This window comes from Heterodontus francisci, chromosome 28 (assembly GCF_036365525.1).
Source record: "Heterodontus francisci isolate sHetFra1 chromosome 28, sHetFra1.hap1, whole genome shotgun sequence".
In the NCBI taxonomy this organism is placed as follows: Eukaryota; Metazoa; Chordata; class Chondrichthyes; order Heterodontiformes; family Heterodontidae; genus Heterodontus; species Heterodontus francisci.
This window is the reverse complement of record NC_090398.1, coordinates 11,735,138-11,879,316: the sequence shown is the minus strand read 5'-3', so window position 1 is coordinate 11,879,316 and position 144,179 is coordinate 11,735,138. Positions and strand designations below refer to the sequence as shown.

The window sequence follows — 144,179 nt, the reverse complement described above, 5'->3', positions numbered from 1 at the left end:
TCTCTCCGTGAATTGTATTTCACCTTTGATTTGTCTGCCTGTTAATTATATTTCCTGTCTTCTTTATCTCACAGTTAATTGAATTCTCCTCAGTTGTTAAAATGTATTCCCTGTTTAATATATTTCCCTACTCATTATAGTTCTTGTATTTCGCAACTCTGTGTTAAGTAGTTTTCCTGTTTTATATTTCACCCGGTTAATCACCTTCCCTGTTTACTGTACCTCCCCGTTATTAAAATTCCCAGTTCATTCGATCTCCCTGTTAATTATATTCCGTGTTTAAGGTATCTCACTGTTAATATTTTTTGCTTTCTATTTTAGCTCAATTTTAATGATATTTCCTGTTTAATGTGTCTCGTTTTAATTATACCCTATACTTATTTTATCTCCCTGTTATGTGTTTATTTTTAATCTATCTCCCTGCTAATTATACTCCGTGTTTAATGTTTCTCCCTGCTCTTTATACTCCATGTTTATTGTGCCTCCCAGTTAATTATATACCCTGTTTAACTTATATCCCTGTTAATTATATTCCCTGTTCAATATTCTTCCCTGTTCATTAAATTCCATATTTAATTTCTCTCCCAGTTAATTATATTTCCTGTTTAATTAATCTCCCTGATAATTATACCCATGTTTATTGTCTCTCCCAGTTAGTTATATACTCTCTCTATTATATCTCCCTGTTAATTATATTCCCTGTTTAATGTATCTCCTTGTTAATTATATTCCATGTTTATTGTATCTCCCTGTTAATTATATTTCGATGATAATTGTATTCCCACTTTAATGTATCTCTGTGTTAATTCTATCTCCCTGTTAATTATTTTCCTTGCTTAATCTGTCTCCCTGTTAATTATATTCCATGTTTAATGTACCTCCCTATTAATTGTATTCCCTGTTAACTGTGTTCCCTGTTTATTGTATCTCCCTGTTTATTCTTTTCCCTGTTTATTGTTTCTCCCTGTTAATTGTATTCCATGTTTATTGTATCTCCCTGTTTATTCTATTCCCTGTTTATTGTATCCCCCTGTTAATTGTATTCCCTGTTTATTGTTTTCCCTGTTTAATGTATCTCCCTGTTAATTGTATCTCCCTGTTAATTATATTCCCTGTTTAATGTATCTCCCTGTTAATTATATCCATGTTTAATGTATCTCCCTGTTAATTGTATCTCCCTGTTAATTATATCCATGTTTAATGTATCTCCCTGTTAATTGTACCTCCCTGTTAATTGTATCTCTCTGTTAATTGTATCTCCCTGGTAATTATATTCCCTGTTTAAGGTATCTCCCTGTTAATTATATCCATGTTTAATGTATCTCCCTGTTAATTGTATCTCCTTGTTAATTATATCCATGTTTAATGTATCTCCCTGTTAACTGTATCTCCCTGTTAATTGTATCTCTCTGTTAATTGTATCTCCCTGTTAATTGTATTCCCTGTTTATTGTTTCTCCCTGTTAATTGTATTCCATGTTTATTGTATCTCCCTGTTTATTCTATTCCCTGTTTATTGTATCCCCCCTTAATTGTATTCCCTGTTTATTGTTTTCCCTGTTTAATGTATTTCACTGTTAATTGTATTCCCTGTTCAATTTATCTCCCTGTTAATTATATTCCCTGTTTAATGAATCTCCCTGTTAATTATACTCATGTTTAATGTATCTCCCTGTTTATTTTATCTCCTTGTTAATTGTATCTCTCTGTTAATTTTAATACCTGTTTAATGTATCTCCCTGTTAATTATATCCATGTTTAATGTATCTCCCTGTTAATTGTATCTCCCTGTTAATTGTATCACCCTGTTAATTATATTCCCTGTTTAATGTATCTCCCTGTTTATTGTATCTCCCTGTTAATTGTATCTCCCTGTTAAATATATCCATGTTAAATGTATCTCCCTGTTAATTGTATTCCCTGTTTAATGTATCTCCTTGTTAATTGTATCTCTCTGCTAATTGTATCTCCCTGTTAATTATATTCCCTGTTTAATGGATCTCCCTGTTAATTGTATCTCCCTGTTAATTACATTCCCTGTTTAATGTATCTCCCTGTTAATTATATCCATGTTTAATGTATCTCCCTGTTTATTGTATCTCCCTGTTAATTGTATCTCCCTGTTAATTGTATTCCCTGTTTAATGTATCTCCCTGTTAATTATATCCATATTTAATGTATCTCACTGTTAATTTTATCTCCTTGTTTATTATATTCCCTGTTTAATGTATCTCCCTGTTAATTATATCCACATTTAATGAATCTCACTGTTAATTTTATCTCCTTGTTTATTATATTCCCTGATTAATGTATCTCCCTGTTAATTATATCCATATTCAATGTATCTCCCTGTTAATTATATCCATATTTAATGTATCTCACTGTTAATTTTATCTCCTTGTTTATTATATTCCCTGTTTATTGTATCTCCCTCTTAATTGTATCTCCCTGTTAATTATATTCCCTGTTTAATGTATCTCCCTGTTAATTATATCCATATTTAATGTATCTCACTGTTAATTTTATCTCCTTGTTTATTAAATTCCCTGTTTATTGTATCTCCCTGTTAATTGTATCTCTCTGTTAATTGTATCTCCCTGTTTATTATATTCTCTGTTTAATGTATCTCCCTGTTAATTATATCCATGTTTAATGTATCTCCCTGTTTATTGTATCTCCCTGTTAATTGTATCTCCCTGTTAATTATATTCCCTGTTTAATGTATCTCCCTGTTAATTATATCCATGTTTAATGTCTCACCCTGTTTATTGTATCTCCCTGTTAATTGTATCTCCCTGTTAATTATATCCATGTTTAATGTATCTCCCTGTTTATTGTATCTCCCTGTTAATTGTATCTCCCTGTTAATTATATCCATGTTTAATGTATCTCCCTGTTTATTGTATCTCCCTGTTAATTGTATCTCTCTGTTAATTGTATCTCCCTGTTAATTGTATTCCCTGTTTAATGTATCTCCCTGTTAATTATATCCATATTTAATGTATCTCACTGTTAATTTTATCTCCTTGTTTATTATATTCCCTGTTTAATGTATCTCCCTGTTAATTATATCCATGTTTAATGTATCTCCCTGTTTATTGTATCTCCCTGTTAATTGTATCTCCCTGTTAATTATATTCCCTGTTTAATGTATATCCCAGTTAATTATATCCATGTTTAATGTATCTCCCTGTTTATTGTATCTCCCTGTTAATTGTATCTCTCTGTTAATTGTATCTCCCTGTTAATTGTATTCCCTGTTTAATGTATCTCCCTGTTAATTATATCCATGTTTAATGTATCTCCCTTTTTATTGTATCTCCCTGTTAATTGTATCTCCCTGTTAAATATATTCCCTGTTTAATGTATCTGCCTGTTAATTATATCCATATTTAATGTATCACACTATTAATTTTATCTCTTTGTTTATTATATTCCCTGTTTATTGTATCTCCCTGTTAATTATATCCATGTTTAATGTATCTCCCTGTTTATTGTATCTCCCTGCTAATTGTATCTCCCTGTTAATTATATCCATGTTTAATGGATCTCCCCGTTTATTGTATCTCCCTGTTAATTGTATCTCCCTGTTAATTAAAGCCATGTTTAATGTATCTCCCTGTTAATTATATCCATGTTTAATGTATCTCCCTGTTAATTGTATCTCCCTGTTAATTGTATCTCTCTGTTAATTGTATCTCCCTGGTAATTATATTCCCTGTTTAAGGTATCTCCCTGTTATTTATATCCATGTTTAATGTATGTCCCTGTTAATTGTATCTCCTTGTTAATTATATCCAAGTTTAATGTATCTCCCTGTTAACTGTATCTCCCTGTTAATTGTATCTCTCAGTTAATTGTATCTCCCTGTTAATTGTATTCCCTGTTTATTGTTTCTCCCTGTTAATTGTAATCCATGTTTATTGTATCTCCCTGTTTATTCTATTCCCTGTTTATTGTATCCCCTGTTAATTGTATCTCCCTGTTAATTGTATCTCCCTGTTAATTATATTCCCTGTTTAATGTATCTCCCTGTTAATTATATCCATGTTTAATGTATCTCCCTGTTTATTGTATCTCCCTGCTAATTGTATCTCCCTGTTAATTATATCCATGTTTAATGGATCTCCCGGTTTATTGTATCTCCCTGTTAATTGTATCTCCCTGTTAATTATATTCCCTGTTTATTGTATCTCCCTGTTAATTGTATCTCCCTGTTCATTATATTCCCTGTTTAATGTATCTCCCTGTTAATTATATCCATGTTTAATGTATCTCCCTGTTTATTGTATCTCCCTGTTAATTATATTCACTGTTTATTGTATCTCCCTGTTAATTATATCCATGTTTAATGTATCTCCCTGTTTATTGTATGTCCCTGTTAATTGTATCTCCCTGTTAATTATATTCCCTGTTTAATGTATCTCCCTGTTAATTATATCCATGTTTAATGTGTCTCCCTGTTTATTGTATCTCCGTGTTAATTGTAACTCCCTGTTAAATATATTGCCTGTTTAATGTATCTCCCTGTTAATTGTATCTCCCTGTTAATTGTATCTCTCTGTTAATTGTATCTCCCTGGTAATTATATTCCCTGTTTAAGGTATCTCCCTGTTAATTATATCCATGTTTAATGTATCTCCCTGTTTATTGTATCTCCCTGTTAATTGTATCTCCCTGTTAATTAAAGCCATGTTTAATGTATCTCCCTGTTAATTGTATCTCCCTGTTAATTGTATCTCTCTGTTAATTGTATCTCCCTGGTAATTATATTCCCTGTTTAAGGTATCTCCCTGTTAATTATATCCATGTTTAATGTATCTCCCTGTTAATTGTATCTCCTTGTTAATTATATCCATGTTTAATGTATCTCCCTGTTAACTGTATCTCCCTGTTAATTGGATCTCTCTGTTAATTGTATCTCCCTGTTAATTGTATTCCCTGTTTATTGTTTCTCCCTGTTAATTGTATTCCAGGTTTATTGTATCTCCCTGTTTATTCTATTCCCTGTTTATTGTATCCCCCTGTTAATTGTATTCCCTGTTTATTGTTTTCGCTGTTTAATGTATTTCCCTGTTAATTGTATTCCCTGTTCAATTTATTTCCCTGTTAATTATATTCCCTGTTTAACGAATCTCCCTGATAATTATATCCATGTTTAATGTATCTCCCTGTTTATTTTATCTCCTTGTTAATTGTATCTCTCTGTTAATTATAATACCTGTTTAATGTATCTCCCTGTTAATTATATCCATGTTTAATGTATCTCCCTGTTTATTGTATCTCCCTGTTAATTACATTCCCTGTTTAATGTATCTCCCTGTTAATTATATCCATGTTTAATGTATCTCCCTCTTTATTGTAACTCCCTGTTAATTGTATCTCCCTGTTAATTGTATTCCCTGTTTAATGTATCTCCCTGTTAATTATATCCATATTTAATGTATCTCACTGTTAATTTTATCTCCTTGTTTATTATATTCCCTGTTTAATGTATCTCCCTGTTAATTATATCCACATTTAATGTATCTCACTGTTAATTTTATCTCCTTGTTTATTATATTCCCAGTTTAATGTATCTCCCTGTTAATTATATCCATATTCAATGTATCTCCCTGTTAATTATATCCATATTTAATGTATCTCACTGTTAATTTTATCTCCTTGTTTATTATATTCCCTGTTTATTGTATCTCCCTCTTAATTGTATCTCCCTGTTAATTATATTCCCTGTTTAATGTATCTCCCTGTTAATTATATCCATATTTAATGTATCTCACTGTTAATTTTATCTCCTTGTTTATTAAATTCCCTGTTTATTGTATCTCCCTGTTAATTGTATCTCTCTGTTAATTGTATCTCCCTGTTTATTATATTCCCTGTTTAATGTATCTCCCTGTTAATTATATCCATGTTTAATGTATCTCCCTGTTTATTGTATCTCCCTGTTAATTGTATCTCAATGTTAATTATATTCCCTGTTTATTGTATCTCCCTGTTAATTATATCCATGTTTAATGTATCACCCTGTTTATTGTATCTCCCTGTTAATTGTATCTCCCTGTTAATTATATCCATGTTTAATGTATCTCCATGTTTATTGTATCTCCCTGTTAATTGTATCTCCCTGTTAATTATATCCATGTTTAATGTATGCCCTGTTTATTGTATCTCCCTGTTAATTGTATCTCCCTGTTAATTGTATCTCCCTGTTAATTGTATTCCCTGTTTAATGTATCTCCCTGTTAATTATATCCATATTTAATGTATCTCACAGTTAATTTTATCTCCTTGTTTATTATATTCCCTGTTTAATGTATCTCCCTGTTAATTATATAAATGTTTAATGTATCTCCCTGTTTATTGTATCTCCCTGTTAATTGTATCTCCCTGGTAATTATATCCATGTTTAATGTATCTCCCTGTTAATTATATCCATGTTTAATGTATCTCCCTGTTTATTGTATCTCCCTGTTAATTGTATCTCCCTGTTAATTATATCCATGTTTAATGTATCTCCCTGTTTATTGTATCTCCCTTTTAATTGTATCTCCCTGTTAATTATATCCATGTTTAATGTATCTCCCTGTTAATTGTATTCCCTGTTTAATGTATCTCCCTGTTAATTGTATCTCCCTGTTAATTGTATCTCCCTGTTAATTATATTCCCTGTTTAATGGATCTCCCTGTTAATTATAACCATGTTTAATGCATCTCCCTGTTAATTGTATTCCCTGTTTAATGTATCTCCCTGTTTATTGTATCTCCCTGTTAATTGTATCTCCCTGTTAATTACAGTCCCTATTTAATGTATCTCCCTGTTAATTATATCCATGTTTAATGTATCTCCCTGTTTATTGTATCTCCCTTTTAATTGTATCTCCCTGTTAATTATATCCATGTTTAATGTATCTCCCTGTTAATTGTATTCCCTGTTTAATGTATCTCCCTGTTTATTGTATCTCCCTGTTAATTGTATCTCCCTGTTAATTACAGTCCCTATTTAATGTATCTCCCTGTTAATTATATCCATGTTTAATGTATCTCCCTGTTTATTGTATCTCCCTGTTAATTGTATCTCTCTGTTAATTGTATCTCCCTGTTAATTGTATTCCCTGTTTAATGTATCTCCCTGTTAATTATATCCATATTTAATGTATCTCACTGTTAATTTTATCTCCTTGTTTATTATATTCCCTGTTTAATGTATCTCCCTGTTAATTATATCCATATTTAATGTATCTCACTGTTAATTTTATCTCCCTGTTTATTATATTCCCTGTTTAATGTATCTCCCTGTTAATAATATCCATGTTTAATGTATCTCCCTGTTTATTGTATCTCTCTGTTAATTGTATCTCCCTGTTAATTGTATTCCCTGTTTAATGTATCTCCCTGTTAATTATATCCATGTTTAATGTATCTCCCTTTTTATTGTATCTCCCTGTTAATTGTATCTCCCTGTTAAATATATTCCCTGTTTAATGTATCTCCCTGTTAATTATATCCATATTTAATGTATCTCACTATTAATTTTATCTCCTTGTTTATTATATTCCCTGTTTAATGTAACTCACTGTTAATTATATTCCCTGTTCATTGTATCTCCCTGTTAATTATATCCATGTTTAATGGATCACCCCGTTTATTGTATCTCCCTGTTAATTGTATCTCCCTGTTAATTATATCCATGTTTAATGGATCACCCCGTTTATTGTATCTCCCTGTTAATTGTATCTCCCTGTTAATTATATTCCCTGTTTATTGTATCGCCCTGTTAATTGTATCTCCCTGTTCATTATATTCCCTGTTTAATGTATCTCCCTGTTAATTATATCCATGTTTAATGTATCTCCCTGTTTATTGTATCTCCCTGTTAATTATATTCACTGTTTAATGTATCTCCCTGTTAATTATATCCATGTTTAATGTGTCTCCCTGTTTATTGTATCTCCCTGTTAATTGTAACTCCCTGTTAAATATATTCCCTGTTTAATGTATCTCCCTGTTAATTATATCCATGTTTAATGTATCTCCCTGTTTATTGTATCTCCCTGTTAATTGTATCTCCCTGTTAATTATATCCATGTTTAATGTATCTCCCTGTTAATTATATCCATGTTTAATGTATCTCCCTGTTTATTGTATCTCCCTGTTAATTGTATCTCCCTGTTAATTATATCCATGTTTAATGTATCTCCCTGTTTATTGTATCTCCCTGTTAATTGTATCTCCCTGTTAATTATATCCATGTTTAATGTATCTCCCTGTTAATTGTATTCCCTGTTTAATGTATCTCCCTGTTAATTGTATCTCCCTGTTAATTGTATCTCCCTGTTAATTATATTCCCTGTTTAATGGATCTCCCTGTTAATTATAACCATGTTTAATGTATCTCCCTGTTAATTGTATCTCCCTGTTAATTACAGTCCCTATTTAATGTATCTCCCTGTTAATTATATCCATGTTTAATGTATCTCCCTGTTTATTGTATCTCCCTGTTAATTGTATCTCCCTGTTAATTGTATTCCCTGTTTAATGTATCTCCCTGTTAATTATATCCATATTTAATGTATCTCACTTAATTTTATCTCCTTGTTTATTGTATTCCCTGTTCAATTTATCTCCCTGTTAATTATATCCATATTTAATGTATCTCACTGTTAATTTTATCTCCTTGTTTATTATAATCCCTGTTTAATGTATCTCCTTGTTAATTATATCCATATTTAATGTATCTCACTGTTAATTTTATCTCCTTGTTTATTATATTCCCTGTTTATTGTATCTCCCTCTTAATTGTATCTCCCTGTTAATTATATTCCCTGTTTAATTATTCTCCCTGTTAATTAAATCCATATTTAATGTATCTCACTGTTAATTTTATCTCCTTGTTTGTTATATTCCCTGTTTATTGTATCTCCCTGTTAATTGTATCTCTCTGTTAATTGTATCTCCCTGTTTATTATGTTCCCTGTTTAATGTATCTCCCTGTTTATTGTATCTCCCTGTTAATTGTATCTCCCTGTTAAATATATTCCCTGTTTAATGTATCTCCCTGTTAATTATATCCATATTTAATGTATCTCACTATTAATTTTATCTCCTTGTTTATTATATTCCCTGTTTAATGTAACTCACTGTTAATTATATTCCCTGTTCATTGTATCTCCCTGTTAATTATATCCATGTTTAATGGATCACCCCGTTTATTGTATCTCCCTGTTAATTGTATCTCCCTGTTAATTATATCCATGTTTAATGGATCACCCCGTTTATTGTATCTCCCTGTTAATTGTATCTCCCTGTTAATTATATTCCCTGTTTATTGTATCGCCCTGTTAATTGTATCTCCCTGTTCATTATATTCCCTGTTTAATGTATCTCCCTGTTAATTATATCCATGTTTAATGTATCTCCCTGTTTATTGTATCTCCCTGTTAATTATATTCACTGTTTAATGTATCTCCCTGTTAATTATATCCATGTTTAATGTGTCTCCCTGTTTATTGTATCTCCCTGTTAATTGTAACTCCCTGTTAAATATATTCCCTGTTTAATGTATCTCCCTGTTAATTATATCCATGTTTAATGTATCTCCCTGTTTATTGTATCTCCCTGTTAATTGTATCTCCCTGTTGATTATATCCATGTTTAATGTATCTCCCTGTTAATTATATCCATGTTTAATGTATCTCCCTGTTTATTGTATCTCCCTGTTAATTGTATCTCCCTGTTAATTATATCCATGTTTAATGTATCTCCCTGTTTATTGTATCTCCCTGTTAATTGTATCTCCCTGTTAATTATATCCATGTTTAATGTATCTCCCTGTTAATTGTATTCCCTGTTTAATGTATCTCCCTGTTAATTGTATCTCCCTGTTAATTGTATCTCCCTGTTAATTATATTCCCTGTTTAATGGATCTCCCTGTTAATTAAATCCATATTTAATGTATCTCACTGTTAATTTTATCTCCTTGTTTATTATATTCCCTGTTTATTGTATCTCCCTCTTAATTGTATCTCCCTGTTAATTATATTCCCTGTTTAATTATTCTCCCTGTTAATTAAATCCATATTTAATGTATCTCACTGTTAATTCTATCTCCTTGTTTGTTATATTCCCTGTTTATTGTATCTCCCTGTTAATTGTATCTCTCTGTTAATTGTATCTCCCTGTTTATTATATTCCCTGTTTAATGTATCTCCCTGTTAATTATATCCATGTTTAATGTATCTCCCTGTTTATTGTATCTCCCTGTTAATTGTATCTCAATGTTAATTATATTCCCTGTTTAATGTATCTCCCTGTTAATTATATCCATGTTTAATGTATCACCCTGTTTATTGTATCTCCCTGTTAATTGTATCTCCCTGTTAATTATATCCATGTTTAATGTATCTCCCTGTTTATTGTATCTCCCTGTTAATTGTATCTCCCTGTTAATTATATCCATGTTTAATGTATGCCCTGTTTATTGTATCTCCCTGTTAATTGTATCTCTCTGTTAATTGTATCTCCCTGTTAATTGTATTCCCTGTTTAATGTATCTCCCTGTTAATTATATCCATATTTAATGTATCTCACAGTTAATTTTATCTCCTTGTTTATTATATTCCCTGTTTAATGTATCTCCCTGTTAATTATATAAATGTTTAATGTATCTCCCTGTTTATTGTATCTCCCTGTTAATTGTATCTCCCTGGTAATTATATCCATGTTTAATGTATCTCCCTGTTAATTATATCCATGTTTAATGTATCTCCCTGTTTATTGTATCTCCCTGTTAATTGTATCTCCCTGTTAATTATATCCATGTTTAATGTATCTCCCTGTTTATTGTATCTCCCTTTTAATTGTATCTCCCTGTTAATTATATCCATGTTTAATGTATCTCCCTGTTAATTGTATTCCCTGTTTAATGTATCTCCCTGTTAATTGTATCTCCCTGTTAATTGTATCTCCCTGTTAATTATATTCCCTGTTTAATGGATCTCCCTGTTAATTATAACCATGTTTAATGTATCTCCCTGTTAATTGTATTCCCTGTTTAATGTATCTCCCTGTTTATTGTATCTCCCTGTTAATTGTATCTCCCTGTTAATTACAGTCCCTATTTAATGTATCTCCCTGTTAATTATATCCATGTTTAATGTATCTCCCTGTTTATTGTATCTCCCTTTTAATTGTATCTCCCTGTTAATTATATCCATGTTTAATGTATCTCCCTGTTAATTGTATTCCCTGTTTAATGTATCTCCCTGTTTATTGTATCTCCCTGTTAATTGTATCTCCCTGTTAATTACAGTCCCTATTTAATGTATCTCCCTGTTAATTATATCCATGTTTAATGTATCTCCCTGTTTATTGTATCTCCCTGTTAATTGTATCTCTCTGTTAATTGTATCTCCCTGTTAATTGTATTCCCTGTTTAATGTATATCCCTGTTAATTATATCCATATTTAATGTATCTCACTGTTAATTTTATCTCCTTGTTTATTATATTCCCTGTTTAATGTATCTCCCTGTTAATTATATCCATATTTAATGTATCTCACTGTTAATTTTATCTCCCTGTTTATTATATTCCCTGTTTAATGTATCTCCCTGTTAATAATATCCATGTTTAATGTATCTCCCTGTTTATTGTATCTCTCTGTTAATTGTATCTCCCTGTTAATTGTATTCCCTGTTTAATGTATCTCCCTGTTAATTATATCCATATTTAATGTATCTCACTGTTAATTTTATCTCCTTGTTTATTATATTCCCTGTTTAATGTATCTCCCTGTTAATTATATCCATATTTAATGTATCTCACTGTTAATTTTATCTCCCTGTTTATTATATTCCCTGTTTAATGTATCTCCCTGTTAATAATATCCATGTTTAATGTATCTCCCTGTTTATTGTATCTCTCTGTTAATTGTATCTCCCTGTTAATTGTATTCCCTGTTTAATGTATCTCCCTGTTAATTATATCCATGTTTAATGTGTCTCCCTGTTTATTGTATCTCCCTGTTAATTGTAACTCCCTGTTAAATATATTCCCTGTTTAATGTATCTCCCTGTTAATTATATCCATGTTTAATGTATCTCCCTGTTTATTGTATCTCCCTGTTAATTGTATCTCCCTGTTAATTATATCCATGTTTAATGTATCTCCCTGTTAATTATATCCATGTTTAATGTATCTCCCTGTTTATTGTATCTCCCTGTTAATTGTATCTCCCTGTTAATTATATCCATGTTTAATGTATCTCCCTGTTTATTGTATCTCCCTGTTAATTGTATCTCCCTGTTAATTATATCCATGTTTAATGTATCTCCCTGTTAATTGTATTCCCTGTTTAATGTATCTCCCTGTTAATTGTATCTCCCTGTTAATTGTATCTCCCTGTTAATTATATTCCCTGTTTAATGGATCTCCCTGTTAATTAAATCCATATTTAATGTATCTCACTGTTAATTTTATCTCCTTGTTTATTATATTCCCTGTTTATTGTATCTCCCTCTTAATTGTATCTCCCTGTTAATTATATTCCCTGTTTAATTATTCTCCCTGTTAATTAAATCCATATTTAATGTATCTCACTGTTAATTTTATCTCCTTGTTTGTTATATTCCCTGTTTATTGTATCTCCCTGTTAATTGTATCTCTCTGTTAATTGTATCTCCCTGTTTATTATATTCCCTGTTTAATGTATCTCCCTGTTAATTATATCCATGTTTAATGTATCTCCCTGTTTATTGTATCTCCCTGTTAATTGTATCTCAATGTTAATTATATTCCCTGTTTAATGTATCTCCCTGTTAATTATATCCATGTTTAATGTATCACCCTGTTTATTGTATCTCCCTGTTAATTGTATCTCCCTGTTAATTATATCCATGTTTAATGTATCTCCCTGTTTATTGTATCTCCCTGTTAATTGTATCTCCCTGTTAATTATATCCATGTTTAATGTATGCCCTGTTTATTGTATCTCCCTGTTAATTGTATCTCTCTGTTAATTGTATCTCCCTGTTAATTGTATTCCCTGTTTAATGTATCTCCCTGTTAATTATATCCATATTTAATGTATCTCACAGTTAATTTTATCTCCTTGTTTATTATATTCCCTGTTTAATGTATCTCCCTGTTAATTATATAAATGTTTAATGTATCTCCCTGTTTATTGTATCTCCCTGTTAATTGTATCTCCCTGGTAATTATATCCATGTTTAATGTATCTCCCTGTTAATTATATCCATGTTTAATGTATCTCCCTGTTTATTGTATCTCCCTGTTAATTGTATCTCCCTGTTAATTATATCCATGTTTAATGTATCTCCCTGTTTATTGTATCTCCCTTTTAATTGTATCTCCCTGTTAATTATATCCATGTTTAATGTATCTCCCTGTTAATTGTATTCCCTGTTTAATGTATCTCCCTGTTAATTGTATCTCCCTGTTAATTGTATCTCCCTGTTAATTATATTCCCTGTTTAATGGATCTCCCTGTTAATTATAACCATGTTTAATGTATCTCCCTGTTAATTGTATTCCCTGTTTAATGTATCTCCCTGTTTATTGTATCTCCCTGTTAATTGTATCTCCCTGTTAATTACAGTCCCTATTTAATGTATCTCCCTGTTAATTATATCCATGTTTAATGTATCTCCCTGTTTATTGTATCTCCCTTTTAATTGTATCTCCCTGTTAATTATATCCATGTTTAATGTATCTCCCTGTTAATTGTATTCCCTGTTTAATGTATCTCCCTGTTTATTGTATCTCCCTGTTAATTGTATCTCCCTGTTAATTACAGTCCCTATTTAATGTATCTCCCTGTTAATTATATCCATGTTTAATGTATCTCCCTGTTTATTGTATCTCCCTGTTAATTGTATCTCTCTGTTAATTGTATCTCCCTGTTAATTGTATTCCCTGTTTAATGTATCTCCCTGTTAATTATATCCATATTTAATGTATCTCACTGTTAATTTTATCTCCTTGTTTATTATATTCCCTGTTTAATGTATCTCCCTGTTAATTATATCCATATTTAATGTATCTCACTGTTAATTTTATCTCCCTGTTTATTATATTCCCTGTTTAATGTATCTCCCTGTTAATAATATCCATGTTTAATGTATCTCCCTGTTTATTGTATCTCTCTGTTAATTGTATCTCCCTGTTAATTGTATTCCCTGTTTAATGTATCTCCCTGTTAATTATATCCATGTTTAATGTATCTCCCTTTTTATTGTATCTACCTGTTAATTGTATCTCCCTGTTAAATATATTCCCTGTTTAATGTATCTCCCTGTTAATTATATCCATATTTAATGTATCTCACTATTAATTTTATCTCCTTGTTTATTATATTCCCTGTTTAATGTAACTCACTGTTAATTATATTCCCTGTTCATTGTATCTCCCTGTTAATTATATCCAGGTTTAATGGATCACCCCGTTTATTGTATCTCCCTGTTAATTGTATCTCCCTGTTAATTATATCCATGTTTAATGGATCACCCCGTTTATTGTATCTCCCTGTTAATTGTATCTCCCTGTTAATTATATTCCCTGTTTATTGTATCGCCCTGTTAATTGTATCTCCCTGTTCATTATATTCCCTGTTTAATGTATCTCCCTGTTAATTATATCCATGTTTAATGTATCTCCCTGTTTATTGTATCTCCCTGTTAATTATATTCACTGTTTAATGTATCTCCCTGTTAATTATATCCATGTTTAATGTGTCTCCCTGTTTATTGTATCTCCCTGTTAATTGTAACTCCCTGTTAAATATATTCCCTGTTTAATGTATCTCCCTGTTAATTATATCCATGTTTAATGTATCTCCCTGTTTATTGTATCTCCCTGTTAATTGTATCTCCCTGTTAATTATATCCATGTTTAATGTATCTCCCTGTTAATTATATCCATGTTTAATGTATCTCCCTGTTTATTGTATCTCCCTGTTAATTGTATCTCCCTGTTAATTATATCCATGTTTAATGTATCTCCCTGTTTATTGTATCTCCCTGTTAATTGTATCTCCCTGTTAATTATATCCATGTTTAATGTATCTCCCTGTTAATTGTATTCCCTGTTTAATGTATCTCCCTGTTAATTGTATCTCCCTGTTAATTGTATCTCCCTGTTAATTATATTCCCTGTTTAATGGATCTCCCTGTTAATTATAACCATGTTTAATGTATCTCCCTGTTAATTGTATCTCCCTGTTAATTACAGTCCCTATTTAATGTATCTCCCTGTTAATTATATCCATGTTTAATGTATCTCCCTGTTTATTGTATCTCCCTGTTAATTGTATCTCCCTGTTAATTGTATTCCCTGTTTAATGTATCTCCCTGTTAATTATATCCATATTTAATGTATCTCACTTAATTTTATCTCCTTGTTTATTGTATTCCCTGTTCAATTTATCTCCCTGTTAATTATATCCATATTTAATGTATCTCACTGTTAATTTTATCTCCTTGTTTATTATAATCCCTGTTTAATGTATCTCCTTGTTAATTATATCCATATTTAATGTATCTCACTGTTAATTTTATCTCCTTGTTTATTATATTCCCTGTTTATTGTATCTCCCTCTTAATTGTATCTCCCTGTTAATTATATTCCCTGTTTAATTATTCTCCCTGTTAATTAAATCCATATTTAATGTATCTCACTGTTAATTTTATCTCCTTGTTTGTTATATTCCCTGTTTATTGTATCTCCCTGTTAATTGTATCTCTCTGTTAATTGTATCTCCCTGTTTATTATATTCCCTGTTTAATGTATCTCCCTGTTTATTGTATCTCCCTGTTAATTGTATCTCCCTGTTAAATATATTCCCTGTTTAATGTATCTCCCTGTTAATTATATCCATATTTAATGTATCTCACTATTAATTTTATCTCCTTGTTTATTATATTCCCTGTTTAATGTAACTCACTGTTAATTATATTCCCTGTTCATTGTATCTCCCTGTTAATTATATCCATGTTTAATGGATCACCCCGTTTATTGTATCTCCCTGTTAATTGTATCTCCCTGTTAATTATATCCATGTTTAATGGATCACCCCGTTTATTGTATCTCCCTGTTAATTGTATCTCCCTGTTAATTATATTCCCTGTTTATTGTATCGCCCTGTTAATTGTATCTCCCTGTTCATTATATTCCCTGTTTAATGTATCTCCCTGTTAATTATATCCATGTTTAATGTATCTCCCTGTTTATTGTATCTCCCTGTTAATTATATTCACTGTTTAATGTATCTCCCTGTTAATTATATCCATGTTTAATGTGTCTCCCTGTTTATTGTATCTCCCTGTTAATTGTAACTCCCTGTTAAATATATTCCCTGTTTAATGTATCTCCCTGTTAATTATATCCATGTTTAATGTATCTCCCTGTTTATTGTATCTCCCTGTTAATTGTATCTCCCTGTTAATTATATCCATGTTTAATGTATCTCCCTCTTAATTATATCCATGTTTAATGTATCTCCCTGTTTATTGTATCTCCCTGTTAATTGTATCTCCCTGTTAATTATATCCATGTTTAATGTATCTCCCTGTTTATTGTATCTCCCTGTTAATTGTATCTCCCTGTTAATTATATCCATGTTTAATGTATCTCCCTGTTAATTGTATTCCCTGTTTAATGTATCTCCCTGTTAATTGTATCTCCCTGTTAATTGTATCTCCCTGTTAATTATATTCCCTGTTTAATGGATCTCCCTGTTAATTATAACCATGTTTAATGTATCTCCCTGTTAATTGTATCTCCCTGTTAATTACAGTCCCTATTTAATGTATCTCCCTGTTAATTATATCCATGTTTAATGTATCTCCCTGTTTATTGTATCTCCCTGTTAATTGTATCTCCCTGTTAATTGTATTCCCTGTTTAATGTATCTCCCTGTTAATTATATCCTTATTTAATGTATCTCACTTAATTTTATCTCCTTGTTTATTGTATTCCCTGTTCAATTTATCTCCCTGTTAATTATATCCATATTTAATGTATCTCACTGTTAATTTTATCTCCTTGTTTATTATAATCCCTGTTTAATGTATCTCCTTGTTAATTATATCCATATTTAATGTATCTCACTGTTAATTTTATCTCCTTGTTTATTATATTCCCTGTTTATTGTATCTCCCTCTTAATTGTATCTCCCTGTTAATTATATTCCCTGTTTAATTATTCTCCCTGTTAATTAAATCCATATTTAATGTATCTCACTGTTAATTTTATCTCCTTGTTTGTTATATTCCCTGTTTATTGTATCTCCCTGTTAATTGTATCTCTCTGTTAATTGTATCTCCCTGTTTATTATATTCCCTGTTTAATGTATCTCCCTGTTTATTGTATCTCCCTGTTAATTGTATCTCCCTGTTAATTATATTCCCTGTTTAATGTATCTCCCAGTTAATTATATCCATGTTTAATGTATCTCCCTGTTTATTGTATCTCCCTGTTAATTGTATCTCCCTGTTAATTATATCCATGTTTAATGGATCTCCCTGTTTAATGTATCTCCCTGTTAATTGTATCTCCCTGTTTATTTTATCTCCCTGTTAATTGTATCTCTCTGTTAATTGTATCTCCCTGTTAATTGTATTCCCTGTTTAATGTATTTCCCTGTTAATTATATCCATATTTAATGTATCTCACTGTTAATTTTATCTCCTTGGTTATTATATTCCCTGTTTAATGTATCTCCCTGTTAATTATATCCATATTTAATGTATCTCACTGTTAATTTTATCTCCTTGTTTATTATATTCCCTGTTTAATGTATCTCCCTGTTAATTATATCCATGTTTAATGTATCTCCCTGTTAATTATATCCCTGTTTAATGTATCTCCCTGCTTCTTGTATCTCCCTGTTAATTGTATCTCCCTGTTAATTATATTCCCTGTTTAATGTATCTCCCTGTTAATTATATCCATGTTTAATGTATCTCCCTGTTTAATGTATCTCCCTGTTAATTATATCCATATTTAATGTATCTCACTGTTAATTTTATCTCCTTCTTTATTATAATCCCTGTTTATTGTATCTCCCTTTTAATTGTATCTCTCTGTTAATTGTATCTCCCTGTTTATTATATTCCCTGTTTAATGTATCTCCCTGTTAATTATATCCATGTTTAATGTATCTACATGTTTATTGTATCTCCCTGTTAATTGTATCTCCCTGTTAATTATATTCCCTGTTTAATGTATCTCCCTGTTAATTATATCCATGTTTAATGTATCTCCCTGTTTATTGTATCTCTCTGTTAATTGTATCACCCTGTTAATTATATCCATGTTTAATGTATCTCCCTGTTTAATGTATCTCCCTGTTAATTGTATCTCCCTGTTTATTGTATCTCCCTGTTAATTGTATCTCCCTGTTAATTATATTCATGTTTAATGTATCTCCCTGTTTATTGTATCTCCCTGTTAATTGTATCTCTCTGTTAATTGTATCTCCCTGTTAATTATATCCATATTTAATGTATCTCCCTGTTAATTCTATCTCCTTGTTTATTATATTCCCTGTTTAATGTATCTCCCTGTTAATTATATCCATATTTAATGTATCTCACTGTTAATTTTATCTCCTTGTTTATTATATTCCCTGTTTAATGTATCTCCCTGTTAATTATATCCATGTTTAATGTTTCTCCCTGTTTCTTGCATCTCCCTGTTAATTGTATCTCCCTGTTAATTATATTCCCTGTTTAATGTATCTCCCTGTTAATTATATCCATGTTTAATGTATCTCCCTGTTAATTATATCCATGTTTAATGTATCTCCCTGTTTATTGTATCTCCCTGTTAATTCTATTCCCTGTTTAATGTATCTCCCTGTTAATTATATCCATATTTCATGTATCTCACTGTTAATGTTATCTCCTTGTTTATTATATTCCCTGTTTAATGTATCTCCCTGTTAATTATATCCATGTTTAATGTATCTCCCTTTTTATTGTTTCTCCCTGTTAAATGTATCTCCCTGTTAAATATATTCCCTGTTTAATGTATCTCCCTGTTAATTATATCCATATTTAATATATCTCACTGTTAATTTTATCTCCTTGTTTATTATATTCCCTGTGTAATGTATCTCCCTGTTAATTATATCTATGTTTAATGTATCTCCCTGTTAATTGTATCTCCCTGTTAATTATATTCCCTGTTTATTGTATCTCCCTGTTAATTATATCCATGTTTAATGTATCCCCCTGTTTATTGTATCTCCCTGTTAATTGTATCTCCCTGTTAATTATATCCATGTTTAATGTATCTCCCTGTTTATTGTATCTCCCTGTTAATTGTATCTCCCTGTTAATTATATTCCCTGTTTATTGTATCTCCCTGTTAATTGTATCTCCCTGTTCATTATATTCCCTGTTTAATGTATCTCCCTGTTAATTATATCCATGTTTAATGTATCTCCCTGTTTATTGTATCTCCCTGTTAATTATATTCCCTGTTTATTGTATCTCCCTGTTTATTATATCCATGTTTAATGTGTCTCCCTGTTTATTGTATCTCCGTGTTAATTGTATCCCCCTGTTAAATATATTCCCTGTTTAATGTATCTCCCTGTTAATTATATCCATGTTTAATGTATCTCCCTGTTTATTGTATCTCCCTGTTAATTATATCCATGTTTAATGTATCTCCCTGTTTATTGTATCTCCCTGTTAAATATATCCATGTTTAATGTATCTCCCTGTTAATTATATTCCCTGTTTAATGTATCTCCCTGTTAATTATATCCATGTTTAATGTATCTCCCTGTTAATTGTATTCCCTGTTTAATGTATCTCCCTGTTTATTGTATTTCCCTGTTAATTTTATTCCCTGTTTATTGTATCTCCCTGTTAATTATATCCATGTTTAATGTATCTCCCTGTTTATTGTCTGTCCCTGTTAATTGTATCTCCCTGTTAATTATATTCCCTGTTTAATGTATCTCCCTGTTAATTATATCCATGTTTAATGTGTCTCCCTGTTTATTGTATCTCCCTGTTAATTGTATCTCCCTGTTAAATATATTCCCTGTTTAATGTATCTCCCTGTTAATTATATCCATGTTTAATGTATCTCCCTGTTTATTGCATCTCCCTTTTAATTATATCCATGTTTAATGTATCTCCCTGTTTATTGTATCTCCCTGTTAAATATATCCATGTTTAATGTATCTCCCTGTTAATTATATTCCCTGTTTAATGTATCTCCCTGTTAATTATATCCATGTTTAATGTATCTCCCTGTTAATTGTATTCCCTGTTTAATGTATCTCCCTGTTTATTGTATCTCCCTGTTAATTATATCCATGTTTAATGTATCTCCCTGTTTATTGTATCTCCCTGTTAATTGTATCTCTCTGTTAATTGTATCTCCCTGTTAATTATATTCCCTGTTAATTGTGTCTCCCTGTTAATGATATTCCCTGTTTAATGTATCTCCCTGTTAATTATATCCATGTTTAATGTATCTCACTGTTAATTGTATCTCCCTGTTAATTATATCCATGTTTAATGTATCTCCCTGTTAATTATATTCCCTGTTTAATGTATCTCCCTGTTAATTATATCCATGTTTAATGTATCTCCCTGTTAATTATATCCATGTTTAATGTATCTCACTGTTAATTGTATCTCCCTGTTAATTATATCCATGTTTAATGTAACTCCCTGTTAATTGTATCTCCCTGTTAATTATATCCATGTTTAATGTATCTCACTGTTAATTGTATCTCCCTGTTAATTATATCCATGTTTAATGTATCTCCCTGTTAATTATATTCCCTGTTTAATGTATCTCCCTGTTAATTATATCCATGTTTAATGTATCTCACTGTTAATTGTATCTCCCTGTTAATTATATCCATGTTTAATGTAACTCCCTGTTTATTGTATCTCCCTGTTAATTATATCCATGTTTAATGTATCTCCCTGTTTATTGTATTTCCCTGTTAATTGTATCTCCCTGTTAATTGTATCTCCCTGTTAATTATATTCCCTGTTAATTGTATCTACCTGTTAATGATATTCCCTGTTTAATGTATCTCCCTGTTAATTATATCCAAGTTTAATGTATCTCCCTGTTAATTATATCCATGTTTAATGTATCTCCCTGTTTATTGTATCTCCCTGTTAATTGTATCTCCCTGTTAATTATATCCTTGTTTAATGTATCTCCCTGTTAATTGTATCTCTCTGTTAATTGTATCTCCCTGTTAATTGTATTCCCTGTTTAATGTATCTCCCTGTTAATTATATCCATATTTAATGTATCTCACTGTTAATTTTATCTCCTTGTTTATTATACTCCCTGTTTAATGTATCTCCCTATTAATTATATCCATGTTTAATGTATCTCGCTTTTTATTGTATCTCCTGTTAATTGTATCTCCCTGTTAAATATATTCCCTGTTTAATGTATCTCCCTGTTAATTATATCCATATTTAATGTATCTCACTGTTAATTTTATCTCCTTGTTTATTACATTCCCTGTTTAATGTATCTCCCTGTTAATTATATCCATGTTTAATGTATCTCCCTTTTTATTGAATCTCCCTTTTAATTGTATCTCCCTGTTAATTATATTCCCTGTTTAATGTATCTCCCTGTTAATTATATCCATGTTTAATGTATCTCCCTGTTTATTGTATCTCCCTGTTAATTGTATCTCCCTGTTAATTATATCCATGTTTAATGTATCTCCCTGTTTATTGTATCTCCCTGTTAATTATATTCCCTGTTTATTGTATCTCCCTGTTAATTGTATCCATATTTAATGTATCTCACTGTTAATTTTATCTCCTTGTTTATTATATTCCCTGTGTAATGTATCTCCCTGTTAATTATATCCATGTTTAATGTATCTCCCTGTTAATTGTATCTCCCTGTTAATTATATTCCCTGTTTATTGTATCTCCTTGTTAATTATATCCATGTTTAATGTATCTCCCTGTTTATTGTATCTCCCTGTTAATTGTATCTCCCTGTTAATTATATCCATGTTTAATGTATCTCCCTGTTTATTGTATCTCCCTGTTAATTGTATCTCCCTGTTAATTATATTCCCTGTTTATTGTATCTCCCTGTTTATTGTATGTCCCTGTTAATTGTATCTCCCTGTTAATTATATTCCCTGTTTAATGTATCTCCCTGTTAATTATATCCATGTTTAATGTGTCTCCCTGTTTATTGTATCTCCGTGTTAATTGTATCTCCCTGTTAAATATATTCCCTGTTTAATGTATCTCCCTGTTAATTATATCCATGTTTAATGTATCTCCCTGTTTATTGTATCTCCCTATTAATTATATCCATGTTTGATGTATCTCCCTATTTATTGTATCTCCCTGTTAAATATATCCATGTTTAATGTATCTCCCTGTTAATTATATTCCCTGTTTAATGTATCTCCCTGTTAATTATATCCCTGTTTCATGTATCTCCCTGTTAATTGTATTCCCTATTAAATATATTCCCTGTTTAATGGACCTCCCTGTTAATTATATCCATGTTTAATGTATCTCCCTGTTTATTGTATCTCCCTATTAATTATATCCATGTTTGATGTATCTCCCTGTTTATTGTATCTCCCTGTTAAATATATCCATGTTTAATGTATCTCCCTGTTAATTATATTCCCTGTTTAATGTATCTCCCTGTTAATTATATCCCTGTTTCATGTATCTCCCTGTTAATTGTATTCCCTGTTTAATGTATCTCCCTGTTTATTGTATCTCCCTGTTAATTATATTCCCTGTTTATTGTATCTCCCTGTTAATTATATTCCCTGTTTAATGTATCTCCCTGTTAATTATATCCAAGTTTAATGTGTCTCCCGGTTCATTGTATCTCCCTGTTAATTGTATGTCCCTGTTAAATATATCCATGTTTAATGTATCTCCCTGTTAATTATATTCCCTGTTTAATGTATCTCCCTGTTAATTAAATCCATGTTTAATGTATCTCCATGTTAATTGTATTCCCTGTTTAATGTTTCTCCCTGTTTATTGTATCTCCCTGTTAATTATATCCATGTTTAATGTATCTCCCTGTTTATTCTATCTCCCTGTTAATTGTATCTCTCTGTTAATTGTATCTCCCTGTTAATTATATTCCCTGTTAATTGTATCTCCCTGTTAATGATATTCCCTGTTTAATGTATCTCCCTGTTAATTATATCCATGTTTAATGTATCTCCCTGTTAATTGTATCTCCCTGTTAATTATATCCATGTTTAATGTATCTCCCTGTTTATTGTATCTCCCTGTTAATTATATCCATGTTTAATGTATCTCCCTGTTTATTGTATCTCCCTGTTAATTGTATCTCTCTGTTAATTGTATCTCCCTGTTAATTATATTCCCTGTTAATTGTATCTCCTGTTAATGATATTCCCTGTTTAATGTATCTCCCTGTTAATTATATCCATTTTTAATGTATCTCCCTGTTTATTGTATTTCCCTGTTAATTGTATCTCTGTTAATTGTATCTCCCTGTTAATGATATTCCCTCTTTAATGTATCTCCCTGTTAATTATATCCATATTTAATGTATCTCCCTGTTAATTATATCCATATTTAATGTATCTCCCTGTTAATTATATCCATGTTTAATGTATCTCCCTGTTTATTATATCTCCCTGTTAATTGTATCTCCCTATTAATGATATTCCCTGTTTAATGTATCTCCCTGTTAATTATATCCATATTTAATGTATCGCCTTGTTAATTATATCCATGTTTAATGTATCTCCCTGTTTATTGTATCTCCCTGTTAATTGTATCTCTCTGATAATTGTATCTCCCTGTTAATGATATTCCCTGTTTAATGTATCTCCCTGTTAATTATATCCATATTTAATGTATCTCCCTGTTAATTGTATCTCCCTGTTAATTGTACCTCCCTGTTAATTATATTCCATGTTTAATAAATCGGTGTTTTATTTGCAGTCCTGGTTTAGTGTATTTTTCTGTGAATTTTGTTCTCCTGTTTAATCTATCTCCTTTCTTGTTCTTTAGGTTATCGACCTGCTGAAGATATCCTCCTGCTAATTATATTCCCTGTGAACGATTTCTCTCCGTTAATTGTATTTACCCTTTGATGTGTCTGCCTGTTAATTATATTTCCAGTCTTCTTTATCTCTCAGTTAATTATATTCTCATGTTTAACGTAACTCCCAGTTAAATGTATTCTGTGTTTAATATACCTCGCTATTCATTATAGCTCTTGTACTCCGAATCTCGGTGTTATATATTTTTCCTGTTTAATATGTCACCCAGTTAATTATCTTCCCTGTTTATTGTATCTCCCTGTTATTAAAGTTCCCAGTTCAATCTATCTCCCTGTTAATTATATTCCGTATTTAAGGTATCTCACTGTTAATATTTTTCGGTTTTAATTTAGCTCCCTTTTGATGATATTCCCTGTCAATGTTTCTCCCTTTTAATTATACTCCATGTTTATTTTATCTCCCTGTTATGGGTTTATTTTTAATCAATCTCCCTGCTAATTATCCTCCGTGTTTAATATTTCTCCCTGCTCTTTATACTCCATGTTTATTGTGCCTCCCAGTTAATTATATACCCTGTTTAATTTATTGCCCTGTTAATTATATTCCCTGTTCAATATTCTTCCCTGTTCATTAAATTCCATATTTATTTTCTCTCCCAGTTAATTATATTCCCTGTTTAATTAAACTCCCTGATAATTTACCCCATGTTTATTGTTTCTCCCAGTTAATTATATTCTCTCTTTAATGTATCTCCCTGTTAATTACATTTCATGTTTATTCTATCTCCCTATTAATTGGATCTCTCTGTTAATGGTATCCCCGTTTTAATGCATCTCCCCAATAATTGTATTCCCTATTTATTGTAACTCCCTGATAATTGTATTCCCTGCTTAATGTATCTGCCTGTAAATTATATTCCCTGTTTATTGTATCTCCCTGTTTATTGTTTTCTCTTTTTAATGTATCTCCCTGTGAATTGTATGCCCTGTTTTATGTATCTCTCCGTTAATTATATCCCATGTTTAATGTATCACACTGTTAATTGTATCTCCCAGTTTATTCTATTCCCTGTTCATTGTATCTCCCTGTTAATTGTATTAGCTGTTTATTGTATCTCCCTGTTAATTATATTTACCTGTTAATTATATTCCATGTTTAATGTATCTCACTGTTAATTGTATCTCCCTGTTTATTCTATCCCCTGTTTAATGTATGTCCCTGTTAATTATAATCCCTGTTAATTGTATCTCCCTGTTAATTATATCCATGTTTAATGTATCTCCCTGTTAATTGTATCTCCCTGTTAATTATATTCCCTGTTTAATGTATCTCCCTGTTTATTGTATCTCCCTGTTAATTGTATCTCCCTGTTAATTATATCCATGTTTAATGTATCTCCCTGTTTATTGTATCTCCCTGTTAATTGTATCTCCCTGTTAATTATATCCATGTTTAATGTATCTCCCTGTTTATTGTATCTCTCTGTTAATTGTATCTCTCTGTTAATTATATCCATGTTTAATGTATCTCCCTGTTAATTATATCCATGTTTAATATATCTCCCTGTTTATTGTATCTCCCTGTTAATTGTATCTCTCTGTTAATTGTATCTCCCTGTTAATTGTATTCCCTGTTTAATGTATCTCCCTGTTAATTATATCCATATTTAATGTTTCTCCCTGTTAATTTTATCTCCTTGTTTATTATATTCCCTGTTTAATGTATCTCCCTGTTAATTATATCCATGTTTAATGTATCTCCCTGTTTATTGTATCTCCCTGTTAATTGTATCTCTCTGTTAATTGTATCGCCCTGTTAATTGTATTCCCTGTTTAATGTATCTCCCTGTTAATTATATCCATATTTAATGTATCTCACTGTTAATTTTATCTCCTTGTTTATTATATTCCCTGTTTAATGTATCTCCCTGTTAATTATATCCATGTTTAATGTATCTCCCTGTTTATTGTATCTCCCTGTTAAATGTATCTCCCTGTTAATTATATTCCCTGTTTATTGTATCTCCCTGTTAATTATATCCATGTTTAATGTATCTCCCTGTTTATTGTATCTCCCTGTTAATTGTATCTCCCTGTTAATTATATCCATGTTTAATGTATCTCCCTGTTTATTGTATCTCCCTGTTAATTGTATCTCCCTGTTAATTATATTCCCTGTTTATTGTATCTCCCTGTTAATTGTATCTCCCTGTTCATTATATTCCCTGTTTAATGTATCTCCCTGTTAATTATATCCATGTTTAATGTATCTCTCTGTTTATTGTATCTCCCTGTTAATTGTATGTCCCTGTTAATTGTATCTCCCTGTTAATTATATTCCCTGTTTAATGTATCTCCCTGTTAATTATATCCATGTTTAATGTGTCTCCCTGTTTATTGTATCTCCCTGTTAATTGTATCTCCCTGTTAAATATATTCCCTGTTTACTGTATCTCCCTGTTAATTATATCCATGTTTAATGTATCTCCCAGTTTATTGTATCTCCCTGTTAATTATATCCATGTTTAATGTATCTCCCTGTTTATTGTATCTCCCTGTTAATTATATCCATGTTTAATGTATCTCCCTGTTTATTGTATCTCCCTGTTAAATATATCCATGTTTAATGTATCTCCCTGTTAATTATATTCCCTGTTTAATGTATCTCCCTGTTAATTATATCCATGTTTAATGTATCTCCCTGTTAATTGTATTCCCTGTTTAATGTATCTCCCTGTTAATTATATCCATGTTTAATGTATCTCCCTGTTTATTGTATCTCCCTGTTAATTATATCCATGTTTAATGTATCTCCCTGTTTATTGTATCTCCCTGTTAATTGTATCTCTCTGTTAATTGTATCTCCCTGTTAATTATATTCCCTGTTAATTGTATCTCCCTGTTAATGATATTCCCTGTTTAATGTATCTCCCTGTTAATTATATCCATGTTTAATGTATCTCCCTGTTAATTGTATCTCCCTGTTAATTATATCCATGTTTAATGTATCTCCCTGTTTATTGTATCTCCCTGTTAATTATATCCATGTTTAATGTATCTCCCTGTTTATTGTATCTCCCTGTTAATTGTATCTCTCTGTTAATTGTATCTCCCTGTTAATGATATTCCCTGTTTAATGTATCTCCCTGTTAATTATATCCATATTTAATGTATCTCCCTGTTAATTGTATCTCCCTGTTAATTGTATCTCTCTGTTAATTATATTCCATGTTTAATAAATCGGTCTTTTATTTGCAGTCCTGGTTTAGTGTATTTTTCTGTGAATTTTGTTCTCCTGTTTAATCTATCTCCTTTCTTGTTCTTTAGGTTATCGACCTGCTGAAGGTATCCTCCTGCTAATTATATTCCCTGTGAACGATTTCTCTCCGTTAATTGTATTTACCCTTTGATGTGTCTGCCTGTTAATTATATTTCCAGTCTTCTTTATCTCTCAGTTAATTATATTCTCATGTTTAACGTAACTCCCAGTTAAATGTATTCTGTGTTTAATATGCCTCGCTATTCATTATAGCTCTTGTACTCCGAATCTCGGTGTTATATATTTTTCCTGTTTAATATGTCACCCAGTTAATTATCTTCCCTGTTTATTGTATCTCCCTGTTATTAAAGTTCCCAGTTCAATCTATCTCCCTGTTAATTATATTCCGTATTTAAGGTATCTCACTGTTAATATTTTTCGGTTTTAATTTAGCTCCCTTTTGATGATATTCCCTGTCAATGTTTCTCCCTTTTAATTATACTCCATGTTTATTTTATCTCCCTGTTATGGGTTTATTTTTAATCAATCTCCCTGCTAATTATCCTCCGTGTTTAATATTTCTCCCTGCTCTTTATACTCCATGTTTATTGTGCCTCCCAGTTAATTATATACCCTGTTTAATTTATTGCCCTGTTAATTATATTCCCTGTTCAATATTCTTCCCTGTTCATTAAATTCCATATTTATTTTCTCTCCCAGTTAATTATATTCCCTGTTTAATTAAACTCCCTGATAATTTACCCCATGTTTATTGTTTCTCCCAGTTAATTATATTCTCTCTTTAATGTATCTCCCTGTTAATTACATTTCATGTTTATTCTATCTCCCTATTAATTGGATCTCTCTGTTAATGGTATCCCCGTTTTAATGCATCTCCCCAATAATTGTATTCCCTATTTATTGTAACTCCCTGATAATTGTATTCCCTGCTTAATGTATCTGCCTGTAAATTATATTCCCTGTTTATTGTATCTCCCTGTTTATTGTTTTCTCTTTTTAATGTATCTCCCTGTGAATTGTATGCCCTGTTTTATGTATCTCTCCGTTAATTATATCCCATGTTTAATGTATCACACTGTTAATTGTATCTCCCAGTTTATTCTATTCCCTGTTCATTGTATCTCCCTGTTAATTGTATTAGCTGTTTATTGTATCTCCCTGTTAATTATATTTACCTGTTAATTATATTTACCTGTTAATTATATTCCATGTTTAATGTATCTCACTGTTAATTGTATCTCCCTGTTTATTCTATCCCCTGTTTAATGTATGTCCCTGTTAATTATATTCCCTCTTTATTGTATCTCCCTGTTAATTATATTTACCTGTTAATTATATTCCATGTTTAATGTATCTCACTGTTAATTGTATCTCCCTGTTTATTCTATCCCCTGTTTAATGTATGTCCCTGTTAATTATATTCCCTGTTTATTGTATCTCCCTGTTAATTATATTTACCTGTTAATTATATCCCATGTTTAATGTATCACACTGTTAATTGTATCTCCCAGTTTATTCTATTCCCTGTTCATTGTATCTCCCTGTTAATTGTATTAGCTGTTTATTGTATCTCCCTGTTAATTATATTTACCTGTTAATTATATTTACCTGTTAATTATATTCCATGTTTAATGTATCTCACTGTTAATTGTATCTCCCTGTTTATTCTATCCCCTGTTTAATTTATGTCCCTGTTAATTATATTCCCTGTTTATTGTATCTCCCTGTTAATTATATTTACCTGTTAATTATATTCCATGTTTAATGTATCTCACTGTTAATTGTATCTCCCTGTTTATTCTATCCCCTGTTTAATGTATCTCCCTGTTAATTGTATTCCCTGTTTATTGTATCTCCCTGTTAATTATATTTACCTGTTAATTATATTCCATGTTTAATGTATCTCCCAATTTATTCTATCCCCTGTTTATTGTATCTCCCTGTTAATTGTAACTCCCTGTTAATTGTATTCCCTGTTTATTGTATTTCACAGTTAATTATACTCAATTTTTATTATATCTCCCTGTTAATTATATTTCCTGTTTAAGTATATTTCCATAATTTATGTTGCCTTTTTAATTTATCTCCCAGTTAATGATATTCCAGCTTTACTGCATCTCACTGTAATTTATATTCCCTGTTTATTGCATCATCAAGTTAATTATAATACATTCTTTTTGTCTGTCCCAGTTACTAATATATCCTGTTTACTATATCTCACTGTTAATTATCTTCCCCGTTTATTATATCTCCTCTTAATTATATTTCCCGTTTATTGTATCTCCCATTTAATTATATTTCCCGTTTAATGTATCTCCTTGCTACTTATACCCCATGTTTATTAAATCTCCTTGTTAATTATATTCCCTCTTTAATGTATCTCCTTGCTACTTATACCCCATGTTTATTAAATCTCCTTGTTAATTATATTCCCTGTTTATTGCATCTCCCTGTTAATTATAGTCCCTGTTTCATATATCCACCTGTTAATTATAATCCATCTTTAATATGTCTGTCTTGTTAATTATATTTCATGTTAATATATGACCCTGTTAATAATATTCCGTGATTTTTGTAGCTCCCTGTTAATTGATTTATCTTGTTTAAGTATATTCCCACAAATTATGTTGCCTTTTTATTGTATCTCCCAATTAATAATATTCCACGTTTATTGAATCTCCCTATTAATTATATTCCCTGTTTATTGCATCATCCAGTTAATTATAATCCATTCTTTTTATATCTCCCGTTTAATGATATATCCTGTTTACTATATCACACTGTTAATTATATTCTGTGTTTAATGGCTCTCTCTGTTAATTATAGACCCTGCTTAATGTATCTCACTGTTAATTATATTCCCTGCTGAATTGTATCACCCTGTTTATTGTATCACCCCGATAATTATATTCCCTGTTTCATGTATCATCCTGTTAATTATATTTCCTGTTTATTGTTGCACTCAGTTAATTATTTCCCCTGTTTAATATATCTACCAGTTAATAGTATTCCATTTTCAATGTCTCTCCCAGTTAGTTAGATTGCCTGTTTAATGCATCTCCTTGTTAATTACATTCCATGTTTATTGTATCTCCCTGTTAATTATCTTACCTGTTTAAGTAACTCCCTGTTAATTGAATAGCCTGTTTATTGTCTCTCCCTGTTAATTGCCTGTTTACTGCATCTCCCAGTTAATTGTATCTCCCAGTTAGTTGTATTCCATGTTAGTTGTATGTCCCTGTTAATTAAATCGCCTATTTAATATATCTACCAGTTAATAATATTCCATTTTATAATATCTCCCTGTTAATTATTTTCCCTGGTTAATATATCTCTCCCTGCTAATTATATTCCATGTTTATTGTTTCTCTCTGTTAATTATATCCATATTTCAAATATTTACCAGTCAATAATGTTCCATTTTAATGTATCTCGCTGTTAATTATATTCCCTGTTTAATGCATCTCAATGTTAATTGTATTCCCTGTTTAATGCATCTCGATGTTAATTGTATTCCCTGTTTATTGTATCTTCCTGTTAATTGTACCTCCCTGCTAATTGTATTCCCTGTTTAATGTATCTCTCTGTTAATTGTATCTCTCTGTTAATTATATCCCTGTTTAATGTATCTCGCTGTTAATTGTATTTCCTGTTTAACGTATCTTCCTGTTAATTGTTTATCCCTTTTAATTATATTTCCTGTTTATTTAATCCCCTATTAATTGTATTCCCTGTTTAATGTATCTCCCTGTTAATTATATTCCCTGTTTAATGTATCGCCCTGTTAATTGTATCTCCCTGTCAATTATATTCCCTGTTTATTTTATCTCCCTGGTAATATTTATTGCTTTTGACTTTAGCACACTTTTAATGATATTCCCTCTTTAATGTGTCTCCCAGTTAATTATACTCCATGTTTAGTGTATTGCCCTGTTAGTTATATTCGCTGTTCAATATTCTTCCCTGTTAATTAAATTCCATACTTATTTACTCTTTCAGTTAATTATAATTCCTATTTAATGTATCTCCTCGTTAATTGTATCTCCCTGTTTAATGTATCTCCCTGATAATTATGTTCCCTGTTTAAAATATCTCACTGCTAATTGTTTGTTTAATGTATCTCCTTGTTAATTATGATCCCTGTTTAACCTTTCTCCAACAAAAATTCCCATCAAAGGAAATTTCCTGTTATTTAAATTCTCAGCCTAATGCCTCATCCTGTTGATTGTATTCTTGATTAATCTATCTCCCAGTTATATTCCCCTTTTTCATTAAAGTCCCTGTTAATTATTTCCTGTTTCAATGTACCTTCCCATTAATAATATACCCTGTTTAATGTATCTCCCTGTTGATTATATTCGGGTTTAATCTATCTCGCAGTTAATGATATTCCCCTTTTTACTTATAGCTTCTTTTTAATTTTGATCCATGTTTCATGTATCGCCCTGTTAATTAGATTCCCTATTTAATCTGTCCCTGGGTTAATTATATTCCCTTTTAATTAAAAATCCTTATTAAGTAGTTTCCCTTTTCAATGTATCTCCTCGTTAATTATATTCCCTGGTTAAATTATCTCCCTGTTAATTACATTCACAGTTTAATATATCTCCCTATTCATTATTTTTCCTGTTTGATCTGTCTTCCAGTTCATTATATTGCCTGTTCGATGTATTTCACTGTTAAACATATTCCCTGACTACGTATCTCCCTTCAGTCATACTTCTTGCTCATTCTGCCTGTGAAGTGTATTCCGTTTAATGTAACCCCTGTTCATTACATTCCCGTTTATTGTTTCTCCCTGTTCGTTATATTCCTTTCTGAATGTAACATTGTTAATTGCAGTGGCAAGTGGTCCAGAGGAAAACCACAAAGAAAAAACATCCCAAAGCCACCACCCAAACCAGTGGCAAGAGGAGGCTTTCATCTGAATCAGACTGCAACAACTCCTCTTCACTGGACGGGGAAATGCTGGAACGACAGCCCCTTCAAAAGAGGCGGCAGAACTCCGAGATGGATGATAAAGCATCCCAGCCCCCGGGCACTGGAAGCTGTGATGGGCCCGGCGTGCCCCAACCCCAATTCCCCACACGTAACGACGTGGCCAACGCATCTCAGCTCCGGGACACCGGGAGCAAAGACACGTCTGGCGCACCTGAGCTCCGGGAGACCGGGAGCTGTGATGTTTTCGAGGAGGAACAGATGGAAGCAGCTGAGGACAACCCAATCCTCTCTGCCTACAAGACCCCCCCGATGTCACCCGAGCGGCACAAACCCTGCAGGAAAAATCAGGAGGGGTTTCTGAGCCCAACCAACGTGAAACTGCTTGCGCATACGATGGGTATGCAGGAACATCCCGAAGGGGAAGGACTGGGACTAGCGAGGACAAATGGTATGGGAAGCAACAACTAATTTTTAGTAAAAAATGGGTGTAAGAATTGCTTCCATTAATGTGCGTAGCATTAAATCGACTACGCGATGTGTTTCAACCTTGGATTACCTTGCCAAGGTCAAAGCTGACCTACTGTTTCTGCAGGAGTGTGGAATACCACACCTCAGCACCTACAGGCAGTGGTCGCGATGGTGGTCCCACGGGCCATCGATCTGGTCGGGGGGTAATGACTGCCGTTCCTCCGGCCTGGGTATTCTGCTGCGGGGAGGTAACTTCACCATCTCCGAAGTTAAGGAGGTGGTGGGCGGCCGCCTCCTCGTAGCAGACGTGATGTACAACAACGCTCCGCTCCGGTTGATCAACGTGTACGCCCCGGTACAACGCAGCGAGCGGCTGACCGTCTTCCAGCAGCTCCCACTGCTGCTGGCGACGTCCAGGCCGGTCATCCTAGGCGGTGACTTCAACTGCATCATCGATGCGGCTGGACGATCCGGCAGTGACGACAGAAAACTGGACGCTACGTCCAGATTCCTCATAGAAACAGTTAAGGATGCCAAACTGCACGACGTCTTCAGCAAACCTGCAGACGGAGCGCAGCGCAGATACACATGGTCAAGATCGGACGGGTCTGCCCGTTCCAGGATTGACTTCCTGTTTGTTTCCCGTGCTGTCACGGTCGGATCCACCGACGTCAAGCCGGTGTTCTTCTCCGACCACTGCCTCTTACTGGCCGACTGTCACTTACAGGACGACCAGCGGGTTGGCAGAGGGACGTGGAAGCTCAATGCGACACTGCTGACCCCAGAGAACGTTGAGGAACTCAAAAGGGATTACAAAGGTTGGAGGACCGTGAAACCCCTCTTTGAGTCTCCAGTTCACTGGTGGGAAGCGATAAAGGAGAACATCAAGAGGTTCTTCATCCACAAAGGTGTTCAGAAGGCGAGAGAGAGACAGAGGGAACTGTCCCGACTCCAGAAAATTATGCAAAATCTACTCCGGTTGCAGTCAATGGGGGTCGAGGTCAAGGAGGACCTCCAAGAGGTGAAGAGCCAGCAGGCCTCGCTCTTTGCCAAGGAGGCCTCCAAGATCATCTTCCGGTCCAGAGTCCGCTCCATCGAGCAGGATGAGACGTGCTCGCGTTACTTCTTCCAAAAGGTACACAGAGAGAGCTCTGTTATCAGCAGCCTGAAGGAAGAAGATGGCTCGGTAACGTCTTCGCAGTCCGACATACTAAGGATCAGCAAATCCTTTTATGCTGGGCTGTATGACGCGAAGCCCACAGACAGCAGAGCCTCCCAGTCCTTCCTGTCATCTATCACAGAGGTCTTAGATGACAGCAGGAGGGAGGGACTGGACAAGCCGCTAACTCTGGACGAGCTGACAAAGGCCGTCGAGTCTTTCGAGGCGAGTAAAACTCCCGGGAGCGACGGCTTACCGGTCGAGTTGTACTCGTCCCTGTGGGACTGGGTCGGCCCGGACCTGCTGGAAGTATACGAGAGTATGCTCCTGGCCGGTAGCATGTCAGAATCCATGAGAAAAGGCATCATCACCCTCATTTACAAGCAGAAGGGGGAGAGGGTAGAAATCAGAAATTGGCGGCCCATCTCACTGCTTAATGTTGATTACAAGATTCTGTCCAAAGTCATAGCCAGTCGAGTCAAGTCTGCTCTGGAGCTGGTGATTCACCCCGATCAGACCTGTACTGTACCCGGCAGGAAGATCTCTGATAGCCTCGCGCTACTCAGGGATACGATCGCCTACGTACGGGACAGGAGGGTGGACACCTGCCTCATCAGCCTGGACCAGGAGAAGGCTTTTGACAGGATATCGCACACCTACATGATGGACGTGCTTTCCAAAATGGGGTTTGGGGAGGGAATCTGCAATTGGATCCAACTGCTCTACACAAACATCAGTAGCGCAGTGTCAATCAACGGGTGGGAATCTGAAAGTTTCCCGATCAAATCTGGAGTCAGACAGGGCTGTCCTCTGTCCCCGGTCTTGTTTGTTTGCTGTATTGAACCCTTTGCTGAGTCTATTAGGAAGGATGCGAGCATAAGAGGGGTGACAATCCCAGGCAGCGGAGGCACTCAGGTCAAAACCTCCCTGTACATGGATGACGTCGCCGTCTTCTGCTCGGATCCGCTGTCCGTGCGCAGACTGATGAGCATCTGCGACCAGTTCGAACTGGCCTCGGGAGCCAAAGTTAACCACGGCAAGAGCGAGGCCATGTTCTTTGGGAACTGGGCTGACCGATCCTTTGTCCCCTTCACCGTCAGGTCAGATTACCTGAAGGTGCTGGGGATATGGTTCGGAAGGGCCGGGGCGTGCACCAAAACATGGGAGGAGCGAGTAGCCAAGGTACGACAAAAGTTGGGCATGTGGGGGCAGCGATCTCTCTCCATTGTGGGTAAGAACCTGGTCATCAGGTGCGAGGCGCTCACGTTGTTGCTCTACGTGGCGCAGGTCTGGCCCATACCCCACTCCTGCGCCGTGGCAGTCACCCGAGCCATTTTCCGCTTCGTCTGGGGATCTAAAATGGACCGGGTCCGGAGGGACACGATGTTCAAATCTCTGGACATGGGCGGGAAAAATGTACCCAACGTGGCCCTCATCCTGATGACCACCTTCGTGTGCGGCTGCATCAAGCTATGTGTAGATCCCCAGTACGCAAACTCCAAGTGTCACTACGTGCTGAGGTTCTATCTGTCCCCGGTGTTGCGAAGGATGGGCCTGGTCACATGGCCGCGGAACGCTCCGTGCAGTTGGGACGTGCCGTACCACCTATCCTTCGTGGAGCAGTTTCTGCGGAAAAACACCTTTGACCACCGGTCCATCAGGCAGTGGTCTGCACGGAATGTCCTCAAGGCCCTACGGGAAAAGGAAACGGTGGATCCTGTCGGATGGTTCCCCGAGCAGACCGTCAAAGTCATTTGGCGGAATGCCTCATCACCAGAACTTTCAAACAAGCACCAAGACGTAGCTTGGCTGGTGGTGAGAAGGGCCCTCCCCGTCAGATCCTTCATGCACACCCGAAGTCTCGCCCCCTCCGCACAGTGCCCCCGCGTTGGCTGTGGTGGGGAAGAGACGGTCGCCCACCTCCTCCTGGAATGTGCCTTTGCAAAGCAGGTGTGGAAAGAGATGCAGTGGTTTTTGTCAAGGTTCATCCCAAGCAGCTCTGTAACACAGGAGTCTGTGCTCTACGGGCTGTTCCCAGGGACGCACACCGAGACAAACATCAACTGCTGCTGGAGGGCTATCAATTCGGTGAAAGACGCCCTTTGGTCTGCCCGAAACTTGCTGGTCTTCCAGCGCAAAGAGTTGTCCACCGCCGAATGTTGCAGACTGGCACATTCCAAGGTCCAGGACTACGTGCTGAGGGACGCACTAAAGCTAGGGGCAGCCGCAGCAAAGGCTCAATGGGGAAAGACCACAGTGTAAGGTTCCCCCACCAAGCTGGACTGAGGGGCTGGATCCATGGGAAACACCTCGAACTGTATCGTTAATATTTTCATTTGCTGTAAATGTAAAACTGTAATTGGCATGACAATAGTGAAATGGAAGGGTTGTGAAGAAACTCATGATAGTATTGAAAGAAACTGATCTCTTTTGCAATGTTTGTATTTTTTCGTGCTGTTTGGAAACTGTTTGCAATGTAATTTTTACAGATTTTTATGAATAAAGTATATTTTGGGAAAAAAAAAAAAAAAAAACATTGTTAATTGCATTCGGGTTTACTCTATCTCTCTGTTTATTAAATCGCATGTTTAATGTATCTGCCTGTTTATTATATTCCCTGTTTAATATGCCCCCTCTTAATTATATACCCTGTTTACTATTTCTCACAGTTAATTACATTCTCCTGTTTAAGCTATATTTCTGTTAAATATATTTCCTGTTTAATTATATGCCCTGTTTAAGTTATCTCTCTGTCAATTATATTTACAGCTTAATATATCTCCCTATTAATTTTATTCCCTGTTTTATCTGTATCCTTGTTAATTATATTCTACTTTTAATTATATTTCCCTGTGGATGATAGTCCCTGTATATTGCATTTCGCTATTAATTATATTCCCTGTTTAATGGAACTCTGTCAGTAATGTTCTTCGTTTAATATATGGCATTGTTAATTAAACTCCCAGTTCAATGTAAACCTTGATGATTAGATTCCTAATGTATCTGTTACTTATACTCCGTTTAAATGTCTGGCCCTTTTAATTGCGTTCTCTCAAATACATCTACCTGTTAATTATATTATATTCCCTGTTTAGTGTATCTCCGTGTTACTTATATTCTCTTGCTTAAAGTCTCTTCCTCTATTATAGTTCCCGTTTAATGTATCTCCCTATTGATTATAAACCCCGTTTCGGGTATCTCCCTGTTAATTATATTCCTTACTTATCACACTTGTTAACTATATTATCTTTAATTTGTCTCCCTGGCAATTATATTCCCTGTTTCAGGTATCACCCTGTTACTTTTATTCCCCCGTTTAATTTCGGTGATAATTATATTCTCTGTTTAATGGATCAGCGTGTTATCTCTATTCATCCGATTAATGTATCTCCCTGTCAGTTATGTTTTCTTGTTTAATTTTTTTCCCCCGGGTTAAATACATTTTGCCATTTATTATGTATCTCCTGTCATATTTTCTTTAATTTCATGGATGGGTTTATCATTAAATGCGGATGGAAGCTCCCTCGGCACACTGCCCAGGTCTCGGGGGATTGAAGGGCGATCAGAGCAGATCCCTTTCTGCCTGGTCCTCCGTGGCTGGGTATTAAACAGCGGCTCCGTGTCCTTTCAGACATGCTCTCGCCCCCTGGCTGATCGCCCGGCACATGTCAGCACTTTAAGTTTCAAACTCTCAGGTCTGTGATACACCCTTTCTGAATTTCCCCTGCACACATCCCCTGTTCCCTTTTCTTTTGCTGCAAGCGTGCTTTTTTTTTTTTTGATTTTGATTTTTTAAAAAAGAACTTCTCTGGCCCTTTCTGCGCTCACACCGAATAATCTGCCGTGTCATGTAGGTGGGAAGTTAGGTCACGGGCGGGCCCCGCCGTCCCAGACATACCTAGAACCATCTCTTTTCGGTTCCTGTGTCGAGTCAAAGCGAGAGATGGTTCTGATTCATTCTCTAGAGTGTAATGAGAACCAGCATTCCGCCTTCTTTTACCTTCAGATCACTCCTTAGCTTAGCTCAGCACTTTTCGCTTCCTTCAGGGTGCATTTCCGTCATTCCGCTGCCCAGCGCCTCCCACCCCGACCCCCTTCCCACATTTGCTCGCAGTTGCCAAGCCCAGCTTCCCTTCATTCTGCATCTGTCATTGAAGTCTTATTCCGCCATTCAATCTTACCCAGCAAACATCTATCAATCTTCAACAGCTTTTCTGGGCGGGGGGGGGGGGGGGGGGGTGGGGGGAGAGTTCCAGATTTCCACTCCCCTCTGTGGGAAGAAGTGCTTCCTGATATCAGCCCCGAACCGCCTGGCTCTAATTTTCTGGTTCTTCCCCCATATTCTGGACTCCCTACCACCAACACCGCCCCCCTCCCCACCACCCCCCCCCCCCCATCCCCCCACCACCATAGCAAATAGTTTTGATACTATCAACTTCTTTACCATCCCAACCATCTTAAACACCTCAATTAGATCACATTTTCGATGGAAATCAAAGGTTATCGGGGGTAGATGGGAGTGTGGAATTCGAGACACAATCAGATCAGCCATGATCTTATTGAATGGAGGATCAGGCTCAAGGGGCCGAATAGCCTACTTCTGCTCCTAATTTATTTGTTCTCATGCACAAATACACAAACACACTCGTACATGTACACATGCATACACTCAAATGCAGACATGTACACACGCTCACAAACACACCCACTAAAATGTACACAGCTTCTAAAATACACACACTTAACATACACCCACTGAAATATACACACACAAGCACACATATGCTCGCATACACACACTCACAAGCATACACATTGAAATATATGCACACATGCGCACATGTACATGATCACACACGGAAATATACACGCAATCACACTCACAAACACAAATTGATATAAGTACACAAACACACCGAGACACTGAACTACACACAAACACACTGAAGTATCCATGCTGAAATATGTACACATCCAATGAATATAAACACACACTGAAATATACACACACAAACACACACTGGAGCATGCACACAAATATAACCACATACAATGAAATATACACACACAATCAAACACTGGAACATACACACAAATATAACCACATACACTGAAATATACACACACAATCAAACACTGGAACATACACACAAATATAACCACATACACTGAAATAGACACACACTGAAATATACACACACAATCACACACTGGAGCATGCACACAAATATAACCGCATACACTGAAATATACACACACAATCAAACACTGGAACATACACACAAATATAACCACATACATTGAAATATACACACACTGAAATGTACACACACAATCACACACTGGAGCATGCACACAAATATAACCACATACACTGAAATATACACACACAAACACTGGAACATCCACAGAAATATAACCACATACACTGAAATATACACACACAATCACACACTGCAAGACATACACACAAATATAACCACATACATTGAAATATACACACACTGAAATATACACACACAATCACACACTGGCATATACACACTGAAATATATCCACATACACTGACATATGCAAATACTGAAGTATACACATCCTCACAAACACACAGATTGAAATACACACACATACAGAAATATACACACACACTGATATCTACATACATACACACACACACACATATCTAAGCACACACACACAAAGATATGTGAACACACACTGATATATACACAAACATACACACTGAAAAAAATACACACATTGACACTCACAAACATATTCACACATAATGAAATACATACACAAACATGCACACTCAGATATGCAGACAAACATACACATATGTGCATAGGTATATGTACGTATATATATATATATATATATATACATTCACACTAACACTCATAGTGACATTTGCATATACACACAAACACACATACATATATACACATATATACATTTATATAAACACACAACCAGATGCATTGTATAGTATAAAGACAAAGCTTCAAGCCAATTTCAGACCCTGCCAAAGAGTGGCCCATTCACAAATGTGAAACAGCAGATCATGCAAATGGAGCTTCTGTTTGGGAACATTTCAGCAGCTAGCAAACCAAATGGCATTACCGCAGATCCTTAAGATTGAACATTTGAGGAGGGTGGTGGGGGACACATTTAGCAGGGGCTGGAGGGTGGAGCAACAAGACAGCAACATGAAAAGGGGCCAGAGCTTGGGATAATGTGCAAGGAACGGTGGAGTTCAGGGCAAGAGCCAATTGTGCCATTGCAATAGACGGTGTAAGCTTTAGGATTTCTACAATCCAAAGCAACTGAACACCCAGGAGGCTTGTGTCTCATGCACGTGACTTCATAGAATCATCGAATGAGAAAACACAGGAGGCCATTCGGCCTATTTTGCTGGTACCAGTTCTTTGAAAGAGCTATCCAATCAATCCCATTTCCCCCACCTCCTCACTCTGCCCCCAGCTCTTTCCCCATCGCCCCAGAATGTTTTTCCCCTTTCAAGTATTATCCCATTTCTCCAATTCCCCTTTTGAAAGTTCCTATTGAATCTGCTTCCACCGTCCTTTCAGGGCAGCACATTCCAGGTCACAACAACTCACTGTGTAAAAACATTTCTCCTCATCTCCCCCTCTGGTCCCTCTGCCGATTATCTTAAACCTGTGTCCCTCTGGTTACCGACCCTCCTGTCACTGGAAACAGTTTCTCCTTATTTACTCCATCAAAACCCTTCATGGTTTTGAACGCCTCGATTAAATCTCCCCTTAACCATCTCTGCTCTAAGGAGAACAATCCCAGCTTCTCCAGTCTCTCCACATTAACTGAACTCCCTCATCCCTGGGAGCATTCTGATACATGTCCCCTTAACCTTTTCTTCTCTAAGGGGGGAAACACCAACTTCTCAAGTCCTTCAGGAAGGGTGGGTTGGGGAGAGGGTGGGGGGAGCGGAAGATTGAGATTCCGTTCAGATTAACAGCCCAGACTAGAAAGCAGGATCCACTCACCTGAGTTCGTTCTGAATCCTTTCAGATGAACACATGGAAATCTCATCGATTTTGTTAAGCCAGCTGACAACATGGAAGTTAAACTTAAAGCCAAGAAATTTCAAACAGGTTAACCTGAGTGCAGTTTCTTTACATATATAGCTGTATCTACAGTCAAAAACGCTGCAGCATTTACAGTGCACCTGTTACAGCGAGTGTAGCTTCAAGCTAAATGATTCTGTGCATTAGGGCGAATGATAAGTTAAATGGAAATATTTTGCTCTCTATTGTAATCGGATGCCCTCGCATGAGTCACGGAATCATGGTTAACTAGATAGACAGAAGTAGTCGTTCCACTAGCGAAAGTTACACTGTTTTGGAAAGAAAAATGCGTTGCCGGTACAAGATTTTTGTGTGTTTTTTTTTTCAATTAAAAAGTAAGGGGGTTTGTACGGGGAGATTTGAACAAGAGACAAAAAGAAAGTATTGCAGGTCGTTTTTTTTTTTCCGGCAGTGATCTCGATGGCGAAGAGGGTTGGCATTACATCCCGCAGAGAGCAAAATCATAAAACAATCAGCCAATGTAGTCCCAGTGCCAAGTGTCGAGCAGGCAAACATACTGTGTCCTGGGCAAAAGGGTACAGGTCTCTTCACAAACAGCCGTCTTACCTTTCTTTTCATCGAATTTAATCCATTCAGATTTATACCCAATGTAAAACGTAAAAATACACATAATTTTTCATAAAGCTAATGGTGACCATGAAACCATTGTCGATAGTTGTGAAAAAAAAACTGGTTGACTAATGTCCCTTGGGGAAGGAAATCTGCCGCCCTTACCTGGTCTGGCCTACATTTGACTCCAGACCCACTGCAATGTGGTTGACTCTTAAATGCCCTCTGAAATAGCCACTCAGTTCGGGGGAAATTGGGGATGGGCAATAAATGCTGGCCGAGCCAGCGATGCCCACATCTCACAGGGGAATATAAAAAATTATGAGATGTATAAACGGCATGATGCATATTGGCACAACATTGTATAGAGTATAGACAGTGCACTGAGTTGTATACGCAGTGATATGTATTAAATTGAATTACAAGGAATATACAGCACAGTAACAGACCATTCGGCCCATCAGCTCCATGCTGGTCTTTATGCCCCACTCGGACCTCCTCCCACCCCCTCTTCATCTCACCCTATCAGCATCTCCTTCCATTCCTTTCTCCCCCGTGTGTTTATCAAACTTCCCCTTAAATCCATCGACACTACCCTGTGGTAGCGAGTTCCACATTCTCACCACTCTCCGGGAAAAGAAGTTTCTCCTGAATTCCCGATTGGATTTATTAGTGACTATCGTATATTGATGGTCCTCTAGTTTTCTCTTCAGACTCTGGAAACATGCTCTCTATCTTTGTGTATACGCTATCAAAACCTTTCAGAATTTTAAAAACCTCTGTTAGGTCATCCCTCAGCCTTCTTTTTCAATAGAAGGGATTCAGTCCATTCATCCTTTGCTGATAGGTATAACCTGGCAGTTTCTGATATCATTCTAGCAAATCTTTTTCACACCCTCCCCAATGTCTCGATATCTCTTTTTTATAAAATGCTGACCAGAACTGCATACAATACAGTAACATGGTCGAACCAAGGTTCTGTACAGGTTTTTTACATCGCTTCACTACTTTTTAATTCTAGAAATAAATTCCAGTGTTTGTTATCACTTTCACCGATTTGAACATTTATACTGCGCGATCACCCTAGATTCCTATTTTCCAAGTAATAATTGACCTCCTTATTTCTCTTGGTGAAGTGTAATATTTTGCACTTATCTGTGTTGAGATTCATTTGCCAATTGGATGCTCATTCTACTAATGTATTTACATCTCCTTGTATCTAGTTACTGTCCTCCTCTGTGTTTTCCTCCCAATTTAGTGTCATCTGCAAATTTAGAAATTGTGTTTTTGATTAGTTAGTAGAGGTCGTGGGTTTGGAAGGTGCTGTCTAAGGAGTCTTGGTGCATTGCTGCAGTGTATCTTGTAGATGGTACACACTGCTGCCACTGTGCGTCGGTGGTGGACGGAGTGAATGTTTGTAGATGGGGTGCCAATCAAGTGGGCTGCTTTGTCCTAGATGGTGTCGAGCTTCTTGAGTGTTGTTGGAGCTGCACCCATCCAGGCAAGTGGAGAGTATTCCATCACACTCCTGACTTGTGCCTTGTAGATGGTGGACAGGCTTTGGGGAGTCAGGAGGTGAGTTACTTGCTGCAGGATTCCTAGCCTCTGACCTGCTCTTGTAGCCACAGTATTTATATAGCTACTCCAGTTCAGTTTCTGGTCAATTATAACTGCCAGGATGTTTATAGTGAGGAATTCAGTGATCGTAATGCCATTGAATGTCAAGGGGAGATGGTTAGATTCTTTCTTGTTGGAGATGGTCATTGTCTGGCACTTGTGTGGCGCGAATGTTACTTGCCACTTATCAGCCCAAGCCTGGATATTGTCCAGGTCTTGCCGCATTTCTACACAGACTGCTTCAGTATCTGAGGAGTCACGAATGGTGCTGAACATTGTGCAATCATCAGCGAACATCCCCACTTCTGACCTTATGATTGAAGGAAGGTCATTGATGAAGCAGCTGAAGATGGTTGAGCCTAGGACACTACCCTGAGGAACATCCTACAGTGATGTCCTGGGCTAAGATGATTGACCTCCAACAACCACAACCATCTTCCTTTGTGCTAGTCATGACTCCAACCAGCAGAGAGTTTTCCCCTGATTCCCATTGACTCCAGTTTTGCTCGGGCTCCTTGATGCCATACTCGGTCAAATGCTGCCTTGATGTCAAGGGCAGTCACCTCACCTCTTGAGTTCAGCTCTTTTCTCCATGTTTGAACCAAGGCTGTAATGAGTTCTTGTACATCTATTCAATCTCCCCTCAATCTCCTTTGTTCTAAGGAGAACCAACCCAGTTTTTCCAACTAACCTTGTAACTAAAATGCTCCATCCCTGGAACCATTCTGGTAAATCTCCTCTGCACCCTCTGCAGGACCCTCACATCCTTCCTACGCACGTTATACATTATAGAGGCAATTTATCACATAGTATAGTTTATCATGAAGAATATGCAGTGTGTCTTGCACCTCGTATAAAGTATTTAATATATATTCAATCCAATACAGTTTATCTGCTTCACGAATCAGGGCCTTTTAAACAAAATGATTGGTTGGTTGGCACCTACAAAAGATAATGGACATTCAACAAACAAACCATTTAGGTGGGGTGTCGTTTGGTGCACTTTTGTTGAAGACTGTGAAGACCAGACAGAATGGAATTTATTTATAAAAAGCGCAGTGTGTCTTATAGAATATATTTCGTAATGAAGCTAATGGAGTATATATTGCACAACCTACTTCTAGACAATCCAATGATGCACGTCTTAAAATTAACCTAATATATTGCCGAGAATATAATTTGCGTCCCATGCGCCAAATCACGTTTCTACCAATATTTGATCCAATGAAATGCACTGAATAACTGTTTGAAATCATAGAATCCGGTAGCAGACAACATTTTTTTTTTTGAAATAGCGGTTCAGATCTTTTGTTTTGCGCTTCAGAGTTGCTGGTTTGGTGAAGTTGGAGATTGAAATGTGGGGAGTGTGTGACGCCTGTCGCGCATCCGGCCCGTTAATTCCGGACCCTTTCTCTCAAGAACTCTTCGTGTCAAATGCTGATAAGAATCGAGTGCACCTTTTGCAATCATAAAAAAAAATCCCGCACTTTTTCTTTTGCAAAGACGGCAGGACCACGAAGGCTTGTGAGAGTTTGATGTGATTCGAAGTACCAACATTTGCAGGGCTCCGGGGGATATGTGGGGAAATGTAACTTCTCCCTCGCTGCTTTGTGTGCCCTTCCCACACGACTTAATACCCATGTTTATTCAATGTGTACCAGTTTCTCACAGGGGGCTTCATCAAACGCCTCGTTCAGTACAGCTCAGTGCTTTCTGATTCTCTCTCTGCGCACAAAATCCAGGTTCACAACATTTACTGTGTAGACACAGCGCAGAACTTGTTGAAGGTTGCAAGGCAGGTTGAGAAAGCGGTTCATATGGATGCTTTGTTGACAGAGAGGACAAGGAAGTTATGATAAACCTTTATAAAACACTGGTTCGGCCTCAACTAGAGAATCGTGTCCAATTCTGGGCAGCGCGCTTTAGGAAGGGTGTGGAGGCATCAGAGAGGGTGCAGGAAAGGTCCCGCGAGAATGGTTCTGGGGTTGAGAGACCACAGTTGTGTGGATAGGTCGGAGAAGCTGGGGCCGTTCCCCCTGCAGAAGAGAAGATCGAGAGGAGATTTGATGGAGACATTCAGGGGTCTGGGCAGAGTAGATCGAGAGAAACTGTTCCCACTGGTGAAAGGGTCGAGAACGAGAGGGCACAGATTTAAGCTGACTGGTAAAAGAAGCAACAGCGGCCTGATCAATGATCTTTTTTGTGCTGCGAGTGGTGAGGATCTGGAATGCGTGGCCTGAGAGTGCGGTGGAGGCAGATTCAACTGTGACTTTGAAAAAAGAATTGGATAATTATCAAAAGAGCAAATATTTGCAGGGCTGTAGGGGATGGGTAAGGGAGTGCCTCGAGGTGAGTTGCTCCGGCAAAAAAAAAAGGAGCCAGCATAGACACGACAGGCCGAATGGCCTCCATCTGTGCTGTAACCATTCTGTGATTCTATGGGAACTGAAACGGCGTCAGGCTGAATTCTGGAGAATTCAGTGGTCAGCAAAGAACAGCCAGTTCCGGACCTCAGCTTCAATCACGGCCTGGGCTGAGGGACAGCACTGAGATAAACCGACACTTAGCAACTGTCAGAGCATGGCATTAAAAGTGCATTAGTTACAGCTCTCTCTCTTAAATCCATTCTCATTATAAAGATCACAGAATCAACAAATATTCCCTCTAGTGAGTGGGTCAATAACCAGAGGTCGTGGCTTTAAAATCATTGGTAAAAGACCCAGAGGGGAGATGAGGAGAATTTCTTTTCCACTCGGGAGAGAAGGTGGGGGGTTCTCGGGATCTGGAACACTTGACCTGAAAAAGTTGGTGGAAAGTGGTTGCACAACGAATCCTGAAAGGGAGTTCCTCAAGGATGAAGAACCGATAGGGTCACGGGCAAAATGTGAGGATGGAGGACTAAACACGGCTGCTCTCTCAAAGGGACAGCACAGGCACGATAGGCCAAATGGCCTTCTTCTGTGCTCTGCCATTCTGCTATTCTGTGATTTGTCTTTCTACAATTTCATCCAAAGGACGATTTTCCTGACCTCCCATCTTCCACACTGCGTAACCTGAACTCATCCAAGACTCTGCGGCCTCCATGTCCTAACTCACACTGTTCGCCCACCAGAACATCTCTGCTCATGGCCTACATTGGCTCCTGGCCCAGCCAGGCCTCAATTTTAAAATTCCAGTATCTCTGCATTCCTCCAGTTCTGCCCTCTTGTGCATACCAGCACCACCACCCCCGCCACCACCTCCCCCACCCCCCCCCCCCCCCCACCCCCTCCCTCTCCCCTAGCCTTCAGCTGCCTGGGCCCTAAGCTCTGGAACTCCCTCACTAAACCTCTCTGCCTCTCTCTCCCTCTCCTCCTTAAAAAGGCTGCTTAAAACTTAGATCTTTGACCAAGATTTTGCTCCTGTCCTAATATCTCCTTATATGGCTCGGCATCAAATTTTGTTTAATAATCACTCCTGTCAATCACCCCGGACGTTTAGCCAGAAGCATCGATGGGAGGGGCTGCAGAAGGGAAGGAGGAAGATGAAGAAAGGCAAGGGGAAAGAGAGATAGAGGGAGAGGGAGGACAGGTAGGCACTCAGCAACAGAGAGAAGGGTGCAAAGAATAAAGGAGGGAAGAAAAGGGAGAGAATTAGCAAAGCACTCAGATCAAAAGAGATCAAAAGAGAGGAGAGAAAAAACACAGAGAGAGAGCTACAAGTGAACGTTCAGAGAGAGTGACGGAGGGAAGATAGAAAGAGGAATGAGTCAATAAAACACTAATATAGAGACAGGAAGGGAAGAGGGAGAAAATTCAGAGATGTGCAGATAGAGAGACAGACAGAGAATACACAGAGAGAAACAGCAAGAGAGAGAGAGAGAGAGACAGAGAGAGACAGATCGACAGAAAGAGCAAGAAACAGAAAAAGAGAATGAGAGAAAGAGAGAGAGATGAGAGAGAGAGACTGAGACAGACAGACATATATAGAGCAAAAAAGAGACAGCACGAAAGAGATAGAAAGAGAGACAGTGAGAGAACTAGTGAGTGAAAGACAAAAAGAGAGACAGAGAGAGAAAGACATCCTGACACTAGCAGAGAAATATCAACAAGGAGATACAAGGAAATATTTGAGGAGAGAGACAGAGAGAAGGGCAAGAAGGTGGGAACAGAGAGAGAAAGAGAGGGTCAGACAAGTGCCGAGATAAAGATACAGAAAAAAGGGGAGGTTACAGAAAAGGCAGCCAGGCAGTGAGGAGGACACATTGTTAAATACAGACACAAACACTGAAACGGAAAGACACATTACACACACACACACATACGCACAGACACAATGAAGCAGAGAGACCAGTGAAAGAACAACTGAGGATGGAGGAGGGCGATAATGGATGGATTGTGCACCAGGAACTGTAATATAAATGCACACAGGTTTCTATATAGGACAGGATGTGGATATAAGACAGATCTTTGACATGAACATCAAGCTAAAGATTATTATACAATTTGCTTATGATAATCTATTGTCATAGTGGAGTGTCTGTGACCCATTCGGAGTTTTCACCAGTCTGTGTGAGATTTAAAAAGAGCAAAATGCTCTGCACCGACCAATGACTGTCGCCCATTCACTGTCCTCAGCAGAGGGAAGCAACGTATATATTCGATAAGTCATTTTCCTTTTACAAGTTGATACTAGACTCCATGTGGTCAGAATTACAGAGGGAGAGAGACAGACAGACAGAGAAAGAGAAAGGGAAAGAGACAGACAGAAAGAGAGACACAGTGGCGCAGCGGTTAGCACCGCAGCCTCACAGCTCCAGCGACCCGGGTTCAATTCTGGGTACTGCCTGTGTGGAGTTTGCAAGTTCTCCCTGTGTCTGCGTGGGTTTCCTCCGGGTGCTCCGGTTTCCTCCCACATGCCAAAGACTTGCAGGTTGATAGGTAAATTGGCCATTAGCAATTGCCCCTAGTATAGGTCGGTGGTAAGGAAATATAGGGACAGGTGGGGATGTGGTAGGAATATGGAATTAGTGTAGGATTAGTATAAATGGGTGGTTGATGGTCGGCACAGACTTGGTGGGCCGAAGGGCCTGTTTCAGTGCTGTATCTCTAAACTAAACTAAACATACACATAGACAGTGAGAGAGACAGATTCAGAGAGAGAGATATGGACAGTGAGAGAGACAGATAGAAAGAGAGATAGAGAGAGAGATACACATAGACAGTCAGAGAGACAGACAGAAATACTCAAAGACAAAAGAAAGAGAAAGACAGACAGAAAGAGAAAGAGACACACACACAAAGACATAGATACACAGAGACAGTGAACAAAAGAGAGAGAGATAGGCAGATAGAGAAACAGAGATACAGAGAGACAGCAAACAAGACAGAGCAGAACAGAGAAACACAGGCAGAATTACACAGAGAGACAGTTAGAGAAACAGGGAAATAGAGAAAGGGAGAGAGAGAGAGAGAAAGAGTGATAGATCGCGCATGAGAGCAATAGATAAAGAAATAGACAGAGAGAGAGAGCAACAGAGACCGAGACAGAGAGACAGGGAGATGACCACACTGCCTTATTTGAAAATTGACAAAAATATCATGTTTTCAAGGATATGATGCTAGGCTTCCAAATTTTAAGGAAAGGCAACGTGGAAATTCTCCCAGCATTTCTATTCATGCAAAGCAGTGTTAAAATGACTAACGGTATCACCACAACACCCCATGCATTCATATTTTTTATTCATTCATGGGATGTGGGCGTCGCTGGCCAGGCCAGCATTTATTGTCCATCCCTCATTGCCCTTGAGAAGGTGGTGGTGAGCTGCCTTCTTGAACCGCTGCAGTCCATGTGGGGTAGGTAGACCCACAGTGCTGTTAGGAAGGGAGTTCCAGGATTTTGACCCAGCGACAGTGAAGGAACGGCGATATAGGTCCAAGTCAGGGTGGTGTGTGACTTGGAGGTGAACTTGCAGGTGGTGGTGTTCCCATACATCGGCTGCCCTTGGCCTTCTAGAGGTCGTGGGTTTGGAAGGTGCTGTCTAAGGAGCCTTGCTGTGTTGCTGCAGTGTATCTTGTAGATGGTACACACTGCTGCCACTGTGCATCAGTGGTGGAGAGAGTGAATGTTTGTGGATGGGGTGCCAATCAAGTGGGCTGCTTTGTCCTGGATGGTGTCGAGCTTCATGAGTGTTGTTGGAGCTGCACCCATCCAGGCAAGTGGAGAGTATTCCATCACACTCCTGACTTGTGCCTTGTAGATGGTGGACAGGCTTTGGGGAGTCAGGAGGTGAGTTATTTGCCGCAGGATTCCTAGCCTCTGACCTGCTCTTGTAGCCAATGCATTTATATGGCTACTCCAGTTCAGTTTCTGGTCAATGGTAACCCCCAGGATGTTGATAGCGAGGGATTCAGCAATGGTAATTCCATTGAATGTCAAGGAGAGATGGTTAGATTCTCTCTTGATGGAGATGGTCATTGCCTGGCACTTGTGTGACGCGAATGTTACTTGCCACTTATCAGCCTAAGCCTGGATATTGTCCAGGTCTTGCTGCATTTCTACATGGACTGCTTCAGTATCTGAGGAGTCACGAATGTTGCTGAACATTGTGCAATCATCAGCGAACATCCCCACTTCTGACCTTATGATTGAAGGAAGGTCATTGATGAAGCAGCTGAAGATGCCTTAGGCCTAGGACACGACCCTGAGGAACTCCTGACATTGAACAGATTTTCATTCGCCAATGCTATTAAGGGTTACAGAACCAATATGGGTAATTGGAGTTGAGATACAGATCAGCCATGAGCTCGCTGAATGGCAGAACAGGCTCGAGAGGGCAGAATGGCCTCCTCCTGTTGCTGTGTAACAGGCTCAATGAGCTAAATGGCCTCCTCCTGTTCATATGTAACAGACTCGAGAGGCTGAATGGCCTTCTCCTGTTCCTGTGTCCAGACGTCTCCCAACTGCAGTTAGATACCTGACAGTCTGACCTCACCACTCCAGCACCCAACTCTTTCAATTGTCAGCTTCACCCACCTCCATCTATTTGTATCTCCCTCAGTCTCTCATTCTGTCTGCTTTTCTATTTATCTATCCCCTTCTCTCTGCATCTCTGTCTATTTGTCTCACTGCCTTGGTATTCCTGTCTCTCTATCGCTTCTCCTTTTTGTCTCTCTCTATCTCCCTCTACCTCTCAATGACGTTGTATCCTTGTCTCTCTATCTCTCTCTACCTCTCTCTCTATCTCCTTCTATCTCTCAATGAATTTGCACCCCTGTCTCTCTATCTATCTCTGTCTCTTCTCCCTTTAGCTTTTTTTTCTGTTACTCCTGCTTTTGATTTCCTTCCATGGCCTCCCTCCCTTTCCTTTGATATCTCTTTCTTACTCACCTCTCCTCTCTCCATCTATCTCTGTTTCTTCCTCCTTTCCCCTGCTCTGACTGTCCATCGTCTCTCTTTTCTTTCCTCTGCCTCTTGCTCCCTCCCTCTCTCTGGGTCACCTTTCCCTCCCTCTCCCCTTCCTCTCTGTCTCTCTCTCTCTCTCGCCCCCTCCCTCTCCCTCACCTCCCTCTCCCTCCTTGTTAGACTGCAGCAGCAGTTACACACGGCTCCGCTTCGGAGGTGACAAAAGGGCCGCCAGAAGTTTGATTGGTTGAAAGTTGCTGAGTGAGCCGTGAGTTTGAAGTAGTTGCGAAAGTCTGGAACCGCAGAGGAAGCGGCGCCGAGAGCAGAGCAGAGAGCGAGAGAGAGAGAGAGTGACTGAGTGAGTGACTGAGTCCACACTGAAAACACAAAGCCGGTTCAAGGAGCGAGAGTGGTGTCTGGAGCTCCCTGAACCCTGCCCGGCTCCAGGACTGATCCCAACACCAGGACCTTCTGCAGCCAGCCCAGCTCCAGGACTGTCCTCACACCAGGACGCCCTGACCCAGCCCAGTTGCCACCAGTTCCAGGACCCCGCGTTGGCACCAGGATTTGGAAGGATGGTGTCCTCAGTGTGTTTTCTGCTTTCAATCCAAATCTTCACCGGTAAGAATTCAGATCTTCATTTACCTCCACCTCCCCCCAACCCTGCTTTCCCTGAATCCTGCCTCTAGACCATTCCTGTGCCCGCTGACCCGTCCCTCCTGTTCTACCCTGCCCCTTACTCCCTGTCCCTCCCCATATCTTACACACAGTGCCCCCCCCCCACCCCCTCCCGAGGTCCTGTGGGCATCGGGCGGTACCCGCAGTCCTCCCTTCAAGACCTTTCTATTCATTGTCAGGATGTGGGCATCGCTGGAAAGGCCCAAGCATCGAGGGTGGTAGGAGGCTCGAGCAGGGCCAGCATGGGCTGGCTGGGCTGAATGGCCTGTTTCTGTGCTGCACATTCTTATGTGACTCTCGGCAATATATGGGGGGCCTACGTTGCCCCCCATTGGCTGCATGGTCAACGAGGAGTATTTAAGAATCAACCACGTTGGGGTGGCACTGGAGTCACATGGACGTAGGAGCACGGGTCGGGGAGAAGGTTATTCAGCCCTTGGAGTCTGAACATAGGGACAGGAGGAGGCCATTCAGCCCCTCGGGACTGTTCCCCCATTCAGTGAGATCCTGGCTGATCTGTGACCTAACTCCATATACCCAACCTTTGGCCCATATCACTTCTTACCTTTGGATAACACAAATCTATCAATCCCAGATTTAAAATTAACAATTGATCCAACATCAATTAGCGTTTGCAAAAGTGAATCCTTCCCAATTTCTCCCACCCTTTGTGTGTAGAATTGTTTGCGAATTTCACTTCTGAAGATTCTGGCTCTAATTTTTAGACTCTGTCTCCTGGTCCTACACTCCCCAAGCAGAGGAAATAGTTTATCTCTATCCACCCTGTCAATTCCCCTAAATGTCTTGAAAACTTTGATCAAAACACCCCTTAAACCAAAATTTCAGTGTATACGCCCCCAGTTTGTGCAATCTCTCCTTGTAATTGAACCCTTGGGGTTCAGCTATCATTCTGGTAAATCTACACTGAGCTCTCTCCAAGGTCAGTGTATCCTTCTTATGGTGTGATTCCCAGAACTGCTCACAGTAACTCCAGGTGTGGTCTAACCAGGGCTCTGTATAGTTGAAGCGTGACCTCTACCCCCATGTATTCTAGTCCTTGGGATATACATTAGTGAAGCAGCTGGGTTTTTGGCCGCTTCATGGTCACTTTTACTGACATCTGTGTTTCGACGGTCCCGATTTAATTTTTTTCCCGAACTGAATTTACGGTGAGATTTGAGCTCTTGTTCTCTGGATCATTATTCCGGGCCTCAGGATTAACTGGACCAGTAATATAACCATTACACTACCCGGTGACATGGGGAAAGCAGGTGGACACAATTAGGGATTCCTGTCCTGGACACGGAGATACCAGTCTTATGAACATATGAATTAGGAGCTGGAGTAGGCCACTCGGCCCCTCGAGCCTATTCCACCATTCAATAAGATCATGGCAGGTCTGATTGTAACCTCGACTCCACATTCCCACCTACCCCCGATAACCTTCTACCCCTTTGCTTATCAAGAATCTATCTACCTCTGCCTTAACAATATTCAAAGACTCTGCTTCCACTGCCTTTTGAGGAAGAGAATTCCAAAGACTCACGAGCCTCTGAGAGAAAAAGTTTCTCCTCATCTCTGTCTTAAATGGGAGAACCCCTTACTTTTAAACAGTGACCCCTAGTTCTCGATTGTCCCAAGAGGGGAAACATCCTTTCCACATCCACCCTGTCAAGACCCCTCAGGGTCTTATATGTTTCAATCAAGTCACCTCTTACTGTTCTAAACTCCAGCAGATACAAGCCTAGCCTGTCTAATCTTTCCTTGTAAGACAGCCCACCCATTCCAGGTATTAGTCTAGTAAACCTTCTCTTATTATATTCTAAAGTGCATCAGGAAGACAGGGACATTAGGAACAAGAGGAGACCATTCAGCCCATCGAGCCTGTTACACAGGAACAGGAGGAGGCCATTCAGCCCTTCGAGCCTGTTACACCATTCAATTAAATCGTGACTGATCTGAACCTCAACTCCTTTGCTTCATATCCCTCGATACCCTGATCCAACAAAAATCTGTTAATATCGGATTGCAAGCTCCAGCAGACCCACAGCATCCACAGTGTATAGTCGGGGTGCGGGGGGAGAGTTCCAGATTTCCACTCCTCGCTGTGTGAAAAAGTGCTTCCTGACATCACCTCTGAATGGCCTGGCTCGAATGTTAAGGTTACACCACGTTCTTCTGTAATCCCCAACCCGAGGAAATAGTTTCTCTTTATCTACCCTACCGAATCCTTTCAACCTTGGTCAAATCACCGCTTAATCTTCTATACTCATGGGAATACAAGCCTACTCTATGGAACCTGTTCCCCTCATTTAACCCACTAAGTCCTGGAATCTTTCCAGTGCATCTGCGTTACACTCCCTCCAAGGCCAATATATCCTTCCTGACTTGCGGGACCCAGACAGAATGCAGTGCTCCAGGTGAACTCGAGCCAGTGCTCTGTACAGCTGTAACATAATTGAATGGACTTATTCTGCTGAAGTTTACAGTCCTGCACACTGTCCTGCTCTCCTGAGCACACTGGGAGGTACTGCACACTGTCCCGGTCTCATATCACACTGGGAGTTACTGTACACAGTTCTGCTCTCCAAATCACACTGGGAGTTACTGTGTATAATTCTGGTCTCCCTATCACACTGGGAGTTACTGTGCACAGTTCTGGTCTCCATAGCACACTGGGAGTTACTGTGCACAGTTCTGGTCTCCATATCACACTGGGAGTTACTGTGTATAATTCTGGTCTCCATATCACACTGGGAGTTACTGTGCACAGTTCTGGTCTCCATAGCACACTGGGAGTTACTGTGCACAGTTCTGGTCTCCATATCACACTGGGAGTTACTGTGCACAGGTCTGGTCTCCATATCACACTGGGAGCTACTGTGTACAGTTCTGATCTCCATATCACACTGGGAGTTACTGTGAACAGTTCTGGTCTCCATATCACACTGGGAGTTACTGTGCACAGTTCTGGTCTCCATATCACACTGGGAGTTACTGTGCACAGTTCTGGTCTCCATATTACACTGGGAGTTACTGTGCACAGTTCTGGTCTCCATATCACACTGGGAGATACTGCGTACAGTTCTGGTCTCAATATCACACTGGGAGTTACTGTGCACAGTTCTGCTCTCCGTATCACACTGGGAGTTACTGTGCACAGTTCTGCTCTCCGTATCACACTGGGAGTTACTGTGCACAGTTCTGCTCTCCGTATCACACTGGGAGTTACTGTGTATAATTCTGGTCTCCATATTACAGAAAGGACATCTGAGAAACTGGAAAGGTGAAAAAAAGATTTACTGGAATGATACCAGAATTGAGAATTTATATCAATCAGGAAAGATTGAAAGGATTGAGGCTCCTTTCTCTGGAAATGAGGAAGTTGAGGGGCTGACCTGATGGAGGTATTTAAGTTAATGGAAGGGTTCGATAGGGTAATTGTCGAGAAGGTGTTTCCACTTGTGGAATAGAATGCAACTGGGGGTCATAACGATAAATTAGTCACTAATAAATCCAGTGGGGAATTCAAGAGAAGCCTCTTTCCCCAGGGAGTGGTGAGAATGTGGAACTCGCTACCACAGGGAGTGGTGGAGGTGAATCGTGTCGATGGATTTAAGGGGAAGCTGGGTAAACACATGAAGGAGAGAGGAATAGAAGGAGATGGTGATGGGGTGAGAGGAAGAGAGGGTGGGAGGAGGACCGAGTGGAGCAGCACCACCTGTGTGGAGCTGATGGGCCGAATGGCCTGTTTCTGTGCTGTAGACACAAGGTGATTCAGTGTAAAGTTGGGAGATTGTGTGTGCTGGAGTGGAACCTGGGGATTACTGGGTTTGGATACTGAACCCTACTATATTTCATCAAAATAGGGAATCTTACAGCACAGAAAGGGGCCATTCGGTCCCTCATACCAAGACAAAGCAGTAGATTCAGGCAACATCCATTTTCCAGATAGCTGTCAACAAGATTACCTACAATTCGGAAGTCTGGAAAGGATACGGGTTTAAGGATTTGGGAACGCTTTTCCCAGTCTCTGTCAATCTTTAAACTAGGGACAGAGCCCAGGGCTAGTTCTGAGTCTGTTTGTCTCCCCCTGCTCCAGTTAAACTAAGCCAAACCTTTATAAGTCACTGATTTACGCCACATTTTGTGTATTGTGTCCAATTCTGGGCATCGCACTTTCGGAAGGATGTCGAGGCCTTGGAGAGGGAGCAGAGGAGATTGACCTGAACGGTCCCAGGGATGAGGGAGTTCAGTTAATGTGGAGAGACTGGAGAAGCTGGGATTGTTCTCCTTAGAGCAGAGAAGGTTAAGGGGAGATTTAATCGAGACATTCAAAATCAGGAAGAGTTTTGATAGAGTAAATAAGGAGAAACTGTTTGCAGTGACAGGAGGGTCGGTAACCAGAGGGACACAGATTTAAGATAATCGACAGAGGAACCAGAGGGGGAGATGAGGAGAAATGTTTTTACACAGTGAGTTGTTGTGATCTGGAATGTGCTGCCTGAAAGGACGGTGGAAGCAGATTCAATAGGAACTTTCAAAAGGGGAATTGGATAAATACTTGAAGCTATAAAATTTGCAGGGCCACAGGGTAATAGCAGGGGGAGTGGGATTAATTCGAATCTTTCAAACAGCCGGCGCAGGCACGATTGGCCGAATGCCCTCCTCCTGTGCTGTATAATTCTAGGATTGTTTGTCTAAATCGTCTTTCAGCTCTGAACCACACAGGCAGGTGCTCCTTTTGAACTGCATACGCACAAAGAAACCAACGGATGCTGAGTCTTATTCACAGTAATACAAAGGCAGGGCAAAGAGACAAAGACAGAGTGAAAACAATAGACAGCTCCTTCAGAGAACAGCTGGTAAATCCCCCTGTGAAATGTGGCACGAAGCTAAACTATATGGGAAAGGCCCAGGCTCCGATCTCGGCCTAGTGCTGAGTTACCCTGATCACACCCGGTGTGGTACTGAGCCCCACACGCATAGGGCAGGAAAGGCCAAGGCTCCAATTTCAGCCTACTGCTGAGGTACCTTGATCACACCTGGTGTGGTAATGAGCCCTGCACACCAAGAGCAGGAAAGGTCCAGGCTTCAATCCCGGCCTAGTGCTGAGTTAGCCTGATCACAGCCGGTGTGGTACTGAGCCCCACATACACAGAGCAGGAAAGGCCAAGGCTCCAATTTCAGCCTAGTGCTGAGGTACCCTGATCACACCTGGTGTGGTACTGAGCCCCACATACACAGAGCAGGAAACACCCAGGCTCCCATCCCGGCCTAGTGCTGAGTTAGCCTAATCTCAGATATTCTACCAGTTGGTATGTAATCATGCAGCACAGAAAGAGTCCATTCAGCCCCTTATGCCTGCGTCAGATCTTTTGGGAAAAAAAGACTTGCATTTACATAATGTCTTTCATGACCACCGTAAGTACGAACATACGAATTAGGAGCAGAAGAAGGCCATTCAGCCTCTCGAGCCTGCCCCGCCATTCAATAAGAGTATGGCTGATCTGTTTCTGTTTCGAATTCCACACTCCTACCTACTCCCCCATAACCTTAGATTCTTGTCAGGCAAGGGAATCAATCTACCTGCGCCATAAAAATATTCAATGCCCCCGCCTCCACCACCTTCTGAGGCAGAGAGTTCCAAAGTCGCACAACCGTCTGAGAGAAAAAAATTCTCTTATGAACAAAACATCCATTGAGAAATGGCAGCTATTTTAACAAATAGGACTTTCATAAGTTTAATACCTACCATAAAGACATCAGGGCCCATTGCTTGTTTTTCCCGTGCTATTGTGTGAAAGACAGTTGAGAATTTTCGTTCAAACTGAACGCCTAAACAGGGACTTGAACCCGGGACCCTCAGATTAAAAGTCTTTTTTACAGCCGATGACCTACTTTGTGAAGCAGCCAATTTTTTGCGCAGCGAGCGCCCACACAGAGCAACGTGCTAGTGCCCAGATAGTCTGTCTTTTCTGTGCTGTTGATTGAGGGATCACTTCTGGCCAGGACACCAGGGAGAACTCCCTTACACTTCTTCGAAATAGGATGGGTACTTTTACATCCTCCCGAGAGGACAGAGGGGGTGTCGGTTTAATGTCTCAATTCAAAGAGCTGTCTAGTTAGTTCCACATCGCTGCTCTTTCCTCATAGACCTGTGAATTTCTCCAATTCCCCTTTTGGGCAGCACAGTGGCACAGCGGTTAGCACCGCAGCCTCACAGCTCCAGCAGCCTGGGTTCAATTCTGGGTACTGCCTGTGCGGACTTTGCAAGTTCTCCCTATGACCGCGTGGGTTTTCGCCAGGTGCTCTGCTTTCCTCCCACAGCCACAGACCTGCAGGTTGATAGGTAAATTGGCCATTATAAATTGCTCCTAGTATAGGTAGGGGAATTGTGGGGATGTGGTAGGAATATGGGATTAATGTAGGATTAGTAATAAATGGATGGTTGATGGTTGGCACAGACTCAGTGGGCCGAAGGGCCTGTTCCAGTGCTGTATCTCTAAACAAAATAAATAAACATTCCCACTGAATCTGCTTCCACCACCCTTTCAGGCAGCACATTCCAGATCAGAGCAACTCTCTACATAAAAGAAAAGGTTTCCTCATGCCAACTCTGCTTCTTTTGCCAATTATCTTAAATCTGTGCCCCTCTGGTTACCGACCCTCATGCCACTGGAAACAGTTTCTCCCTATTTACTCTACGATGTTGTCATTGCTGTTGAGGTGGTGTACATGGACTTTCAAAAGGCATTTGATACAGTGCCACCCACCAGACTTGTGTTCAAGGTTATAGCTCATGGAATAAAAGGGATGGTAGCAACATGGATACGAAACTGGCTGAGTGACAGGAAACAAAGAGTAGTGGTTAATGGGTGTTTTTCAGGCTGGATGAAGGTTTGTAGTGGAGTTCCCCAGGGAGCTGTTTTGGGACCCTTGCTTTTCTTTATCTATATTAATGACCTAGACCTTGGTGTACGGGGCACAATTTCAAAGTTTGCAGATGATACAAAACTTGGAAGCATTGTGAATTGTGAGGAGGATAGTGTAGAACTGCAAAAGGACATAGACAAGTTGGTGGAATGGGCAGACAGGTGGCAGATAAAGTTCAATACAAAGAAAGGTGAAGTGATTCATTTTATTAGGAAGAACATGGAGAGACAATATAATATCAAGGGAACAATTCTAAAGAGGGTGCAGGAGCAGAGTGACCTGGGTGTATATGTTCATAAATCATTGAAGGTGGCAGAATAGGTTGAGAGAGTGGTTAATAAAGCATACAGTATCCTGGGCTTTACTAATAAGGGCATAGAGTACAAGAACAAAGAAGTTATGTTGAACTTGTATAAGACACTAATTCGTCCTCAGCTGGAATATTGCGTTCAATTCTAGGTGCCGCACTTTAGGAAAGATGTGAGGGCATTGGAGATAGTACAGAAAAGATTCAAGAGAATGGTTTCGGGGATGAGGAATTTCAGTTCTGAAGATAGATTGGAGAAGTTAGGACTGTTTTCCTTGGAGAAGAGAAGGCCGAGAGGTGATTTGATAGAGGTATTCAGAATCATGAGGGGTCTGGACAGAGCAGATAGAGAGAAACTGTTCTCACTCGTGAAAGGATCGAAAACGAGAGGACACAGATTTAAAGTATTTGGTAAGAGAAGCAAAAGTGAGATGAGGAAAAGCTTTTTCACTCAGAGAGTGTTTAAGGTCTGGAATGCGCTGCCTGAGAACGTGGTGGAGGCAGGTTCAACTGAAGCATTCAAAAGGGAATTAGACAGTTGTATTAAAAGGAAGAATGTACAGGGTTAGGGGGAGAAGCAGGGGAATGGAACTGAGGGAGTTGCTCTTTCAGAGAGCTGGTGTGGACACGATGGGCCGAATGGCCTCCTTCTGTGCTGTAACAATTCCGTGATGAACACCCCTCGTAATTTTGAGCACCACAATCAAATCTCCCATTCACCTTCTCTGCTCGAAGGAGAGCAACCCCAGCTTCTGAAATCCCTCATCCCCGGTATCACTCTCGTAAATCTCCTCTGCACTCTCTCCAAATCTATCACATCCTTCCTGAAGTGACGTGCCCAGAATCGGGCACAATATTATAGCTGGGGCCAAACCTCTCCAATTTTGATGGAACAGTCTGGCTAAGTTTTAAGCACTACCCAGTAACACTGACCACGTTGACAGTGAGCGAGGGTTGACCCATGTCAACCAGGCCTGCCAACATCTACTGCCCAGGCCCACATGGTTTTTTCTAATTCTTTTTCATGGGATGTGGGCATCAATGGTAAGGCCAGCATTTGTTGCCCATCTTTAATTGCCCTTGACAATTGAGTAACTTGCTAGGCCATTTCAAAGGGCATATGAGAATCAACCACATTGTTGCAGGTCTGGAGTAGGCTGAGTAATCACAGTCGATTTCTTTCTCTGAAGGGCATTCATGAACCTAATGGATTTTTTCGATAACCGATAACGCCGCTGTTATTGAGAGTAGCTTTCAATTCGAGATTTTTGCTTGTTAAATGAATTTAATTCCCAGTAGCTGCTGTAGTGGGATTTGAATACATTCTTCTGGCCTACTAGCTCAGTGACATTACCACTACACCACCGTCCCCGTCGCCCCACTCCCCCGGGTCAAGGTGTGAGGGCATTAGAGGGTAACTGAATCCATGGAGGCTACCCATTGAGGTTGGGCACCTTCCATAGGGAGGAGAACGCAGAAACTGTGACTTAAAACAGACTCAGCTGCCGTCTCTCATTGCGCTGCGAAGCCAGCAAGAATGTCGAGGAGAGGAAAGCGAAACCACTTTCAGCGAGAATATTAGTCAAAGGAGTTTGATCGAGAAAACAGAGAGAAACCGCTTCCCCTCGCAGGACGGTCAGTAACCAGTGGGCACACATTTAAGATCATTGGCAAAAGGACCCAGCAGAGGGGGCGTGAGATTACACAAACTAGGGGTGTATTCCCTAGAATTTAGATTCGGGCGTGATTAGATCAAAGTTTTCAAGATATTAAGGGGAACAGACAGGGTAGATAGCGAGAAACTATTTCCCGCTGGTCGGGGAGTCTAGGACTAGACGCAGTGTCTAAACATTAGAGCCAGAAGTGAGATTACTAAACACTTCGACAAACAAAGGGTTGGAGAAGTTTGGAATTAAACTCTACAAACGGTAATTGATGTCAGATCAATTATTAATTTTAAATCTTAGATTGAGAGATCTCTCTTCACTGCTAATATTAAGAGACATGGTACTAAGGCGGGTGTATGTGAGCTCATGAATGGCAGAAGAGGCTCGAGGGATTTTGGAGAATTATTTTTACGCAGTGAGTTGTTGTGAGCTGGAACGCGCTGCCTGAAAGCAGATTGTGAAGGAAAACGCTTTTGGGACGATGGGGAAAGAGCAGGGAGCGTTGGGACTAATTGGATAGCTCTTTCAAAGAGCCGGCACAGACACGATGAGCCGAATGGCCTCCGTGTGCGAGACAACATCGTGCAGCTCGCAGTCACCATCAAACCTGAAATAAAAACAGAGTGTGGTGGAAATTCTCCCAGATTAAGCAGCATTTCCAGTAGACACACAGTGTGCAGTCACTCATAGGGAAGAGCAAAGTTATGGGTCCATCAGTATAAGACAGTCACTAATAAATCCAATGGGGAATTCAGGAGAAACCTCTTTCCCCAGGGAGTGGTGAGAATGTGGAACTCGCTACCACAGGGAGTGGTTGAGGTGAATAGTGTCGATGGATTTAAGGGGAAGCTGGAGAAACACATGAGGGAGGAAGGGATAGAAGGAGATGGTGATGGGGTAAGATGAGGGGAGGGGAGGCTCGTGTCGGACCAGCATGAGCCAGCTGGGCTGAATGGCCTCTTTTTGTGCTGTACATTCGAATAGAAACATGCAAACATGGACCGTTTACGGCACAGAAGGAGGCCATTCAGCCCATCGTGTCTGTTCTGGGCGATAAATAGCGATACAGCCTAACCCACTTTCCAGCTCTTGGTCTCTAGCCTAGTAGGTGACAGCACTTTGAGTGTGTATCCAAGTACTTTTTAAATGTGATGTGGGTTTCTGCCTCTACCGCCCTTTCAGGCAGTGGGTTACAGATCCCCCACCATCCTCTCGGTGAAAACAACTTCCCCCTCAAATCCACTCTTAAACCTTCTGCCAGTTGCTTAAATCTCTATCCCCTGTTTGACCTCTCTGCTAAGGGGAATATCTGCTTCTGATACATTCTATCGAGGCTCCTCATAATTTTATATACCTCAATTAAATCTCCCCTAAGCCTCCTCTGTTCCAATGAAAACAGCCCCAACCTATCCAATCTTCCCTCAGCTAAAATTTTCCAGTCTTGACAACATCCTCGGAAATCTCCTCTGTACCCTCTCTAGTGTGATCACATCCTTCCTGTAATGCCGTGATCCGAACGGTTGCTCAGTACTGTAACTGCAGTCTACCTCGTGCTTTATATAGTTCCAGCATAACCGTTTATACTCTAGGCCGCGGCTAATAAAGGCAAGTATTCCATATGCCTCCGTGACCACCTTGTCTACCTGTCCAGCCACCTTCAGGGACCTGTGGGTCATTCACTCCAAGGTCCCTCACTTCCTCTACACTTCTCAGTATTCTGCCATTTATTGTGTATTCCCTGGCCTTATTTGACCTCCACAAATGCATTTCCTCAAACTTCTCTGGATTAAATTCCATTTGCCAGTTTTCTGCCCACCTGACCAGTCCATTGCTTTCTTCCTGCAGTCTACACCTTTCCTTCTCATTATCAACCACACGGCCAAATTGTTGTATCATTCTATTAACTTCTTAATCATACCCGCTACATTTTAAGTAATTCTGTTTAATTCTAGCATCTGAGGAATGAGAAATAGACCTTGCATCAGAACTGGAAGATGTTCAGAGATTTAATAGTGGAGAAGCAAGTATAGAATGAGGGGAAAGGGGAGGACAAGGATGGAACAAAAGGGAGTGAGGGAGGCTGGTGAGAGGGTGCGAGGATGGAGTGTTAAAATGATAGATGTGTTGCTCGCTGACATACACAGGCTCCTGGTCTGATATTAAAACTCTTGTATTCATGTTGAAATCCCTCCACGGCTGTGCCCCAATCTCTGTAACCTCCTCCAACCCCTACAACCCTCCCAATCTCTGTAACCTCCTCCAACCCCTACGACCCTCCCTATCTCTGTAACCTCCTCCAACCCCTACAACCCTCCCAATCTCTGTAACCTCCTCCAACCCCTACGACCCTCCCAATCTCTGTAACCTCCTCCAACACCTACAACCCTCCCTATCTCTCGAACCTCCTCCAACCCCTACAACCCTCCCTATCTCTGTAACCTCCTCCAACCCCTACGACCCTCCCTATCTCTGTAACCTCCTCCAACCCCTACGACCCTCCCTATCTCTGTAACCTCCTCCAACCCCGACAACCCTCCCTATCTCTGTAACCTCCTCCAACCCCTACAACCCTCCCTATCTCTGTAACCTCCTCCAACCCCTACAACCCTCCCTATCTCTGTAACCTCCTCCAGTCCCTACGACCCTCCCTATCTCTGTAACCTCCTCCAACCCCTACGACCCTCCCTATCTCTGTAACCTCCTCCAACACCTACAACCCTCCCTATCTCTCGAACCTCCTCCAACACCTACAACCCTCCCTATCTCTGTAACCTCCTCCAACACCTACAACCCTCCCTATCTCTGTAACCTCCTCCAACCCCTACGACCCTCCCTATCTCTGTAACCTCCTCCAACCCCTACGACCCTCCCTATCTCTGTAACCTCCTCCAACACCTCCAACCCTCCCTATCTCTCGAACCTCCTCCAACTGCTACAACCCTCCCTATCTCTCTAACCTCCTCCAGTCCCTACAACTCTCCCTATCTCTGTAACCTCCTCCAGCCCCTACAACCCTCCCTATCTCTGTCATCTCTTCCAGCCCCTACAACCCTCCCTATTTCTGTAACCTCCTCCAGCCCCTACAACCCTCCCTATCTCTGTAACCTCCTCCAGCCCCTACAACCCTCCCTATCTCTGTAACCTCCTCCAGCCCCACAACCCTCCCTATCTCTGTAACCCCCTCCAGCCCCTATAACCCTCCCTATCTCTGTAACCTCCTCCAGCCCCTACAACCCTCCCTATCTCTGTAACCTCCTCCAGCCCCTACAACCCTCCCTATCTCTGTAACCTCCTCCAGCCCCACAACCCTCCCTATCTCTGTAACCCCCTCCAGCCCCTATAACCCTCCCTATCTCTGTAACCTCCTCCAGCCCCTACAACCCTCCCTATCTCTGTAACCTCATCCAGCACCTACAACCCTCCCTATCTCTGTAACCTCCTCCAGCCTCTACAACCCTCCCTATCTCTGTAACCCACTCCAGCCCTTATAACCCTCTGAGATTGCTGTGCTCCACTAATTCTGGTCTCTGGTGCATCCGCCAGTTTTAATCGCTCTACTATTGATGGCTGTGTCTTCAACTGCCTGGGCCCGAAGCTCTGGAATTCCCTCTCTGAACCTCTCCACCTCTCTCTCCTCCTTTAAGGCTCTTTTTCAAGCCTGCCTCTGTGACCAACCCCTCCGAATATCTCCTTGTGTGTCTTGGTGTCAAATGGTGTTTGACAATCGCTCCTGGGATGTTTTTACTGCATTAAGCATGCTCTGTAATGCAAGTTGTTGTTGTTAATTGGCACTGGGAGTTGAGGGGTGGTAATGGGACACGTAAAGAAGTAAAGGGAAGGGTCAAAAGGAGGTGTAAAGGGCACAACAGCAGGAAAGGTCCAGCACCTGCTGTCTGAGAAAATGGGAGCAGAGGTTACGAGCTGAAATTGTTGAACTCAGCCTGGAGGTTTCAAAGGCTGTGAAGTGCCTAACTGAAAGATGAGCTCTCTCCCTCGAGATTGCAGTCCAGCATCAAATATTACCACCATTAAAAGTGAAGACATATTTATATCATGTTATTTATATCGAATTATTTCTGTCATGGGCAACCCAAAGAACTTTATGTCCAATGCAGTACTTTCCTGACATGTAGTCGCTGTTGTAATGTGTGAGGCACGGCAGCCGATTTTTGCACAGCACGATCCCATGCTCAGCAATGCAATAATCACCAAATAAACTGCTTTTTAATGATGTTGGCTGAAGGATAAATATAGGCCCCGGGAAACACTGCACTTCTTCAAGATACATCCAAATGTGTGTGCCAGTTTAATGTCTCATCGGAAGGATGGCACTTCCAATAATGTGGTGCTCCCTCAGTACTGAGCCTCCGACAGTGCAGCACTCCCTCAGCACTGACCCTCCGACAGTGCAGCACTCCCTCAGTACTGACCCTCCGACAGTGCAGCACTCCCTCAGTACTGACCCTCCGACAGTGCAGCACTCCCTCAGTACTGACCCTCCGACAGTGCAGCACTCCCTCAGTACTGACCCTCTGACAGTGCAACACTCCCTCAGCACTGACCCTCTGACAGTGCAGCACTCACTCAGTACTGAACCTGCGACAGTGCAGCGTTCCCTCTGTACTGACCCTCCGTCAGTGCAGCACTCCCTCAGTACTGACCTTCCGACAGTGCAGCACTCCCTCAGTACTGACCCTCTGACAGTGCAGCACTCCCTCAGTACTGACCCTCCGACAGTGCAGCACTCCCTCAGTACTGACCCTCTGACAGTGCAGCACTCCCTCAGTACTGACCCTCCGACAGTGCAGCACTCCCTCAGTACTGACCCTCCGACAGTGCAGCACTCTCTCGGTACTGACCCTCCGACAGTGCAGCACTCCCTCAGCACTGACCCTCCGACAGTGCAGCACTCCCTCAGTACTGACCCTCTGACAGTGCAGCACTCCCTCAGTACTGACCCTCTGACAGTGCAGCGCTCCCTCAGTACTGATCCTCTGACAGTGCAGCGCTCCCTCAGTACTGACCCTCTGACAGTGCAACACTCCCTCAGTACTGACCCTCCGACAGTGCAGCACTCCCTCAGCACTGACCCTCCGACAGTGCAGCACTCCCTCAGTACTGACCCTCTGACAGTGCAGCACTCCCTCAGTACTGACCCTCTGACAGTGCAGCGCTCCCTCAGTACTGACCCTCTGACAGTGCAGCGCTCCCTCAGTACTGACCCTCTGACAGTGCAACACTCCCTCAGTACTGACCCTCCGACAGTGCAGCACTCCCTCAGCACTGACCCTCTGACAGTGCAGCACTCACTCAGTACTGAACCTGCGACAGTGCAGCGTTCCCTCTGTACTGACCCTCCGTTAGTGCAGCACTCCCTCAGTACTGACCCTCCGACAGTGCAGCGCTCCCTCAATACTGACCCTCCGACAGTGCAGCACTCCCTCAGTTCTGGCTCTCCGACAGTGCAACGCTCCCTCAGTAGTGACCTTCCGACAATGCCACACTCCCTCAGTTCTGCCCTCCGACAGCGCAGGGCTCCCTTTGTCCTGACCCTTGGGACAGTGCAGCACTCCCTCAGTACTGACCCTCCCACAATGGAGCGCTCCATCAGTACTGACTCTCCAACAGTACAGGGCTCATTCTGTCCTGGTACTGGGGAATGTTGGCCTGGATTACAGGCTCAGATCTCTGCAGTGGGATTCCAAACCACCATCTTTCCACTCAGGGCCTGAGTGTGTTGCCAATTGAGCCATGGGTGATGCATAATTGTTCATAAAGTCACATCAATTGTCCATATTACTGGCTCTTACTAAAATTATCATTGATGGGAAATAACCAGGGTTCCTGCTCCTGATCACTGTCCGGTGACCCCTGGGTTAGAGAGAGAGGGGAAATCAGCCAGGGTTCCTGCTCCCGATCACTGTCCAGTGACCCCTGGGTCTGCTTTGTGTGCACTGTGTTATTTCTCGTTTCTCCCTATGCTCACTCAATCTGCTGTTCATGCCTGACCTTGCTCTTCTCTTTCATTTCAGGACTGACCAGCGGAATGTCCTCTTCAATTCAGGGTAAGTGAGAACTCAGTCTGGCACCACCCATTGAATGGGAACGGGATGTCAGTGAGAACCATACCTGAGTTATTTCAGATAGTCTGATGGGGAGCAAATGTGGGGGAGACGAACTCTGACCTGTGACCTTGGTGACCTGGGATCGACTCCAAATTCAGACAGAGGGCAACGGTGGAGGGGGGGGGGTGGTGGGGGGAGGCTCCTCAAACCCTCTAGCTCTCCTCTCTCTCTCTTTCTCATGACATCTGTTTATGATTTGAAGTTATGTTCAGCCTGAAACTGAGCTAAATGGGTTAGTTCAGTTGGAAAGACCAGAAGATGTGGAGAGAAGGATAAAGAGGAGTGTCACCCCGGGTGTGAGGACTCGAACAGACAGTGTTGTTCTTGTTATCTGAGCATGTGCAGTGTTTGATCAAGTCGAGCAATGCCTCGGTTTTAAAACTTTCCTCTTTGTTTTCAAATCCCTCCATGGCTGCCCTCACCCACCTCCCAATCTCTGTAACCTCCTCCAGCCCCGACAACCCTCCCTATCTCTGTAAACTCCTCCAGTCCTCACCCACCTCCCGAGATCTGTAACCTCCTCCAGCCCTCACCCACCTCCCTATCTCTGTAACATCCTCCAGCCCCTACAACCCTCCCCATCTCTGTAACCTCCTCCAGCCCCACCCTCCCTATCTCTGTAACCTCCTCCAGCCCCTACAACCCTCATTATCTCTGCAACCTCCTCCAGCCCCTACAACCCTCCCCATCTCTGTAACCTCCTCCAGCCCCACCCTCCCTATCTCTGTAACCTCCTCCAGCCCCTACAACCCTCATTATCTCTGCAACCTCCTCCAGCCCCTACAACCCTCCCTATCTCTATAACCTCCTCCAGCCACTATAACCCTCCCTATCTCTGTAACTTCCTCCAGCCCCTACAACCCTCCCTATCTCTGTAACCTCCTCCAGTCCCTACAACCCTCCCTGTCTCTGTAACCTCCTACAGCCCCTACAACCCTCCCTATCTCTGCAACCTCCTCCAGCCCCTACCACCCTCCCTATCTCTGTAACCTTCTCCAGTCCCTACAACCCTCACTATCTCTGTAACCTCCTCCAGCCCCACCCTCCCTATCTCTGCAAACTCCTCCAACCCCACCCTCCCTATCTCTGCAACCTCCTCCAGCCCCCTACAACCCTCCCTATCTCTGCAACCTCCTCCAGCCCCTTCAACCCTCCCTAACTCTGCAACCTCCTCCAGTCCGTACAACCCTTCCTATCTCTGTAACCTCCTCCAGCCCCTACTACCCTCCCTAACTCTGCAACCTCCTCCAGTCCGTACAACCCTCCCTATCTCTGTAACCTCCTCCAGCCCCTACAACCCTCCCTAACTCTGCAACCTCCTCCAGTCCGTACAACCCTCCCTATCTCTGCAACCTCCTCCAGCCCCTACAACCCTCCCTATCTCTTCAACCTCCTCCAGTCCCTACAACCCTCCCTTTCTCTGTCACCTCCTCCATCCCCTACTGCCCTTCCTATCTCTGCAACCTCCTCCAGCCCCTACAACCCTCCCTATCTCTGCAACCTCCTCCAGTCCCTACAACCCTCCCTATCTCTGTAACCTCCTCCAGCCCCACCCTCCCTATCTCTGCAACCTCCTCCAGTCCCTACAACCCTCCCTATCTCTGCAACCTCCTCCAGTCTGTACAACCCTCCCTATCTCTGCAACCTCCTCCAGCCCCTACAACCCTCCCTATCTCTGCAACCTCCTCCAGCCCCTACAACCCTCCCTATCTCTGCAACCTCCTCCAGCCCCTACAACCCTCCCTATCTCTGTAACCTCCTCCAGCCCCTACTACCCTTCCTATCTCTGCAACCTCCTCCAGCCCCTTCAACCCTCCCTATCTCTGCAACCTCCTCCAGCCCCTACTACCCTTCCTATCTCTGCAACCTCCTCCAGCCCCTTCAACCCTCCCTATCTCTGCAACCTCCTCCAGTCCCTACAACCCTCCCTATCTCTGTAACCTCCTCCAGCCCCTACAACCCTCCCTATGTCTGTAACCTCCTCCAGCCCCTACAACCCTCCCTATGTCTGTAATCTCCTCCAACTCCTGCAGCCCTCTCTATCTCTGTAATCTCCTCCAGTCCGATTACTCTCAGGCATATCTGTACCCTCTCCATTGCCCTTGCCCCTCCCCTGATTTTAATCGCTCCACCATTGGTGGCCGTGCCTTCCGCTGCCTGGGCCCTCAGCTCTGGAATTCCCTCCCTAAACCTCTCCACCTCTCTGGCTCTCTTCCCTCCTCTAAACCGCTTCTTAAAATCTACCTCCCTGGGATCCTATCATCTCCTTGTCTGTGTTGCGGCTGAGTTTTATTTAAAGGTCGTTTCTGTGAAGTGCTTGGGGATGGTTTGCAGCTATAAAAGTGCTTTCTAAATGAAAGTTGTTGTTGTAAATCGAGAGGAACGCTTTCCTCTGGTGTGGATTGGTGTGGAGACCTTCACACGCATGCACTTAGACACTCATTCACACACTGACTCACAGTCGCGCTCAGACACACACACACACACCACACACACACCACACACACACACACACACACACACACACACACACACACACACACACACACACACACACACACACACACACACACACACACACCCCCCCCCCCCAGTGGGAAAGATTCTCATGTTAAACAAAACCATTCTCCCTTCTCCAGTTGCGAGGCATCTGCCGTTTCACCTCCTCCTGCTTCCCACCCAGAGTGGCCATTTCCCCTATTGTCAGCAGAGCCAGGCTCTTTGACTGCAGTGGCAGTGCCAACTCTTGTGCTAACCCAGTCCCCTCCCACCCCTACGTCCTCACGCTTGCAGCAGGGGTCACTGGGAGGTAATCAGTAGTCTAGAACTAACTCTGGTGAGACCACACCCGGAGTTACTGTGTTCAGTTCTGGGCACCACACCATCGTCTCACTGAATGGCGGAACAGGCTCGAGGGGCCGATTGGCCTCCTACTGTTCCGACGTTCCTGCAAAGGCAGTCTGGTTTAGTAACCTCCCACACGCAGAGGGCACGAGGCCCGTTTGTGCCACCGGATACCCAATGCCCTTTCCCCCACCCAAGTACTGCTCCCGCCCCCAGACTGTGACGGTTTGAGTCAGACAGGAGCTGGGAATGGAGTCCAGACCCACCGTTTGCTCTCCTTATATAGGCGTGCAGCGAGAGCTAGTCTTCATCTCTAACCACTGCCTTCCCGTCACCCACACAGCACAACAAAACAACACGAGAAACAACCAGGCCCTCACAGCCAGCCTCAAACACCAAAGCTCAGCACATTCCAGGCTGCAGATTCACTCCATATTGAACATGTGCTGTACCTGTCCTGGGAGTGTTTGATGGGGACAGTGTAGAGGGAGCTTTACTCTGTATCTAAACCCCGTGCTGTACCTGTCCTGGGAGTGTTTGATAAGGCCAGTGTAGAGGGAGCTTTACTCTGTATCTAAACCCCGTTTTTCATTTCTTTTTGGGAGTGTTTGATGGGGACAGTGTAGAGGGAGCTTTACTCTGTATCTAACCCCGTGCTGTACCTGTCCTGGGAGTGTTTGATGGGGACAGTGTAGAGGGAGCTTTACTCTGTATCTAAACCCCGTGCTGTACCTGTCCTGGGAGTGTTTGATAGGCCCAGTGTAGAGGGAGCTTTACTCTGTATCTAAACCCCGTGCTGTACCTGTCCTGGGAGTGTTTGATGGGGACAGTGTAGAGGGAGCTTTACTCTGTATCTAAACCCCGTTTTTCTTTTCTTTTTGGGAGTGTTTGATGGGGACAGTGCAGAGGGAGCTTTACTCTGTCTCTAACCCCGTTTTTTTTTTTCCTTTTGGGAGTGTTTGATGGGGACAGTGTAGAGGGAGCTTTACTCTGTATCTAACCTCGTTTTTTTTTTTTATTTAATTTTTTTTTGCTTTACTCTGTATCTAACCCCGTTTTTTTTTCTTTTTGGGAGTGTTTGATGCGGACAGTGTAGAGGGAGCTTTACTCTGTATCTAACCCCGTTTTTTTTTTCTTTTTGGGAGTGTTTGATGGGGCCAGTGTAGAAGGAGCTTTACTCTGTATCTAACCCCGTTTTTTATTTTATTTTATTTTTTTTTGCTTTACTCTGTATCTAACCCCGTTTTTTTTTTCTTTTTGGGAGTGTTTGATGGGGCCAGTGTAGAGGGAGCTTTACTCTGCATCTAACACCGTTTAAAAAAATAATTTTTTTTTTTTGCTTTACTCTGTATCTAACCCTGGATTTTTTTTTATATAATTTTTTTTTGCTTTACTCTGTATACTACCCCGTTTTTTTTTTTCTTTTTGGGAGTGTTTGATGCGGACAGTGTAGAGGGAGCTTTACTCTGTATCTAACCCAGTTTTTTTTTTTCTTTTTGGGAGTGTTTGATGGGGACAGTGTCGAGGGAGCTTTACTCTGTATCTAACCCCGTTTTTTTTTTTATTTAATTTTTTTTTGCTTTACTCTGTATCTAACCCCGTTTTTTTTTCTTTTTGGGAGTGTTTGATGGGGACAGTGTAGAGGGAGCTTTACTCGGTATCTAACCCCGTTTTGTTTTCTTTTTGGGAGTGTTTGATGGGGCCAGTGTCGAGGGAGCTTTACTCTGTATCCTACCCCGTTTTTTTTTTTTTTTTGGGAGTGTTTGATGGGGACAGTGCAGAGGGAGCTTTACTCTGTATCTAACCCCGTTTTTTTTTCTTTTTGGGAGTGTTTGATGGGGCCAGTGTCGAGGGAGCTTTACTCTGTATCCTACCCCGTTTTTTTTTCTTTTTGGGAGTGTTTGATGGGGACAGTGCAGAGGGAGCTTTACTCTGTATCTAACCCCGTTTTTTTTTTAATTTAATTTTTTTTTGCTTTACTCTGTATCTAACCCCGTTTTTTTTTTCTTTTTGGGAGTGTTTGATGGGGCCAGTGTAGAGGGAGCTTTACTCTGCATCTAACACGGTTTAAAAAAAAATTTTTTTTTTTTTGCTTTACTCTGTATCTAACCCTGGATTTTTTTTTATTTAATTTTTTTTTGCTTTACACTGTATCCTACCCCGTTTTTTTTTTTCTTTTTGGGAGTGTTTGATGCGGACAGTGTAGAGGGAGCTTTACTCTGTATCTAAACCCCGTTTTTCTTTTCTTTTTGGGAGTGTTTGATGGGGACAGTGCAGAGGGAGCTTTACTCTGTCTCTAACCCCGTTTTTTTTTTCTTTTTGGGAGTGTTTGATGGGGTCAGTGTAGAGGGAGCTTTACTCTGTATCTAACCCCGTTTTTTTTTTAATTTAATTTTTTTTTGCTTTACTCTGTATCTAACCCCGTTTTTTTTTCTTTTTGGGAGTGTTTGATGGGGACAGTGTAGAGGGAGCTTTACTCTGTATCTAACCCAGTTTTTTTTTTCTTTTTGTGAGTGTTTGATGGGGCCACTGTCGAGGGAGCTTTACTCTGTATCTAACCCCGTTTTTTTTTTCTTTTTGGGAGTGTTTGATGGGGTCAGTGTAGAGGGAGCTTTACTCTGTATCTAACCCCTTTTTTTTTTTAATTTACTTTTTTTTTGCTTTACTCTGTATCTAACCCCGTTTTTTTTTTCTTTTTGGGAGTGTTTGATGGGGCCAGTGTAGAAGGAGCTTTACTCTGTATCTAACCCCGTTTTTTTTTTCTTTTTGGGAGTGTTTGATGGGGACAGTGTAGAGGGAGCTTTACTCTGTATCTAACCCTGTTTTTTTTTTTATTTAATTTTTTTTTGCTTTACTCTGTATCTAACCCCGTTTTTTTTTCTTTTTGGGAGTGTTTGATGGGGACAGTGTAGAGGGAGCTTTACTCGGTATCTAACCCCGTTTTGTTTTCTTTTTGGGAGTGTTTGATGGGGCCAGTGTCGAGGGAGCTTTACTCTGTATCCTACCCCGTTTTTTTTTTTTTTTTGGGAGTGTTTGATGGGGACAGTGCAGAGGGAGCTTTACTCTGTATCTAACCCCGTTTTTTTTTCTTTTTGGGAGTGTTTGATGGGGCCAGTGTCGAGGGAGCTTTACTCTGTATCCTACCCCGTTTTTTTTTCTTTTTGGGAGTGTTTGATGGGGACAGTGCAGAGGGAGCTTTACTCTGTATCTAACCCCGTTTTTTTTTTAATTTAATTTTTTTTTGCTTTACTCTGTATCTAACCCCGTTTTTTTTTCTTTTTGGGAGTGTTTGATGGGGCCAGTGTAGAGGGAGCTTTACTCTGCATCTAACACCGTTTAAAAAAAAAATTTTTTTTTTTTTGCTTCACTCTGTATCTAACCCTGGATTTTTTTTTATTTAATTTTTTTTTGCTTTACACTGTATCCTACCCCGTTTTTTTTTTTCTTTTTGGGAGTGTTTGATGCGGACAGTGTAGAGGGAGCTTTACTCTGTATCTAAACCCCGTTTTTCTTTTCTTTTTGGGAGTGTTTGATGGGGACAGTGCAGAGGGAGCTTTACTCTGTCTCTAACCCCGTTTTTTTTTTCTTTTTGGGAGTGTTTGATGGGGTCAGTGTAGAGGGAGCTTTACTCTGTATCTAACCCTGTTTTTTTTTTTATTTAATTTTTTTTTGCTTTACTCTGTATCTAACCCCGTTTTTTTTTCTTTTTGGGAGTGTTTGATGGGGACAGTGTAGAGGGAGCTTTACTCTGTATCTAACCCTGTTTTTTTTTTTATTTAATTTTTTTTTGCTTTACTCTGTATCTAACCCCGTTTTTTTTTCTTTTTGGGAGTGTTTGATGGGGACAGTGTAGAGGGAGCTTTACTCGGTATCTAACCCCGTTTTGTTTTCTTTTTGGGAGTGTTTGATGGGGCCAGTGTCGAGGGAGCTTTACTCTGTATCCTACCCCGTTTTTTTTTTTTGGGAGTGTTTGATGGGGACAGTGCAGAGGGAGCTTTACTCTGTATCTAACCCCGTTTTTTTTTCTATTTGGGAGTGTTTGATGAGGACAGTGTAGAGGGAGCTTTACTCTGTATCTAACCCCGTTTTTTTTTTCTTTTTGGGAGTGTTTGATGGGGACAGTGTAGAGGGAGCTTTACTCTGTATCTAACCCTGTTTTTTTTTCTTTTTGGGAGTGTTTGATGGGGACAGTGTAGAGGGAGCTTTACTCGGTATCTAACCCCGTTTTGTTTTCTTTTTGGGAGTGTTTGATGGGGCCAGTGTCGAGGGAGCTTTACTCTGTATCCTACCCCGTTTTTTTTTTCTTTTTGGGAGTGTTTGATGGGGACAGTGCAGAGGGAGATTTACTCTGTATCTAACCCCGTTTTTTTTTCTTTTTGGGAGTGTTTGATGGGGCCAGTGTCGAGGGAGCTTTACTCTGTATCCTACCCCGTTTTTTTTTTCTTTTTGGGAGTGTTTGATGGGGACAGTGCAGAGGGAGCTTTACTCTGTATCTAACCCCGTTTTTTTTTCTTTTTGGGAATGTTTGATGGGGCCAGTGTCGAGGGAGCTTTACTCTGTATCCTACCCCGTTTTTTTTTTCTTTTTGGGAGTGTTTGATGGGGCCAGTGTAGAGGGAGCTTTACTCTGTATCTCACCCCGTTTTTTTTTCTTTTTGGGAGTGTTTGATGGGGCCAGTGTCGAGGGAGCTTTACTCTGTATCCTACCCCGTTTTTTTTTCTTTTTGGGAGTGTTTGATGGGGACAGTGTAGAGGGAGCTTTACTCTGTATCTAACCCTGTTTCTTTTTTTATTTAATTTTTTTTTGCTTTACTCTGTATCTAACCCCGTTTTTTTTTCTTTTTGGGAGTGTTTGATGGGGACAGTGTAGAGGGAGCTTTAATCTGTTCTAACCCCGTTTTTTTTTCTTTTTGGGAGTGTTTAATGGGGCCAGTGTCGAGGGAGCTTTACTCTGTATCCTACCCCGTTTTTTTTTTCTTTTTGGGAGTGTTTGATGGGGACAGTGTGGAGGGAGCTTTACTCTGTATCTAACCCCGTTTTTTTTTCTTTTTGGGAGTGTTTGATGGGGCCAGTGTCGAGGGAGCTTTACTCTGTATCCTACCCCGTTTTTTTTTTCTTTTTGGGAGTGTTTGATGGGGCCAGTGTAGAGGGAGCTTTACTCTGTATCTAACCCCGTTTTTTTTTCTTTTTGGGAGTGTTTGATGGGGCCAGTGTCGAGGGAGCTTTACTCTGTATCCTCCCCCGTTTTTTTTTCTTTTTGGGAGTGTTTGATGGGGACAGTGCAGAGGGAGCTTTACTCTGTATCTAACCCTGTTTTTTTTTTCTTTTTGGGAGTGTTTGATGGGGACAGTGTAGAGGGAGCTTTACTCTGTATCTAACCCTGTTTCTTTTTTTATTTAATTTTTTTTTGCTTTACTCTGTATCTAACCCCGTTTTTTTTTCTTTTTGGGAGTGTTTGATGGGGACAGTGTAGAGGGAGCTTTAATCTGTTCTAACCCCGTTTTTTTTTCTTTTTGGGAGTGTTTGATGGGGACAGTGTAGAGGGAGCTTTACTCTGTATCTTACTCAGTTTTTTTTTAAAGGTGACCTTTATACCCCAGGGCCCTTCTGCATATTTCATGTCGAAGGGGCCTTTATTCCTTTATATACATATTTTTAAAATAACTTTATTAAAACCAGATAAATGAACAAAAAACTCAAATTAAAATGCCATTCTCGGCGTCGACAATGCATTCCAGTCCCTGCGGTGCCCACCGGTCGCGGAAGGCCTCAAGCATACCGACGGACACCGCATGCTCCTTCTCCAGGGACACCCGGGCGCGAACGTAACTGCGGAAGAGGGGCAGGCAATCGGGGAGGACGAACTCCCCGAGTATCTAACCCCGTTTTTTTTTCTTGTCCCTGTTTTTCTTTTGGAGCTTTACTCTGTATCTAACCATGTTTTTGTTTTTATAAGGTGGCCTTTATACCCCAGGCCGCTTTTATATATTTCATGTCGAGGGGGTCTTTATTCTTCAGGCCCCCTTTATGTACATATTTACATTTTTAAAATAATGTTATTTAAAACAGATAAATAAACAAAAACTCAAATTAAAATGCCATTCTCGGCGTCGACAATGCACTCCAGTCCCTGTAGTGCCCACCGGTCGCGGAAGGCCTCAAGCGTACCGGCGGCCACCGCATGCTCCTTCTCCAGGGACACCCGGGCACGAACGTAACCGCAGAAGAGGGGCAGGCAATTGGGGAGGACGGACCCCCCGATGGCCCGCAGCCTGGACCGGTGAATTGCCACCTTGGCCAGACCCAGGAGCAGACCGACGCGGAAATCCTCCTCCCGGCCCAAGACCCTCCGCACCGGGTGCCCAAAGATTAGGAGCGTGGGACTGAAGTGCAGCCAGAATTTGAGGAGCAGCCCCTTCAGATACTCAAAGAGGGGCTGCAACCTCGCACACCCCGTATATATGTGGAACACGGACTCGTCCAGGCCGTAGAAAGTACAGGCGGCCTGGGAGTCCGTCAACCTACTTAAAAGCCTATTGCACGGGACTGCCCTGTGCAACACCCTCCACCCCAGGTCCCCGATGTACAGGGGGAAGACTCCCGCGTACAGAGACCTCCATCGGGGTTTCCCCTCGCCGCCAGATGGCAACGTGGACCGCCAGGGCGTGTCCGGCCGGCTGACGAGGGCGAGGAAGTGGAGAGTGTGCAGGAGCAGCCCGTACAGGAAACCCCTCCGCGCCGATTGGAATGGCACAGAGGGCATTTCCGAGAGGCAGCTCGGGTTGTGCGGGACCGGCTCCCGAGGAGGGTTTCGGGGCCTGGGTCCGCTGAGCAGTTCCAGCCGAGCGGGAGTCAGCTCGGCCGGGATCGCTCCGCGCTCCCGAGCCCCCTCGCCACCCGCAGTGAGGGGCGCCCCGGGGGTTTCGGCTACTCCTCCGCCCGCCGGACCGTCCCCGGAGTCGGCCGCCCGGACAGCCAAGGCGCTCTCCTCCGCCGGCGGGGGAGCACCCTGACTGGAGGCGACCATGCTCTAGACTCGGAATAGATCCCGGTAAAAGACAGGCAACTCCCTCAGAGAAGCGCGGCTAACGGACTCCACCGGGAGCTGCGTGTAGTCTTGAAGGCAGTGACACTGGCGGAAAAAATACTTCGCCAGCGCCCACCATCTGGGAGGACGCTTGACGTACAGGTATCTCAAAAGGGTCCGAAGGCGGAGAGTCGCAGCCTGGGTGCGGACGCACACCAGCGACTGGCCGCCCTCCTCAATCGTGAGACTCAGAATGCGGCAGAGACCCAGTGTTTCCTCTTGCCCCAGAAGAAATCGACGAGTTTCTTCTGGATCTTGGTGGCAAATACAGGGGGTGGGGCCAAATCTTCCAGGATCTGGATCCGCGACCTCACGTACGTGCCTCGGGACCCTATGAGCTTCAGGTCCCTCAGCGCGCCCTTCTTCTCTTTGTACGCCTGCCACAGGGCCGGGTCCACGACGGCATGACCGAGGCGGGACTCCAAGTCGAGCACCTCCCTCTCAAGGCGCCCGATCACGGCTTCCCGCCTCTTGGTCGACCCCTTCGCGTACTCCTGACAGAAGACGCGGATGTGAGTCTTGCCCACATCCCACCATAGCCTCAAGGAGGGGAAGCCCCCCTGCTTCCTTCTGCAGTCGGCCCAGAATCGACAGAACGAGTCCTGAAATCGCTCGTCCTCCAGCAGCCGGTTGTTAAAGTGCCAGTATGCAGACACCGCCCGCGTGCGGAGCGGAGTGAACTCCACCCACACCAGGCGGTGGTCCGAGCACGGCACCAGCTGCATGGAGGCCGTCGAGACGCGGGAGACGTATGCCTACGAAAAGTAGAGGCGGTCGATTCGGGACCCTCCTCCTCCAGACCTCCACATGAAGGCGCTGGAGTCGGGATGGAGATTCTGCCAGACGTCCACCAAGTTAAGGGAGCTGATCAGTCCCTTCAACTTCTCCACCGACGCTTGGCTGCGCTGGGGACCGGAACGATCCCCCACCTTGAGGGTGCAGTTAAAATCCACCCGAGGATGATGCACTCGCCGCTATAGATGGGGCTCAAGAGAGCGGCCACTTTTTCAAAGAAGCGCGCTTGCAACGCGCCGGGCCTGGCCGCGTACACGTTCACAAAGTGGAGCGGCACGCTACCCAGGCGAATGGCGAGGTGGAGCAAGCGGCCCGGCACTAGCTCCTTGACTCCCAAGATCTCCGACTGAAAAGTCGGGGCCAACAAGATAGCCACCCCACTAGAAGTAGGGGTGAGGTGAATCATGTAGACCCCACCCTGCCACTCCAGGAGCCAGGTAGCTTCATCTCCCGGAACGGTGTGGGTTTCCTGCAGAAAGCTCACCACATATCTCCCTTCCCTGAGGACTGAGAGATTGTGAAATCTGCGGTGAGACCCCCTGCTGCCGTTGATGTTGAGGCTGGCTATGGTTATCTTCATGTCAAAGGTACTTAAAACCCGTCACCAATACCTCACTGTGAGGAGGGAGTGGAAGTGCACCTGGCCTTCCACTCCCCCAGCAACCCATTGAGGAACACATTAAAACGGCGCCTCTCAACCAGTTTCACGCCCGCGCGCTTGCCCGCTTTCTTCAGGGCGGCACGGACGGACTGTATGATCAGCGCCAGATTCGACCAACGGCCGAGGGCCAGCTGAACTTTATCGCGGCAACCCCTGCAAGCCGCGAGGAAATCCCAGAGTTCCGCCGTGGGGATGAGAGGAGATTCGGTGGGAGGCACGAGGGACTCCACCACCTCACTGGCGATGGAATCAAGATCATCCTCCGTGCCCCACACCGAATCCCCATCCTCCTCCGCCAGCGGCTGACACACCCAGCACACACTGTGGGGCGGACGTCCCGGCCGCGCCAGCTGATCCCGCCTCCGTCACGATCCCACCCCCAGGATCGATGGCAGAGGAGTCCTCTATGGGTTCTATTGTGAAACTGGAGCCTGTGGGTACCAGCAGTTCAGGACCCCCCTCCACCTCCGTCCCCAGGCCAATGAGTGGTCCAGGGGAGACAGAAGTTCCCGACTCCGGAAATTCAGCCGGAGCCGAGACCGGAGGCGGAGAGAGGAGGCCATCTCCCGCTCCGCCAGCACCCACAGGCCCAGCAGATGGGGCAACATTCTCGGTTATAACCGGGTTGGGTGTCTCCTGGTTGGTGGTGGACTCCGGCTGGGAGGGCCAACCCTTTGGGGCCCCGCCCTCCCCTCTACTCAGGGCACTCGACCCAGTAGCAGTGGCAGAATGGGCAGCGTCCCCAGGCTCCCCCACAACAAGCAGGGCTCCACTGGCTTCCCCTGGAGGGGCCACATGTACAGGTGTCTCCCCCTCCCCTCCATCCTGAGGAATAGGGAGCTCCTGCCCAGACTTTGTAGCCGTGGTGGTGTTGGTAGGGGAAACCTGGGAACCCGAAACAGGAGACAGCTCCCCTCCAACAGATGGACCCTGCGTCTCAGGGCCCCTTCTTACCTCTGTGGAGGGGTGCCTTCTCCTCTTTTTCCCAGTTGGGTGCGGAGGCTCAGAGACCTCCATGTCATCAGAGGCCTCTGCCTCCCCACTGTCTTTTTTTTTATTCACCCTGGGCCTGAGCCCAGCCCTGGGGCAAGTTGACTCCCCGAGATCAGGCTTTGTGCTGAGCTCAGACCCGGGTAGTGTCACGGTGTCCAGGGGACGCGCCTCTCGATGTTTAATTCTCCTCCGTGCCTTCCTTCCACTTGGACGGTCACCCCCTCCCTGCCGGAGACTGAATGGTATCTGGTGGAGATGTAGGGGGTGGTGGGAGGAGGTGCAGTGGCACCACCCTGGGCCGCCGAGTTGGAGTTGACAGCCGGGAGGTTGGGGCAGTTCTTACGAACATGCCCCATCCACTTACAGACATGGCACCGCACCCCATCCAAGGTCCAGAAGACGCGGTAGGCTGTCCCCTGGAACTCTACATTAAAGTGGCCCTCTGTAACCTCCTCCCGCGCCAGCTGCATGAATAACTGGCGGCGGAAGGAGTCCACGTGTCGGAGGCTGTTCTCCCGAAGACCGAGCGGGACTGGGGTGAGCCCCGTCTTTACCTCCCCCAGATGGTGCAGGTGGGGAAGGAGGAGCTCACCAGAAATGAAGGGCGGGACATTGGATGGAATGAGCCTTTGCGCAGTGGCCTCCAGGGGGTCCACTGGCAGAAAGGTCCCGCCCACGGTGAGCCCCTTGCTCAGAGCCAGGGACACCGCCCGCTCGGTCCTCAGGCATAACACTGCCTTCCCGTACATTTTAGAGGCTGCAACAATGGCCGAAGGGCTGACAACCTCGGCCATTGCTTTCACACATGCCTCTATAGTCATGTTCGGGTGGATGTAGCTCTTGACCCCATGCTTCGATGTTAATAAAGCAAACGGTGACGGGGCAACAGGTGCAGCTGCAGCAGCCGCAGCAGCATATGTACGGGAAGGCCCCGCCACCGGCGAAGGAGGGCTTGCAATGGAGTCTAAGAGCCACCCCCAAGAAACAAAGCAAATTTACACAATTGAAACAAAAAACAAACAAACTTTAAACAAAGTGGAGTGGAAGTAGAGGAGGATAGGGGTAGGAAGGTAAAGGAAAAGGGGAGGATAGGTGACTGAGGCGACTGAGTGGAGGAAGGGAGAGAAAGGCTGAAAGGGATGTTTGATCCATCTGCCAGTTGGAGCACCTTTGTAGCAATTAGTCCAAAACTGTTTGTTGTCTTCCAGTTGGGGGAGGCTTCTTCGCCCGGGATGGCTGGAGCCGCCTGATACTCTCCTCTTCTGCTTTTGACAAAAAAAAGTCTTCACCCGGGCAACTCCAGCTGTCCCGAGCAGGCAGTTGGGGTGGGGAGGGAGCTCCCTGTGTGCAAGCACCAATACAAATACAGGGGCCCCCGACTGGATTTGGCAGCCCCACCCAAGTCTTCCGGCCTCTTCTCCCTCCCCCAAACAGTCCAAACTTAAGAGTTCTTCAGGTGCCCTGACACCCACTTCTCCAAAACAATTTCAGCCTTCCTTGATGGTTTCTCTCCACTCTGCATTCATCTCTCTCCACTTCCTCCAATTACTCCAGTCTCCTCTCTCCAGTCGCTGCAGCACAGGTGCAGCTGCTCCCCCTGATTGCTGGCAGGAAGTGCTCCAAATTGCCCAGCCAATTCCAGTGCTGTACCTGTCCTGGGAGTGTTTGATGGGGACAGTGTAGCGAGAGCTTTACTCTGTATCTAACCCCGATTTTTTCTTTTTTTTTTCTTTTTTTTTTCTGGGAGTGTTTGATGGGGACAGTGTAGAGAAAGCTTTGCTCTCTATTTAATCCTGTGCTGTACCTGTCCTGGGAGTGTTTGATGGAGCTTTACTCTGTATCTAACTCAATTTTTTGTAGTTTTTCTTTCTTTTTTTGTGCTCCAAATTGCCGAGCCAATCCTGTGCTGTACCTGTCCTGGGAGTGTTTGATGGGGACACTGCAGAGGGAGGTTTAATCTGTCCCTCACCTGGGCCTTCACGATGGAGAGCTTGGCCATTCTGTGCCCAGTCGTGACCCACCCCTTGGGCTCCTGCCCAATGTGTGCCCACTGTCAAGCTTGCATGATCCAGGATGTTAAAGGATTCACCAACCCATGACGTTAACACTGCAGTGTGTGAAGTGAACAGAAATCTGTCTCGTTCCAAAGCAGGTTCAAGTATCGTGATTGTGTCCCTTTGTGGAGGTCTGTTCCTATCGTGTTTCCTTCCTACCTGAATTGATGATTAATCTCTCACTCTGTGTTTGTAGGCTTGTGTAACACGACAAAACCCGTTCCGACAGTGCCAAGCTTTCCAGCCACTGGTGAGTACAGCATCCTTAACTCTGAATTGTCAGCTTATAAAACAGCAACAAGAATAACTTATAGTGTTACGACCCAGTGAGAAAGGGGTCTAGGGTTCCCTCTCAGCCTTCACCTGGTCTTACTGTAACAGGGTTTAATTTTAATTTCATGTTTTTAGCTCCCCCTTGGTGAATCCTTGTTCACCGCTTTCCAATTATAAAGCAAAGAAACCAGCACAAACAGGCTTTCTCGGGTTTAAAAAAGAAAAGTTGAAATTTATTGAACTTAAACTCTAATTCGGTTAACGCCTACGGATGCACGATGTGCCCACGCTAGCATGCATACGAGATGCAAACATGCAGATAGAGACAGAAAAGAGCAGAAGAGAAATAAAGTGGAAAAGTTTGCGGCAATATCTGAAGAGTTTTTGTTACAGTTCTTCGAGCTCACTGTAGAGTCCTTAATTGGAGGTAGATCTTGCTTTTCATTGGGGCCCAGTGTTCTTCTTTAACCTTGTTCACTGCAGGAGACTTTTCTCATTTGGGGTTCAAGTGTCTTAGGTGTGCACAGGACACGGATGGCAGAGTTTTGGATGAGCTCAAGTCATAGGTGGGAGGCTGGCCAGGAGAGCATTGGAAGAATCCAGACTGGAGATAGCAAATGCATGGCTCATGCTTTGATTAGCAGATGGGCTGAAGCAGGAGTGGAAAAAGGCACTGTGACAGCGGTGGAACTAAGTGGTCTTGGTGATGGAGAGGATATGTGGTCAGAAGCACAGCTCAGGGTTGAAGTTGCAAACTGTCTGATTCAACCTCAGTGTCTCCATTCCCTCTATGTTTATTAGATTAAACTCACACTCACAGCTCCATCTATACTTAGAACCAATATGAGGGGAGGTTACAGAGAAAGGGAGGGTTCTAGGGACTGGAGGAGGTTACAGAGATAGGGAGGGTTCTAGAAACTGGAGGAGGTTACAGAGATAGGGAGGGTTCTAGGGACTGGAGGAGGTTACAGAGATAGGTGGGGTTCAAGGGGCTTTTTAAAAATTCATTCATGGGATGTGGGCGTCGCTGGCCAGGCCAGCATTTATTGCCCATCCTTAATTGCCCTTGAGAAGGTGGTGGTGAGCTGCCTTCTTGAACCGCTGCAGTCCATGTGGGGTAGGTACACCCACAGTGCTGTTAGGAAGGGAGTTCCAGGATTTTGACCCAGTGACAGTGAAGGAACGGCGATATAGGTCCAAGTCAGGGTGGTGTGTGAGTTGGAGGGGAACTTGCAGGTGGTGGTGTTCCCATGCATTTGCTGCCCTTGTGCTTCAAGGTGGTAGAGGTTGCGGGTTTGGAAGGTGCTGTCTAAGGAGCCTTGGTGCATTGCTGCACTGCATCTTGTAGATGGTACACACTGCTGCCACTGTGCATCGGTGGTGGAGGGAGTGAAATTTGTAGATGGGGTGCCAATCAAGCGGGCTGCTTTGTCCTGGATGGTGTCGAGCTTCTTGAGAGTTGTTGGAGCTGCACCCATCCAGGCAAGTGGAGAGTATTCCATCACACTCCTGACTTGTGCCTTGTAGATGGTGGACAGGCTTTGGGGAGTCATGAGGTGAGTTACTCACCTCAGGATTCCTAGCCTCTGACCTGCTCTTGTAGCCATTGTATTTATCTGGCTACTCCAGTTCAGTTTCTGGTCAATGGAAGACCCTCGGATGTTGATAGTGGGGGATTCAGTGATGGTAATGCCATTGAATGTCAAGGGGCGATGGTTCGATTCTCTCTTGCTGGAGATGGTCATTGCCTGGCACTTGTGTGGCACGAATGTTACTTGCCACTTATCAGCCCAAGCCTGGATATTGTCCAGGTCTTGCTGCATTTCTACATGGACTGCTTCATTGTTTCATTGTCTGAGGAGTCACGAATGGTGCTGAACATTGTGCAATCATCAGCGAACATCCCCATTTCTGACCTTATGATTGAAGGAAGGTCATTGATGAAGCAGCTGAAGATGGTTGGGCCTCGGACACGACCCTGAGGAACTCCTGCAGTGATGTCCTGGAGCTCAGATGATTTACCTCCAACAACCACAATCATCTTCCTTTGCACTAGGTATGACCCCAGCCAGAGGAGGGTTTTCCCCCTGATTCCCATTGACCTGAATTTTGCTAGGGCTCCTTGACGCCGTACTCAGTCAAATGCTGCCTTGCTGTCAAGGGCAGTCACTCTCACCTCACCTCTTAAGTTCAGCTCTTTTGTCCATGTTTGAACCAAGGCTGTAATGAGGTCAGGAGCTGAGTGGCCCTGGCAGAACCCAAACTGAGCGTCACTGAGCAGGTTATTGCTAAGCAAGTGCCGCTTGATGGCACTGTTAATGACATCTTCCATCACTTCACTGATGATTGAGAGTAGGCTGATGGAGTGGTAATTGGCCGGGTTGGACTTAGAGTCATAGAGTCGTACAGCATAGAAACAGGCCCTTCGGCCCACCGCGTCCATGCCAACCATAATGCCTATCTATACTAATCCCACCTGCCTGCATTAATTCCATATCCCTCTATGCCTTGCTCATTCAAGTACCTGTCCAGATGCCTCTTAAATGTTGCTACTGTTCCTGTCTCCACCACCTCCTCTGGCAGCTCATTCCAGATACCCACTATTCTTTGTGTGAAACATTTACCCCTTGGATCCCCTTTAAACCTCCTCCCTCTCACCTTAAATCTATGCCCTCTAGTTTTAGCCTACCATGGGAAACAGACTTTGGCTATCTACCCTATCTATGCCTCTCATAATTATATACACCTCTATCATGTCCCCTCTCAGCCTCCTTCACTCCAGGTAAAACAGAACCATCCTATCCAATCTCTCTTTATAACTCAAGCCCTCCAAACCAGGCAACATCCTTGTGAATCTTTTCTGCACCCTCTCTAACTTAATCACATCTTTCCTGTAGTGCGGTGACCAGAACTGCACACAGTACTCCAAATGTGGCCGAACCAACGTTATGTGCAACTGTAACATGACGTCCCAACTCTTGTACTCAATGCCTCAGCCGATGAAGGCAAGCATGCCGTACGCCTTCTTCACCACCCTGTCTACCTGTGTTGCCACTTTCAGGGAACTATGTACTTGCACCCCAAGGTCTCTCTGCTCAACAACTCCCCAGGACCCTGCCATTCACTGCATATGTCCTGTCCTGGTTTAACTTCCCAAAATGCATCACTTTACACTCGTTAAATTCCATTTGCCAATCCCTTGCCCACTTTCCCAGTTGATCGATATCCTGTTGTAACCTTAGATAACCTTCTTCACTGTCCACTATACCACCAATTTTGGTGTCATCTGCAAACTTACTAATCATGCCCCCTACATTCACGTCCAAGTCATTAATATATTTGACAAACAACAGAGGGCCCAGCACCAGTCGCTGCGGCACACCACTGGTCACCAACTCCAATCTGAAAAACAACCCTCCACTACACTGAAGCAGCGATAGTGTGAGCGAGGTGTCAGCTGGGAAGGTGAGTTTCAGTTTAAAATAACTTACCTTTTGTTGCAGCAGCTTTTTCTGAAGCAGCGATAGTGTGAACGAGGTGTCAGCTGGGAAGGTGAGTTTCAGTTTAAAATAACTTACCTTTTGTTTCGGCGGACAAGGGACTGCTGGGTAAGTAAACCTATATATTCGTGCAGTGGCTAAACCCGAAACACTACACGTGTAGTGTCTCCCACCCATCCTCCTCCTCTAACCCAAATAAAAAGGACTCTTGTGTGGAGGGTTTGGTAAGGTAAGGTTTTCCTTTTTTTTAAAATCTCTGTTGTCAATTTAGAGCAGAGGGGATGGAAGCTAGGGCAGTTGCATGCTCCTCTTGCAGGATGTGGGAGGTGAGGGTCACCACTTGTGTCCCTGCTGACTTCACCTGTGAGAAGTGCACCCAACTCCAGCTCCTCACAGACCGCGTTAGGGAACTGGAGCTGGAGCTGGATGAACTTCGGATCATTCAGGAGGCTGAGGGGGTGATAGAGAGCAGCTATAGGGAAGTAGTGACACCTAAGTTACAGGATAAAGGTAGCTGGGTGACCGTCAGGGGAGGGAAAGGGAATAGGCGCACAGTGCAGGGATCCCCTGTGGCCGTTCCCCTCAATAATACGTATACCGTTTTGGATACGGTTGTGGGGGGGGACGACCTACCAGGGGAAAGCCACAGTGGCCAGGTCTCTGGCACTGAGCCTGGCTCAGTGGCTCAGAAGGGAAGGGGGGAGAATAGGAGAGCGATAGTGATAGGAGATTCAATGGTTAGAGGAACAGACAGGAGAGTCTGTGGTCGCGAACAAGACTCCCGGCTGGTATGTTGCCTCCCGGGTGCCAGGGTCAAGGATGTCTTGGATCGAGTCCACAGGATTCTTAAGGGGGAGGGGGAGCAGCCAGAGGTCGTGGTACATATCGGTACCAATGACATAGCTAGGAAAAGGGATGAGGACCTGAAAAGCGAATATCGGGAGTTTGGTTGGAAGCTGAAAGGCAGGATGAGCAGAGTAGTATTCTCAGGATTGTTACCGGTGCCACGTGCTAATGAGGCTAGAAACAGGGAGCGAGTGCAGCTGAACACGTGGCTACAGAACTGGTGTAGGAGGGAGGGATTCAGATATGTGTATCATTGGGATACCTTCTGGGGAAGGTGGGACCTGTACAAGAAGGACGGGTTGCATCTGAACTGGAGGGGCACCAATATCCTGGGCGGGAGGTTTGCTGGAGCTCTTCGGGAGGGTTTAAACTAGTTTGGCAGGGGGATGGGAACCGGAGCCACGGATCAGTGGATGGGGTAGCTGTTGAACAGGCAGATACAGAGTGCAGAGAGTCTGTGAGGAAGGTTAGACAGTTGACAGGGCAAAGTTGCAGCCAGTATGATGGGTTGAAGTGTGTCTATTTTAACGCAAGAAGTGTCAGGAATAAGGGTGATGAACTGAGAGCATGGATCAGTACTTGGAGCTACGATGTTGTGGCCATTGCGGAGACGTGGATATCACAGGGGCAGGAATGGATGTTGGATGTTCCAGGGTTTAGAGGTTTCAAAAGGAATAGGGAGGGAGGTAAAAGAGGTGGGGGAGTGGCATTGCTAATCAGGGATAGTATCACAGCTGCAGAAAGGGAGGTCGTCGAGGAGGGTTTGTCTACTGAGTCATTATGGGTGGAAGTCAGAAACAGGAAAGGAGCAGTCACTTTGTTGGGACTTTTCTATAGACCCCCCCAATAGCAACAGACACACGGAGGAACAGATTGGGAGGCAGATTTTGGAAAGGTGCAGAAGTAACAGGGTTGTTGTCATGGGTGACTTCAACTTCCCTAATATTGATTGGAACCTCCTTAGTGCAAATAGTTTGGATGGAGCAGGTTTTGTCAGGTATGTCCAGGAAGGTTTCCTGACTCAATATGTAGATAGGCCGACTAGAGGGGAGTCTATGTTGGACTTGGTGCTTGGCAACGAACCAGGCCAGGTGGCAGATCACTCGGTGGGAGAGCATTTCGGTGATAGTGATCACAACTCCCTTACCTTTACTATAGTCATGGAGAGGGATAAGAGCAGACGGGATGGGAAAATATTTAATTGGAGGAGGGGGAATTACAATGCTATTAGGCAGGAACTGGGGAGCTTAAACTGGGAACAGATGTTCTCAGGGAAATGCACGACAGAAATGTGGAGGTTGTTTAGGGAGCACTTGCTGCGACTGCTGGATAGGTTTGTCCCGATGAGGCAGGGAAGGGATGGTAGGGTGAAGGAACCTTGGATGACAAGAGATGTGGAACAGCTAGTCAAGAGGAAGAAGGAAGCTGACTTAAGGTTGAGGAATCAAGGATCAGACAGGGCTCTAGAGGGTTACAAGGTAGCCAGGAAGGAACTGAAGAATGGACTTAGGAGAGCTAGAAGGAGACATGAAAAAGTCTTGGCGGGTAGGATTAAGGAAAATCCCAAGGCGTTCTACACTTATGTGAGGAACAAGAGGATGGCCAGAGTGAGGGGAGGGCCGATCAGGGATAGTGGAGGGAACTTGTGCCTGGAGTCGGAGGAGGTAGGGGAGGTCCTAAATGAATACTTTGCTTCAGTATTCACTAGTGAGAGGGACCTGGTCATTTGTGAGGACAGCGTGAAACAGGCTGATATGCTCGAACAGGTTGAGGTTAAGAGGGAGGATGTGCTGGAAATTTTGAATGATATGAGGACAGATAAGTCCCTGGGGCCAGACGGGATATACCCAAGGATATTACGGGAAGCGAGGGAAGAGATTGCTGCGCCTTTGGCGATGACCTTTGCATCTTCACTGTCCACTGGAGTAGTACCGGATGATTGGAGGGTGGCAAATGTTGTTCCCTTGTTCAAGAAAGGGAATAGGGATAACCCTGGGAATTATACACCAGTCAGTCTTACGTCGATAGTGGGCAAATTATTGGAGAGGATTCTGAGAGACAGGATTTATGATTATTTGCAAAAGCATGGTTTGATGAGAGACAGTCAGCATGGCTTTGTGAGGGGCAGGTCATGCCTCACAAGCCTTATTGAATTCTTTGAGGATGTGACAAAACACATTGATGAAGGAAGAGCAGTGGATGTGGTGTATATGGATTTTAGCAAGGCGTTTGATAAGGTTCCCCGTGGTAGGCTCATTCAGAAAGTAAGGAGGCATGGGATCCAGGGAAAGTTGGCTGTCTGGATACAAAATTGGCTGGCCCATAGAAGTCAGAGGGTGGTAGTAGATGGAAAGTATTCAGCATGGAGCTCGGTGACCAGTGGTGTTCCACAAGGATCTGTACTGGGACCTCTGCTCTTTGTGATTTTTATAAATGACTTGGATGAGGAAGTGGAAGGCTGGGTTAGCAAGTTTGCCGATGACACGAAGGTTGCTGGAGTTGTGGATAGTGTGGAAGGCTGTTGTAGGTTGCAACGGGACATTGACAGGATGCAGAGCTGGGCTGAGAAGTGGCAGATGGAGTTCAACCTGGAAAAGTGTAAAGTGATTCATTTTGGAAGGTCGAATTTGAATGCGGAATACAGGCTTAAAGACAGGATTCTTGGTAGTGTGGAGGAACAGAGGGATCTTTGGGTCCATGTCCATAGATCGCTCAAAGTTGCCACCCAAGTTGATAGGGTTTTTAAGAAGGCGTATGGTGTGTTGGCTTTCATTAACAGGGGGATTGAGTTTAAGAGCCGCGAGGTTATGCTGCAGCTCTACAAGGCCCTGGTTCGACCACACTTGGAATATTGTGTTCAGTTCTGGTCGCCTCATTATAGGAAGGATGTGGAAGCTTTAGAGAGGGTGCAGAGGAGATTTACCAGGATGCTGCCTGGACTGGAGGGCATGTCTTACGAAGAAAGATTGAGGGAGCTAGGGCTTTTCTCATTGGAGCGAAGAAGGATGAGAGGTGACTTGATAGAGGGGTACAAGATGATGAGAGGCATAGATAGAGTGGATAGTCAGAGACTTTTTCCCAGGGTGGAAAGGGCTATCACCAGGGGGCATAATTTTAAGGTGATTGGAGGAAGGTTTAGGGGAGATGTCAGAGGTAGGTTCTTTACACAGAGAGTGGTGGGTGCGTGGAATGTGCTGCCAGCGGTGGTAGTAGAAGCAGATACATTAGGGACATTTAAGCGACTCTTGGATAGGTACATGGATGATAGTAGAATGAAGGGGATGTAGTTAGTTTGATCTTAGAGTAGGTTAATAGGTTCGGCACAACATCGTGGGCCGAAGGGCCTGTACTGTGCTGTACTGTTCTATGTTCTATCTTCTACGACCCTCTGCCTCCTATCACCAAGCCAATTTTGTATCCAATTTGCCAGCTCACCTTGGATCCCATGTGTTCTAACCTTCTGGACCAGCCAACTATGCGGGACCTTGTTAAAGGCCTTGCTAAAGTCCATGTAGACAATGTCCATTGCCCTGCCCTCGTCAATCCTCTTGGTCACCTCCTTGAAAAACTCAATCAAATTCGTGAGACGTGATTTCCCACGCACAAAGCCATGCTGACTATCCCTAATCAGACCATGCCTTTCCAGATGCATATAAATCCTGTCTCTCAGAATCCCTTCCAATAACTTTCCCACCACTGATGGATGGCCCTACTAGAGAAGGGGCTACACTCGATCTCCTCTTCGGAAATGAGGAAGGTGGTTGATGTGTCAGTGGGGGAGCACTTTGGGACCAGTGACCATAACTCTGTTAGATTTTAGATTTAGATTTAGAGATACAGCACTGAAACAGGCCCTTCGGCCCACCGAGTCTGTGCCGACCATCAACCACCCATTTATACTAATCCTACACTAATCCCATATTCCTACCACATCCTCACCTATCCCTATATTCCCCGACCACCTACCAATACTAGGGGCAATTTATAATGGCCAATTTACCTATCAACCTGCAAGTCTTTTGGCTGTGGAAGGAAACCGGAGCACCCGGAGGAAGCCCACGCAGACACAGGGAGAACTTGCAAACTCCACACAGGCAGTACCCAGAATTAAACCTGGGTCGCTGGAGCTGTGAGGATGCAGATAGTTATGGAAAAGGATAGGACTGGTCCTCAGGTTGAAGTTCTAAATTGGGGGCAGGCTAATTTCGATGGCATCAGACAGGAACTCTCAAAATTCTGCTGCTGCTGATGGCCCACAGCGCCTCATGGATGCCCAGTTTTGCATTGCATGATCTGTTCGAAATCTATCCCATTTAGCACGGTGGTAGTGCCACACAACACGATGGACGGTATCCTCAATGTGAAGGTGAGACTTCGTCTCCACAAGGACTGTGCGGTGGTCACTCCTACCAATACTGTCATGGACAGATGCATCTGCGGCAGGCAGATTGGTGAAGACGAGGTCAAGTATGTTTTCCCCTCTTGTTGGTTCCCCCACCACCTGCTGCACACCCAGTCTAGCAGTTATATCCTTTAGGACTCGGCCAGCTCGGTCAGTAGTGGTGCCACCGAGCCACCACCCATAGTACATTCTGTGCCCTCACCACCCTCAGTGCTTCCTCCAAGTGCTGTTCAACATGGAGGAGTACTGAGTCATCAGCTGAGGGATGGCGGTAGGTGGTAATCAGTAGGAGGTTTCCTTGCCCATGTTTGATCTGATGCCATGAGACTTCATGGGGTCCGGAGTCGATGTTGAGGACTCCCAGGGCAACTCCCTCCCTACTCTATACCACTGTCCCACCACCTCTGGTGGGTCTGTCCTGCCGGTGGGACAGGACATACCCGGGGATGGTGATGGCAGTGTCTGGGACATTGTCTGTAAGGTATGATTCCGTGAGTATGACTATGTCAGGCTGTTGCTTGACTAGTCTGTGGGACAGCTCTCCCAACTTTGGCACAAGCTCCCAGATGTTAGTAAGGAGGACTTTTCAGGGTCAACAGGGCTGGGTTTGCCGTTGTCGTTTCCGGTGCCTAGGTCGATGCCGGGTGGTCCGTCCGGTTTCATTCCTTTTTATTGACTTTGTAGCGGTTAGATACAACTGAGTGGCTTGCTAGGCCATTTCAGAGGGCATCTAAGAGTCAACCACATTGCTGTGGGTCTGGAGTCACATGTAGGCCAGACCAGGTAAGGACAGCAGATTTCCTTCCCTAAAGGTCATTAGTGAACCAGATGGATTTTTACAACAATCGGCAATGGTTAGACCAGCTTTTAATTCCAGATTAATTAATTGAATTCACCTTCTGCTGTGGTGGGATTCGAATCCATGGCCCACAGCAAGACCGTGGGTCTCTGGGTTACTAGTCCAGTGACAATACCATTCTGCCACTGCCTCCCTGCTGGAGGAGGTTACAGAGATAGGGAGGGGTCTAGGGGCTGGAGGATATTTGAGAGATGAGGAGGGGTGTAGGGACTGGAGGAGGTTACAGACAGAGGGAGGGGTGTAGGGGCTGGAGGAGGTTACAGAGATAGGGAGGGTTGTAGGGGCTGGGGGAGGTTACAGAGCTAGGGAGGGTTGTAGGGACTGGAGGAGGTTGCAGAGCTAGGGAGGGTTGTAGGGACTCGTGGAGGTTACAGAGATCGGGAGGGTTGTAGGGGCTGGAGGAGATTACAGAGATAGGGAGGGTTGTAGGGGCTGGAGGAGGTTGCAGAGATAGGGAGGGTTGTAGGGACTAGAGGAGGTTACAGAGTTAGGGAGGGTTGTAGGGGCTGGAGGAATTTACAGAGATATGGAGAGTTGTAGGGGCTGGAGGAGGTTACAGAGATAGGGGGGTTGTAGGAGCTGGAGGAGGTTGCAGAGAGAGGGAGGGTTGTAGGGGCTGGAGGAGGTTATAGAGATAGGGAGGGTTGTAGGGGCTGGAGGAAGTTACAGTGATAGGGAGGGTTGTATGCGCTGGCGGAGGTTCGGGAGAGGGAGGGACGATTCCAGCGAGGGTTTTGAGCGTGAAGATGAGAATTTTAAGGTGTTGTTTAGTGAACATCGGGATGGGCGGTCGGGCGATGGGGAATGATGGGTAAACGAGACTATCTGTTAGTTGGGATGCTTCCCTGCAGATATCTCAATATCTGCTACTTACATTCCCTATTTTGGTCTCTAAAGGGCAGACTTCACTCTTGAACCATCAGAAGTGCTCATGGAAATTGTCTCTGGAGCTGTACCATTTTGCTGAGGTAGCCTGATCACACCCGGTGTGGTACTGAGCCCCACATACACAGAGCAGTAAAAGCCCAGGCTCCAATCCCGGCCTCGTGCTCTGTTACCCTGATAACACCCGGCGTGGTACTGAGCCCCCCCACACACACACTTGCACAGCAAGAAAGGCCCAGGCTCCAATTCCGGCCTGTACTTATTTCGATGAGCCTCCTGAGTTTTGTTTCAGAACAGTATATGACAGTGGAACTGTATTCCAGCAGGGTATATGACAGTCGATATCCCAGGAAGCTGAAGCTGAAGCTGAAACTGTAGCAGGCAGGGTATCTGGGAGTGGAACTGTATATTAACAGGGTATATGAGAGTGGAACTGTATATTAACAGGGTATATGAGAGTGGAACTGTATATTAACAGGGTATCTGGGAGTGGAACTGTATATTAACAGGGTATATGAGAGTGGAACTGTATATTAACAGGGTATCTGGGAGTGGAACTATATATTAACAGGGTATATGAGAGTGGAACTGTATATTAACAGGGTATCTGGGAGTGGAACTGTATATTAACAGGGTATATGAGAGTGGAACTGTATATTAACAGGGTATCTGGGAGTGGAACTGTATATTAACAGGGTATATGAGAGTGGAACTGTATATTAACAGGGTATCTGGGAGTGGAACTGTATATTAACAGGGTATATGAGAGTGGAACTGTATATTAACAGGGTATCTGGGAGTGGAACTGTATATTAACAGGGTATATGAGAGTGGAACTGTATATTAACAGGGTATCTGGGAGTGGAACTGTATATTAACAGGGTATATGAGAGTGGAACTGTATATTAACAGGGTATATGAGAGTGGAACTGTATATTAACAGGGTATCTGGGAGTGGAACTGTATATTAACAGGGTATCTGGGAGTGGAACTATATATTAACAGGGTATATGAGAGTGGAACTGTATATTAACAGGGTATATGAGAGTGGAACTGTATATTAACAGGGTATATGAGAGTGGAACTGTATATTAACAGGGTATCTGGGAGTGGAACTGTATATTAACAGGGTATCTGGGAGTGGAACTATATATTAACAGGGTATATGAGAGTGGAACTGTATATTAACAGGGTATATGAGAGTGGAACTGTATATTAACAGGGTATCTGGGAGTGGAACTGTATATTAACAGGGTATCTGGGAGTGGAACTATATATTAACAGGGTATATGAGAGTGGAACTGTATATTAACAGGGTATCTGGGAGTGGAACTGTATATTAACAGGGTATCTGGGAGTGGAACTGTATATTAACAGGGTATATGAGAGTGGACGATTTCGCAGCAGGGCATATGAGGGTGTTACTGTATCCCAGTAGGGGGGATGAGAGTGGAACTGAATCCCAGCAAGGTATCTGAGGGTGGAACTGTATCCCAGCAGAGTATATGAAGGTGGAACAGTATCCCAACAGGGTTTATCGGAGTGGTCTTTTTCCCAGTAGTGTGTATGGGAGTGGACTAATTCCCAGCAGGGTATATGAGAGTGGAATTGTATCCCTGCAGTGTATATGAGAGTGGAACTGTATCCCAGCAGGGTATCTGAGAGTGGAACTTTACCCCAGCAGGGTATGTGGGAGTGGACTATTTCCCAGCTGGGTATATGAGCATGAAAGTGTATCCCAGCACGCTATCTGAGCATGTAACTGTATCCAGCAGGGTATATGAGTGTGGAACTGTGACCCAGCAGGGTATATGAGGGGGGAAACTGTATCTCAGCATGTTACATAAAAGTGGAACTGTGTCCCAGCACTGTATATGAGAGTGAAACTATATCCTAGCATGGTGTATGAGAGGGGAACAGTATCCCTGAAGGGTATATGAGAGTGGGACTGTATCCCAGTAGGGTACATGAGAGTGGAATATTTCCCAGCAGGGTATATGAGAGTGGAACTGTATCCCAGCAGGATATGAGCGTGGAACTGTATCCCAGCAGGGTATATGGGAGTGGACTATTTCCCAGCAGGGTATATGAGAGTGGAACTGTATCCCAGCAGGGTATATGAGAGTGGAACTGTATCTCAGTGAATGCTCCTGACTCCTTGCCTTCCATTTTACTGTTTTACAGAAATTCAGAACATTTCTCTGGTGGGAGGGAGCTCCCACTGTTCTGGACAACTCCATCTGCAGATAAAAAGCCTCCGGTTGACTCTCTGCCCGCAGGAGTTCTCCAGTCGGGAGGCGGATGTGGTCTGCCGGGAGCTGGAGTGTGGCTCCACACACGCAGTTGTGACTGGGAATTTCTTTGATGGTCAGAAGGCTGAAATGTGGAATCACAGTTATGCATGCCAGAACAACGAAACCAGGTTGAGCCGGTGCATTGAAGTCCAGCGGGAATGTCACTCTGCGGATGGAGTCGGGATTGTGTGTTCGGGTAGGAGGAATCTCTTCCCAGATCAGATCCTCATCTGTTCGCGTCCTTTCCCCCAACCATCCCTTTTCCCAATCCGGGATTGCCTCCAATCTCCTCGCTCCTCTAGCCAATTGGCACTCAAGCCACTGCACCTCAATCCTAACTGAGCATCACCTTGTCTTCTGCTCCATACCCTTATTCCACCTTTCCGTCCCGGATGTCCGCGCTCTCTCCCCCTGACAGTCTCGATCATTGTTCTCCCTCCACTCCAGCCTGGATAAATCCCTCAAGATCTGTTCACATCCACCCATTCCTCAATCCAGCCGATACCAAGTTCAACTCCCAGCTTGTCATCCCAAAATACCACCTCCACCCGATCCCATCACCCACGCACCCTCCATCTCCCCTCATCTCCTCCTCCTCGCCCTCCACCTCATCTCCCCCTCCTTATCAGCCTCCACCTCAACCCATCCTCCTTGCCCTCCATCTCCCCTCATCTCCTCCTCCTCGTTCTCCACCTCATCCCATCCTCCTCGCCCCCTACCTCCACCTCATCTGCTCCACCTCATCCCATCCTCCTTGCCCTCTACCTCCACTTCATCTCCTCCTCGTCCTCCATCTCCCCTCATCCCATCCTCCTTGCCCTCCACCGCCACCCCATCTTCTCCTCCTCACCCTCTACCTTATCCCATCCTCCTCTCCCTCTACCTCCACCTCATCCCATCCTCCTTGCCCTCCATCTTCCCTCATCCCATCCTCCTTGCCCTCCATCTTCCCTCATCCCATCCTCCTTGCCTCCTGCCCGACCCCATTTCCCTCACCTTCCCCCTCTCCTCATCGCATCTTCCTCTTCCCCCCCTCTCCCCTCATCCCATCCACCTCCTCCCCTTCCCCTCATTCCATCCACCTCCTCCTCCCCTCCCCTCATCTTGTCCACCTCCTCCTCCCCCTCCCCTCATCCCATCCATCTCCTCCTCTCTGCCTCATACCATTCACCTCCGTTCCCTCTCTGTCTCCATGCCTATCTCTTTCTCGTCCTTTTTCTCTCTCCCTCTCACCGTATATTTAACATCCTCTCTCTCCCCCTCTCCCTCTATCCGCCACCCACCCACCCACCACCCCCCCCCCCCCCCCGCCTCTCGCTCCCCCTCTTTTTCTCTCTCCCTCTCTTCTGGATATTTAACATTTTCTCTCTCTCACCCACTCTTTTTCTCTCTTCCTCTCTCTCCCTCTTTTTCTTTCCCCCTCTCACCTGTATATGTAATATCCTCTCTCTCTCTCTCTGTCCCCGTCTCACCTGGATATTTAACATCCTCTCTCTCTCTCTGCACCAACAGGAGGATACCACGAGATGCGGTTGCAGTCTGGAGCTAACCGTTGTCAGGGAGAGGTGCAGCTGTACTACAACAGTTCCTGGAGTGCAGTCTCTGGCCAGTTGCCGAGTCCAGATGAGGCAGAGCTGATGTGTAAGAAGCTGCAGTGTGGACACGCTGTGGGGCTTACTGTGGAAACAGCGCAGATGAACCCTACTGTTTATGTGAACGACTGGACCTGCCTGGTTACACATCCAGTGACCTCAGATTGTCTGGAAGGCGCCAGGAAATCAGAGCATCCGGGTACTGTAGCCCTCAATTGCTCAGGTAATCTCAAACGATGAGGTGTATCTGTCACCTCAGTGCAACACGGGAGCCACATATGTGATAAAGTGAACTGAAATAACAGGGACCACATTCCACTGGGAGTTTTAAAATGACCAGTTCATTGGAGCAGTTTCATGGGAAGAAAAGTTCAATTTCGTTGGAGTCTACGATGGGAATCTTACTCTGTATCTAACCCCGAGCTGTACCTGTATTGGGAGTGTTTGATGGGGACAGTATAGAGGGAATTTTACTCTGTATCTAACCCCGAGCTGTACCTGTATTGGGAGTGTTTGATGGGGACAGTATAGAGGGAATTTTACTCTGTATCTAACCCCGAGCTGTACCTGTATTGGGAGTGTTTGATGGGGACAGTATAGAGGGAATTTTACTCTGTATCTAACCCCGAGCTGTACCTGTATTGGGAGTGTTTGATGGGGACAGTATAGAGGGAATTTTACTCTGTATCTAACCCCGAGCTGTACCTGTCCTGGGAGTGTTTGATGGGGACAGTATAGAGGGAATTTTACTCTGTATCTAACCCCGAGCTGTACCTGTCCTGGGAGTGTTTGATGGGGACAGTGTAGAGGGAGCTTTACTCTGTATCTAACCCCGAGCTGTACCTGCCCTGGGAGTGTTTGATGGGGACAGTGTAGAGGGAGATTTACTCTGTATCTAACCCCGTTTTTTTTTTTTTTTTTTCCCACAAGGTGACCTTTATACCCCAGGCCCCTTTTATATTTTTCACATCGAGGGGGCCTTTATCCCTCAGACCCCCTTTATGTACATATTTACAGTTTTAAAATAACTTTATTAAAACAGATAAATAAACAAAAAACTCAAATTAAAATGCCATTCTCGGCGTCGACGATGCACTCCAGTCCCTGCGGTGCCCACCGGTCGCGGAAGGCCTCAAGCGTACCGGCGGACACCGCATGCTCCTTTTCCAGGGACACCCGGGCGCGAACGTAACCGCGGAAGAGGGGCAGGCAATCGGGGAGGACGGAACCCCCGACGGCCCGCAACCTGGACCTGTGAATTGCCACCTTGGCCAGGCCCAGGAGCAGACCGACGAGGAGATCCTCCTCCCGGCCCAAGCCCCTCCGCACCGGGTGCCCAAAGATCAGGAGCGTGGGACTGAAGTGCAGCCAGAATTTGAGGAGCAGCCCCTTCAGATACTCAAATAGGGGCTGCAACCTCGCACACTCCGTATAAATGTGGAACACGGACTCGTCCAGGTCGCAGAAAGTACAGCTGGCCTGGGAGTCCGTGAACCTACTTAAAAGCCTATTGCACGGGACTGCTCTGTGCAGCACCCTCCACCCCAGGTCCCCGATGTAAAGGGGGAAGACTCCCGCGTAGAGAGACCTCCATCGGGGTTTCCCCTCGCCGCCAGTTGGCAACGCGGACCGCCAGGGCGTGTCCGGCCGGCTGACGAGGGCGAGGAAGTGGAAAGTGTGCAGGAGCAGCCCGTACAGGAAACCCCTCCGCGCCGATTGGTATGGCACGGAGGGCATTCCCGAGAGGCGGCTCGGGTTGTGCGGGACCGGCTCCCGAGGAGGGTTTCGGGGCCTGGGTCCGATGAGCAGTTCCGGCCGAGCGGGAGTCAGCTCGGCCGGGATCGCTCCGCACTCCCGAGCCCCCTCGCCACCCGCAGTGAGGGGCGTCCCGGGGGTTTCGGCTACTCCTCCGCCCGCCGGACCGTCCCCGGAGTCGGCCGCCCGGACAGCCGAGGCGCTCTCCTCCGCCGGCGGGGGAGCGCCCTGACTGGAGGCAACCATGTTCCAGACTCGGAAAAGATCCCGGTAAAAGACAGGCAACTCCCTCAGAGAGGCGCGGCTAACGGACTCCACCGGGAGCTGCGTGTCGTCTTGAAGGCAGTGACACTGGCGGAAAAAATACGTCGCCAGCGCACACCATCTGGGAGGACGCTCGACGTACAGGTATCTCTGCAGGGTCCGAAGGCGGAGAGTCGCAGCCTGGGTGCGGACGCACACCAGCGACTGACCGCCCTCCTCGATCGGGAGACTCAGGACCGCGGCAGAGACCCAGTGTTTCCTCTTGCCCCAGAAGAAATCGACGAGTTTCTTCTGGATCTTGGTGGCAAATACAGGGGGCGGGGCCAAAGTGACCAACCGGTACCACAGCATGGAGGCCACCAGTTGGTTTATGACCAACGCTCGGCCCCTGTAGGAAAGCACTCGGAGCAGTCCTGTCCAGCGCCCCAGCCGAGCGGTGACTTTCGCCTCCAACTCCTGCCAGTTTGCCGGCCAGGCTTCCTCAGCGGGGCTAAGGTGGACTCCCAGATAGAGGAGGTGCGTGGTGCTCCACGCAAAAGGTGTCATCTCCTCCGGCAGGGAGTCCACCCGCCACTGACCAACCAGGAGTCCGGAACATTTCTCCCAATTGATCCTCGCGGAGGACGCGGCAGAAAAGGTCTGCTGGCAGTCGCGCATCCTCCGCAAGTCAACGGGATCTGTGATTGCGAGGAGCACGTCGTCGGCGTAAGCCGAGAGGACGACCCGCATGGCCGGCTCGCGCAGAGCCAATCCCGTCAACCTCCTGCGAAGCAGGCAGAGGAAGGGCTCCACGCAGACGGTATACAATTGGCCGGACATGGGGCACCCCTGACGCACTCCTCTCCCAAATCGAAGGGGCGCCGTCAAGGACCCGTTAACTTTGACTAGACACTCTGCGGCGGCGTATAAAAGTCGGACCCGGGCCACGAAATGCGGCCCGAGTCCGAAAGCGCGCAGAGTCCCGAAAAGGTAATCGTGATCCACCCTGTCGAACGCCTTCTCCTGATCGAGGGAGAGAAAGGCGACCGACTGACCAGTCCTCTGGGAAAGATGGATCAGGTCCCGGACCAGGTGGATGTTGTCCTGGATGGACCGGCCCGGGACCGTGTAGGACTGGTCGGGGTGGATCATGTGGGCCAGCACGGAGCCCAGGCGGGTAGACATAGCCCGGGCAAAGATCTTAAAATCCGTGCTGAGGAGGGAGACTGGACGCCAGTTTTTAAGCAGGCGGAGATCGCCCCTCTTCGGCAGCAGGACGATGACCGCCCTGCGCCACGAGAGGGGCATCTCCCCGGTCGCCAGGCTTTCCCCCAGGACCCGCGCGTAATCGTCCCCCAGGACGTCCCAGAACGCCCTGAGGAACTCCACGGTCAACCCATCCAGCCCTGGGGATTTGCCCCTCGAGAGCTGGTGGAGGGCGCCAGTCAGCTCCGCCAACGTGAGCGGAGCCTCCAATCCTTCGGCGCCCTCCGGGCTGACCTGCAGCAGGTCCTCCCACAAAACTCTGCGCGCATCCTCACTGGACGGATCCGGAGAGAACAACGCACTGTAAAAAGTCCGGACCAGGAGGCCCATTCCCTCCGGATCCGTGATGGAGGATCCGTCGTCGGCCAGCAGCTCGACGAGCTGCTTACGGACCCCCCGCCATTTTTCCAGCGAGTAGAAGAAGGGTGAGGCGCGGTCCAAATCTTCCAGGATCTGGATCCGCGACCTCACGTACGCGCCTCGGGACCCTATGAGCTGCAGGTTCCTCAGCGCGCCCTTCTTCTCTTTGTACGCCTGCCACAGGGCCGGGTCCGCGACGGCATGACCGAGGCGGGATTCCAAGTCGAGCACCTCCCTTTCAAGGCGCCCGATCTCGGCTTCCCGCCTTTTGGTCGACCCCTTCGCGTACTCCTGACAGAAGATGCGGATGTGAGTCTTGCCCACATCCCACCATAGCCTCAAGGAGGGGAAGCCCCCCTGCTTCCTTCTCCAGTCGGCCCAGAATCGACAGAACGAGTCCCGAAATCGCACGTCCTCCAGCAGCCGGTTGTTAAAGTGCCAGTACGCGGACCCCGCCCGCGTGCGGAGCGGAGTGAACTCCGCCCACACCAGGCGGTGGTCCGAGCACGGCACCAGCCGCATGGAGGCCGCCGAAACGCGGGAGACGTACGCCTGCGAAATGTAGAGGCGGTCGATTCGCGACCCCCCTCCTCCAGACCTCCACGTGAAGGCGCTGGAGTCGGGATGGAGATTCCGCCAGACGTCCACCAAGTTAAGGGAGCTGATCAGTCCCCTCAACTTCTCCACCGACGCTTGGCCGCGCTGGGGACCGGAGCGATCCCCCACCTCGAGGGTGCAGTTAAAATCCCCCCCGAGGATGATGCACTCGCCGCTATCGATGGAGCTCAAGAGAGCGGACACTTCTTCAAAGAAGCGCGCTTGCAAAGCGCCGGGCCTGGGCGCGTACACGTTCACAAAGTGGAGCGGCACGCTACCCAGGCGAACGGCGAGGTGGAGCAAGCGGCCCGGCACTAGCTCCTTGACCCCCAAGATCTCCGGCTGAAAAGTCGGGGCCAACAAGATAGCCACCCCACTAGAAATAGGGGTGAGGTGACTCATGTAGACCCCACCCTGCCACTCCAGGAGCCAGGTGGCTTCGTCTCCCGGAACGGTGTGGGTTTCCTGCAGAAAGCTCACCGCGTATCTCCCTTCCCTAAGGACTGAGAGATTGTGAAATCTGCGGTGAGCCCCTCTGCTGCCGTTGATGTTGAGGCTGGCTATGGTTATCTTCATGTCAAAGGTACTTAAAACCCGTCATCAACAGCTCACTGTGAGGAGGGAGTGGAAGTGCACCTGGCCCTCCACTCCCCCAGCAACCCATTGAGGAACACATTAAAACGGCGCCTCTCAACCAGTTTCACGTCCGCGCGCTTGCCCGCTATCTTAAGGGCGGCACGGACGGACTGGATGATCAGCGCCAGATTCGACCAACGGTCGAGGGCCAGCTGAACTTTATTGCGGCAACCCCTGCAAGCCGCGAGGAAATCCCGGAGTTCCGCCGTGGGGATGAGAGGAGATTCGGTGGGAGGCACGAGGGACTCCACCACCTCACTGGCGATGGAATCAAGATCATCCTCCGTGCCCCGCACCGAATCCCCATCCTCCTCCGGGCCGTCACCGCCAGCGGCCAACACATCCACCACACACTGTGGGGCGGACGTCCCGGCCGCGCCAGCTGGTCCCGCCTCCGTCACGATCCCACCCCCAGGATCGATGGCGGAGGAGTCCTCTCTGGGTTCTATTGTGAAACTGGAGCCTGTAGGCACCAGCGGCTCAGGACCCCCCTCCACCTCCGTCCCCAGGGCAATGAGTGGTCCAGGGGAGACAGAAGTTCCGGACTCCGGGAAACCAGCCGGAGCCGAGACTGGAGGCGGCGAGAGGAGGCCATCTCCCGCTCCGCCAGCACCCACAGGCCCAGCAGGTGGGGCAGCATTCTCAGTTATAACTGGGTCGGGTGTCTCCTGGTTGGTGGTGGACTCCGGCTGGGAGGCCCGACCCTCTGGGGCCTCGCCCTCCCCTTCATTCAGGACACCCGACCCAGTAGCAGTGGCGGAATGGGCGGTTTCCCCAGGCTCCCCCACCACAAGCAGGGCCCCACTTACTCCTTCAGGAGGGGCCTCACGTACCGGGGCCATCCCCTCCCCTCCATCCTGCGGAATAGGGAGCACCTGCCCGGACTTTGCAGCCTTGGTGGTGGCGGTAGGGGGCACCTGAGGACCAGAAACAGGAGGCAGCTCCCCTCCAACAGATGGGCCCTGCACCTCAGGGCCCTGTGTTATTTCTGTGGAGGGGTGCCTTCTCCTCTTTTTCGCACTTGGGCGCGGAGACTCAGAGACCTCCATGTCATCAGAGGCCTCCGCCTCCGCACCCTTTTTTCCTTTTTTAGTCACCCTGGGCCTGAGCCCAGCCCTGGGACAGGTGGATTCCATGGGAATGGGCTTTGGGCTGAGCTCAGGCTCGGGTTGAGTCAAAGTGTCCAGGGGACGCGCCTCACGATGTTTCTTTTTTCCCCGCGTCTTCCTTCCGCTCGGACGGACGCTCCCCTCCCCGCCAGAGGCTGTGAAAACCACAGCCTCCGGAACCGACTGAGCGGTGTCTGTTGGATGTGCGGGGGGAGTGGGAGGAGGTGCTGTGGAACCACTCTGGGCCGCCGAGGTGGAGCTGGCGGCCGGGAGGTTGGGGCAGTTCTTCCGAACATGCCCCACCCCCTTGCAGACGTGGCACCGCGCCCTGTCCGAGGTCCAAAAGACGCGGTAGGCCGTCCCCTGGAACTCCACATTAAATTGGCCCTCCGTGTCCTCCTCCCGCGCCAGCTGCATAAATAACTGGCGGCGGAAGGAGTAGACATGTTGGAGGCTGTGCTCCCGAAGACCAAGCCGGACTGGGGTGATCCCCGACCTCACCTCCCCCAGATGGTGCAGGTGGGGGAGGAGGAACTCACTGGGAATGAAGGGTGGGACGTTGGACAACATTATCCGATGCGCAGTGGCCCCCAGAGGGTCCACTGGCAGGAAGGTCCCCCCCACAGTGAGCCCTTTACTCAGGGCCAGGGACACCGCCCGCTCGGTCTTCAAAAAGAACACAGCCTTCCCATACATCTTTGAGGCCGCAACAATGGCCGAGGGGCCGACAACCACGGCCATTGCCTTAACGCAGGCCTCAATAGACATGTTGGGGTGGGGATAGCTCTTCACCCCATGGCTGCATGTCAATAATTTAAAGGGTGACGGGGCCACGTGGGCAGCCACAGAAGCTGCAGCTGCGTAGGTAGTAGAGGGCCCCGCCACCGGTGATGAAGGGCTTGCCATGGGTCCAAGAGCTAAACCCACCCCAAATTGTGGACTTGCACACTAAATAACAGATTCACAGAAAAATTTGAAAAGACAAACAAACAAACAACAGGTTAGTGGAGAGGCTGAGGTAAGAGAGGAGAGGCAAAGGCAGGCTGGAAGGGATGACTTGCTTTCTGGAGGTGGTGCTCACAGTACACTTAAAACAAACAGTCTTTGAAGTTGGTCTTCCGGTCTTCTGGTTGGGGGAGTCGTCTTCACCTGGGTCAGCTGAAGCTGCCCAGGCACTATCTATCCCCTTCCGTCTGTTTAGCTGGGCAGCTTCAGCTGACCCAGGCTTGGCAATTGGGGTGGGGAGGGAGCTTCCCTGTGTGCTTTTGCAGCAGCACAGATTCCTGCTGAATTGGCAGCCCCACCCCTTGTTGTTCCAGCCACTTGTTCCTCCCCCAACAGTCCAAAGTAAATTACTGGTGTTCAGCACCCACCTCCAGACAAAGCCTTGTTTCCACAAAATGTCACTTTCTTCTCTTTTAAAGGTGATTGTTGTTGGAGTTTTCCTCTGCTTGTTTGTAGAAGCTCTCCCTTGCTCAGTGTAGCTCCTCTCTCCACCTCTGCAACCTCCAACTGCCACCAGCACTCTCAGCTGCACCTCGTTGATGCACTCAGGCTCCCAAATCAGTGGGCAGCCAATCCCAGTGCTGTACCTGTCCTGGGAGTGTTTGATGGGGACAGTGTAGAGGGAGATTTACCCTGTATCTAACCCCGAGCTGTACCTGTATTGGGAGTGTTTGATGGGGACAGTGTAGAGGGAGCTTTACTCTGTATCTAACCCCGAGCTGTACCTGTATTGGGAGTGTTTGATGGGGACAGTGTAGAGGGAGCTTTACTCTGTATCTAACCCCAGTTTTTTTTTTTTCTTTTTTTCCTTGAAGGTAGCCTTTATACCCCAGGCCCCTTTTATATATTTCATGTCGAGGGGGCCTTTATTCCTCAGGCCCCCTTTATATACATATTCACATTTTATAATAACTTTATTAAAAACAGATAAATAAACCAAAAACTCAAATTGAAATGCCAATCTCGGCGTCGACAATGCACTCCAGTCCCTGCGGTGCCCACCGGTCGCGGAAGGCCTCAAGCGTACCGGCGGACACCGCATGCTGCTTCTCCAGGGATACCCGGGCGCGAACGTAACCACGGAAGAGGGGCAGGCAATCCGCCACTGAGCCACCACGAGCCCGGAACATTTCTCCCAATTGATCCTTGCGGAGGACGCAGCAGAAAAGGTCTGCTGGCAGTCGCGCATCCTCCGTCAGTCAACGGGATCTGTGACCGCAAAGAGCACGTCATCGGCAGAAGCCAAGAGGACGACCCGCATGGCCGGCTCGCGCAGAGCCAAACCCGTCAACATCCTGCGAAGCAGGCACAGGAATGGCTCCACACAGTTGGTATACAATTGGCCGGACATGGGGCATCCCTGACGCACACTTCTCCCAAAGCAAAGGGACGCCGTAAAGGACCCATTAACTTTGACCAGAAACTCTGCGATGGCATATAAAAGTCAGACCCGGGCCACAAAATGTGGCCTGAGTCTGAATTCGTGCACAGTCCCGAAAAGGTATTTGTGATCCACCCTGTCGAAAGCATTCTCCTGATCGAGGGAGAGAAAAGCGACCGACTGATCAGTCCTCTGGGAAAGATGGATCAGGTCCCGGACCAGGTGGATGTTGTCCTGGATGGACCAGACCGGGACCTTGTAGGACTGGTCGGGGTGGATCATGTGGGCCAGCATGGAGCCCAGGTGGGTAGACATAGCCCAGGCAAAGATCTTAGAATCCGTGCTGAGGAGGGAGACCAGACGCCAGTTTTTAAGCAGGCAGAAATTGCCCCTCTTGGGCAGCAGGACGATGACCGCCCTGCGCCACGAGAGGGGCATCTCCCCAGTCGCCAAGCTTTCCCCCAGCACCCGCGTGTAATCATCACCCAGGATGTCCCAGAATGCTCTGAGGAACTCCACGGTCAACCCGTCCAGTCCCAGGGATTTGCCCCTCGAGAGCTGGTGGAGGGCGCCGGTCAGCTCCGCCAATGTGAGCGGAGCCTCTAATCCTTCAGCGCCCTCCGGGCTGACCCTCGACAGATCCTCCCAAGAAACTCTGCTTGCGTCCTCGCTGGACAGAGAGAACAACGCACTGTAATAAGTACGGACCAGGAGGCCCATTCCCTCCAGATCCGTGATGGAGTATCCATTGTCGGCCAGCAGCTTGATGAGCTGCTTACGGACCCCCTGCCATTTTTCCAGCGAGTGGAAGAAGGGTGAGGCGCGGTCCAAATCTTCCAGGATCTGGATCCGTGACCTCATGTACGAGCTATGGGACCCTATGAGCTGCAGGTCCCTCAGCGTGCCCTTCTCTTTATATACCTGCCACAGGGCTGGGTCCGTGACGGCGTGACCGAGGCAGGACTCCAATTCGAGCACCTTCCTCTCTAGGCACCCGATCTCGGCTTCCCGCCTCTTGGTCGACCCCTTCGCGTATTCCTGACAGAAGACGCGGATGCGAGTCTTGCCCACATCCCACCATATCCTCAAGGAGGGGAAGCCCCCTGCTTCCTTCTCCAGTCGGCCCAGAATCGATGTAATGAGTCCCGGAATCGCTCGTCCTCCAGCAGCCGGTTGTTAAAATGCCAGTACGTGGACCCAGCCTGCGTTGTGAGCGGAGTGAACTCCGCCCACACCAGGTAGTGGTCTGAGCACGGCACCAGCCGCATGGAGGCCACCGAGATGTGGAAGCCTGTGAAATTTAGGACCCTTCTCTCCCAGACCTCCATGTGAAGGCACTGGAGTCGGGATGGAGATCACAGTTGATCATCCAACTCAGTAACCTGTTACCACTTTCCCCCCAAAACCTTTGATCCCTTTAGACCCAAGAACTATATCTAACTCCTTTTTGAAAACACTCAATGTTTTGGCCTCAGCTGCTTTCTGTGGTAGCGAATTCCACAGGCTCACCACTCGCTGGGTGAAGAAATTTCTCCTCATCTCAGTCCTGAAAGGTTTACCCTGTATCCTTAGACTATGACCCCTGGTTCTGGACTCCAACACCATCGGGAACATCCTTCCTGCATCTACCCTGTCAAGTCCAGTTAGAATTTTTTGGTTTCTATGAGATCCCCCCTCACTCTTTTGAACTCCAGCGAATATAATCCTAACCGACTCAATCTCTCCTCATACGTCAGTCCCGCCATCCCAGGAATCAGTCTGGTAAACCTTCGCTGCACTCCCTCTATAGCAAGAACATCCTTCCTCAGATAAGGAGACAAAACTGCACACAATATTCCAGGTGTGGCCTCACCAAGGCCCTGTATAATTGCAGTAAGACATCCCTGCTCCTGTACTCGAATCCTTTCGCTATGAAGACCAACATACCATTTGCCTTTTTTACTGCCTGTTGTACCTGCACGCTTACCTTCAGCGACTGGTGTACAAGAACACCCAGGTCTCGCTGCATATTCCCCTCTCTCAGTTTATAGCCGTTCAGATAATATTCTGCCTTCTTGTTTTTGCTAACAAAGTGGATAACCTCACACTTATCCACATTGTACTGCATCTGCCATGCATTTGCCCACTCACTCAACTTGTCCAAATCACCCTGAAGCCTCTTTGCATCCTCCTCACAACTCACCCTCCCACCCAGTTTTGTGTCATCTGCAAATCTGGAGATATTACATTTAGTTCTCTCATCTAAATCATTAATATATATTGTGACTAGCTGGGGTCCTATCACCAATCCTTGCGGTACCCCACTAGTCACTGCCTGCCATTCAGAAAAAGACCCATTTATCCCTACTCTTTGTTTCCTGTCTGCCAACCAATTTTCTATCCGTTCCAATACACTACCCCCAATCCCATGCGCTTTAATTTTATGTGCTAATCTCTTAATCTCGACAAATCTCTTGTCGAAAGCCTTCTGAAAGTCCAAATAAACCACATCCACTATCTCCCCCTCATCAATTCTACTAGTTCCATCCTCGAAGAATTCTAATAGATTTGTCAAGCATGATTTCCCTTTCGTAAATCCATGCTGACTCTGTCCGATTCTACCACTGTTCTCCAAGTGCTCTGCTATAAAATCTTTGATAATGGACTCTAGAATTGTCCCCACTACCGACGTCAGTCTCACTGGTCTTTAATTCCCTCTTTCTCTCTACCTCCCTTTTTAAATATTGGGGTTACATTAGCTACCCTCCAATCTGCAGGAACTGTTCCAGAGTCTATAGAATCTTGGAAGATGACCACCAATGCATCCACTATTTCTAGGGCCACTTGCTTAAGTACTCTGGGATGCAGACCATCAGGCCCTGGGGATTTATCGGCCTTCAATCCCATCAATTTCCCAACACCATTTCTCTACTAATACTGATTTCTTTCAGTTCCTCTCTCTCAATAAACCCTATGTTCCCCAACATTTTTGGTAAGATATTTGTGTCTTCCTTTGTGAAGACAGAACCAAAGTATGCATTTAGTTGGTCAGCCATTTCTTTATTCCGCATAATAAATTCCCCTTTTTCTGACTGTAAGGGAGCTACATTTGTTTTCCCCAATCTTTTTCTCTTCACATACCTATAGAAACTTTTACAGTCAGTTTTTTTGTTCCCTGCAAGCTTGCTCTCGTACTCTATTTTCCCCTTCTTAATTAATCCCTTGGTCCTCCTTTGCTGAATTCTAAACTGCTCCCAATCCTCAGTTCTGTTGTTTTTCCTGGCAAATGTATATGCCTCTTCCTTGGATCTAATGCTATCTCTAATTTCCCTTGTAAGCCATGGTTTGGCGACCTTTCCCATTTTACTTTTGTGCCAGACAGGGATAAACAATTGTTGCAGTTCATCCATGCGCTCTTTAAAATGTTTGCCATTGCCTATCCACCGTCATCCCTTTAAGTAACGTTTCCCAATCCCTCATTGCCAACTCGCGCCTCATACCTTCGCAGTTTCCTTTGCTAAGATTCAGGATCCTTGTCTCAGAATCAATTACGTCACTCTCCACCTTGATGAAGAATTCCATCATATTATGGTCGCTCATTCCCAAGGGGTCTCGCACCACTAGATTGTCAATTATTCCTCTGTCATCACACAATACCCAGTATAGAATGGCCTGTTCTCTGGTTGGTTTCTCAATATATTGGTCCAGAAAACCATCCCGTATACACTCCAAGAATTCCTCCTCTACGGTATTGTGACTAATTTGATTTGATGGGGACATAATAGATGGTGGTTCCTCCTCATGTTCCTGTTTGATGGGTCTGATTTCCTTTCCAGAGGGCGAGGTTCCTGCATTCAGGTTGGTGGATGGACGCAACCCATGTGTTGGCAAGATGGAAGTTTTCCACAGGGGCTTCTGGAAGCCAGTATGCCAGAGCCAGATGGACTTCAGCGTCCGGAATCTGGTGTGCTCAGAGCTGGAGTGCACTGGACTTTGGAGCAGATGGAATGGGCCAGGACTGATTGGGAAGAACAGGACCGGTGCGACAATCTGCGTCAAGTGTCGGAGTCAAACGGTCCAATTATTGACGGATAAGAAAACTCTCTGGCATTGTCAGGAAGAGAGGCGTCCATTTGAGCAAATGAACATCACCTGCAAAGGTAGAGTATGGGACAACTTTTAATGTTTGCCTTCCAGCCTTTATTCCTCGTCAAGGATATTGGGTTTATATAGGATATCGCCCTTATTTGGGTGTACTATCTCTCTCGGCATTTCTTTGCGGGTGAAGATTTTGGGAAGGTTGTAGGCATCGGTTGCAGGCCCACTGGTGACTAGTCAGGCCTATCCGTGACTGGCGGATTCTCCCATAGTGGGTACGAGTGAAGGTGCAATCATTGCTGGGGGGAAATGGATCTATCGTTCTCCTCCTTTTCTCTTTCATGCTGGTTCTTCGCTCAGTCTCAAAGGTGTCTGTAGCCCTCCTGATGAAGCATCTCCAGGCATCACGATCTATGGCCTGTGCTTCCCACTGGTGATGGTCGATGTAGCGCACAGAGAGGGACTTCTTCAGGGAGTCCTTGAAACATTTGCACGGGGCCCCTCTGTTCCTTTTACCTGTGGTCAGCTCCCCATACAACACAGTCTTGGGCAGGTGACTGTCGTCCATCCAGGCAACGTGACCCGCCCAACGCAGTTGGCTTTGCAGGAGGATGGCCTCGATGCTGGTGATGCTGGCTGTTTCCAGGACTTCAGTGTTTGTGATGCGGTCCTGCCAGCAGATCTGGAGGATGCTGCAGAGGCAGCGCTGATGGAAGCTCTAGAAGGTATAGGACCCATGACTCAGTGCCACACAGAAGGGTGGTGAGGGCTTTGTACACTTTGAGTTTGGTTTGTGCTCTGAGGCTGTGGTTGCTCCATACTTGTTTGTACAGACTGCTGAATGTACTGTTTGCTTTTGAATTGTCCAGTTCCTTGTCTATGTTGGCATCAAATAGGTGTACTGTTGGTGATTGCCATGTATCCCTAGTGCCCTTATTATTATTAGCCTTGGAATGCATGCAATGATGGTTTACCAGATTGATTCCTGGGATGAGGGTATCGTCCTATGAGGAGAGATTGAGTAGAATGGGCCTGTATTCTCTGGAGTTTAGAAGAATGAGAGGTGATCTCTTTGGAACATATAAAATTGTGAGGGGGGTTTGAGAGGGTAGACATTGACAGGCTGTTTTCCCCCCGGCTGGAGAGTCTGGAACACAGGGACACAGTCTCAGGATAAGAGCTCGGCCACTTCAGACTGAGATGAGGAGAAATGTCTTCACTCAGAGAGTTGTGAATCTTCGGGATTCTCGACCCCAGAGAGCTGTGGATGCTCAGTCACTGACTATATTCAAGACTGAGATCGGGAGATTTTTGGACTCCAAGGGAATTAAGAGAAATGGGGATAGGGCGGGAAAGTGGAGTTTCGGTAGGAGATCAGTCATGATCTTACTGAATGGAGGAGCAGGCTGGAGGGGCTGAATGGCCTCCTCCTGCTCCCATTTCTTATGTTCTTAGTTCTTCTTATAGGACATTCCACAGATTCCCATTGCCTTTAAGTGGGGATATTATAGGATATTGTCACATCACCCGGAGTATTATAGAATATTGTCGTAAATCTCTATTGCCCTTATTGAGGTATTTTAGGATGTTGTCACACATCTCCACAGCCCTTATGTGGGGAGCTTTAAGGTATTGCCGGACATCCTTTGCCTGCAATACAAGTTTGAGTTCCTGGAAACATCTGGTTAATGCACTTTATTAAATCGGTCAGTGAGATAATTCTGCACGACCCCCTTTTGTGCAGGGTGCAATACTCACAAATCAAGGGCCCCTTCAGGCGTGTCGTCTTGACGACTTACGCAAGCCTCAGCACGATTGGCGGAGATGCTGGTGTAGTGGTCGTATCACCGGACTAGTGAACAGAGGGCCCCGGCTAATGCTCTGGGGGCATGGGTCCAAACCCCACCGTGACAGATGGTGAAATCGGAATTCAATTGGTAAAAACGTCTGGAATTACAAGCTGGTCTAATAGTGATCGTGAAACCGTTGTCGATTGCTGTTGAAAACCCACCTGGTTCACTCATGTTCTTTAAGGAAGGAAATCTGCCGTCCTTACCTGATCTGGCCTACCTGTGACTCCAGACCCACAGCAATGTGGTTGACTCTTTAAATGGCAATTCGGAATGGGCAGTAAATGCTGGCCGAGCCTGCGATGCCCACATCCCGTGAATGAATACAGAAAGCAGATCTGTTTAAGGTTCCCCAGAACCTTTTATAGGGTTAACAGTGCGGGTGCCATTTGTTGTCACGTTCCGTGCATATGCTGTTAGTGCGACATTGAGTGTCGAGGTTAGCTGTCACCCATTGCTGCGTGCTTTGAGCCCCTTACCTCGTCTGATCTTTTCTTTTTGCAAGAGGCCCTATCTGCAGCAGAATCGATGCAGTGGTTGCCACTCCTTTCTCTCACCCACGCCCTGCTGCGTAGAAATCCAGCCCTGTGTGTCTGAAAGGTGCTTTAAACCAGCAGTGCTCATTCTGATCTCCTTCCACGTGACGCCAACCAGCTTCGCTTTTTCTGGAGGGTCAAAGGTCAGACTCTGACCCACTGACCACACTCGGCCTCCCCATCGGAAAGAGAGAGGACATCACACCGCCCCTCCCCACCCCACCCCACCCCCCCCCCCCCACCACCACCACCGCTACCAGGCTGCGGCAGGATTTGAACTCACTGTCACTTGAGTAGGAGCAAGTGGGAGATCGAAAAGGATTCTGCGGGTACCGGCACCCAGCTGACCTGCTCATTTGTTTCCGCAGATCCCCGATCACGTGGGCTGCCGAAGGTCAGGAAGGGGCTGTCGGGGTCTGTGACAGCCTGCGTCGTTCTGGTCATTCTCCTGGTACTGCTCCTCTTGCTGGCCTACGGCTGGAAACAGTACCAGCGCAACGGGAAGCAAGGTGGGTATGTGAGGTGGTGGGCACCGGCGGCACATGCAGGGCGCACACGCATGGACGCATAGGCAAACATACAGACACACAGGTATGCATACACGGGCAGATATGCACATCCCCACAGACAAGCATTCAGACACACACAGGCAAACATATATCAACACGTGTACATATATAAGGGCACACCTGTATGTGCATGCATGCACAAATGTGAGGCATACATGTATGCACACATACAGACACATGCATGGACGCATGTATGTACATACAGGTGCACATGCATGGGCATGCGTCACACTCGCAGGAACAAAGACACGTGCACACATGCACATGCGCACATGCATTTACACATACGCATTTACACAGATGCAGGCAGATACAGCACACACATGTGCAAGATACAGGTACACGCCCATGCGCGCGCACACACACACACACACACACACACACACACACACACACACACACAAACATGCATGAAGACAAATGCATTGCACACACGCATGCAAAGGCTACACACGCATGGGCACACATGTACTCACACTCACGCGGGCTCGGTTCTCTGCTGGATTTTAACCACTGTTTAACCCTTCCCCACCCCCATCCAGTATTTCGCCGCAAACAGACTCAACGCCAGTGGATTGGACCAACCGGGGCCACCAGTCATGCGGGTAAGGATGGCAACAGGGTTAACGGATCTGCTGTGGGCACCTCTCCCATCACTCACGAGGGAGGGAGGGAATCAGGCCAATGCGGAGCAGGGCAGGACAATGGGGAGTTATATCCCGAGCTGGGATCTGGCACACACTCCCGTTCGGAGCCATCTCAGTGGCTATCCCACGGATCGTTCAACCGGAGCCCCGGAGAAAGCAGAAGAAAAGACGGAGAGAAAAGGAGAGGGAGAGACATAATGAAAGGGAGAGAAAGATTGAGAAAGAGGGTGAGAAAGAGAGGGTTAACAAGAGAAAGAGGCAGAGAGAGATACAGCAAGAATAAGAGGAAGAGGAAAAGAGGAAAGAGAGAAAGAAAGTGAGAGAAAGAGAGAAATTTTCCCAGCGCCTCTTATGACTTTAGGACACCCCAAAGTGCTTCACAGCCAATGAGGTGCATTTTTACTGCGGTAACATAGTGGACAATTTGTGCACAGTAAGATCCCATGCACAGCAATGTGATAATAGCCAGATAATCTGTTTCTTAAGGATGTTGGTTGAAGGATAAATATTGCCTCTGGGTCTCAGTGCTCTTCAACATAGTGGCTGTCAGATCTCATACACACACCTGAGAGGGAAGATGGGTGTGTTCATTTAATGTCTCATATGAAAGACGGCACTTCTAACACTGCAGCACTTCCTCAGTACTGAACCTCTGACAGTAGAGCACTCCCTCAGAACGGACCCTCTGACAGTGCAGCACTCCCTCAGAACGGACCCTCTGACAGGGCAGCGCTCCCTCAGAACGGACCCTCTGACAGTGCAGCGCTCCCTCAGAATAGACCCTCTGACAGTGCAGCACTCCCTCAGTACTGCCCCTCCGGCAGTGCAGCACTCCCTCAGTACTGCCCCTCTGACAGTGCAGCACTCCCTCAGTACTGCCCCTCCGACAGTGCAGCGCTCCCTCAGTACTGACCCTCCAACAGTACAGCACTCCCTCAGTACTGCCCCTCCGACAGTGCAGCACTCCCTCAGTACTGCCCCTCCGACAGTGCAGCGCTCCCTCAGTACCGACCCTCCGACAGTGCAGCACTCCCTCAGTACTGCCCCTCCGACAGTGCAGCGCTCCCTCAGTACTGACCCTCCGACAGTGCAGCACTCCCTCAGTACCGACCCTCCGACAGTGCAGCACTCCCTCAGTACTGCCCCTCCGACAGTGCAGCGCTCCCTCAGTACCGACCCTCCGACAGTGCAGCACTCCCTCAGTACTGCCCCTCCGACAGTGCAGCGCTCCCTCAGTACTGCCCCTCCGACAGTGCAGCACTCCCTCAGAATGCATGCCTGGGTTATCGAGCATGCATCTCTGAAGTGCGGTTTGAACACGTGATCTTCTGGCTGATGGGGCGAGCGAGAGTGATACCAACTGAGCCACATTGGACATGTTGAAACTCCCCCTTTGACCCGACGGCGGCCTGTGAGTACGGGGCTGTTAATTGATACTGAAAGGGAGGCCATTTTTACAGGCTGTATTGGAACCTGACCAAGAATGGCAATCTGCTTTCACATAGACCATTGTCAGCAGCAGGGAGAGAATGGTAGGTCCTAAAGGATGTCTCGACACACTGACCACTCTCAGGTCCCATCAGAGAGAGAGAGAGAGAAAAACACTAAACTCTCCGCGGCCTGGGTGACCATTGACCCGCCAGAGGTGAAAGGTCAGCATATAATGGTCTCTTCTTTTAACATTATTTTCCAAGTCTCATTCCATCGAAACAATAACGCCAATGCGAGACCAGCATCCAGCCAAAGTACGGACGGGAACGTCTACATGGGAACGCCGCAGAAAGACACTTTATCTGCTTACCCAGGTAAGGAAACTGAGCCCACAGGCCGCTGAGAAAAAGGCTTGCATTACTGTAGCGCCTTTCAGCACCTTGGGAGGTCCCAAAGTCCTTCGCGCCCAGTGGGGTCCTCTTTAAGTGGTAGTCACTGTTGTAATGTAGGAAATATGGCAGCCAATTTGCGCACAGCAAGATCCCACAGACAGAAAAGGGATAAGTGAGCAGATATTCTGTTTTTTTTCTGATGCCGATTGAGGCATGACTTTTGATTCCAGGACACCGGGTGTTCTCCCCAACCCCCCGTACACCACCACCCCACCTCCCCACGCCCAGATCTTCATCCAATAGTGGCTGTGGGATCTTTGACACCCACACGATAGGCCACAGGTAAGTAGATTTAATGTCACATCCAAAACATGGCACCTCCTACAGTGCAGCACTCCCTCAGTACTGACCATCCGACAGTGCAGCATATCCTCAGTACTGACCCTCCGACAGTGCAGCACTCCCTCAGTACTGACCCTCCGACAGTGCAGCAGCACATCCTCAGTACTGATCCTCCGACAGGGCAGCACTCCCTCAGTATTGACCCTCCGACAGTGCAGCACATCCTCAGTACTGACCCTCAGACAGTGCAGCACTCCCTCAGTACTGACCTCAGACAGTGCAGCACATCCTCAGTACTGACCCTCCAACAGTGCAGCATTCCCTCAGTACTGACCATCCGACAGTGCAGCACTCCCTCAGTACTGACCATCCGACAGTGCAGCACTCCTTCAATACTGACCCTCCGACAGTGCAGCACTCCCTCGGTACTGACCCTCCAACAGTGCATCACTCCCTCAGTGCTGGCCCTCCAACAGTGCAGCACTCCCTCAGTATTGACCATCCGACAGTGCAGCACTCCTTCAGTACTGACCCTCCGACAGTGCAGCACTCCCTCATTACTGACCCTCTGACAGTGCAGCACTCCCTCAGTACTGACCAGCTGACAGTGCAGCACTCCCTCAGTACCAACCCTCTGACAGTGCAGCACTCCCTCAGTGCTGAACTTCCGACAGTGCAGCAGTCCCTCAGTACTGACCCTCCGACAGTGCAGCACTCCCTCAGTACTGTCCCTCTGATAATGCAGCACTCCCTCAGTGCTGACCCTCCGACAGTGCAGCACTCCCTCAGTACTGACCCTCCAACAGTGCAGAACTCTCTCAGTACTGGCACTGGAAGTCTGGCTGCCTGAATTTTGTGGCTCAAGACTGTGGAGTGAAACGAGAATGCATATCCTCCCGAGTCCGCAGTGTGAGGGCTGCTCACTGAACCACGGATGATAGTTTTCATAAAAAGTGAACAAATTGGATTGGAGCAGCCTTGAGCCCAATGTTTGTCCTGCAATGCCTGTGGTATTGGCTCACACAGAGCCAGAAAGGCCCAGGCTCCAATCCCGGCCTAGTGCTGTGTTAGCCTAATCACACCTCGTGTGGTACTGAGCCCCACCTACACACACAGAGCAGGAAGGACCCAGGCTCCAATCCTGGCCTAGTGCTGTGTTAGCCTAATCACACCTGGTGTGGTACTGAGCCCCACCTACACACACAGAGCAGGAAGGACCCAGGCTCCAATCCCGGCCTAGTGCTGTGTTAGCCTAATCACACCTGGTGTGGTACTCTCAGTAGTCTAAGCTCCAGGGAATACAGGTCCATTCTGCTCAAACCTTCATCATAGGACAACCCTCTCATCCCCAGGAAACTATCTTGTGAAATTACATGGTACCCCTTTAAGGAATGCTGCCCTTCCTTAGATAAGGAGACCAAAATTGTACACAGTATCCAGGTGTGGTTTCATCAAAGCTCTGTATAATTGCAGCAAGACTTCCTTATTCTGGCCTCCAATCACTTTGTAATAAAGACTGAGCATTATGGCAGTTCGCCATGAACTTGGTCAAATTGGTCGATTTGAAGGAGCATCTTACAAGGAGGAGGGACGGGTTGAGAGGTTCAGCGTGGGAATTCCAGAGTTTAGAGCCCAGGCAGCTGAAGGCAGGGCTGCCAGTGGTGGAGCGAATAAAGTCGGGGTTACACAAGAGACCAAAATTAGAGGAGCACAGAGATCTTGGAGGGTTGTAGGGGTTGGAGGAGGTTACAGGAGTAAGGAGGGTTATAGGAGCTGGAGGAGGTTGCAGCGATAGGGAGGGTTATAAGGGCTGGAAGAGGTTATAGAGATAGGGAGGGTTGTCGGGGCTGGAGGAAGTTACAGAGATAGGGAGTGTTGTAGGGGCTGGAGGAGGTTACAGGGATAGAGAGGGTTGTAGGGGCTGGAGGAGGTTACAGAGATAGGGAGGGTTGTCGGGGCTGTAGGAGGTTACAGAGTTAGGGAGGGTTTGGGTCAGAATAGTGAGGCTCTGATCAGCCTCCACCATTATCCACTCACTCCCCTGCCCCCAGCTCATCCCCCAATGTTTCTTGTCAACAGCGTTGGAGCGACGGGCAAACCTCCCAGCAAACCCTCGAGACAACTCCTCAGACAGTGACTACGACTTCTTTGACACACACGCCCAGCGCTTGTAGAGCCCACGGGCAGGGTGAGTATTTGGAAACATAGTTTGTCACTGTCCGAGGCGAGACTGAAGGGTCTCCACAAAGACCCTCATTCACATTCAGGCCATAGTCCGATATACCCTCTTCCCTTTCTACCCATCCATTTAATCCCCCCTTCCACAGCTCATGTAAACTCATTCAAAACCCTTCCTGATTTTGAGTACATCGATTAAATCTCCCCTTAAGCTTCTGTGTTTTAAGGAAAACAATCCCAGCTTCTCCATTCTCTCCACATTAACTGAACTCCCTCATCATAGAATCATAGAACATTTAAGGGACAGAAAGAGACCACTTGGCCCATCGTGTCTGTACTGGCCGAAGAAAGATCCACCTATTCTAATCCCACCTTCCAGCATTTGGTCCGAAGCCCTGCAGATTACAGCAGTTGAGGTGCATATCCAGACTCCTTTTGAATGGGTTGAGGGTTTTTGCCTCAACTCCCTTTCAGGCCATCACCACACTCTGGGTGAAAAAGTTTTTCCTCATCTCCCCTCTAATTTTTCTACCAATCACTTTAAATCTGTGCCCCCTTGTCACTGAGCTTTCTGCTAAGGTGAATGGACCCTTCACCTCCACTCTATCCAGGCCCCTCACAATTTTGTCCATTTCAATCAGATCTCTCCTCAGCCTTCTTTGTTCCAAGGAGAACAACCCCAGCCTATCCAATCTTTCCTCATAGCTGCATTTTTCAAGTCCTGGCAACATCCTCGTAAATCTCCTCTGTACCCTCTCCAGTGCAATTACATCCTTTCTGTAATGAGGTGACCAGAACTACACACAGTACTCAAGTTGTGACCTAACCAATGAGTTCTACAGTTCCGGCATAACCTCCCTGCTCTTATATTCTATACCTCGTCTAATAAAGGAAAGGATTACATATGCCTTCTTAACCACCTTATTGACCTGTCCTGCTACCTTCAGGGGTCTGTGGACATTCACTCCAAGGTCCCTCACTTCCTCTACACTTCTCAGTATTTTCCCGTTAATTGTGTATTCCTTTGCCTTATTTGACCTCCCCGAATACATCACCTCACACTTCTCCAGGTTGAATTCCATTTGCCACTTTTCTGCCCATCTGACCAGACCATCAATATCCTTCTGCAGCCTACATCTATCCCCCTCGCTGTCTACCACACGGCCAATCTCATCCCTGGGACCATTCCGGTCAATCTCCTCTGCTCCCTCTCCAAGGTCTCGATATCCTTTACAAAGTGTGGTGCCCAGAATTGGACACAATAGTCCAGCTGGGGCCCAGTCAATGTTTCCTGAAAGGTTTAACAATAACATCCTTGCTTTTGTACTCTATTTAGAATGCCAGGGCTGCCATATGTATTTTTGACACCCTTGCGAGCTTGCCCAGTTGCGTTCACGGTTTGTGTACACACACCCCCAGGCCTCGATATTCCTGCACCCGCTTTTAAAATCGTACATTGCCGTTATATTGCCTTATGACGTTAATAGTCCAGGGATATCTGTAACTGGTTTCACCCAGATGATTTGAATGGCCGGATGAAAAAGGACACTAATACTGGTGCATTGTTAAAAAGTTATTGATAAGGCGCCTGTAAGGAAGTTGGGGGAATGTTGAAGTATGGGAGGATGGAAAACAGAATCTGAAAGGTTGGGAGATGGCTCAGAACACATCGGAGCTTTAACAACTTTGAAAATCCTCGCAAGCCCATGAAGGGTTGCCTGTGTGGATTCTCCAGCAATGTATATTTTATTGGGACGAGAGCAACAGCCGTTCGGCCCCTGTATCTCAATTCCATTTTCTGCCTTGGTTCCATAATACCCAATAGAAATCCGCTTTGAAATGACCAATTGCCCAGCTTTTTGGGGGGAGAGGGTTGCAGATTTCCACTCCCCTCTGTGTGAACAAGTGCTTCCTGACATCACTGTTGGTATACCTACCCCACATGGACTGCAGCGGTTCAAGAAGGCAGCTCACCACCACCTTCTCAAGGGCAATTCAGGATGGGCAATAAATGCTGGCCTGGCCAGCGACGCACACATCCCATGAAACGAATAAAAAAAAAACATAAATAAATAAATCTGTGACTATCCACTCGTAATGCTGCGAGCCCCATTATTTTGAGGAGGAACCTGTCAGTAAGAAGATTCCTCCGTTAACCGGCCGATGTGCTCTCTCCTTTCTTTCTAACACACATGCAGGGAGCATCGTGAGACTTCAGGACGCTCTTGGGGTTTGGACGGATTGACTTTCAAGTTGAGGGGGTCGAGGAATGGGAAGCTGTCACGGACGTCAAGAGGGTTGGGCAGAACCTCACTGTCTGATCCCTGCCTGGAAGGAATCAATGAATTTTAAGTCTGGTTGGGCTGAGGTTCCCACTGTGGACACTATCGGGGACTTGCGTGCAAACTGCACTGGGTAGGTCACGCCAAAATGCATTTACAAAGTCACAGGAGGCAAAATCTGCCCCGAGCCAGTGTTAATCGGCTGGCGTGATAGAACGCAAACGTGTATTTTTTTCCCCTCTCTGTGAAAACGTCTTCCCTGATTCTTTGAAGAATGGTATCCTGGTGGACTGTGATTAACACGGCTGAAAAATGGGCTTGTCGGTAAAAGGCATTTTATTGCCCATGCAGTCCAGACTGCTAACTGTGAGTAATGACATTTTAAACTCACTAGGAAAGGACTTCATAAAGCGATACTGAACCACTTGATAACTCCGCTGGTGTACGCGAGTTGGTCTCTAAATGAATGAAATAGCTGACGATATGAATAAGCTTTAAAAACCTCATTGTGTGCCCAGGAGCATGAGAGCGATTGAAAGTGCCATCTCGAACCAGTACAATTGACAGAAACTCACAGTATCAACCTGGGGTTGAGGGGGTGAGGGGTGAGGGGTAGTTTTGTGGGTGGAGCCAGATGTGTGGGTGGGGTCTAGCATTGTGGGTGGAGCCTGTTTGTGGGTGGGGTCTAGCATTGTGGGTGGAGCCTGTTTGTGGGTGGGGTCTAGCATTGTGGGTGAGGCGTGTTTTGTGGGTGTGGTCCAGATTTGTGGGTGGGGCCTGTTTTGTGGGTGGGGTCGAGATCTGTGGGTGGGGTCTAACGTGGTGGTTGGAGCCTGTTTTCTGGGTGTGGCCGAGCGTTGCGATTGGAGCCTGTTTTGTGGGTGGTGTCTAGCTTTGTGGGTGGAGACTGTGGGTGGGGTCTAGCATTGTGGGTGGGGCGTGTTTTGTGGGTGTGGTCTAGATTTGTGGGTGGAGCCTGTTTTGTGGGTGGGGTCTAGATCTGTGGGTGGGGGGGGGTCTACCGTTGTGGGTGGAGCCTGTTTTCTGGGTGTGGCCGAGCGTTGCGATTGGAGCCTGTTTTGTGGGTGGTGTCTAGCTTTGTGGGTGGAGCCTGTTTTGTGGGTGTGGTCTAGCTTTATAGGTGGGGCCCATTTTGTGGGTGTGGTCTAGCTTTATGGGTGGGGCTTGCTTTGTGGGTGTTGTCTAGCTTTGTGGGTGGGGCCTGCTTTCTGGGTGCGGTCGAGCATTGCAGGTGGAGCCTGTTTTATGGGTGTGGTCTAACTTTGTGGGTGGCGCCTCTTTTGTCGGTGGGGTCCTACCTTGTGGGTGGGACCTGTTTTGTGGGTGGTGTCTAGCTTTGTGGGTGGGGCCTGTTTTGTGTGCATGGCCTAGCTTTCTGGCTGGGTCCTGTTTGCAGAGCCACACCAGGGTGTTCAGTGGGCAGTTGTAATTTGGAGGGCACAGGAATATCCCAGCTGCCAAGCCTGGGTCAGCTGATCTCAGATAGAATTGTAGAATGGATATATCAGAGAATGAGGCCATTCAGCCCATCGTGTCCATGCTGGCTCTCTGCAGGAGCGACTGGGTTAGTCCCATACCCCCACCCTTTCCCGGTAGCCCTGCAGATAATTAGCCAATTCCCTTTTGAAAGCCACCATCGAATCTGCCTCCACCACACTCTCAGGCAGTGCATTCCAGATCCTAACCACTCGCTCTGTAAAAAAGTTGCTGTTGCTTCTTTTGCCAGTCACCTTCAATCAGTGTCCTCTGGTTCTCGACCCTGTCACCAATGGGAACACTTTCTCTCTATCTACTCTGTTCAGACCCCTCATGATTGTGAACACCTCTATCAAATCTCCTCTTAATCTTCTCTTCTCCAAGAGAACCTATCCACAGCTTCTACAACCTATCCGCATAACTGAAGTTCCTCATCTCTGGAGCAATTCTTAGAAATCTATTCTGCACCCTCTCTAAAGCCTTCACAAAATGATGGTCAGAGCCTCTGCTATTTCCTCCCTTGCTTCCCTTAACAGCCCAGGATACATTTCATCTGGGCCTGGGGGTTTATCCACTTTCAATGATGTCAAACCCCTTAATACTTCCTTTCTCACTATGTTAATTGCACCTAATATTGTATACTCCTCCTCCCTCATTGCAATGTCTGTATCGTCCCTCTCTTTTGTAAAAACAGACACTAAGGGTTTGTTAAGAACCATACCAACGCCCTCCGCCTCCACACACAGGTTATCCTTATGGACCCTAACAGGCCCGACTCTTTCTTTAGTTATCCTCTTGCCCTTTATGTATTTATAAAAATCTTTCAGTTCTCCTTCATTTTACTCGCCAATATTTTTTTCATGACCTCTCTTTGCTTTTCTAATTTCCTTTTTAATTTTGTCCCTACACTTTTTATACTCCTCTAGGTTTTATTGCAGTATTGAACCCTCCATATCTGTAATAAGCTTCCCTTTTCTTCCTGGATTCTCTTCAAGCCTCTCGACATTGAGAGGCCTCTGGATTTGTTAGCCCCACCCTTCTTTTTAATGGACCGCACTTGCTTTGAACCTCACCGTCTCTTCTTTCAATGCCTCCCACTGATCTCAGCCTGCCCTGCCAGCTTCAATGAATTGTGCACAGAGACCGCCAGGTCCCTCTGTACCTGCCCCCCTTAATCTTAGACTGAGCACCCCACCCCCTGCTCAGCCGGGTTGTGTCCTCCTGATCATGAACCTGTGACCAGCCCGCCATCCAACACCCACCAGAGGGCCAGGAGGAGGCCGTTCAGCCCCTCAAGCCTGTTCCGCAAATCAATCAGATCATATTAATCTGCGTCTTAACTCCAGCTCCCCAGCTTTGCTCTGTAACCCCTTGACTAATAGACAGGCTGCATCTGCAGTTTGGATGATTTAGTCAATATAGTATTGTGCTTTTAATCTGAGGGCCCAGGGTTCAATGCCTGTTCAGGTGCTGCTTTCCGAGCAAAATCCACAGCTCGCACGTTTTTACAATGTCACAAAACACAAAAATATGTACCCTGGCCGCTTTGTATTGTCTTCTCAATATTTGAAACACCTGACAGTTAAAATATTTGCTGTTTTCTATTCTCAGAATAAGGGGAAGGCCATTTAGGACTGAGATGAGGAGGGATTTCTTCACTCAGAGGGTGGTGAATCTTTGGAATTCTCTGTCTCAGAGGGCAGTGGAGGCTCAATCATTGAGTATGTTCAAGACTGAGATCGATAGATTGCTGGATACTAGTGACATCAAGAAATATGGGGATCATGGGGAAAGATGGCACAGAGGTGGATGATCAGCCATGATCTGTTTGAATGGCAGAGCAGGCTCGACGGGCCGAATGGCCAACTCCTGCTCCTATTTCCTCTGACGCCATGTCGCCAGTGTCACACAGTTGTGAAACGCGGCACACGTCTGCGACATGTGTCACACATCGATGGCACGCGTCACGTGTGCGCCGCACATGTCACACGCCCCGTGGCACATGTCACACCACGGCTTCGTGCATCACACCCGACATTACTTCCCCTGGGGCTGCTTCCTCCCCCGGGCAGCTGTGGGGCCAACAGCTCCTCAAGCTAAAGGTTACGGCCCCCGTGATGCCAGGAGTTCAGCCCGACACTATGCGACCGGGCCGTGCCACCCCCTCCACCCTCCTGCAGGCCCCGCCGCTGACCTCGGGCGCCCAACGGTGTCCGCACGTTTCACGGCCGGTGCCGCCCCCACCCCCGATGTGGGCAGAATGACCAACAGGAAAAGTCCCAACCACCGGCTTGAAGGCACCAATAACTTTGGGCCAAGGCTGCATATTCGGGGTTGATCCCAGCACCAGCTGACCTTTGGCGGGGGCGGCAGGAGATGGGCAGGGGGTGTGGCACAAGGCGGGAAGGGGAGGGGCCCTTGGGCTCAACAGGAGGAGGGTTCCGAGGGAAATTGATGGTCTCTTTGCCCCAGTACGTGCCCAATGATCCTTCGGAGCCTCGCAGAAAGTGCGGGGGAGTGGGAGGGGGGAACGGGCAGTGGCGTAGTGGTAATGTCACTGGAGTAGTGATCCAGAGCCCAGGCTAATGCTCTGGGGGCATGGGTTCGACTGCCACCATGACAGATGGTGAAATTTGAATTCAATTAATAAATCTGGAATCATAAAGCTGGTCCAGTGGTGACCATGAAATCATTGTTGATTGTTGTAAAGACCCATCTGGTCTATTCATGTCCTTAAGGGAAGGAAATCTGCTGTCCTTACCCGATCCTTACCTACATGTGACTCCAGACCCACAGCAATGTGTTTGGCTCTTAACTGCCCTCTGAAATGGTCCAGCAAGCCACTCAGTTCAATGGCAGTTAGGGATGGGCAATAAATGCTGGCCTAGCCAGTGATGCCCACATCCCACGAACAAATAAAAGGAAAAGAAATGGGGCAATTAATGACAGAACTGCTGTGGGCCACTGATACAGGGCACACTGACAGAAAGGTGGCACCAGAGAACGTGGGCTCATATTTCATGTTGGCTCCCCCCACAAAGGGAATCTACAAGGATCTATTGATAGGGGCGGGACGAAGAGGATTGGGAGGATGCTCATGTGAGCATAAACACTGGCTGTATCTGTGGGCCGAATGGCTTGTTTCCATGCTGTAAATACTGTGTAAATGATACTGTATGTACAAGATGAGGGACATTGGTGTCCGCCATGTTTTTTGAGCTGGATGTGTCCAGCAGAGTTAAGCTTATTGAAAACCTAAATAAATGTTTTTTTAATGATGGCCTTTGTGTGCTCACTTCATTGTTTCAATATCGACAAGAAAATGGTTGTGATTTTAACATTTTTTTCATTCATTCATGGGATGTGGGCATCACTGGCTAGGCCAGCATTAATTGCCCACTCCGAATTGCCCTTGAGAAGGTGGTGGTGAGCTGCCTTCTTGAACCGCTGCAGTCCATGTGGGGTAGGTACACCCACAGTGCTGTTAGGCAGGGAGTTCCAGGATTTTGACCCAGCGACGGAGAAGGGATGGTGATATAGTTTGAAATCAAGATGGTGTGTGACTTGGAGGGGAACTTGCAGGTGGTGGTGTTCCCATGTTATCTGCTGCCCTTGTCCTTCTAGTTGTTAAAGGTCGCGGGTTTGGAAGGTGCTGTCTAAGGAGCCTTGGTGCGTTGCTGCAGTGCATCTTGTAGATGGCACACACTGCTGCCACTGTGCGTCGGTGGTGGAGGGAGTGAATGTTTGTGGATGGGGTGACAATTAAGCGGGCTGCTTTGTCCTGGATGGTGTTGAGCTTCTTGAGTGTTGTTGGAGCTGCACCCATGCAGGCAAGTGGAGAGTATTCCATCACACTCCTGACTTGTGCCTTGTAGATGGTGGACAGGCTTTGGGGAGTCAGGAGGTGAGTTACTCGCCACAGGATTCCCAGCCTCTGACCTGCTCTTGTAGCCACGGTATTTATAGTGTTATGACCAGGTGATGGTATGCCTTGTACCCACTGTTCACCTCCCAACTGACCACAGCAAGTGTTTTTATTTTTACCGTTTTAACCCCTTGTGTTTTATTTGTCAAATAAGCAAGTTTTTTTGCAGGTTTAAAATAGAAGATTAACTATTTTTTGAACAATATTCATTCCTGAAATGGTCACAACCATGGCCCCACACACATTCCCTTGCACACACAACAATAAATAGATCGAGAGGAATTGGGTAAGTGGTTTGAATTGAGGTGTTTGCCGTTCATTGTAAACCTGTTGTATCTTCTCAGCAGACTGTTTCTTTTTAAAGTTGCAGGCCTGCGTGTTGGTAGTTTTCTGATGGTTAAGACTACAGACTGGAGGTGGTAGTCACTTTCAGTTCTCTGCTGCACCAAGCTGAAGTGTAGAATCATTAGATCAGAACTGGGGATGTTCGCTGATGATTGCACAATGTTCAGCACCATTTGAGACTCCTCAGATACTGAAGCAGCCCGTGTAGAAATGCAGTAAGACCTGGAAAATATCCAGGCTTGGGATGATAAGTGGCAAGTAACATTCACGCCACATAAGTGCCAGGCAATGACCATCTCCAACAAGAGAGAATCTAACCATCTCCCCTTGACATTCAATGGCATTACGATCGCTGAATTCCCCCACTGTCAACATCCTGGGGGCTACCATTGACCAGAAACTGAACTGGAGTAGCCATATAAATACCATGGCTGCAAGAGCAGGTCAGAGGCTAGGAATCCTACGGCGAGTAACTCACCTTCTGACTCCCCAAAGCCTGCCCACCATCTACAAGGCACAAGTCAGGAGTGTGATGGAATACTCCACTTACCTGGATGGGTGCAGCTCCAACAACACTCAAGAAGTTCGACACCATCCAGGACAAAGCAGACCACTCGATTGTCACCCCATCCACAAACATTCACTCCTTCCACCACCGACGCACAGTGGCAGCAGTGTGTACCATCTACAAGATGCACTGCAGCAATGCACCAAGGCTCCTTCGACAGCACCTTCCAAACCACTGACCTCTACCACCTCGAAGAACAAGGACAGCAGTTGCGTGGGAACACCACCACCTGCAAGTTACACTCCAAGTCACACACCATCCTGACTTGGAACTATATTGCCGTTCCTTCACTGGTACTGGGTCAAAATCCTGGAACTCCCTTCCTGACAGCACTGTGGGTGTACCTACCCCACATGGACTGCAGTGGTTCAAGAAGGTGGCTCACCACCACCTTCTCAAGGGCAATTAGGGATGGGCAATAAAAGCTGGCCTGGCCAGCGATGCCAACATCCCATAAACGAATTTTTAAAAAATTCACAGCAGGCCTCCTTTCTTGTTTTGGCTGGCCTTTCCACAGCCAGTGGCTGGACTTCCTTTCTGTGATTCCTTGTGATCTCTCTCTCTCGAAAGAAAGCTACCTTTTATAATAAAAATCTCTCACATTTGACGCTGTAAGAAGACACATGGCCCCCCCCTCCCTATTGTGACCACACAATGGGCCAGGATGTGACCACTTCACACTTTCTCGGTTTCAGAAGAACCCATTCCATTAAAGAATGTCTCTTGATGGGTTCAGGATGGGTTTAATTGACACCTCCTAGCTTGGAATGTATTATTTTTTCCCGAACAGACAGTGAGACAATTTGAATATATAGGCCAAGTCGGCCATTTTGCAGTACATTGTCCACTTTTCACAGGAAAAGTCAATATTTTTAATATCTCTTCAGTTTGGTTCTGTCTTTTCATTGCTGCACTTCTCATGAGCATGACACTATGGATAGTCCCTTTAATTTTCTTCTCAATAGTAAGCCCAGGATGTTGATGGTGGGCATTCTTTGATGGTAATGCTGTTGAATGTCAAGGGGAGATGGTTAGATTCTCTCTTGTTGGAGATGATCATTGCCTGGCACTTGTGTGGTGCAATGGTTACTTGCCACTTTTCAGCTCAAGTCTGACTGTTGTCCAGGTCTTGCTGCACATGGGCACGAACTGTTTCAGTATCTGAGGAGTTGCAAATGGTACTGAGCGCTGTGCAATCATCAGTGAACATCCCCACTTCCAACCTTATGATGGAGGAAAGGTCATTGATGAAGCAGCTGAAGATGGTTGGGTAGAGGATACTACCCTGAGGAACTCCTGCAGTGATATCCTGGAGCTCAGATGATTGACCTCCAACAACCATAGCCATCGTCCTTTGCGCTAGGTATGACTCCAACCAGTGGAGAGTTTTCCCCCTGATTCCCATTGACTCCACTTTTGCTAGGGCTCCTTGATGCCATACTCGGTCAAATGCTAAATTCATGTCAAGGGCAGTCACTGTCACCTCACCTCTGTAGTTCAGCTCTTTTGTCCATGTTTAGACCAAGGCTGTAATGAGGTCAGGAGCTGAGTGGCCCTGGCGGAACCCAAACTGAGCGTTACTGAGCAGGTTATTGCTAAGCAAGTGCTGCTTGATATCACTGTTGATGACACCTTCCATCACTTTACTGATGATCGAGAGTAGGCTGATGGGGCATAATTGGCTGGGTTGGATTTGTCCTGCTTTTTGTGCACAGGACACACCTGGGCAATTTTCCACATTGCCGTGTAGATGCCAGTGTTGTAGCTGTACTGGAACAGCTTGGCTAGGGGCGCCACTAGTTCTTCAGTACTATTGCCGGAATATTGTCAGGGCCCGTAACCTTTGCAGTATCCAGTGCCTTCAGTCATTTCTTGCAATCACATGGAGTGAATTAGATTGGCTGAAGTCTGGCATCTGTGATGCTGGGGATTTCAGGAGGGGGCCAAAATGGATCGTCAACTCGGCACTTCTGGCTGAAGATTGTTGCAAATGCTTCTGCCTTATCTTTCGCACTAATGTGCTGGGCTCCCCCATCATTGAGGATGGGGATATTTGTGGAGCCTCCTCCTCCAGTTAGTTGGTTAATTGTCCACCACCATTCACAACTGGATGTGGCAGGACTGCAGAGCTTTGAACTGATTCATTGGTTGTGGGATCGCTTAACTCTGTCTATCGCATGCTGCTTATGCAGTTTGGCATGCAAGTAGTCCTGGGTTATAGCTTCACCAGATTGACACCTTATTTTGAGGTATGCCTAGTGCTGCTCCTGGCATGCCCTCCTGCACTCTTCATTGGACCCGGGGTTGTTCCCCCGGCTTGATGGTAATGGTAGAGTGGGGGATATGCCGAGCCATGAGGTTACAGATTGTGGTTGAGTACAATTCTGCTGCTGCTGATGGCCCACAGCGCCTCATGGATGCCCAGTTTTGAGTTGCTAGATCTGTTCGAAATCTATCCCATTTAGCACAACCTGATGGAAGGTGTCCTCGGCGTGAAGACGACCTCATCTCCACAAGGACTGTGCGATGGTCACTTCTATCAATACTGTCATGGACAGATGCACCTGCAACAGGTAGATTGATGAAGACGAGGTCAAGCAGTAATATTACTTGTTGCTTGGTTTGTGATCTGTTGTTTACAAATGGAACACAAATAATATTCAAAATAAACACGGGGTTTAACTATGACAGAACTGGAACATATATCCAAATAGTTACTGCATGAGCTAGTCTTGAACACGTCTTACAATCTCGGGCTCCATCCGCAATTAACTGGTCACATGTGACTCGCCATCACTTCCTCTAATGATGTTCACTTGCAGTCGACGGTGGCATAGTGGTAATGTTACTGAACTAGTAATCCTGAGGCACAGGCTAGTGTCCTGAGTGCACTGATTCAAATCCCACTCCGTAATCTAAATTTAATGAATTAATAAAAATCCGGAATTGAAAGCCAGTCTCACAAATGATGCCGTGAAACTATTATTCATTGTCATAAAACCCATCTGGTTCACCAAAGTCATTTAGGGAAGGAAATCTGCTGTCCTTATTTGGTCTGGCCTACACGTGACTCCAGACCCATCGCAATGTGGCTGACTCTTAACTGCCCTCTGAAATTGCCTCTCAGTTGTCAAGGGCAATTAAGGATGGGTAACAAATGCTGGCCTTGCCAGTGATGCCCACATCCCATGAAAGAATAAAAAAAAAGGTCCTTAAGGTCGTCCCACAACAAGGCCCCTTTTTCCAACGATAAAAACATATGTATCAGAAACAATGATGTTGTGGTTTGGACTAACTATACGTGATTGGACTAAATATTATTTACAGAAAAGCAAATGTAACAGTCTGTAAATTGTATGTCCCGATTTTTTTTTTTTGTGAATCTCTTCCTTCGTTTGGAAAGCTCGGAGAAACAATGACTGAGAGCATAGCCAACCACCGGCAATCCCTCCGACCTCAGAGTCTGAGGAGAGACTCCCAGTCGTGCCGCCTCTTCGTACCAAGGCTGCCAGTCTTTATGCTCTCCTCTACATGGACCGACTCCATACACTCAATCGGGCATGTTCCGTCATTTGTGGTGCATTACTGAATTCATGTCTGGTGACAATTCATAGACCTCGGCATGCTGGAAGTCCTGTGACAGCTGGTCCAGTCGTGTCTACAATATAAAACGTCTGTGGTAGCCATTCAGCGTTCCCATAGCTGCTCTGTAAGGTTATCGCTCCAATGCAGTTGATTGGAGAACCATTGTCGGCAGTCAGCCTAGCCGTGGTGGGTTGTACCATAGATTCCCATTTCTTTAAGTACATGTCCTTCGTTATATGGATGGGCAAAGTATTTGCACTTGCTCCAATGTCAGTTTTTACTCTGAGCTTCTGCTTCCCACTCTTCTGTGGACATATAATCCGGATCATGGCGAATGCCTCAGATTGCGTAATAGCATTGGCTTGCTGATCCAGATTAACTGTGTGGCATGCTTGCTCACTGTTCACACAAGTGCATTCTTCATCAGTGTCCTCCTGGCAACCTGTCTCTCTGCCAACCTGATATACCTGCTTGGGCTTTTGTTGTGTGGTGGTATAGCTTTTGTCGTGTTTGCCATCCCGTCTTCCAGACGTTCTCTCTGCCTGTGTGCAGATTCTGAGATCGGCCTTCTGCACGGCCTTGCCCAATGTTCTCGCATGCCACAAGCTTTACACTGGTCCTGGTACGCTGGGCAACTGCGAATTGGGTGAGTCAGGCCACATTTGCCACAAGGCTTAGCAGACTTCTGAGCCTTGGTTACCCATACCAATTGTCGTAGCCGCCCCCCAACACTTGTAACTGTTGGCGCCCAGCCACAATGGCTTCAAATTTCCTTCCATCATTGAGTAGTGCGTCTATGGTGTGTCCTTTCATCTTTTCTAGCAGGACGGTTTGAAAGGGCTCTCGTGGGGTTGATGTGATTACCAGCTCTATAACTCATGCTGATTATTCAGTATCAGCGAATTCACCATATTGAGCTTTGTTGCACCTTGCAACACACTGGTCAATCGACTAACCCTGCCTTTGCCGGCAGGTCATAAGCTCGACCGTAATGTATGCAGAAATTTAGCTGCACTTTCAGTTGCTGCTCCAGGAATGTCCACAGCTTATTAGGGTCCTTCAGAACTTCATCTGACAAACCTGAGGTCCTGAGCCATTTCAGACCCTCATTGTTCAGTGCAATCTTAATCTTGGTAGTTTGTTTCTCTGGTTCAGTGACCTCCAGGTCTAGAAAACGTAGCTCCAGTTGCTGTTGGAATCGTTTAAATGCAGACGATATGTCCAACATTTTCCAGTCCGTTACTGGGTATCTGAAAGCCATTGTCGGAATGATCCTTTTTTTATGAATACATGGCTTTTGCAGGTATTTTTCACAAGAACAGTTCTTTTGTTGCTTTTTTAAGAGAAATCTGGTACTCTTAAGAGTGACAGCTGATGTTTGCACAGGCAGGCTGTGCTGTTTGTTGACACAGCTGTTGTTTTTTTTAACAGTTCATTTTTTTCAAGCAGAGCTTTTTTTTTTGAGTGCTGGCTTGCAGCAGTTTGCAGTTCCCGCAGCTGCCACAGTCTTTTTTTTACTGTGCTGGACCTCCCAGTGGTGCTGTCTATTTTTCCCCACTCGTTTGGGCTTATGTCCCACCCATGAAGGAGAAAGAGAAAACAGGAAAGCTGAAAGAGTAATGGCTGCAGCCACAGTCCTTAAAACTTTTCGACCCACTGCCAGATAGGTGAAAACTCTGATCTCCCAGCAAATTGTCTGCTGTACTTGCAGCACTCCAACCCCTGGAGTCTTGGATGTGTCCTCACTCACTGCAGTGTTGTGGGGTCTCTTGCTAGTTGTTCTACCACTGAATCTTCGGCCACTCAGGTAGGTAGCTTGCTGTTGCTTGTTATCTTTTTTGATGTTTTATTCGGGAAAAATCAAAAGTTTCCATAATGTGATGTTTGGCGACCTTCAGAAAAAATAATAGGTCCCAACGCAGCCAACATGTACTGTTACTTGTCCCTTGGTGTGCGATCTGTTGTTAATAAGTAATAGTCAAAATAAACAAGGAGTTTTATTATTACAGAACTGGAACATATATCCAAATAGTAACTACATGAGCCAGTCTTCAACATGTCTTACAATCTCAGGCTCCACCCATGACTGGTTATATGTGACTCGACATCACTTCTTCTAGTGATATTCACTTGTAGTCCTTAAGGTGGTTTGTTCTTAAGGGCATCACACAGCATTTCCCTCTTGTTGGTTCCTTCGCCACCTGCCAGAACCCAGTCTGGCAAATATATCCTTCAGGTCTGGTCCAGCTCGGTCAGTCGTGGTGCTACTGAGCCACTCTTGGTGATGGGCATTGAAGTCCCCCACCCAGAGTACATTCTGTGCACTTGCTACCCTCAGTGCTTCTTCCCAATGGTGTTCAATGTGGAGGAGTACTGATTCATCAGCTGAGAAGGGGCGGTAGGTGGTAATCAGCACGAGGTTTCCTTGCCCATATTTGACCTGACATCATGAGGCTTCATAGGTTTTGGAGTCGATGTTGAGCATTTCCTGGGCTTCCTCCTCCCCTCTTGGGGATTTGTGCCAAAATTGGGAGAGCTGCCTCACAGACTGGTCAAGCAGCAGCCTGGCATAGCTTAGCATACCATCACCGAATCCCTACCTAACAGCCAGTGTCCCACACTCCTGCATCACCATCCAGAGGTGGCAGCAAAGTGGCAATCAGCCAGGATGGAGTGGCCCTAGGAATCCTCATGGCATCAGGTCAAACATGGGCCAGGAAACCTATTGCTCATGCCACCCGTTAATTGAACCAGGCAGGTTGTTATGGCCATCTGTTGTTTCATGGTCACTATTACAGCTGCCGTGGTGGGATTTGAATTTGTATCTCTGGAGCACCTTGGCCTGCGGATTGCTGGACCTGTAACATTACCACTATGTCGCCGTCCTTTCGCCAGTTAGTCAACGCCACTGTTCTACCCTACGTCACCATCAGAAGAGGGGACCTTCCATCTGAGGGCTTGGTTGACCCCAGGTCGCAGAGGGTGAAAGGTCGATGCATCAGCTGACCCTACTCAAACAGTGCACTCCACGACCCTGAGGACCATACTCTATTTGGAACCTGAGGCCGGTCGGCCTCCTTTCTTGCTTTGACTACCAGTGCCATGACTGAGTGTTATGAACGCTGGACCGAGTAGCATGATTACATTTTAAAGCCTGTGATTTTTACTGTCGGTTAAGATGGAGTCAGATTAGTCAGGTGACCTCAACTCTGGTGAAAGGTGAGACAGAAATTGAGGTTACCAGGACACCAAAGAACAATGTACCTGTTTTTTATGTTTGTGCTTTTAGACAGAGCTGCTCATTACTCTGCCATTAACATTCTCTCTGCACTAATGCTTTTTTTTTCCACCACAAGCAATACCGTGCCTTTGCCTTTGTCCCATGACATCTTGAACTTGCATTGCCCCGAGCCAAGCTGTTCCAGTACAGCGACAACACTGGCATCTACTCGGCAATGTGGAAAATTGCCCAGGTATGTCCTGTGCACAAAAAGCAGAACAAGTCCAACCCGGCCAATTACCGCCCCATCAGTCTACTCTCTATCATCAGTAAATTGATGGAAAGGGTCGTCAACAGTGATATCAAGCAGCACTTGCTCAGCAATAACCTGCTCAGTGACGCTCAGTTTGGGTTCCGCCAGGGCCACTCAGCTCCTGACCTCATTACAACCTTGGTTCAAACATGGACAATAGAGCTGAACTCAAGGGGTGAGGTGAGAGTGACTGTCCTTGACATCAATTCAGCATTTGACCGAGTATGGCATCAAGGAGCCCTAGGAAAACTGAAGTCAATGGGAATCAGGGGGAAACTCTCTGATGATTGGAGTCATACCTAGCACAAAGGAAGATGGTTGTGGTTGTTGGAGGTCAATCATCTGAGCTCCAGGACATCACTGCAGGAGTTCCTCAGGGTAGTGTCTTAGGCCCAAGCATCATCAGCTGCTTCATCAATGACCTTCCTTCTATCATAAGGTCAGAAGTGGGGATGTTCGCTGATGATTGCACAATGTTCAGCACCATTCGTGACTCCTCGTGAAGCAGTCCGTGCAGAAATGCAGCAAGACCTGGATAATATCCAGGCTTGGGCTGATAAGTGGCAAATAACATTCGTGCCACACAAGTGCCAGGCAGTGACCATCTCCAACAGGAGAAAATCTAACAATCTCCCCTTGACATTCAATGGCATTACGATCACTGAATCTCCCACTATCAACATCCTGGGGGTTACCATTGACCAGAAACTGAACTGGAGTAGCCATATAAATACCGTGGCTACAGGAGCAGGTCAGAGGCTACGAATCCTGCGGTGAGCTACTCACCTCCTGACTCCCCAAAGCCTGTCCACCATCTACAAAGCACAAATCAGGAGTGCCAATCCAATTGCCAATCCACTTGCCTGGATTGGTGCAGCTCCAACAACACTCAAGAAGCTCGAACACCATCCAGGACAAAGCAGCCCACTTGATTGGCACCCCATCCACAAACACTCACTCCCTCCACCACTGACACACAGTAGCAGCAGTGTGTACCATCTACAAGATGCACTGCAGCAACTCACCAAGGATCTTTAGACAGCACCTTCCAAATCCGTGACCTCTACCACCTAGAAGGACAAGGGCAACAGATGCATGGGAACACCACGACCTGCAAGTTCCCCTCCAAGTCACACGCCATCCTGACTTAGAACTATATCGCCGTTCCTTCACTGTCGCTGGGTCAAAATCCTGGAACTCCCTTCCTAACAGCACTGTGGGTGTACCTACCCCACATGGACTGCAGAGGTTCAAGAAGGCAGCTCACCACCACTTTCTCAAGGGCAATTATGGATGGGCAATAAATGCTGGCCTGGCCAGCGACGCCCACATCCCATGAACGAATATATAAAAAAAGATCATCTCTCCTTTCCTCTTCCCTATCACACACCTTCCCTTTTGTTCTCTTCCTCTCCCCACCCCACCTCACCCTCACTTGCTAAAAAGCTAATTCTTTTCTTACCTTTGCCAGTTCTGATGAAAGGTCACAGACTTGAAACCCTTTTTGAAAAGCAGATAATGCAGAGGTACAACAGCTGGTGGACAATGGGTTTCACTTTCCCAGACTTTCAGATCATAAACAATTCTGCAAATTGCCAATGCTAACACCTGAAAACAATGGAAAGTCTGGGTGGCTGTACTGTAACCAGACTTATGGACTTTGCATCATGGTTATTGACCTTTGATTCCATATCAAGTGAACAGATTTTGAGAAGGCAGACAGGCTGTAAGGAGAAGTCCAGCGGTGGCATCCTTAGAGAGGAAAGAGAAATACCAGCTCTCGGAAGACCAATGCATTTTGGGAGGACTAACAGGGCAAGGGAATATACAATGGATGGTAGGACCCCAGGAAGTACAGAGGGTCAGAGGGACCTTGGTGTACTTATCCACAGATCACTGAAGACAACAGCACAGGTAGATAAGGTGGTTAGGAAGGCATATGGGATACTTGCGTTTATTAGCCAAGGCATAGAATATAAGAGCAGGGAGGTTATAATGGAGCTGTATAAAACACTAGTTAGGCCACAGCTGGAGTACTGTGTACAGTTCTGGTCACCACACTATAGGAAGGATGTGATTGCACTGGAGAGGGTGCAGAGGAGATTCACCAGAATGTTGCCTGGGCTGGAGCATTTCAGCTATGAAGAGAGACTGGAAAGGCTAGGGTTGTTTTCCTTAGAGCAGAGAAGGCTGAGGGGAGGTATGATTGAGGTATACAAAATTATGAGGGGCATTGATATGTTAGATAGGAAGAAACTTTTTCCCCTTAGTGGAGGAGTCAATAACCAGGGGGCATAGATTTAAGGTAAGGTGCAGGAGGTTTAGAGGAGATTTGAGGAAAGTTTTTACACCCAGAGGGTGGCTGGAATCTGGAACACACTGCCTGAAGGATTGGTAGAGGCAGGAACCCTCACAACATTGAAGAAGTATTTAGATGAGCACTTGAAATGCCATAGCATGCAAGGCTATGGACCAAGTGCTGGAAAATGGGACTAGAATAGTTAGGTGCTTGATGGCCCGCACAGACAGGATGGGCCAAAGGGCCTGTTTCTGTGCAGGATTACCAGCAATATAATAAAAAGCAAAATACTGCAGATGCTGGAAATCTGACATAAAAACAGAAAATGCTGGAAATACTCAGCAGGTCTGGCAACATATGTGGAGAGAGAAGCAGAGTTAACATTTCAGGTCTGTGACCCTTCATCAGAACTGGCAAAGGTTAGAAAAGAATTAGGTTTTAAGCAAGTGAAGGTGGGGGCGGGGGTGGTGGTTGGTGGGGCAGAGAACAAAAGGGAAGGTGTGTGGATAGGACAGAGGGCAGGAGAGATTAAATAACAAAGTGGTCATGGGACAAAGGCAAAGAGCATGTTAATGCTTGTGGTGAAAGACAAAGCATTAGTCCAGACAGAGTGTTATTGACAAAATAGTAAGCAGTTCTATCCAAAAGCACAAACATGAAAAAGTGGCACATTGTTAAAAAACAAAATAAAATAATTTAAAAAAAGAACAATATAAAAAAGGCCAGCCATGCTCTGAAAATTATTGCACTCAATGTTGAGTCTGCAAGGCGGTAGAGCACCTGATTGGAAGACGAGGTGCAATTCCTCGAGCTTGTGTTGATGTTCACCAGAACACTGCAGCAGGCCAAGGACAGAAATGTGGGCATGAGAGCAGGGGTGGGGGGGAGTGGGGGGGAGGGGGGGTGGGTGCGGCAGGTGGTGGGGTGCGGGGGAGGTGGGGTGGATGTTGAAGTGGCAATGGACCAGAGGCGCGGGGTCATGCTTTCGGACTGAGCGGAGGTGTTCAGCAAAGTGGTCACCCAATCTGCGTTTGGTCTCCCCAGTGTAGAGGAGACCACATTGTGAGCAGCGAATACAGTAGACTACATTGAAAGAAGTACAAGTAAATCGCTGCTTCACCTGAGGATTACCAGGAGTCTACTTCTTCACGGAAGTCCAGGTCGAAACTGCTCTGAACCAGTGAGCAAAGAGGACGATGACTTTGAGAAGGTCTAAAAAATCCAACCCATTGCAACTGGGAGCTGCAAAGATTTTACCTCGAGGAAGACTGTGTAACGCATAAGTGTGGTGTGAGGTTTTCAAGTGTTCTAATAAGTGAAGGAAATGACTCTCTCTCTGTAATTTCAGTTATCAGATGCTGAGAAAGTACTATTGCTTGAATAGAGTTTCTTAGTTTAGTTGTTACAATAAAAGTCTTAATAGGTGAGATCTTGTTGTGCAATTTCTTAACTTGGGTCTTGGGGGGGTGGGGTGGGGGCTCATCTGTTGTGCATCAACATTAGCAGTCTCACTGAGGATGTAACACTGAGGGAGTGCTGCACTGCCGGAGGGTCAGTACCGAGGGAGTGCTGCACTGCCGGAGGGTCAGTACCGAGGAAGTGCTGCACTGTCAGAGAGTCAGTACTGAGGGAGTGCTGCACTGTCGGAGGGTCAGTACTGAGGGAGTGCTGCACTGTCGGAGGGTTAGTACTAAGGGAGTGCTGCACTGTCGGAGGGTCAGTACTGACGGACTGCTGAACTGTCGGAAAGTCAGTACTGAGGGAGCGCTGCACTGTCGGGAGGGTCAGTACTGAGGCACTGCTGCACTGTCAGAGGGTCAGTACTGAGAGAGTGCTGCAGTGTCAGAGGGTAAGTGCTGAGGGAGCGCTGCACTGTTGGAGGGTCGGTACTGAGGGAGTGCTGCACTTTCAGAGGGTCAGTACTGAGGGAGCGCCGCACTGTCGAAGGGCCAGTACTGAGGGAGCGCATACATTGTCGGAGGGTCAGTACTGAGGGCGTGCTGCACTGTCAGAGGGTCAGTACTGAGAGAGTGCTGCAGTGTCAGAGGGTAAGTGCTGAGGGAGCGCTGCACTGTTGGAGGGTCGGTACTGAGGGAGTGCTGCACTTTCAGAGGGTCAGTACTGAGGGAGTGCTGCACTTTCAGAGGGTCAGTACTGAGGGAGTGCTGCACTGGCGGAGGGTCAGTACTGAGGAAGTGCTGCACTGTCGGAGTGTCAGTACTGAGGGATTGCTGCACTGTCGGAGGGTCAGTACTGAGGGAGTGCTGCACTGTCGGAGGGTCAGTACTAAGGGAGTGCTGCACTGTCGGAGGGTCAGTACTGACGGACTGCTGAATTGTCGGAAAGTCAGTACTGAGGGAGCGCTGCACTGTCGGGAGGGTCAGTACTGAGGGAGTGTTGCACTGTCGGAGGGTCAATACTGAGGGAGCGCTGCACTGTCGAAGGGCCAGTACTGAGGGAGCGCATAAATTGTCAGAGGGTCAGTACTGAGGGCGTGCTGCACTGGCGAAGGGTCAGTACTGACGGAGAGCTATACTGTTAGAGGGTTGGTACTGAGGGAGTGCTGCACTGTCAGAGGGCCAGTGCTGAGGGAGTGCTGCACTGTTAGAGGGTCGGTACTGAGGGAGTGCTGCACTGTCAGAGGGCCAGTGCTGAGGGAGTGCTGCACTGTCGGAGGGTCAGTACTGAGGGAGTGCTGCACTGTAGGAGGGTCAGTACTGAGGGAGTGCTTCACTGTCGGAGGGTCAGTACTGAGGGAGTGCTGCACTGTCAGAGGGTCAGTTCTGAAGGAGTGCTGCACTGTCAGAGGAGCTATATTTATCCCTCAATCAACATCGCTAAAAACACATTACCCAGCCGTTATCATGTTGCTCTTTTTTGGACCTTGCTATGCAAACGGAACCACGTTTCATCTGGGCAAAGGCATCTCCTGACCCCATGACCCCAAGCAACTGACAAAGGTGACATGTCCAATGGACACTGGTGGCCAAGCTACACGATGAGGTCACTTCCGGGATTTACCAAGATGGCAGTTGGGGAAGGGGCACTGGCAGTGGCCATGCTTGTACAGTGACATCACGTCTGGCGAATCACACACAATCACTTAATCACGTAATAAGCACATAGGAGAAGATAAGGAAATGAAGGCCATCAAACACATGTGAGGTCTGTCATGGGTATAGATTATCTGAAAGGTAATTAATAGCTGATAATTATGTATATAATAATCAAAGAATGAATGGGAAAATGCTCCAATCCATTACTAAGGAAATAGTAGCAGAACATTTAGAAAATCATGATAGAATCAGATAGAGTCAACATGGTTTTCTGAAAGGGAAATCGTGTTTGACATATTTAGGAATATAGGAGCAAAAGGAGGCCATTCAACCCATTGAGCCTGCCCTGCCATTCAATATGATCATGGCTAATCACCTTTTTCACACACTATCCTGTCATGCAGGCCCCCACCTTCCAGGAATGAGGCACATTAATTTTGCCACATGGACATTAAACTTCAAATTGCTTCTGGGAAGAAAAGAGAGCCTATTATCAGGAATTGCCAGGCCCCTAGCCAGAAATGCATTTTTGCATACTAGCAGACAGTGTTGGAACAAAGGAACCAGTCCCTGCTTCTCCAATATACAGAACGGATGTGGTCAGACCAGTTTAGTCACGTGACTAACTGGCTTTTGCAGGGTTTTGAACTGAGAGTTTTAAACTGGAGAAACAGTGTTTGAAGAGAGAAAGCTCCTGGCTCCTGAATTGAGAAGAACTCCCTCCTATCTGCTCCCATCTCTTTTTCACAAGCTTTGGAATCCATTGAAGACACTTGAATCCCAAGAGAGAAATGTCTCCGACAGTGAACAAGGTTTAAGAAGAATACTGGGCCCCAACGAAAAGCAACAAAGGGACTCTACAGTGAGCTCGAAGAACCATAATAAAGAAATTCTTCAAATATTGCCTCAAACCTCTCCACTTTATTTTTCTTCTGCTCTTTTCTGTCTCTATTTGCATGTGTGTATCGCGTACGCATGGTAGGGTGGGCATATCGTGTATCCATAGGCGTTAACTGAATTAGAGTTTAAGTTTTAATAAATTTCAACCTTTCTTCTTTAAACCTAAGAAAGCCTGTTTATGCTTATTTCTTTGCCTTATAATTGGAAAGCGGTGAACAAGGATTCATCAAGGGGGAGCTCAAAACGCAATGTGTTTAAAAATTAAACCCTGTTACAATAAGACCAGATGAAGGCTAAAAGGGAACCCTCGACCTCTTTCTCACCTGGTCATAACAATCCACATTTCCCTTTATGTCATTGGTATTTAGAAATCTGTCAATCTCTGCTTTAAACAGACTCAATGACTGAGCTTCCACAGCCCTCTGGAGTAGAGAATTCCAAAGATTTACAACCCTTTGAGTAAAGAAATTTCTCCTCATCTCTGTCCTAAGTGGCTTCCCCCTTATTTTAAAATTGTGGCCCTGGTTCTAGACTCCCCAACCATCTTAGCTGCATCTACCCTGTCCATTGCTTTAAGTATTTGTAGGTTTCAATGAGATCACCTCTCATTCTTCGAAACTCTAGAGAATACAGGCTTAGTTTTCCCAATCTCTCTTCATAGGACAGTCCCACCATCCCGGGAACAAGTCTGGTGAACCTTCGTTGCACTCCCTCTATGGCAATAATATCCTTCCTAAGGTAAAGGGACCAAAACTGCACACAGTACTCCAGGTGCAGTCTAACCAAGGTTCTATACAATTGAAGCAAGACTTCACTACTCCTGTACACAGATCCTCTTGTGATAAAGTTTAACATACCATTTGCCTTCTTAATTGCTTGCTGCACCTGCATGTTAGCTCTCAGTGACTCATTGACAAGGACACCCAGGTCCCTTTGTACATCTACACTTTCTAATCTCTTACTATTTAAGAAATACTCTGCACATCCTTTCCTCCCACCAAAGTGGATAGCCTCACATTTTTCTACATTATATTCCATCTGCCACCTTCTTGCCCACTCACTCAGTCTTTCCAAATACCCTTGAAGCCGCTTTGCATCTTCCTCAGAACACACATTCCCACCTAGTTTTGTATCATGTGCGAACTTGGAAATATTACATAGAAACATAGAAAATAGGAGCAGGAGTAGGCCATTCGGCCCTTTGAGCCTACTCCGCCATTCATTATGATCATAGCTGATCATCCTACTCAGTAGCCTGTTCCGGCTTTCAGCCCATACCCTTTGATCCCTTTAGACCCAAGAGCTATATCTAACTCCTTTTTGAAAACATACAATGTTTTGGCCTCAATTGCTTTCTGTGGTAGTGAATTCCACGGGCTCACCACTCTCTGGGTGAAGAAATTTCTCCATTTCTACATTTGGTCCCCACATCCAAATCATTGATATATATTGTGAATAGCTGGGGCCCAAGCACTGATCCTTGCGGTACCCCACTAGTCACAGCCTGCCAACGTGAGAATCACCCGTTTATTCCTACTCTCTGTTTTCTGCCTGTTAACCAATCTGTACACCCCATCCACCGACTCACCTTTATCAATTCTGTCCGTATAATCCTCAAAAAACTCCAGCAGGTTCGTCAAACATGATTTCCCATTCATAAATCCATGTTGACTATGCCCAATCAGATCATTATTATCCAAGTGTTCATTTATCACATCCTTAAGAACAGATTTTAACATTATTTATTAGAGTCATTTGAGGATGTAACAAGCAGGGTGTATAAAGGGGCACCGGTAGATGTAGTGTATTTGAATTTCCAAAAGGCATTCGATAAGGTGGCACATAAAAGGTTACTGCACAGGATAAGAATTCATGGTGTTGGGGGTAATATATTAGCATGGATAAAGGACTGGATAACTAATAGCAGGGAGTCGGGATAAATGGGTCATTTTCAGGTTGGCAAGCTGCAGTTAGTGGAGTACCACAGGGATCAGTGCTGGGGACTCAACTAATGACAATCTATATGACTTGGATGAAGGGGCCGAGTGTATTGTAGCCAAATTTGCAGACGGTACAAAAATAGGGAGGAAAGCAGGTTGTGTGGAGGACACAAAGAGACTTTATTGCAAGGGAGATGGAGTATAAAAGTAGAAATGTCTTGCTACAATTGTACAGGGCATTGGTGAGACTACACCTAGAGTACTGCATACAGTTTTGGTCTCCTAATTTAAGGAGGGACATGCTTGCATTAGAAGCAGTTCAGAGAAGGTTCACTCGGCTGATTCCTGGGTTGAATGGCCTCTCTTATGAGGAAAGGTTGAGCAGGTTGGGCCTAGACCTGTTGGTGTTCAGAGGAATGAGAGGTGATCTTATTGAAACATCTTTTTCCCAAAACTTTCAATCTGTGACCCTTAGTCTTTGTACCATTAGTTAACAGGAACAGTTTTTCATTGACTTATCAAAGTCTGTCATAATCTTGTACACTTCTGTTAAATCCCCCCTCAATCTCCTCTCACCTCCTTTGTTCTATGGAGAACAATTCCAGCTTTTCCAACCTAACCTTATAACTAAAATCCTCCATCCCAGGAACCATTCTGGTAAATCCCCTCTGCACCCTCTCGAGGATCCTCACATCTTTGCCAAAGTGTGGTGCCCAGAACTGGATGCAATACTCCAGTTGCAGCCTAACCAGATCTTTATAAAGGTTCAGCATAACTTCCCTGCAATGCCTCTATTGATAAAGCCCAAGATCCCATATGTTTTACTAACCACTCTCCCAATATGTCCTGCCACCTTGAAAGATCGATGCACATCTGTTCCCTCTGTTCCTTCACTCTGTTTAGAACTGCGCTATTGAGCATAGATTGTCTCTCCCTATTCTTTCTGTCAAAATGCATCACCTCACACTTGTCAGTATTAAATTCCATTGCCACTTGCCTGCCCATTCTGCTAGCCTGTCTATGTCCTGTTGTAGGCGGTTCATATCAGCCTCACTGTTTGCCACTCCTCCACGTTTGGTGTCAGAAGAAAAGTTTGAAATTCTACTATGTATTCCAAAATCCAAGTCATTTCTATATAGCAACAAAAGCAGTGGTCCCAGCACTGACCCTTGGGGAACACCACTGTCAACCATCCTCCGGTCTAAAAAGCAACTATTTACTATTACTCGCTGTTTTCTGTCCTTAAGCCAATTTTATATCCAATTAGACACTGACCCTCCTATTCCAAGAGCCTCAATTTTGTTAACCAGGCTTTTATGTCAGACTTTACCAAACGCTTTCTTAAAATCCATATAAACAACATCCACCGCATTCCCTTCATCAACCTTCACTATTACTCATCCAAAAATTCAATTAGATAGTCAAACATGATGTACCTTTCACAAATCCATGCTGGCTCTCCTTAATTAACTCGAACCACTCGAAGTGTCCGTGATTATGGTTTCTAAAACCTTATTCACCACTGATGTTAAACTAACTGGCCTCTAATTGCTCGGACTGTCCTTATACACTTTCTTGAATAAGTGTGTCACATTTGCCATTCTCCAATCCTCTGGCACCTCCCCCATATCCAGGGAAGATTGGAAGATTATGGAAACCCTTCCGCTATCTCCATCCCCACTTCCTTTAGCAACCAGGGATGCAAGTCATCTGGACCAGGTGACTTATCCACCCTGAGCCTGGCCAGCCTTTTAAGGACTCCCCCTCTCAATTTTTATCCTATCCATTGCCTCTACTGTCTCTGTTTCTATTGATATTTTGTCAACCTCCATTTCCTTAGTGAACAGTGATGCAAAATACTCACTAAGTATTCTAGCCTTGCTCTGTGCCTCTAAGAATATATTATCCTCTTTGTCCCTAAGAGGCCCCACTGCACCTCTTATTATTTGCTTACTATTTATATGCCGGTAGAAGATCTTTGGGTTCCCTTTTATGTTAATCGCCATTCTATTTTCACATTCTCTCTTTGCCAGTCTTTTATTTTCCCCTTCACCTCCCCTCTCAACTTATTGTATAAGGCCTGTTTCCCACTTGATGAGTTCACCTGACATGCAGCATACATCCTAATTTTTTGTTTCATCATCATCGCTATCTCCCTCATCAACGAAGGAGCCCCATTCTTGGTTTCCCCTACCTTTCAGCCTTGTTGGAATGTCCCCAGCCTGTACCTGAAGCATCTCTTCCTGTCAGTCTTTGGTTCCATTCTATCCTTCTCATTGCATTGAAAATAGCTCTCTTCCAATCGAGACATTTTGGCTTATTTTGTTCCTTACTTTTCTGCATTACTAGTCTAATCCTTATGATACGATTGTCAAGGTCCTGCAGTTTTTTTTTTCAGAATATGCGGTTTGCCTTTAAGGCTTGCAAGGGATCAGTATTGCTTTAAGAGCTGGAAAACCTTAGGAGTTATAGGAAGGTGTATTGTTGTTGCCTTAGAAACAGCCATTTGGAGACTGCGATTCAAAGCGTGCATTCTCATTACCATGGACACAGCCACTGGGAGTGAGTCTCATGTGATACATTTGTTGCAATTCAGTTTGAACTGGCAGTTAGTAAGACAGTTTGAACACACAGACAGACTGGCACAGACAGCCGTGATGAGCACACCTGAAAAAGAGCTCTCAGCCATTTAAATTGAAGGAAGAGGATTTTAGTCTGTTTAATTATTATCTCACAAAATTCTAAAACATCAAGCCAGGACAGAGATCTCTGGTAATTTAAATTGAGAAAGGGAAGTTAGACTGATTCAATCTTATATCCCTCAAAAACTTTAAAGTCAGATTGATTCTATCGAAAGTGCTCGCAAGTTGTTAATTGTTGAAATTGATCGCCGAAGAAGGAAGCATCACTTACTGCTAAAGTTAGACTACGGACTGTTCTACGTGGAAGAATCTTTTTCCCCATCAGATGGCTGCGAGGACTTTGAGCAACATCGGACTGTAAATTTGCAAGGACTCTAATTTTTTCTATTTTAAATGTTGCTTCTATCGTCATAGTGTTTAATAATTTAGTTCTTCTAATTAAAGAGTTAATTTGTTGATTTAAAGGCACATGCTTTGGTTAGCCTCATTCACGGGGCTAATAGATGGTACAGTTTGGCTGGGTCTTTCTTTAATTTGGAAAGTTTTTAAGTGATATGTTAGCTGATCTGTGGAATGACGGGACTGAATTAACAGTGCGTTGGTCCCAACACAATCAGAATCATATATTTTGATTGGGGGCTTTGACAGGAGCGGTCGGTCGTAACAACGATGATCATTCTTACCCAACTGCACTCCCACAGACACTTGGTCCACTTGGCCCATCTCATTTCCCAGCACTAGATCCAGCAATGCCTCTTTTCTAGTTGCATGGAGAACATGAATAAAGGAAGTTCATTTCAGAAATTCCTCCCCCTCCTTACCCTTTATTCTAAAATGATCCCAATCAATATTTGGGTAATTAAAGACCCCGATATCACCATTCTATATTTCTTGCACATGTCATGGGAATGTTGTTTTATTTTCTGTTAAAAACTAAAGGGGTCTGTGTGCCTTTAAGACTGAGAGGAGTTTTTTTTCTCTCTGGGAACAGTGCGAGAAAGCTGCAACCTGTTTCCAGACAACATCAAGAGAGAAGAGCTCACATGCCATATCATATCAGTTTGACTGTGTGTAAAACTGGCTGGAACCAGTTTGTTCTGGCAGACCAGAACAGAGATTCTCTCCCTGAAGGTAGATTTGTCCCTCTCATCATAAAATCTACATTGGCCTACAGGCTGTGTTTTGCCTAAAGAGAAGACCCCTGAAAATAAATCTTTGCATTGTTGGAGATAGCAAATTCCTTTATGTGTACTTCCAGTCTCTGAGAAATCTCTTCCTCAGGTGTGACTTTCTGTTGCCTTTTGTGTTTCAGGGAGATCTGGAATCTCAGGAGTTTCCACTGTTAGACTGCTAACTCAAAATCCAAATTGACCTGTTGTTATACTCTTTGTTGAAAGAGCTGTGTGATGCCTCCTGCAGCTGAATTGCCTTGAATGCCTATCCCTTGCAGACTGTTCGTCAAATTCTCCTGGAGACTATGAGTGGCATCTGACTATTTAACTCTGGGACACCTCACTGATCTGGGAAAACAACCCACCAGGACTTAAAACCTAGTTATTTTATTATTCCTAAGAAACAGCCCTAATTTAAAACATTATTTTAAAACCGGTTAACCATTGGTTTTTGAATGTATGTGTGTGTGCATGAGGGTTAGGAAGAATAAGAAGTTATAAAGTCTTTTCAGACATAGATTTATCTCAATACTGTTTAAGATTTAATTTATTCTTAAATAGTTTGTTGTTGTTTAATGAAACCTGGTTTCGGTATGTTTTATTCTGGGGGATTATTAAAGTGTTTAATTTGGCTAATTTCCAGTAGGTGGGAAAGTTAACTAATAACCTGGGGAGTGATGGGACTGA

The 144,179-nt window shown here is 44.9% G+C and overlaps 1 protein-coding gene across 1 annotated transcript; it reads left to right on the top strand.

Moving 5' to 3' along the window:
• The first annotated feature begins 50,949 nt into the window (after positions 1 to 50,949).
• On the top strand, positions 50,950 to 118,717 carry LOC137385091 (CD5 antigen-like). Its single transcript, XM_068059846.1, has 11 exons — positions 50,950 to 51,198; positions 66,198 to 66,230; positions 80,920 to 80,973; positions 93,673 to 93,978; positions 95,295 to 95,597; positions 107,542 to 107,865; positions 110,558 to 110,698; positions 111,301 to 111,363; positions 113,100 to 113,210; positions 115,650 to 115,758; positions 117,947 to 118,717. The coding sequence occupies exons 1-10, from the start codon at positions 51,153 to 51,155 to the stop codon at positions 115,742 to 115,744; spliced, it is 1,476 nt and encodes a 491-aa protein (XP_067915947.1). The 5' UTR covers positions 50,950 to 51,152; the 3' UTR covers positions 115,745 to 115,758; positions 117,947 to 118,717.
• Positions 118,718 to 144,179: the final 25,462 nt, after the last annotated feature.

Excerpts from the sequence above, each read along its gene's own strand:
- LOC137385091 (XM_068059846.1), top strand. The coding sequence starts at position 51,153 with ATGGTGTCCTCAGTGTGTTTTCTGCTTTCAATCCAAATCTTCACCG. Across the intron at positions 93,979-95,294 it reads AGTCGGGATTGTGTGTTCGG|GAGGATACCACGAGATGCGG; the intron begins GTAGGAGGAATC and ends CTGCACCAACAG. Across the intron at positions 111,364-113,099 it reads CGGGGCCACCAGTCATGCGG|TCTCATTCCATCGAAACAAT; the intron begins GTAAGGATGGCA and ends TTATTTTCCAAG.